Below are 144,179 nucleotides of genomic sequence, written 5' to 3' on the forward strand. Positions count from 1 at the left end.
ATATTATGTGAAAAAATATATTTTACGAATTCTAAAACTCAAAATAATCTCTAAATGAGCCTTTTTTTTTTAATTATTTAGAAAATTCATTTCTTTGAAAAATATCAAAAATAAAAATATCCTATTTATTAAAAATGTTGTAATTTAAAACTTAATTATTGTTATATATATATATATATTAATTTGGATTGAATTTGAAAGTTTGTATTATTTTAATAATTAGTAGAAATATATAAGATAATTTTAATATTTTTGTCTCTGGTGCATTATGTGTAAATTATTATATAAGTAATGATAATATTAGTATATAACTATTTTTACTATAATAAAAAATATATACTTTACTAATAAAAATGATAATTTAATTTGGAATAGGAGAGTATATCACATTGTAATCATTTTCAAATATATATTTGTAACATAGAGTATTTATCTTTAGGATAAATGTATTCTTTTGAATTTTTGTAGTAAGTTAAAAATAATATTAACATTTTGTTAATTAATGAAAATATGCAATATGATTTTGATATTTTTTCATTACTGCTATATTTATAATATATGTAAAAATCAAGAGTATTTTTATATTAGTATTTAATTATTTTGACTCTATGAGAATGATATGAATATTATAAAAAATATACTTTCAACTAGGATAAATGAAGTATGATTTATACTACCTCCTCCGTTTCACATACCGTGTCTGCTACACTGTAGACACGGTATTTTAGGAGGAATGTAATTAGTAGATAATTAAGAATGCATTAGTAAAAATAATTATCCTATAAAATAAATAATTATAAATTAAGATTAAGATAACTAATTAGTTTAATTAAAATTTTAAAAAAAAATTAAAAAATTTAAAATGAGATTAAAGTGTGTAATCATTTTCCAAAAAAGGAAAGTGACATGGTATGTGGGACGGTCAGAAATGACAACGTGGACATGATACGTGAGACGGAGGGAGTATTATATAAAATGAGTGTGTTTATTTAATGTTTTAGTTTGAAATGTTTGTTACACGAAATATGAATATGTTAGAGAATATAAAAAATAATATATTGTTTTGAATTGTTGAAATTTTGTCGGATAATAAAAAATATATATTATTTATATTATGTGAATATGTATATATACTCTGTTGTAAGAGTTTCATTTATCTTTTGCATTATTGTATTTAACATTAAAAATATTATTATATTTGTATAATTTTTTTTTTCACAAATGTCACAATAATATTATATAAGACATTAATAGAAGTATTTTTTTCTTAATTTGTACTGTATTTTCATATAATAATTAATATTCAAATATCAATATGTAAAAAATAAATGAGACCCTTAGATCCAGACGGATATAAGATTGTATTTTTATTAATATTTATCTAAAATTATATCAAAAAAAATAAATTAAGTGAACAAATCCTTTATTTTTACAAATAATATATATCACATTAAATTATTTTGTATATGATTATTTTTTAGATATTTTTATATTCTTATGTGTTTATTTGTAAGATTTTGGTTTTGAATAGTATAATTTTGAATTGAAATAATTGTTTAATGTGATATAAATATATATTGATGTGATATTTTGAATGTAAAATTAAATTTTAGTGTAATATAATAAATAAAAAATAAAATTTTGATGTGATAAAAAAAAGATTATTGAAACATTAAAACCAAAATCAAATTGCACAAGTAAACATACTTTTTTATGTTTTTATACTACACATTAGAGTTATTTGATTGTAGTTGTAATATAGATAATATTTTATAAAATATAATACTCATTTGGTCCCGGTCCTATTTATTGTAACACATTTTTATTTTCGTTTGTTCATTTATTTTGTCATTTTCATACATTTTAATTTTGTTTTAATATTTTAATTATAATTTTTAATTTCAATTAAACTTATTAACTATTTTCATATATAATTATTTTTATAATACAATAACTATTTTTTGCTGATATAATAAAAACAGAAAGATAAATATTTATTAAAAAGTAGTGGCAAACTCATTTATAGTTGGTTTGAAAAGCTCCTCTATGATATATAACTCTGGGTTTTATGTATTTTGAAAATATTATATTTTCCAAAAATTTAGCTGTGAGATTTATGGGTGTGTCTGTTTTGTGTTTTTGGTTTAAAAAGTTATTTTTTTATTTAAGATATAGAGAATTATATAGATTATATTTCCTCTATCTTATATAATTTGTTCTTATTTTTTATTTTTGTCCCAATAAACTTGTTTTTTTTTTTTTTTAAATATAATTATACGCTTTAATTATATTTTAAATTTAAATATTATATTTTTTTAATCTTAATTATATTATTTTATTATTTTAATTTTAATTTATAATATTGTTACTATACAATAATTATTTTTACTAATAAATATTATAATTACTTACTAATCATAATTTACGTAAATAAATTCTAATGTCTACACTAACACGCCCAAATTACCTAGGATGAGGGAGTATAAAATGTTAATTTTTTTTAAAAAATATATTAATATATTTTGTATAAAAAAACAAAGATTTAATTAACATAATTAAATAATTTAATTAAAATTAAAAAAATTATATATTATAAATTTTAAAATATAATTAAAATATATAATTATATTTAAAAAAATTGATGAGAAAAATAAAAACTATGAATATTTTATATAAAAAAAAAGGAAAAAAAAAAAGAGAAAAAAAGAATGGAGGACAATAAAACCAAAGCAAAAGAAAAACAAAATACCTCGTTTAAATAAAGGTCGATAGGGATCGGGCGAACAAACGTACTCCTGGCCTTTTCTAAATTTCATTTTCAGGTCTCTTCTCCACCTAACCTACTCGCCACCGCATCGCTTTTCCTCGCTCTCCGTCCAAAAGCCTATTGGCCGTCCGATCGACGCTCCTACCGGGATCAATGGCTCAGATTACTCCCCGTTCCACCCTCTTCCTAAAGCCCATCTCCGCCGCGATTTCCGCCACGCGCCATCTCAGCACCGCCTCCGCCGCGCCGATTACCGTCGAGACCAATCTCCCCTTCGCCAGCCACATCGTAGATCCTCCGTCCCGCTCCGTCGAGACCACTCCTCAGGAACTGCTCACCTTCTTCCGCGACATGTCTGTGATGCGTCGGATGGAGATAGCCTCCGATTCGCTCTATAAGGGGAAACTCATCCGCGGATTCTGCCACCTCTACGATGGGCAGGAAGCCGTCGCTGTGGGAATGGAGGCCGCGATTACCAGAAAGGATTGCATAATCACCGCTTATCGCGATCACTGTATTTATTTGGCTCGTGGGGGAACACTTTTGGAGTCCTTTGCGGAGCTTATGGGGAGGAAGGACGGTTGCTCCAAAGGGAAGGGAGGTTCGATGCACTTCTATAAGAAGGAAAATGGATTCTACGGCGGGCATGGAATTGTTGGCGCGCAGATTCCCTTAGGGATTGGATTGGCTTTTGCACAGAAGTATAAAAAGGATGAGACTGTCACCTTCGCCATGTACGGAGATGGTGCCGCCAATCAAGGACAGCTGTTTGAAGCTCTGAATATGGCCGCACTTTGGGATCTGCCTGCAATTTTGGTCTGCGAGAATAATCACTGTAAGTCATTAACTTGGGTATTCTCTTAACAGTGTTTTGTGAATCATGGAATGCTTAAAGTCTGTCAGCTATCACAGATTGTTTCTTACATGAAAATGTTTGAGATGTATAAGTTTTGCGTTTTGATTCAATGTTTGTAGGGATTAGAATTTCACAATGATGCTATGCAAATTTATCTCTCTAACAAATTTCACAAGTAGTTTGATTTATGCCTTTTATTTAAGATATTAGCCTATCAAATCTCTTATGATTGAATAAATCTATATACTTGTCTATATTGCAATAAAAAAAAGTATTGTTCATACCAACACTTGCTCGTGGATCTTGAATTTGCTTAATTGACTGGTATATAGATGGAATGGGCACGGCAGAATGGAGAGCGGCAAAGAGTCCGGCTTATTACAAGCGAGGTGACTATGTTCCAGGATTGAAGGTCAGTTGGCTTCTCCTCATTCATTAACGTTGATTGGCATTTATTTAATTCATATACTTTTGTTCCGAGCATTTTCTGTACTTAGTTTTATGCATGGAATTATCTCAGCATTGATCATTTTGAATATGATACGAAATGCTAATCAATGAATCGAGGTTAGTGTTACTATTTTCTTGGGATATCTTCCCTATGCTCTAAAGTTTTTATGTTTGAGAATTCAAAATTATTTCTTTTGGTTACGATTTTTTTACTCGAATTTATGAAGTTCAGATGGCAAGAGTTTGAAAAGTGATGCTTCTGCGGCAATTAAGTTTTACTAGAGGAAATAATATTCCGGTTACGTGATTTCAGATTTTTCATGTTGGAAAGTTTGGTAAAAGTATATGAACAAACAAATGTAAATTTCTTCAAGTATTATTCAGCTACCACTTTAACAAAAAATTGATTTTCAATCCTGTGTTTGAACTGGGTGAATTTGTTTGTGTTTTCTGAGTCTAGAGTTATCCTAACTCCTCTGTTATTTTGTTTTGTTGGATCATGAATTTGAATTGAAGAAATTAGTTCCATAGCTTTCTGTTTCATGACATGTATTCATTGTTTATTTGTACGGTAATACAGGTTGATGGAATGGACGTACTGGCAGTGAAGCAGGCGTGCAAGTTTGCTAAAGAACATGCATTAAAGAATGGACCTATTGTAAGTTCTTAGTAAATGTATCTTATGCTTTTGGAATTATTTATCCATGGTTGCCTCTGTAGGTATATGCATATGGACATATCTATAAATATGTAGGCCATTTTTCGTTCTAACCTGACCACCTGTTTTATTGTTTCTTGTGAGTAACAACCTTTTCCAGAGTTGATTGGTAGATTAACTGTTAAGAGCTTTGAAATGTGCAAACGAAAAAACAAGGATGCATCGTAGGGTCTTGTCTGATACTGTGTAGTTGATGCATTATTGCAAGGAATAAGATTTCTGATTTGTCTTTGGCTTGCATACCACTAGTTAAATAGGAATAGGCAATATATTACATGGGAAATTGATATGCTAAATTTATTTCGAAAATTGTGTTGTTGATCAATGTAAGAAAATCTGCTGAACCTTGTAAAAAATTTGCTGAATCATGTATAAAAATGTTGAACGATATAAAACATTAGCATGGTACTGCAATCATTGCTTGAATATGTTGAACCTATGCTGTAAATCTGTTGGAACGGCAAATAAAAGAGAAAAAGAATATCAAAAGAAAAAACTAACAATGATGTAAATATGTTAAACCACATTAAAAAATGTTGAATGACATACAAATATACAGAATTGCATTATTCGTCAGTCTATTGATTTGGCAGTGCAGAATATTGATTGATCCCTACTTTTTTCTGCAATGGATCCAGTTTGTTATTACAGAATTGTTCTTGCTTTATTTGATTTGTGGCTAATAATAATGAACTTATTGTTGTTTGTTTACTGAATACCTCATGGTGTCGCTGCTTTGTTTGCTCTTTCCCTACGACCTGTGTATTTGTGTTTTGAGTTATGAGAATTATTGTTGATTTAAGTACATATCCTTTCATGGTGTTCAAGCCTCACGCTACTAGCAGTCATTTTATGAGAACTTACAGTTTTCTTATATGCAATAGTCAGTGAATGCATTTTTCAATGTACTTTGTGGTTGAGTCAATCTTTGTTTTAACCACCAAAACCTTCTTTGATTTTGTTCAGATCCTTGAAATGGACACCTACAGGTACCACGGACACTCCATGTCTGACCCTGGAAGCACATACCGGACACGTGATGAAATTAGCGGTGTTAGACAGGTGAATATGGTTTGCAATAGCATCTCTCTCTCCATAGACAAAACATGTGTGCGTCTGTGTTGTATATTCAACTCCATTCTCCTTATTACAGGAACGTGATCCGATTGAAAGAGTCAGGAAGCTTATACTATCTCATGATTTAGCCACTGAAAAGGAATTAAAGGTAATAAATCCCTCAAGAGTACAAGTTGGCTGGCTGTATATTATTCAGTTAAATAATTCTATCAAATGACGAGATTATCCAATCCTATCCACTTTCGATATTAGGACACTGAGAAAGAAGTGAGGAAAGAGGTGGATGAAGTGGTAGCAAAAGCCAAGGTTAGCAAAATTCAGACACCATTGTTATATAATACTTGAAGTAAATATAAAATACCACCAAATTACGATTGATTCATTGTATATTCGTTTTTGCAGGAGAGCCCACAACCCGATCCATCTGAGCTTTTTACCAACGTCTACGTGAAGGGCTTTGGAGTTGAGGTACAACAAATTTACGTACATATCCATTATTTCCAACTTCCCACCTCGCCCCGCTTCACTATAACGATTTCTTGATGCTGGCTGCAGTGCTATGGAGCTGATAGAAAAGAAGTGAGAACTGTCCTTCCATGAGACAACAAATCATCTTCATCGAACATGCTTTGTCCCAAGACTAACAGGTAATAAAACAAAATGAGCATCTCATTTCTTGGTAAGAATCTCTAGAAATAACTCAGCACCCAACCTGTTGTCGCTGTTAGTGTCTTATTTTGTGAAGAGTAATTTTTTGGCAAGGCGATGCGATGCATCAATGCCCTTAAGGGGAGGTTTGAGATACTTTCTCTATTTTTTTTGTATTTTTCTATATATATTTTGTTGTCTCTCCTTCCTTCATCACATATATAATAAATTATTATAGTGTGTTTGATATGAGTGAGTTATGAAATAATTGATTTGAGTTTTGATATTAAAATAATATTTAATGAAATATTTAAAATAATGTATAGTCCAAAGAAACAATAATTGGGGCCCTTGTATAACAGATAGTGACACGTGTCTAAATCAGATAGTAGTCTATTTGCGTGGGTGGTTGGGGGTGTCTCTCCGGCCAACGGCAGTTTATGAGAGGGAAAGCATGCTTAGTTAGGGTATGTTTCTTCGACAAAAATTTAGTTTAAGTTTTACATTAAATTAAATTAATGTACGATGAAATGTTTTGTAAAAAAAATAAATGAATTTTTTTTTGAAAATGCGGAAACAAACTCAATGTTAGCTCATTGTTTAGCTTTGCTTAGCTTAGCTATAAGATAATATTTATTATATATTATAAATTTATGAGTCGTATTTTTATTATATTAACATAAATTGTATCATATTCAATGGGCTAGTTTGAGGTTTTGTAGGAGAATAAAAAATAATACTAGCTATGTTCTTTAACAATCTATCTATTTTTTTTTTTATTTTAATTCGTCCGATTGCAAAGTATCTTTTTTTTTTAATAAATATATTTTTTATTAATATTACAAATACTCTTATAACTTATAACTAATAAGGTTGTTTTAGTCTTTTTCTATTTTATTCATACTACACTTCAATATAAAACTAATATTTCTAAACTTCGTGCAAAAAATAAATAGATACATAGATAATATAGATAAGAGACGGAGGAAGTAGTACTTTATTGGTTAGTAGAAGTGTGCAAAAGTTTTTAATGTTTTTGTTTTTTTAACTTTATGTATAAAGTAATTGTAAGTGTAAATTGAGATTTATTCACCGCGGTAACTGCAACAGAGATTGTTTGAGAGTTTTGGAATTTGAATAGTAAAAAATTTGAATTTGAATAGTTGTATGATGTGATATAAATAGGTGTTGATGTGATGTTTTGAACGTAAAATTGATGTTTAGTATAATATAAAAAATAAAGAATAAGTGTTTGATTTAATATTTTTTGAGAAAAAAATAGAATAAATAGTGTATTTTAAATTCAATCCCCCAAACAAACGCATCTACATCTGATGGTATAATATTTTTATCATCATTTTTTTCTACACTAAAAAGCCTACATGTTAACATAGGGGTAACAACAGCACATCTAACACCCTTAGAGCAACCACAATGGTTTGTTGTTAAAGAAGCCTCTAAATGTATTATATATTTTACGTATTCAAATTTTTTATATCCAAATGTGTTAGAATGTAAAAAAATTTGCACAATGGTTGAAAGAGAAAGACAGGTGAGAAGAAGATTGAGAAAAATACATATATAGAGGGGAGAAGAGGAAAAGTGTGTGAAAAGAAGAGAGAGAAAAATACATACAAAGGGAAGAAGAGAGAACGCGAGGGAGGGAGAAGAAAAGAGAGAAAGACCAAAAAAAATAAAGTGAGAGAGAGAAGGTAATTTGAAGACGGCTTCTATCGTACCGGCGGCCTGCACCAAAGTATAATTTTTTTCATCTAACAAAAGGTCATTATATTAGATTCTATTATATATATTAAAAAAGCTTCTACACTGACACAAAATATCTGGATAAAACCATCATTGCAATTACCCTTAGACCACCCGCAATGCTAAGATAACATCATTATTTAAAAAAATAATAATAAAGAAAACAAGAGACATTGTATTTAAAGACATTGGACATGAGTGTCACTGGAGATTTAAATATATATATATATTTTTTTTTATGTTACGTGTCTCAATTTAATTAGGACACATAGTATATTATATATATATATTATATGTATATAAAATAGTTTTTTTAATTTTGTATAAAATTGTTATTATATTTAAAATTTGTAATATTTTTATAATTTATAATTTTTTTTTTACAAAATAATATCAATATTGGATATATTTTATTAATTTAAAATTTTAGAATATATAAATACAAACATATTTAGTATTATTAAATAAATCAATATTAATAAAAATAGTTTCATTTTATTGAATAAAATATGATTATAAAATTTAACATAATTAAATAGTATAGAATTATATTAAACAATAAAATATATTTAGTTTATAGTTAATTATACATACATAATTAATAATAAGATATTAATATAAAAAAAATACAAGTTAATTTGAATAACATAGAACAAATACATATAATCTAAACAAATATTTAAAACAATTTTTCGAACAATTTAATTTTAACAAGTAGATCTTACTCTGTCAAATTATCTTTCTCCACTAGTGTTTGATAGAGTTATATTTGCAATACACTAGTTACTTTTGATTTTTTCCTTCCTTCAATTGTATTATGCGAGCGAATGTGATGCAATTTTTTTACTTTGAGCTTGTAGCTCTTTAAAGTTATCATCGACAGGGCTCTTAGCAGGTGTCTCGTACTCTGACTTTCTGAAAAGCTGTAACTCTGCCTTTACCTTAACTTTACGAAAGCATCCTCATCCTCCAGAATTGCAGCCGAGCGAAGCTCATCGGAAGAAAGTGAATTTGAAGATTTCTTCAGTGCCCATTTGTCTTTATTTTTACACGTTGCTTCATGATCAACATTTGTATCATGATGACTAGTACTCCATTTTGGCTCAAGTTTAATTCACGTCAAGTGTGTTGATAAATAAATGCTTTCCTGCCAATCTGCAGAATATATTTGATGTGCTTTATTCAAGAAATTATCAATAAATTCTTCACTCATCCTTTGTTGGTTAGCTTGTTGAAAGCACCCAAAAAATTTTGAAACGGCTTGATTTATCTTTTGCCAATGATTCTTGCATTGGTTTTCATTTCTTGATACCCATGCTTCGGATTTGTTATCATTAAATATGGAACTTTTTAACTTTTTTAAATTTATTGTCATATCACATCACAATATATATATTTTTTATCATTGTAGTATTGATCAATCATTTCAAGTTTTGTCTTGTTGAACTTTATTAATTGTATTGTTAAATTACATCGAGTTTATTATTGCACTAGATAGCTTTGAATGCATTTGCATTGTTAGATCATATCATAGTTTATTATTATACTAGATCGCTTTAAACACACTTGCATTGTTAAATCACATCATAATTTATCATTGTACTAAATAGCCTTGAACAGACTTGTATTGTTATATCACATCATAATTTATCATGTACTAAATAGCTTCGAACACACTTGCATTTTTATATCACATCATTATTACGTGTCATTAAATTTATTTTCAATTATTTTATTATTGTACTGCTTTTTTATATATTTTTAAATATATTTTTTTATTATTATTTCACATTATTATATTATTATTATTATTATTATTATTTATTTCATATAATGTAAACTATAAATACTCTGTATTGGTAAAAGCTTTACACTACTCTTCACTTTAAAAAAATATTTGTAACAAACAGTTTTGTTACAAAATTGTCAAATTCATCTAAAACTATTTCGAGTTCAAACTCCGATAAGAATGATGTGTTTTTTTTTTTTTTTTTCAATTTGTGGATGCAATTTCAACGTCTTCAAGATGTTATCACTAACCACAAAGAGGAAAATCAATTTTTCCGAAGAACATACATTGAGAGAAATTGTGAAGGTCATAATCGTTTGTTGAACGATTATTTTTCTGAAAATCCTGTCTATATAGATTTTTAATTTTGTCGTAAATTTCAAATGAAGAGGCATGTCTTTCTGCACATTCTATATAGTTTAACAACAGAAATTGAGTTCTTTCAACAACGTCGCAATGCAACGGGAAGACTTGGTTTATCGCTATTACAAATATGCACACTTGCTTTGCGTGTGTTGACTTTTGGTGTAGCTGCTGATATTTGTAGATGATTATATTCGTATTCGAGATAGTACAACAAGAACATGTATAAAAAAATTGTTGAATTAGTCATTTCAATATTTGGTGAGAAATATTTAAGAAGACTAGTGTGCTTGTTTGGGGGATTGAATTGGATTTACACTATTCATCCAATTTTTCCCCCCAAAAATATCAAATCAAACACCTATTTTTCATTTCTTATATTATACTAAAAATCAATTTTACATTCAAAACATCACATCAACACCTATTTATATCACATCCTATAACTATTCAAATTCAAAATTTTTACTATTCAAATCCTAACTCAAAATTCAAACCCCCAAACAAACCTACAACGATTGTTGTATGTTGCAGAAGAATGTAGTTTTCCAAGAATGATGAGAAATATTGATTGCATGGACTGAGAGTGAAAAAATTATCCAACTGTTTGGAAGACCAATTTTCACGTGAAGATCATGGCAAACCAACTATCATATTAGAAGCTGTAATATTGTATGATCTATGAATTTGACATTCTTTTTTTGGAGCACCAGATACATACAATGATATTAATGTACTTGATTAATCTTCGATTTTTAATGACCTGTTGAATGGTAGAAGTTCAGAAGTAAATTTTATTGTCAATGATCATCAATATAGTATGGGATATTATCTTACTAAAATGTAGAAAAAATTGCCGATGGAAAGAAATTATAATGGAAAGAGAATTGCAGATGGCCTTGTGGTTCCAATACATCTCTCTACAAACATATTCAATTATATTTATTAAAACTAGCACAATTTGAAATACAAACAAACGGCTAGTTTATACATTGCTTATACAAATTCTTATAACTAGTCTTGAAGTAAATAAATAATTACTTACATGTTCTATCAGTGGAACATATTAACTACTCAATTAACCGTACATATTTACAAGAAAGTAGTCTTTAAGGAATAACCTGGTGGTATGGGGGTGGAGTCGTGACCGTGAGGTCATATGGATCACCTAGTGTAATTTGTCTTATCGGACCTAGTTTGCATACTATTAGGTTCGGTCGGGATTTACCTAGAGTGCATTCGTCAAGTAGCGGCTGCGTGTTCTCACGTTATCAAAAAAACTAAAAAAACAAAAAACAAAGAAGAAAATAAGAAAACAATGACATATTTAACATTTTGAAATATAATCAATAAGTATATTTTCTTCTATTCAAACTTAATGATTTTTTACTTGAAAGAACTTTAAAATTAAATGTATGATCTAAAGCCATATTAGGATATGTGATCTCTAAGAAAGTTTTGTAATGCACTTACTAGGAAAGATAAAATGCACTAGATGATTTGTATTGATCTTTGATGTTAGCCCATAATTATATAATATGGTCATTTTGAGTTCTCATTTGACCTTACACTCGGAACGTTATATTTTTTAAGAACACAATTATTATTCTACCCTATTGTGTGAACTGCCTCATACATTTTTTTTTTGTTGTAACTGTTATTATTGCTTCTTCTACCATTGTGGTTGTCTTGTCTTTTTCAGAAGAATCCTCTCAAATTCGTCTACCGTGGGTTGTGGTTGCCTTGTCTTTTTCAAAAGAATCATCTCTAAATCGCCCATTGTGGGATGCTATAGGGCCATTCTTTGGATTATTTTTTAAAGGCAAAATAGCAAAAAATTCCTCAGTGATTTGCGAATTTGTTGAAAACCCCATCTGATTCTAAAATTCTAATTTACCTATCTGTGGTTTCGAAAACGTTGCAAAAAATACCATCTTCGTTAATATTTAACGGAGATGGTAAAACACGCGCTTGAAGTGCGAGTGGTATAAAAAAAATAACATATAAAATGGTCAAATTGCAAAAATACCCTCGTATTATTAATTTGACCAAAAGTCAAGATCTAAAACTATTTCTCCCTTTTAAGCCGTAAAGAAAGAAGCTCCTCAATTGTTGTCTTCCTCACCAGCCCTGAGCACATCAGTGTGGGCCGCCATCGCTAGAGAGGGGAATAAACTATGAAGTCGAACCCACACAATCAGATTGAGAAAAATCGGTACATGATTTGGTTGAATCAATTTGTCAAACACCTGGTGTGCGAGAATGAGAAGACAAGATTTCATATCGATGAGACAACATCGATTCAAACATGGTTGAATGAACAACATCAAACAACCAAAACCATACACTCAATTGTCTCAAACACCAAACAAATCAAATACAATCGATTCAAACAGGTGTGAAGAATGAATGACTTATTTTATACTCAATAAATTAACTCAGACCACCTCGCTCTCTCTGCTCAATCATATCTGTAGATTCATATATATATATATACGTTTAAATACATACGTGTGTATAATTATGAGAGAATTAATTAATAAAATTAATTTATAGCCACAATCAGATTGTATATAATTTTATGTGAAGTTTAGAGGAATATTCTCTCAGAAGAAACAACAGGAAATTTAAATTCTTCAGCAAACAATCAATCAATTAAACTGGTGAAGCTAGAAAAACAGAGCAGCGGATGAGTCTTCAGTCAGTGGCGGCGGTGGTCAGGATTGAGGAAGACAAAATAGTTGTGTGTATATTACAGTATGTATGTATGTTGTTACAGTATGTATGGATGTATGTTTAATGAAGAAAAAGTTAGGACATAACGGTCAATATTAAAAAAATTTAACGCCGTCAATCCAGTTTTGAACGTGGGGGCGAGTATACAACGTTTTTTAAACCACAGATAGATAAATTAAATTTTAAGACCATAGGGGGTTTTTAGCAACTTTCGCAAACCACAAGGGGATTTTTTGCTATTTTATCTTTTTTAAATATGGTGTTTCAACATGGAGAGTCTGAGTTTTTTTTTTTTTTTTTTTCAACATATATATATATATACCTAACTCTCTAGAATGTGAAGTGATAATTCAATTACTAAAATCTTTTCTCATGCAGAGTCTAACTTGTTTGCATGGTAGAAGAAAGTAAGTAGCGGTAGCAAGAAAATGTCTAGTAGTCTAGAAGAGTAGTTGATTAACTGTGGCTGGTGAAAAAAAAAAAAAAGTTACACAAGAAAGAAAAAAAAATTAAGATCACTATTATTCCAGGTTGTTTCCCACTTGCCTTCACTCCTTTGTTGCGAAGTGTCACCTGCAACCCCATCAAGGTTTGCAGCATCGTCGAGCCTGTTTCTCAATGCTGATGACGTCAATCCCTGATTGTATTTGGTCACCCCAATCCTCTCGGTCCTCATTCCACCCTTCTTGTTAGCTCATGGTGCCAACTTCTCCTCATTGAACAATGTTTTGGGTTGTACTTTGAGCTATTAAACGAACTCAGTGCTCGGAAGCCAAGTTCGATCCGGTTCGTTAACGAATTGACTCGACTCATTTATAGAGATAAACAAATTGATCTCGGGTTTGAAAATAATTTTTTTTCTATAAAGAAGACCAATTTGACCTTGGCTTGTGGGTAGCTTCATTAAACTTGTTAGTGATAATACATTTATATTATTTATTTATTAATAATCCCTCCGTCCAAAACTTTATATTTTGCCACTTTAGTTTGTTCAAGTCAAAACTTCTCATTTCATTCTTTAAGAAAAAGTAACTATCAATCAAATACCAAAATACTCTACTTTTATTTTCATAGTACTTTCAAAATAGACATCACACTACATATCTATAAAATATTAATTTATCATAATTTGCGTGCAAAAGTCAAATGAAAAACTTACCACTGGACGGAGGGAGTATAATATATATAATTTTTTATATCAAAATTTAAATTATGTATATTTAATTTATATATTAAAAAATATGTATACAATTCAAGTCAAACTCGAACTTGAATTTGAGTTCGAGCCTAATGAGTCGAGCACGAGCCATTACTTTAGTTCGAATTTTTAATGAGCCGAACCAAGTCACCGTTAACAAGTTAAAGTTAAACTCGAACAACCGATATTTGAGCTCCCATTCTTGACTATCTTTCTAGATGCTATGTGTGGACAAAAAATTGTGTTATTTTTAATAAACACAAAATTTGTACAAATTATATTTGATTTGAATTTAAAGCGGGTCCTATTCTCTAAATGGGTCCTTTGATTCTCCTTCCGGGTCGATTTATTTTCCAACTTGATTTTCGATGGCTTCTTTGATCCGAAGAAGTTTGGTCTTCAGTTTGACTTTGCCAGCTTTTGGAGAGCTTTGGTCTCCGTGCGGGCTATTTGATCGTCGGCTTTGGATTTGATGTCTTTTTTAGACGATCCGAGGCTTTGATCTTTGATTTGGCTTTGCCGCTTTTGGAGGACTTTGGTCTCCGTATTGGCGATTTGATCATCGTCTTTGGATTTGTTGTCTTCTTTAGACAATCCGCGACTTTGACATTCGCTTTGGTTTTGCCGCTTTTGGAGGACTTTGGTCTCCGCGTTGGCGATTTGATCATCGTCTTTGGATTTGTTGTCTTCTTTGGACGATCCGCGACTTTGATTATTAGTTTGCCTTTTCCGCCTTTTTGAGAGTTTCGGTCTCCGTGTGGGCGATTTGATTCTCAGTTTTGGATTTGATGTCTTCTTTAGACGATCCGCAGCTTTGATCTTTGATTTGTCTTTGCCGCTTTTTGAGGGCTTTGGTCTCCGTGCGGGTGATTTGATCCTAAGCTTTGGATTTGATGTCCTCTTTAAACGATCCGCAGCTTTGATCTTTGAGAAGGTGGATTTGGTGCTCCATAACGCTTTTGACAGCGTGTCCCTTTGACTTTTGGATCGAAGAGGGCCGAGTTGTTGCTATGGGATGAACTTTGGAGACCTTCCCTTGGCTTTGACGAATTCCTCAACGGCTTTGAGAGCTTTGATCCTTGAAAAGGTGGATTTAGTGCTCCATAACGCTTTTGGCGGCGTGTCCCTTTGACTTTTGGATCGAAGAGGGCCTGGTTTGCGCTTTTTATGAAGAACGCGACGAACATCTTGAAGCTTTGAGAGCGGCTTTGGAGGCTCTTCCTTGGCTTTGATGGATTCCTCGATGGCTTTGAGAGCTTTGATCCTTCCTCCAGCTCGGACATATGACGAAGAACGTTAACTTCATCGATTCGTCAACCAATATTGGATCATTTGTCCAAATTAGTGACTTTCGACGAAGAACGCTTCGAAGGACACGAAGAACATGAAGAACAATACAGAGAGAGTCCAGACACTTACCCCTTTGATTGAATCCTCGATGCAACTTCGGTGTCTAATGAATTGGTCAAGGCTCTTATTTATAAGGGAGGGTGGCATTGGCTTCCTTTTCGGATGGTGCCACGTGGATGGAAAGATTTTATAATCTTTCATTTTCCATCAGATGCTGTTTTCCATTCTTGACGGATTTGATTGTGCACCTTCCTTTTTCGCCAAAATCTTCATATCATTGTCTTTTTTGAAAGATATTAATTTATATACTTCAGTTATTGACAAGATCTTTATATCATTGTCTTTTTTGGAAGATATTAATTTATATACTTCCTTTATTGACAAGATTAATTTATTTTGCTGCCAAATTTATTATGACTCTATTTATGCACGTAATATTTGTACGATATCTTCCATTTTAAGCATATTTTTGCATTAATGGTTGATATTTATTGTACAAAAATTAACATATGTGCATAATTAAATACCATATATTTATTTTATTGGAATTTTATTTTCTTCCAAAATACATGATATTTAATTGATTTTAGACATATATTTTTAGTGTCTACAAAATGCCCCATCGAAACTCTTTTAAGTCGACGCAAAGCGTTTAAGGCGTGAATGAGTCTCGAAACATAAGTCAATTTTTCTTTTTGACTGATTTATTTTTATGGCTATCCTTTTTTATTTTTTTTAGCCAATATTTTTTTTCAAAGGGCTTTTTCTTTTTTTTTTCTTTCTTTTTTTTTGGATGAGATTTTTTTTTGTCCAATTGATTTTTTTTTAAGCTCGATTTTTTTTTTGGCATAATTGACTGAAATCGGAGTTATATTCCAAGTTGCCTACGTATCCGGTTAAGGAATCAAGTCATAACGTAGTTCAAAACAAATTGAATTTGTTTGTTTTTGTTAACAGTTTATTCTCGTGTTAAGGAGTCTTGTTAGAAAGTTTATCCTCCTTTTCAAGAGATTATAGAAAGTTTATCCTCATTTCTAGGAGATTAGAGAAAGTTTATCCTCATTTCCAGGAGTGCTGTAGAAAGTTTATCCTCGTTTCTAGGAGATTGAAGAAAGTTTATCCTCATTTCCAGGACATTGGAGAAAGTTTATCCCCATTTCTAGGAGTGGTGAAGGTATGACTGCCACCACTGTTTGGAGTGTTGTATTTTTCGTCTTCTGAGAAATCTTCAGTAGACGGTCCATACATTCCACTAGACATCATGCTCAATTCCATATCATGAGCACGAGTGGCGAGTTCTTCAAAAGTATGGGATCGGATCCCTTGTAGGATGTATTTCAAGCCCCATTGCATCCCTTGAATGCACATTTCTATGCCGGAAGCCTCGGACATACGGTCTTTGCAGTTGAGGCTTAGACTTCTCCAGCGGTTGATGTAGTCAATTATTGGTTCATCTTTCCATTGGCGGCTGTTGGTGAGTTCAGTCATGCTGACGGTTCTCTTTGTGCTATAGAACCGATTCAAGAACTCGTACTTTAGTTGTTCCCAATTGTCGATGGAACCAGCCTCTAAGTCGATGTACCAGTCGAAGGCGTTGCCGTTTAGTGACCGCACAAATTGTTTGACTAGGAGGTCTCCATATATTCCAGCATCGTTGCATGTCTCGACAAAGTGCGCTATATGTTACTTTGAGTTGCCTTTGCCGTCAAATTGTTGAAACTTTAGTGGTTGATAGCTCGTAGGCATTTTGAGGACAAAGTGCGCTATATGTAAGGCTTGGCGTAAGTGTGCGCCTGCCTTGAACTCCCTTCGAATTCTCTTTTGATTGCCCCCTTGATGTATTTGTCGAGTTGGGTTATATGGATGAAGGAGTTGGATAATCCTTGAAATGGATTTAATTCCACCACCTTTTCTTTGCGATGACGTTGCTCCACAAATTTTTCCGCTTTATTTTGGACCGCCGGGGAAGATTGTTGTTTTTCAGTTGCATGGCCGGCTTCTTCAGGCTTGTCCAACTTTGTGAGAAGTTTTTCAATGAAGGCGTCTTGTTGTTGCATGTGTTGAGACATTCCTTCAACGATTTTGGCCAATGCTGCAAGTTGATCTTCTATATTTGAAGCGTTGATAGTCATCACCGGAGCAGAGCTTGATGCGGTTGAATGACTTGAAATTGGCCGATGAGTAGGTGGCATGAAAGTACCTTTGAAGCTTTTATATTCCTCGCAGAGAAGACTTTGATCCACAATCTTTGGGTCCTCAATATTTGAAGCGTTGGTAGTCATCACCAGAGCAGAGTTTGATGCGGTTGAATGACTTGCAATTTGTTGAGGAGTGAACAGTGCGGCAGTACTCTTAAAGTTTCCGTATTCTTCATAGAGTGGACTTTGCTCTGTGATTTTTGGAGAAGTGTCTTCAGATAACGACAATGCTCTTTTGGTCATGCTTCATGTTGTCATTCTAGTATTTTTCGAAGCGCTTGAGGTTTTGGACGCGATGGGTGCGCCAACTTCTTTGGCGGCGACGACGGCTTGAGCAACAACTTTTGACGCAACGTTGGAAGTCTTGATCTTGTAGGAAGCCATTGGTTGTTGAAAGTTCGTCGGAAAGAGAGATGAAAGGTAGAGAGGTCCCACTGGGCGTGCCAAAAATCTGTAGACAAAAAATTGTGTTATTTTTAATAAACACAAAATTTGTACAAATTATATTTGATTTGAATTTAAAGCGGGTCCTATTATCTAAATGGGTCCTTTGATTCTCCTTCCGGGTCGATTTATTTTCCAACTTGATTTTCGATGGCTTCTTTAATCCGAAGAAGTTTGGTCTTCAGTTTGACTTAGCCAGCTTTTGGAGAGCTTTGGCCTCCGTGCTGGCTATTTGATCGTCGGCTTTGGATTTGATGTCTTTTTTAGATGATCCGAGGCTTTGATCTTTGATTTGGCTTTGCCGCTTTTGGAGGACTTTGGTCTCCGTATTGGAGATTTGATCATCGTCTTTGGATTTGTTGTCTTGTTTAGACAATCCGCGACTTTGACCTTCGCTTTGGCTTTGCCGCTTTTGGAGGACTTTGGTCTCCGCGTTGGCGATTTGATCATCGTCTTTGGATTTGTTGTCTTCTTTGGACGATCCGCGACTTTGACATTTGTTTTGGCTTTGCCGCTTTTGGAGGACTTTGGTCTCCGCGTTGGCGATTTGATCATCGTCTTTGGATTTGTTGTCTTCTTTGAACGATCCGCGACTTTGATCTTTAGTTTGCCTTTTCCGCCTTTTAGAGAGCTTCGGCCTCCGTGTGGGCGATTTGATTCTCAGTTTTGGATTTGATGTCTTCTTTAGACGATCCGCAGCTTTGATCTTTGATTTGTCTTTGCCGCTTTTGGAGGGCTTTGGTCTCCGTGCGGGTGATTTGATCCTAAGCTTTGGATTTGATGTCCTCTTTAAACAATCCGCAGCTTTGATCTTTGAGAAGGTGGATTTGGTGCTCCATAACGCTTTTGGCAGCGTGTCCCTTTGACTTTTAGATCGAAGAGAGCCGAGTTGTTGCTTTGGTGAAGAATGCGATGAACACCTCGAAGCTTTGGGGTGAACTTTGGAGACCTTCCCTTGGCTTTGACGAATTCCTCAACGGCTTTGAGAGCTTTGATCCTTGAAAATGTGGATTTAGTGCTCCATAACGCTTTTGGCGGCGTGTCCCTTTGACTTTTGGATCGAAGAGGGCCTGGTTTGCGCCTTTTATGAAGAACGCGACGAACATCTTGAAGCTTTGAAAGCGGCTTTGGAGGCTCTTCCTTGGCTTTGATGGATTCCTTGATGGCTTTGAGAGCTTTGATCCTTCCTCCAGCTCGGACATACGACGAAGAACGTTAACTTCATCGATTCGTCAACCAATATTGGATCATTTGTCCAAATTAGTGACTTTCGATGAAGAACGCTTCGAAGGACACGAAGAACATGAAGAACAATACAGAGAGAATCCAGAGACTTACCTCTTTGTTTGAATCCTCGATGCAACTTCGGTGTCTAATGAATTGGTCAAGGCTCCTATTTATAGGGGAGGGTGGCCTTGGCTTCCTTTTCGGATGGTGCCACGTGGATGGAAAGATTTTATAATCTTTCTTTTTCCATCAGATGCTGCTTTCCATTCTTGACGGATTTAATTGTGCACCTTCCTTTCTCGCCAAAATCTTCATATCATTGTCTTTTTTGGAAGATATTAATTTATATACTTCATTTATTGACAAGATCTTTATATCATTGCCTTTTTTGGAAGATATTAATTTATATACTTCCTTTATTGACAAAATTAATTTATTTTGCTGCCAAATTCATTATGGCTCTATTTATGCACGTAATATTTGTACGATATCTTCCATTTTAAGCATATTTTTGCATTAATGGTTGATATTTATTGTATAAAAATCAATATATGTGCATAATTAAATACCATATATTTATTTTATTGGAATTTTATTTTCTTCCAAAATACATGATATTTAATTGATTTTAGACATATATTTTTAGTGTCTACACACACTGTTCACAATAGTGCTCTCATTCTTGACTATTTTTCTTGATGCTATGGTAATCATAGTCTACCATGGAACCACTTGTGACTTCACAGCTACTTTTCTTGTTGGGGCTCGTTTTAAATTTTTTTCCCTGGCTTTAGTCACAACAACCTCACTACAAAAAAAAAATCGAATTAGCTACGATATTTTTAAATACGAAATATTTTTTGTACTTAAAATGTGTTATTTATCAGCAAATTAATCTCATCACTAAAAATAAATTATATACTGCAAAATTAATTTCGTCGTTAAATTATTTTTTTTCTAAAAAATTCTATTTTCATAGCAAAAGGGTTTTAGCTACATAATTATTTTTCATAGCCAAAAGTATTTGGCTAAACAAATCATGCATATTTTTTTGCTAAAACTCATTTGTTATGAATTTTATTTTTATAGCAAAATAACTTTAGCTACGAAATCATATTTTTGTAGCTATATCTCTTTTCTTAAACTTCATTGCAAAAAAAATATTTTTTGTTACGAAAGTCATGTTTTTCATCAAAGACTTTTACTAACACGGTATTGGTGACGAAATAACTTTTATCGCAAAAATATTTTTTTCTATGAATTCATTATTTTTTGCTACGAAATTTTTTGTAACTAAATTTCTAATTTTTTTGTAGTAACTTATCCTCAACAATGTCCTGCATCTTCCAAAAGTAAGTTTTGCTCTTAGTTGAAAGAGGTGTATTAATGTTTGGCCTCCCTAAATTGCTGAGTGTCAGGGCTTTGCCGCGACGGCCATTATTTAGGCCCTAGACTATATGAATCAACTTTTGCTGCTAGACCTCCACCTACAGTTACAGTTGCGCAATCTTGCATTTTATTGTACAATCTGTTCTACGGATGTCAATGGCGATGATTCGGGATGGGTTCTACAAGCTCCGGGACTTACTTCACTAGAAAATATTAAGTTCTAGGATCCGCCACGCCTTGTTTTAACCCGGCTCCAGGACCCACCCCACCCCGAACACTCCGAGTTCGAGGCCAACTCGATAAACCCATTTATTTAAAAAAGAATAATATAAAATAATATTTATTATAATAATTTAATATTAAAAAATAAGTGTTAAAGTAAAAAAAAAATAGTTAAAAAAATAAAAACAATCAACCGTTGGCAGAGGCAAGGCATAATTTTAGTTCCTAAAACAAAAATAATCAAATGTTGGCGGTGGTCTGCAATGATGACAGTCAGCCGCAGATGATGCGACGGCAGTAGTCTCGATTGTGAAGAGAATTGAGAAAAACAAACACGAAAACACATTTGATTTAGAAATTAGAATTCTATTTTATATTTAAAAATTTTAAAATAGATATGTAATATAATTTATATTATATATATATCAATTCTAATAATTATTAAAATATCTGAGTTCGGATCCGGCTCCGAGGTGGGACGGATTTTTAGTAAAACCCGTACCCGTCCAGTGACACCCCAGCCCCCAAACCACGCAAAATCGAGCGTGTCGGGATTGTAAAGTGGCCCTACAGGTCAACACGAGTCTTTCTAGCGCGCTTTTCTCCTCACTCTTGCGCACCATTGGAGACTTCCCAGGTCACCCATCTTCAAATTACTCTAGGGCAGACACGTTTAAATCTATGGTTTTTTCAGTAGGAATTGACATGAGTAGTCTATTCAACCCCGGATGACCTGACACCGACTCATTTGTAGGAGTTGGCCTAGTACCAACCCAACTCCGAAGGTATTACACATCCCGAACCCGATCGGGTTTAAAATTTAAAATTTACAACCTATCCCGAAACATATTTTTTAGACCAAATCTATCCCATTAAAAGCATGTCCGGGGCGGGTTCGGGGCTAACACGCTCCATTTGACATTCCTAATCTTTTCCAGGACACTTCAGCTCATTCCAAGGACGCCCAATGAAAAAAATGCATTGGTAGCGGCAACGACGAACTCCGAAGGAACTTCAACACAAGCTGCCACCCCGCAGACGGCTGCCCAAGTCCAAAAACTAACCCCTAACCTGATGGTGGTTAAGCTATGAGTTAGATATGGTAAAAAAAAAAATGGTTTAAATTGATTTTTTTTTTTTTTAATATTTGAAAAAATATATGTCATATTGTGCCACTTGTTGAGGTGTTACAAATGATAGAAAAGACGACCCACAACCATGCTATAGTTGGATGAACTAGTGAGTTGCTTAGTGGAATGGAACATCTTATTACATTTTTAAGTGAGGGAGAGAAATCGTGCGGTACTCTTGTTTGACGGATTGATGTCAATACATCAAGAAAGTACCCGAATAATTTTATCAAAAACAATAAATCAATATTTCTATACATTTTTGGTAATTGATTTGTAAATTCTTTCGTATAGAACACAACAATGAATTTCATATGATACTTTGAAAAATGAATATATGATAATTTTTTAAATTTTTAAAAAGATAAATACGGCTTGAGATAACTATTCAAATATCTTGTTTTAGTATTATTATTTTTATTAATAATATAATTCTATTATAAAATTGTTGATGTAATTTTTCAACAAAAATAAAGTAAAATTCAAAGATATAGAAAATATCCTTAAACTTGATTAATTAGTGCCTGAGATTAGGAATCTCTAAACACTGTATGGTACAGAAAATAAACTGGAAAATAAAAGACTGAAATTTAAAGTGGTGATCCCCAAATCTGACTTTGCTTTGTTGAAGTTGATTGAAGATGCCTTTTCAGAATAAATCTGAATCCTTAAATAACCTTTGAAGAAAACGGTTTGAACCGCCGTCTGGTCGGTTACAGCAACCGCTGTCAACCGACCACCAATTTCTCCTCTATTGACACGTATTACAACTTCCTTCAACCGTTCCCACCAGTCACAGAACTCAGACCTGCCTCTTACCCGACCTGCCTGTCCACTGCCAAATTTCTTTTGCCCGACTTCGTCCTTCGCCCGACCTGCTTCTTCGCCCGACCTCACTTGGCCGACCTCCGCATCAGCCGCCCTCCGTCTTTGACACTTGGCCGACCTCCGCATCAGCCGCCCTCCGTCTTTGACCGAAGACCTCCGCGTCTGTCCGTACCTCTTCCTTGCCCGACCTTCCTCTTGACAGACCTCCGCGTCTGCCCGACCTTCCTCTTGACAGACCTCCGCGTCTGCCCGACTTCGCCTTCCATCCGATCTACGGTTTACCCGACTTGGGTACACCTTTTTTTTTAGACTCCGCCCGACCTTTCTTCCTTTTCCCGACCTTTATTCTGCCCGACCTCCAGACCTTTTGGCTTTCATTCAGACCCTACCCAGAATCCTACTGCCACTTACTATTATTATTATTTTTTGTACTTAACAATAAGCCTCCTCCTCAAGACTCCTAAACATCACTTCCAGTGATGTTTTAGGAGTTTGCAGGCCGGCATCCGAGGCTACGTCAGCCTCAGATCCGACCTCCATCCTTCGAGGCTACGTTGGACCCGACCTCCATTTATCGCGGAATGGTGCTGGCCTGGACGTTGGTCGATCTTGCACTAACATTGCTTCAGCATCTCCCCCCTGACGGAAGTCATGATTAATTTCTGTAAAAAAGGATTCTAACCTTCTTGTCGTGGATGCTAAACTGGCCAGATCTTGAAAATCGTGGGCTGTCAGGGCCTCGCGAAGTCTGGTATGCATGTTCCTGACCACCAAATTGGTCATTTCGCTTTCATTGATCATCGTAGGACATCGTCCCTTCATCAATCGCATCCTCTCTATGAATTGGTAGCCGGTCTCTTCCGGCATCTGCGTGATCTCCAGAAGGTCTATCAGTGAGACTGTCGGCAGAGGATTAAAGAACCTTCCATGAAAATCTGCCTCTAAATCTTCCCAAATTTGCAACTGTCCAGGCGGCAGACTGACATACCAAGAAAAAGCTGTTCTTGTGAGCGACAACCCAAACAATTGTAACTTGTGAAACGGATTGTTGCCTACTTCTCCCAATTGAGCCGTGAAGCGACCCACATGCTCAATGGTAGAGGCTCCGTCTTCTCCCGAAAAAGAATAGAAGTCTGGTGGCCTATAATTTCTCGGGAGAGGATGATCGTTAATGATCCTTTCTGGAAATGGCCTCTGGTAAACCGGCCTGTTCACCGTTTGCGGATTCATTCCGAAATGCACCCGCAGAACTTGAGCAATATCCTCCGGATCTACTCTGGGTGGAATATGGTCGAACACTGGAATGTGATCGTGAGTCTGACCTCCCAATCTTTCTTCTCTGGAGAAGGCTGGTTCGGCTGGGATGGGATTATGAGTCTGTCCCTCCAACCTTTCTTCTCTAGAGAAGGCTGGTTCGGTTGGAATGGGATTATGAGTCTGTCCTCCTAATCTCTCATTCGGCTGGGTATTATCAACCCTCGGTCCCAAAGGAACATTATCTGGGAAAGTTAGAGGAATCTTCCCCATATCTGTTCGGTTGAAAGTTGTGACGCTTGGAAATGCACTATCCACGAATGATGGCCCTGCGACATTTGCCTGTAGTCTGGATGGTGATACTCCTGGTGGAGTTTGAGTGGGTTGAAGACTAACCCTAGACAGTGCTTGATCTATCATGGTCTGCATCATGCTCTGTTGCTCACGCAACATGTTCGTTTGTTGCTCACGCAACATTTGTTGAACATAAGACCACCAATCTGTTGGTGGTTGTGGGATTTCCCCGGCATTTGGCACATTAGGTGGTGGAACGGATTCTCCCACCGGTGCCGACGATGATTGAGGTTGTGAACCTGCCATATGGACCCTTCCGATGATACGGCCGGATCTTAGACGTATGTAATTATCGCCGGAATTGGAATGAGCAATTTTGTCTTGCTCCCACTGTGGTCGCCAATTTGTTGATGTAATTTTTCAACAAAAATAAAGTAAAATTCAAAGATATAGAAAATATCCTTAAACTTGATTAATTAGTGCCTGAGATTAGGAATCTCTAAACACTGTATGGTACAGAAAATAAACTGGAAAATAAAAGACTGAAATTTAAAGTGGTGATCCCCAAATCTGACTTTGCTTTGTTGAAGTTGATTGAAGATGCCTTTTCAGAATAAATCTGAATCCTTAAATAACCTTTGAAGAAAACGGTTTGAACCGCCGTCTGGTCGGTTACAGCAACCGCTGTCAACCGACCACCAATTTCTCCTCTATTGACACGTATTACAACTTCCTTCAACCGTTCCCACCAGTCACAGAACTCAGACCTGCCTCTTACCCGACCTGCCTGTCCACTGCCAAATTTCTTTTGCCCGACTTCGTCCTTCGCCCGACCTGCTTCTTCGCCCGACCTCACTTGGCCGACCTCCGCATCAGCCGCCCTCCGTCTTTGACACTTGGCCGACCTCCGCATCAGCCGCCCTCCGTCTTTGACCGAAGACCTCCGCGTCTGTCCGTACCTCTTCCTTGCCCGACCTTCCTCTTGACAGACCTCCGCGTCTGCCCGACCTTCCTCTTGACAGACCTCCGCGTCTGCCCGACTTCGCCTTCCATCCGATCTACGGTTTACCCGACTTGGGTACACCTTTTTTTTTAGACTCCGCCCGACCTTTCTTCCTTTTCCCGACCTTTATTCTGCCGGACCTCCAGACCTTTTGGCTTTCATTCAGACCCTACCCAGAATCCTACTGCCACTTACTATTATTATTATTTTTTGTGCTTAACAAAAATATTATTAGATAGATATAAATAATATATAAATTTACAATGAAAGAAACAAACTATGCAACCGAACTGAAGGCAACCGCAGACGAGAAAGAAGGAAATTTTGTTTGAGTGATTGTATGATGGGCTAATGTCTACAAAATTTTGTTTGGTGATTTTTCCAAAAATTTATTATTCATTAATTTTTTTTTCTAAAAAATATCAAATCAAACACCAATTTTTTATTTTTTTATGTTATTCTAAAAGTCAATTTACATTCAAAATATCACGTCAAAATCTATTTATATCACATTATACAATAATTTCAATTCAAAATTTTTATTATTTAAATCTCAACTCAAAATTCAAAGCCCCCAACAAACACACCATTAGTAATTTTGGTAAATTTTTCTTGTGAAATTGTTGATAAAAATAATATTAAAATATATATTTTTTTAATTTTCTTACCAAAAAAATTAAGCATGCTTTTATAGGACGAATAGAGTAATATATATTAGCTATATAAGGCTTAAAGAATCAAAGAACTAATGTTTGTTTACATATATGAAAATTTATTTTTAATATTATTCATCTACAATAATACTAAGGGTGTGTTTGTTTGAGGGATTGGATTTAAATTCAACTATTCATCCAATTTTTTTTTCCAAAAATATCAAATCAAACACCTATTTTTCATTTTTTAATTATACTAAAAATCAATTTTACATTTAAAACATCACATCAACACCTATTTATATCACATCATATAACTATTCAAATTCAAAATTTTTACTATTCAAATCCCAATCCAAAATCCAAACCCCCAAACAAACACATACGAAATACTTATTTTTCACATAAGATATTATATTAAATATTAAATATAAATTTTTTTTATTATCAATTAGACCCAAGATTTTTTTTTTTAATTTTTTATTTTTGAAGTATAAATCACTATGTGTAGACCACAATGCAATTCAATGGGTCCACAGTGGATGTAAAAAGAATCAAAGAGTGTTTGTGTATTGATTACTAACAAAAGACTTGCCTTAATTTGAACTCTCTAACCAATTTATCTAATCCCAATATAAAAAGTTTCATTTAAAGCTTTCTAATCCCAAAACCGAATCATGTGTGACAGATGACCTGAGGCGTCGAGGTCCAACCGAACGATTCACCACTTACTATTTTTTTTTATGACATAGGAAACCGCAGTTGCTATCCGAAAGTGCACACCGGGTAAACTCCCGGCCCAACTCAATATACTGCAAATCAGGCCCGACGAAAAAATCACACTAAGCGAACCATGACCTAACGATCACAAGTCCAACCCCTACGTCGCCATGATCCACCACTTACTATTGTTTATATGATGGCTATTATTTGAATAAATTTGTTGGAATATTGGCTGATTCAGATGCTTACTTCGTACATTTTGATAGTTTACTTTATTTTATAATAATCATGCACATTTTTTTGATCAAATTAGAGTGAGCAAAATATTACAAATGCAAATATGTAATTATTAAATCAAAATTTAAAATTTATATTTTTGAATTAGTTTGGATTGAAATTTTTTTTAAAAAAAATATTAAAATGAGTATATGTACATGTTGCATTCTTTGGAGGTTTTATTATTATTATTATTATTTTTTTATTTAATGTTTGTTTGATGGTATTTAAAAGTAGATAATTTTTATTTGGTATTAGTTGCTTTTGGTTTGTTGGACATTATTTGTTTATTAATGATTTTATTTAATTAAGAAAAAACCGATTTTTCGAACTTTTAAAAATATTATGTAATTTGAGAATTTTAATTTAATTTTAAAAGTTTGTTTGTTTAGTTTTTAATTTAAAATATTTTTATATAAGATATAAAAAATTATGGATAATATAAAAAATAATATTTTATTTTAACTATTATTTTTAAAAAATATAATAAAATATTGAACATCATCTATAAAATATAGAAAATTGTGTAAGAATATAAAAATAATAAATATATAATATATTAATTTTCTTAAAAATATGTGAAAGAGAAGAGCAAAAAACCACGTCCTTAACTTTCTTTGAATTCGGACAATTTGACTTTATTTGAATCGATTTTCTACAAGATTTCAAAATTGTGAAATACGAACAATAAATCGGAATGCTAATCTCAGTGCCAAACAACTCTCTAACGAACATCCAACGGCCATGCTGGGTACGATGAACAGTGTAGATTTACCAGGAGTCGAGATCCCTGGTCTCCCAAGAATCTCGCATTTATTGCATAGGAGTGGATAAACTCTGTATTATAGCGTTCGATTTGGTTAATAATGATAATAATATATACTAATAATAATAATAATAATCCGAAAAGTGAAAAAGATGGAAAATGGAGGCGGCGACAGCAAATAGTAATTATTGGTCATAATGGAAAATAATAACCACTCAGTAAATATCTGCCGAATTAGTGAAATTGATTGCCTGCCTGTGCGTCTGTCACTCTGACATTTACCAATGGAAACCGCGTATTCAATTTTTTTTTTTTTATTTGAATAATATTTTATGTTAAATATTATTTTTATGAAATAATAAAATATATATATATATTGGAAATAAAAAAAACTTTGGGTAAACAAATTCCATGGTAAACCAATACGCGTTCGATAATTACGTATTTATACACTGTATTTACAGCTGTGACGGCTGTCTCCAGTTGCCTTCCAATTTTCTTCTCGAATCTTTCCTTACCAGACCCAAAACAATATTTAATTCGATTTATATATATACTGATAGGAGTTTAATCGCAGTATTTCGCGGATGAAAAAATGCTTCTTTTCCGGTTCTGTGCTGGGGCACTCCCAGCCGTCGGATTCCTGCTGCTGCTCTGTGCGCCGTCGATTTCTGTAGCAATCCGTTTGTTTCCCACCGGAGGAGGTGACTTCACTTTTCTATCGGGCTTCACGGAGGCTCCCGATTACCGTAACGGCGTCGAATGTCCGTCAACGGCGACGGATTTCCCGATGTCACGTGACATGTCGTTAGTGCACGTGGCAATGACCCTTGACTCCGCGTACCTACGCGGCTCCGTTGCGGCGGTCCACTCCGTCCTCCGCCACGCGTCTTGCCCGGAGCGAATCTTCTTCCACCTCATCGCCGGCGAGTTCGACTCAGTGAGTCCCCGCGAGTTGAGTCGACTCGTCAGATCCGTTTTTCCGTCGCTAAATTTCAAAATCTATATATTCCGTGAAGACACCGTCATCAACCTAATCTCGTCGTCGATCCGGTCGGCGTTGGAGAACCCGTTGAACTACGCCCGGAATTATCTGGGCGACATACTCGACCCGTGCGTCAAGCGGGTCGTGTACCTGGATTCGGATCTCGTTCTGGTCGACGACATCTTCAAGCTCTGGGAAGTGAAGATCTCGGGCGGGCGGGTAATCGGGGCTCCGGAGTACTGCCACGCCAATTTCACCAAGTACTTCACCGACGCTTTCTGGTCCGATCCGGCGCTCAGCCGGCGGGTATTCGGGTCGAGGAAGCCCTGCTACTTCAACACAGGGGTAATGATAATGGATTTGGAGAAATGGAGGGAGGGGCATTTTCGGAAAAGGATAGAGAATTGGATGGAAGTTCAGAGAAAGCGTAGGATCTACGAGCTTGGTTCACTGCCGCCGTTCCTGCTGGTGTTCGCCGGCGACGTGGAGGCCATCGACCACCGGTGGAACCAGCACGGTCTGGGAGGGAACAACGTGGCCGGTTCGTGCCGGGATCTGCATCCTGGTCCGGTCAGCCTGCTGCACTGGAGCGGGAAGGGCAAGCCATGGGTCAGGCTAGATGAGGGGAGGCCCTGCCCGCTGGATCATCTCTGGGAACCCTATGATCTGTACGACAAGGGATTCAGGAAGGTACAACATTATCAGCGTCGGGAACAACTGGCTTTCGCCCACTAATTTGCTGGCACGTTCCAGCTGTTTTTTGTTTTGGTTTAATTTTTTAATTTTTTAATTCTTGGGACCATCGATTCTTTTGGTGTACAGTATTGGGGAGAACAATTCATGTTGTTTGTTATTATTTGGACTTTAATAAGTTTCATTGGACTTTTCATCTAATTTCGGGTGTTCTTAATTTGTTTACTTGTATTTTCAAAATTAATTGCTTCAAAAGCTATTTCTTGAATGAATTTCATTCTATACCGTGTTTTTTCTTATTAAAAAATTAGTATACTTTCTTTATGCAACAAGACTAATGTTTTCAATGCGTATAATTGTTAATATAAAATTTGTATTTTACGTTTTTTTTTTAATTTGTATTAAACTTGAATAATTTAAATTTTTATTTATAATAGTAGGGGCTTTCACGCAAATTTTTTATATTAATATAAGAGAGTTTCATGCAATAAATAAAATACAAGTGTTTTGTACATTTTTATTATAAACACAGAGGGGTGTTATATAATTTACCTTATACTTCCTCCGTCCCTTAACAATTTATTTATTTTTTCATTTTGGTATGTCTCATAACAAAATATTCATTTCTTTTTTTTAGTAATTATACTATCTACTTAACATTACAAATACCCTTCTAATTTATAATATATTATACAAATATAATGATCTTTATATCATACTTTACCTTTATTTTTACTTATTATACCATTTGTTCCTTAACAATTTATTCATTTTTCTATTTTGGTCCGTCCCATAACAAAATATTAATTTTCTTTTTAGTAACTGTACTGTTTATTGCAGATATTCTTCCAATTTAAAATATATTATACAAATATTATTATTTTTATATTATACAATACTAATAAAGTTAGTTTAGTTTATTATCTTTATTTCTACTGCACCTTAATATTATATTAATATTTTTAAAAACCCAAATGGATAAATAGATAAGAGAGAAAAAAGTATTCTGCTATTTGGAAAATTAAGCCGAATTAAAATTTGTATAATGATTGTATAAATAGTGCCTCTTAAAAAGTTTGAAAGATTGCTGATGTTTTACCACACTATAGATCCATCAGTGGCCACCTTAGTACAGCATGATGCTAAATGGTGCAATAAAATTGATTTATGATTGGGAAATTTCACAGTTCGTTTATCTGGGTTTTAAGTAACTTCATCAAAAAAATTCTCTTGACAATAAATTAATACTCCCTCGGCCCACTTACAATATTTACATTTATTTTTGGAGCGATGTTTAAGAAATAATTGTATTTTAATTACAGTGAGTAATTAAAAGTAGTGTAATGACATTTTTGTCCTTACTTTTTTGTGGAAAGTAATGATTTGATGTAAAGTAAGGATATTTGTGAAAAAAAATAGAGTATTTAATGAAATATTAACTTTGTAATTGGATGTCCCAAAATAGAAATATGTAAACATTTAGGGTGTGTTTGTTTGAGGGTTTGGATTTTGAGTTGGGATTTGAATAGTAAAAATTTTGAATTTGAATAGTTGTATGACGTGATATAAATAAGTGTTGATGTGATGTTTTGAATGTAAAATTGATTTTTAGTATAATATAAAAAATAAAAAATAGGTGTTTGATTTGATGTTTTTTGGGGGAAAAAATTGGATGAATAGCATAAATTCAATCCAATCCCCCAAACAAACACACCCGAAGTGGACGGAGGGAGTATTAATTAATTAATTATTTTATTTAAAATGTTTTATAAAAACAATATTCTCTCGTTACAAAGAATATTTTTTTCATTTTAATGTGTTTGACTCAAAACATTTTTGTTTATATATTTTTCATTAAAAAATAAATATTTATATTTATATTTAAGTTTTTTATAAAATTTATTTATGTTGGTTATTAATAAATATATTTTTAGTTATATGTATTATATAAGATTTTATTCTCTTATCTATGTTGTATTTCTTTTGTTTCAACTCAAAGTACTACTTTTATCATTTTTTTTTCTACTCAAAAGTATTTTTTTTTACTATTTTAGTAAAAGTAATCACTACACTAATATCAAAATACCATTACCTTTTATTTAAATTATAAATATATCATTACATATGCAATAATTTTATACATAAAGTGAAAGGGTAAAATTGTAAAAATATATATATATATACACCTCTGTTAACTAATAAAATATTACTACTTTCGTCCGGCTATAAGGGTCTCATTTACTTTTTGCCAGTTGATCTTTGAATATTAATTATTATATAAAAACATAGTACAAATCAAAGAAAAATGACAAAAATACTTCTATTAATGTTTTATAATACTATTATAATGATATTTGTGCAAAAAATTATACTAAATAAGGATATTTTTAATGTTAAATATAATGACGTAAAAGATAAATGTGACCCTTAGAGCCGGACTGGGGGAGTATTATTTCTTAATCTATTACAGAACTCCAAAGATGTACATTCCTCCTTGTTGCACGTAATTTTAAAAATATTAGTATTATATTAGAGTGCGGTATGAATAAAGTAGAAAAAACTAAAATAACCTTATTAGTATTGTGTAATATAAAGGTAATTACATTTCTGTAATATATTGTAAGTTGTAAGAATATTTTTAATATTAGTAGAAAATATAATTACTGAAAAAGAGATGGTTATTATGAGACGGATTAAAATATAAAGATATATAGATTATTAAAGGATAGAGAGGATATTATAATAGGAGCAACAAAATTATTAGATAAAGTTGATTACTATAAATTGATTGAAAATAAATAGAAGGAACAAATATAGGAGTATATATATATATAGTTATATTACCGGACGAAGGGTAATTGTGTTCTTTCGGGGAATTTTCTCATATTTCTATTATTCATTCATTTTTTTTTAAATACCAAATTAAATATTAATTATTTTTTATTTTTTATATTATATTAAAAATTAATTTTACATTCAAAATATCACATCAACATTTATTTATATCACATCATACAACTATTCTAATTCAAAATTTTTACTATTTAAATCTTAATTCAAAATCCAAACTCCCTAATAGTAGAAAGTTATTGGGTTTGTTTAGCATTTTTCATTTTACTTATTTATGGTGTTAATGAGTAGAGATAAGCGATAATATAAACATTGAAACTCCTTCCGTCCCATAAGAATGATACTATTTTTTATTTTAATCCGTCCAAAAAAAATTATACAATTTTTTAATTTAGTAATTTACTACCTATCTAACATCATTAATGCCTATCACACAAACTAATGAGAGCATTTTTGTCTTTTTTTTACTATAAACCAATATAATATTAATATTAAAAAATTTACGTGCAAAAAATAAATATTACTCTTTTTACGGAACAGTACTATTTAGTTTTGTGTTGTGGATTTTTTTTGTTTTATATGCATATATATTTTTAATCTTGTATTTTATTTTATTTTTGTAATATTATGAAAAATATGTCGTGAATTTGTCGATGAGTGAATGTTTAATATTTACTTTTGTTGTGTTCTTTTTACAAATCTGTTTATCATATTTCATCAAAAAATTAATATATTACACGTATTTATTATTTTTATATTTTTTATATTTTGTATAAAAATATGTTTTCAAACTAAAACTCAAAACAAACACACCTTTTGAATTTTTTTAATAAATTAATTAAATTAAAAAACAAGTAAAGAAATCACAGAAAAAACACATAATGCATATTTACCTATTTCAAATACTATAATCAAATATGTGTAAAATATAATTAAACAAATTATTTGGACTTGTTTGATTTGGCTTGAAATTGAATTTTTTATTTTTATTTTAATTTAAATATATATATATATATATATTATACCAATCAGCAAGCAACTATATATAATGAATAATAATATTTTTTATTTGAAATAAAAAACCAAGACACTATTTGGACAAATTTAATTTTGATATTTTTGGGTGAAATAATTATTATTATATGTAATATTTTATACAAATAAAATATAAATTAATTGTAATATTTTTGCAAGAAAATTGGGAGATCTTATAATAAAAAAATAATTTAGAAGTATTTTATTTTATTTTTTGAAACGACCTCTAAAATGAAAGGCAAATTAGAATCCAATTTACTCTTTTATCAAATTGGGTTTGTGCATCGAAATTCGAATTATTTTCAAATAATTTCGAACCAACTTATATATTTATTCACTCTTTAAACCAAAAAGAAAATGGCAGGATAACGACGCCTCACCGTAAAGCAAAGTATTAAGTAATGGGTGGTGCACAATGACATAGGCCGTACGTAGTTCATAAGTGATAGTGTGTTAGTTTATTTATTTATTTATTTTATGGTTGGGTTAGTTGACAGTGAAAGGTAAAGGTTCCTCCATGAATATATATATATATATATATATATATATATTTGTCTTAGGCTAAGGCACAATGTTACTTTGCCACGTACATACATCTCTTTATTGTCTTTATTATTACTACTACTAACTTTTATTTTAAATACTGTGCTGAAGTTGGATGGAGCCACATCTTGTCGAATATTATTTTTTAATTAATATTAGGATATGTTTATATATATATGTTCGGTTGATTGCAAATTTATTAACGGTTACCATATTAGGTGACTAATTTAATTCTTAAGTGGTAATTTCATAGGCTGTAAATGATGCATGTGAATTACGTGCACCGAATTGTTAAAATCGCCATCAAATTCCCCTATTTCAACTCATTAAATTATTACACGTGGAGCCGTGGAGGAGGGATTATAAGTAAAATTTAATTAAGCTTAGTGTTGGAGCACCTGAACGTGAGGGAGACTTAAAGAATAAAGTGGAGCCAAAGCTCCTTGGCCACGGAGCCGCCGAACAACAATGGAAATTCATGCCTTAGAGCCAAAGACTGCTACCTCAATAGAGCCGAAGACAATAGTTTCCATTGGATTGTGGTGCTTCCACAGGGTCGAAAGCAGTTCCCTCCATGGACTTTAGGGCAGCAACCCCTCGGATTATAGGGCCTCCATCCCGGAACAATATTTCCATAAAGTCGGAAGTTGTTGTCTCTATTGGGTTGAAAACAACTGCTTCCATTGGACTGCGGTGCTTCCATAAAACAAAGGAAGGTTGCCTCCACAAGATAAAAAGCAACAACTTCCATAGATCATGGATTAACTACCTCTATTGGCCCTGGATTAATAATTTCGTACTGAACATTAGTGGAGGACCTATGCATTTTCATACTTTATTCAAAAACTCCTTGGAACAGGCCAACAAGAGAAAAACCGAAGATTCCATATAACTCGAGGCTGTTGGGGACACATCCCCGTGGACTGGCTAGGAGTACAATAGAAACAAGTCGGAGTAAGCGACAGATATGGTCTAGAGGCAGTGAAAGAAGTTTGGAGCAAGTGGAACCCGATCCAGAGGCAATGGAAGCGGTTGGGAGCTGATAGAAAGAGGTTACCAAGTGGTTGAAGGAAGGAGGTTGCCAGGTGGTTGATGGAAGGAGGTTATTAGGTAGTTGACAGAAGGAGGTTACCAGATGGTTGGGAGAAGATGGAAGGAGGTTACCAGACGGTTGAGAGTGGTGGAGAAATAATTGAAACTGCCCCTTTTAGTGGGAAGAGACGGTTATTCTATTTTAGGATTAAAATTAGGAAAAAATACATCACACACACGCACAAGAAGATGAACTCGCATATTTCTCTAATTTTCTTTTCGTAGTTTTTAGTTTTTATTTATGCATTTTAATTCGAATTACTTGTCTTTATGTTTCTAGCATATTTTTATCCGTTTCCAGTAGATTTATCTGAGTTTTAGTAGATGTTAGTTTAAATCAATCGAATCGGTCGTTTAGGCTCGAAGCCTCGTTTAAGATCGAAGCCGTGCGGGCTCCACCGAAGGAGCCTCCCTAAATCCGACAACGGACAGACTATTCGGAGTACTTTCGGAATCCACACCGACGAATCGACGAACTATTTTGGAACCTCCGAATTTTAGGATCCATCAATTGTCACGCCCAGTGGGACCAAAGTCAGATTTTTCAAAGAGTGATGTCGATGTTGACATGGGGTTCATTTGCACCGCCTAAGGAAAGCTACGGAATTGTTGCAGAACATCCAATGCTTCAAGCCTTAGGGCCGGGGCAGACAAGATCAGGCTGAAACCAACAGGGTTGGAACGACCAGTCTGCGGAAGACTGAAACCAACAATCTGCAGGAAGCTGGAAGCAACAGCCTGCGGAAGGCTGGCAACAGGCTGCGGAGCGCTGGAACCAGTAGCCTGCAGAGGGCTGGAACCACCAGTTTGCGGAAGACTGGAACCAATAACCTGCGGATGGCTGGAGCCAACAGCCTGCGGAGCGCTGGAGTCAACAGGCTGCGGAGAGCTGGAACCCCTTGGTCGTTAGAGTTTTGAATAGCAGTGCTGAGCCTCCACGAGGGGCAAGCAAATTTTCTGTATTTGGCATGATCCCGCCAGATCAATTAGGCGGACAACCTATGTAGAATGCGCCAACACCACCATGGGGATGTCACGGTCCGAACATGGCTAATCTCCAATGGAAGAGGATCATCGAAACACAGGAGCAAGGAGGTTAGGCCGAAGAGATGCAGCCGCCAACCTTCCATCAACAGGCAGCCAGAGTGCAGCCGCTGACACCAAATCAACAGGAGGTCAAGCCTATAATGGATGTTGATGTCATCACAGATTTCATAAGAAAGGCATTTTCAAAAAGAAGGTTTGAAAAGAAGCCTAATGCCACTTTGAGCGCGAAAAATTCACCTCCATACGAAAAAAAAAGCTACAGGGGTAGAGACTCCAGATATTGTGGAGGCTCCAATTGAAAAGGAGTCTGCGGAGGTAGAGGTTCTAGAAGCCATCGAAGCTCCAGAGCTTGTGGATGCAGAGACTCCAAAAGCTGTGGAGGTTCCAGTTGCAAAGGAGTCTGCGGAGGCAGAGGTTCCAGAAGCCATAGAAGCTCCAAAGTTTGTGGAGGTAGAGATTCCAGAGGCTGTGGAGGCTCCAGTTTTAAAAAAGGGTCCGCGGATGCAAAGGTCCAGAAGTCATGGAAGCTCCAGAGCTTGTAATGGTAGAGACCCCAGAGGCTGTGGAGGCTCCAATTGAAAAGGAGTCTGCGGAGGCAGAGGTTTCAGAAGCCGTGGAAGCTCCAGAGTTGTGGAGGCAGAGACTTCAGAAGCTGTGGAAGCTCAAGTCGAAAAGGAGTCTGCGGAGGCAGAGGTTCCAGAAGCCATGGAAGCTCCAAAAAAGAAGCAGGTTGTGGAGCCACTTCAAGAAAAAAAGCAGGCTATGGAGCCACTTCCAGAAAGAAATCAGGCTGCAGAGCCACCAAGGAAGCAGACCATGGAGCCGCCAAGGAAGCAGGCTATGGACCCGCTTCAAGAAAGGAAGTAGGTTGTGGAACCGCTTCCCGAAATAAAGCAGGCCATGGAGCCGCCAAGGAAGCAAGTTGTGGAGCCGCTTTCATAAAGAAAACAGGTTGTGGAGCCGCTTTCAGAGAGAAAAAAGGCTGTGGAGCCCCCTTCAGAAATAAAGCAGGTTGTGGAGCCGATTTCAGAAAGAAAGTAGGCTGTGGAATTGCTAAGGAAGTAGGTTCCGCTTCAAGAAAGAAAAGAAACTGTGGAACCGCTAAAGAAGCAAGCTGTGGAGCTGCTCTCAGAAAGGAAGCAGGTTGTGGAGCCACTTCTAGAGAGAAAGCAGGCTGCGAAGCCGCTAAAGAACCAGGCTGTGAAGTCTTTTCCAAAAAGGAAGCAAGTGGATGAGCTTCCGGAAGAATTCAAAGCTCCGGAAGAATTTCAAGAGTTAGAGGAAGTTTTCGTTGATGAGGAGCCTATCTTCGAATGGAATGATGTGGCAACCATGATAGAATTTAAGAGGCTCGGGCCTGGTCAAAACTAACATGTCAAGCCTTTGGACATTCTAGTCTTGATGAATGGCTATCCTCTTGACCAAGTTCTGGTGGATAGTGGAGCTTCTGTGAATGTGTTGCCAATGAGACCCTACAAAAGTTCAGAAAGACTAGTGATGATTTGATTTATACATTTGTACGGCTTACCGATTTTATGGGGAATTCTTACAAACCAGCAGGTATGATCACTTTGAGTGTGCATGTGGGGACAAAGGAAATATCATCAACTTTTATGGTGATCGATAGTAGGCCATTCTATTTGGCTCTCTTGGGACGGAATTGGATTCATGTATGCGAGTGTATGCCTTCGACACTCTATCAAACGTTGATGTTTTGGAATGGAAATGAAGTCCAAGAAGTGAAGGCTGAGGAGGATTCCTTGTTGACAGAAATGACCATAGTTGATTCAAGCGGACGGCTCAAAACAAAAGGACATGGGCTCAATGGAAGCGATCGCCCAACCCTATTGAGAAGGGCATTGTTGGACATGGGTCCAAAAACACCTGAGCGTGAAGGAGGCTCAAAGACAAAAGTAGAGCCAAAGTTCCTTGGCCACGGAGCCGCCGAACAGCAATGGAACTTCATGTCTTGGAGCCAAAGACTGCTGCCTCCACAGAGCCGAAGACAACAGCTTCCATTGGATTGTGGTGCTTCCACAGGGTCAAAAATAGCCGCCTTCATGGACCTTAGGGCAGCAACCCCTCGGACTATGGCGCTTCCATCCCAGAACAATGTTTCCATAAGGTCAGAAATTGCTGTCTCCATTGGGTTGGAAAAACTACTTCTATTGGATTGCGGTGCTTCTACAAAATAGAGGAAGGTTGCCTCCACAAGATAGAAAGCAACAACTTCCACAGATCATGGGATAACTACCTCCATTGGCATTGAGTTAATAATTTTGTACTGAACATTAGTGGAGGGCTTATGCACTTTCATACTTTATTCAAAAAGCTCCATGGAACAAGCCAACAAGAGGAAAACTGAAGATTCCATGTAACTCGAACCTGTTAGCGACACATCCCTTTGGACCGGCTAGGAGTACGATGGAAACAAGTCGGAGTAAGCGACATATCTGGTCTAGAGGCAGTGGAAGAAGTTTGGAGCAAGTGGAACCCGGTCCAGAGGCAATGAAAGCGGTTGAGAGCTGATAAAAGAAGATTACTAGGTGGTTGATGGAAGAAGGTTGTCACGTGGTTGATGGAAGGAGGTTACCAAGTGGTCGATGGGAGGAGGTTACTAGGTGGTTGACGGAAGGAAGTTACCGGGTGGTTGGGAGATGATGGAAGAAAGTTACCAGACGGTTGGGAGTGATGAGGGAATAATTGAAACTGCCCTTTTAGTGGGAAGATGCGGTTATTCTATTTTAGGATTAAAACTAGGAAAAAATACATCACACACGCACAAGAAGATGAACTCGCATATTTCTCTATTTTTCTTTTCGTAGTTTTTAGTTTCCATTTATGCATTTTAATTCGAATTACTTGTATTTACGTTTCTAGCATATTTTTATCCACTTTTCAATAGATTTATCCGATCTTTAGTAAATGTTAATTTAAATTCATCGAAATCGGTCGTTTAGGCTTGAAGCCTCGTTTAAGATCGAAGCCGTGTAGGCTCCACCGAAAGAGCCGCCCCAAATCCGACGACGGACAAACTCTTTGGAGTACTTCCAAAACCCACACCGACGAATTGACGAACTATTTTAGAACATCCGAATTTTAAGATCCATCACTTAGATATATTTTTTCTATTTTTGGCTATTTATTTATTTTTTAAAAAACTAAATAAAAACAACATATTATATATATATATATATATATATATTCGCAAATGAAAATCTCGTACTCAAGTGTTAGCGTGCATATGCATCATTAATATATTTGTTTGTTTGTTATTTTCAATTAGAATTTTATTTATTATTTTTTAAACAATATCTAACTAAATATTTATTTTTTATCATATTATATTAAAAATAATTTATATTTAAAATAGTATATTAATATTTATTTATATTATATCAAATAATTACTTTAATTCAATATTTTCATATTCAAAATCTAAAATCTAACTCCCATGCCAATAGACAAACACATTTCGTATTTTGCAAAAAATAGTACAATTAAAACTAAAAGCAAAACAAATAAAATAAAATACAAAATAAACTTGTAAACAGTAAAATATTAATATATATTTAAATTTAAAAGATTTATTTTTTATATCGAATTTAGTGGCACAAATATAATGGTTTTTTTTTTTTTTTTAATTTAGATTTGATTTTCAATAATAAAAATTTAAATTTAAATAATTGATATAAATAAATATTAATTATATCTTTAAATATAAATTTAATTTTAATATAATAAAGAAATAAGTATTTTAATTTAATAGTACTTTTTAAAAGGAAAAAAAAACAATTAAATTTGAATAAAAAGCAACATTTTTATAAAAATTATAAATACTTCGTCCCTTAAATAAGTATTTATTTATTTTTTACACGTAATTTAAGGTATATTAATATTATATTTATGCATAGTATAAATAAAATAAAAATGATTAAAGTAATCTTATTTGTACTGTAAGTTGTAAAATATTTGTAATATTTGATAGATAGTACAGTTAAAAAAAAAAAAAAATGAATACTATATTATGAGCGGACTAAAATAAAAATAATAATAATTTATTAAGGTACATAAAGTATAATAAATAAAAAAAATTTAAAATTTATGTTGGATGTCATTTTTATTTTTATTCTGTTTTTCTTAAAATGATTAAATAACATATATAAAGAAAAATGACAAAAACATTTATATTTGTGTTTTATAATACTATTATTATAATATTTGTACAAAAAAATTATATAAATATAAAAGTATTTTTAATATAAAATAAAATAACGCAAAAAAGTAAATGAGACTTAGAGCGGAACGAGAGGAACATGAAATTCGAAGCTTAAGCAAAAGAAATGGGAGCCTCAATTCATCCCCGAAACAAAAAATTAACTAGAGACCCATGGCTATAAGCAGTAGCTGCTATTTATTTTTAGTTTGAAATTCATTTGAAATTAAATATTAATTTAAAATTATATTAAAACAGTATTTTAATACACCCTCTGTCCCAAGGTTTTCATTTTCCATTTTATCCGTAAATAAGGTTAATTTAGTAATTGTACTACCTATTTCACATAATAAATACCCTTTCAATTTGGAGTATTTTTTGTCTTTTTTTACTATAATCCAATATAATACTAATATTTAAAAATCTACGTGAAAAATAAATGCCACCTTTGTTGCGGGACGGAGGGAGTATAATATTTTTTAAGAAAAAAAAGACATTTTTATGAAAAATTGAATATTTATTACAATTTAAACTCATAAAAAAAAACTTTGTATGTCACTGAAGCAGTATGTACATAACAATAATAATAATAATAAAAAAGATAGAAGGTTTCTACATAGAATACTGAGGGAAGGAAGTAATTTAGGGAGAGGGCAAAAAGATGTACAAACAAACAAGTTAGTATTTTGATGTTACTTCAATTCAATTGGCTTCTTTCTTTCCTTGTGTCTTGGATTTGTTCTTAGAGCTAGCTCTTTTTGCAACATCCCATGCTTTCTGCGGCACGTAGACGCCCGCCTGCGACGCGAAGAATGATTCGTACCCCGGGGAGTCAAACGCGAACCCCGTGTGCTTCGACTTCTCCCCGGGAAGTTGCATTACAGCATAGCTCCGAGCCTCACCTGGTGTTAGTTCATTGTTCCCGACTTCAAGCAGCCCGATCCTGGTGCTATCCGGCTCGTGCCTGTGAATTTCCTGGACGATCTGATAGTCATACGGCGCAAACCAGCGCTGAACTCTGTGAAAAGGATGAGTTTTTGTGAATACAATGAATATTGGCAACGTGTAATTAAGAAGGATGAGTTGGCACGAGTAAAGTAAAATGCTTACCCCATGTAGACGAATTCTGGAAAGAGAGCAGCAATGGGGACGAGAAGAAAAGTTAAGTAGAAATAGACGGTGCTCATCAGGTCGAACATGACGAAGTAGACGTTCTCCTGCAGAGAAAATGCAATGCAATGTAAGGTCATTTGGGAATGTTAACTATTATGTGAACAGAGGATGAATTCTTGCCTGTTCTTTGGGTAGAAGGAATCCCGAGTAGATGAAGACGAATATGAACCATGATAGGATTGTTCCTCCGACGCTTATATGGTGCCATTTGGTGATTGTGTTGCAAGCCATTAGGAGGCGCAGGTTGACGGTGACGACGAGGCATGTGAAGGCCATCGTGCTGACGTCCCACAGGCCAAAGATCTTGCCAGCTGAATTAATGGCTTTAGTACTCGAAGCAACAACAAAGTAATATAAAATGAGCGATTGGGCGATTGAGAAGAGAGCCCATGTTGCGACGACTCTCCATTTGAAGAACATGTTCCTTATTCCTTCCCTGTACAGCTCGGGATACTTCTTCGAAAGAGTAGCATTAACATCCTGCGCGAAATGCAAGAGGAACGCGAAAAGGTTAGAATATCTAGGCAAATTCTGGTGACAAATTGTGATGATAAGATGAGTAAACTGATCGTGTTCAATACCTTGTCGAAAAGTCCAAGAATGATGACAGGCAATGCGGAAAAGAAAACATTATAGAGAGACTGATACCAATCGTCGTAGAATCTTTGGCCGGAATATCCAGTTTGGAATGTGAACCAAAACTGGGTGAGGGAGAATGTCAAGTTCTTGTAAAAGAAGTATGTGATGACCTGCATAAAATTACAGAGCAGTTTATACTTGTGGGAGCAGAAATGAAGCTTCAATGCATATAACTAAAGAAGAACAAACCTTGCAGATTCTATGATACGACCAACGGCCGTGTACGAGTAGTAAGTCTGTGAGGAAACGGAACTGTGCAATGGCGAAATCACTCGCCATTACTGCTTGCATGCCTTCCTGCCCACTTATTCCAACACCAACATGAGCTGCCTGAATCATGCTAACATCATTAGCGCCGTCACCGATGCTGAGGGTAATCCTGTTTGCACCTTTCCTAACAAGGCTTGTGACCTGAAAGAAGCAGACAAAGGAATTGTGCATGGAAAATATTGAAGTAAGAGAATGAACAGGTAATAAGCCAAGCTGTGACAACATAGTACTAATCTAAGGTGGCTGTTGAATAGAAAATAACGAAATGATATGTTTATTTAACACTTACCTGTGCTTTCTGTAGGGGAGAAACTCGGCAGCAAACTACTGAACTGCAATTCAAGCTTAAATTTAGGAGAATTACTCGGAGAGTAGGATCCAGTGCGTACATCAAACACTTTCCATCAATAACAAGGGCCAATTTTTGTCGGCCTGTTGAGTTTAGATGTTTATGCGCCTCCTCACTACACCTTTTCAGCTCATTTTTCACGGTCTCTTTCATATGGCGTGCAAGCTCGACTTGATCGCCCTGAAGTATAGGACATAGCATGTTAAGATGAGATACAGAAATCAGAGGGAATGCAAACTCAACTCTGGAAGTTAGTCGGATAAGACTTTGTATGCAACACTGCTTGCCTTTTCTTCAACTTCTCTAATCGAATCTGTCTCTGAGCTAATTATAAATTGCTTCATGCTGTTATTTATCAACTTGCAAGCTGCACAAGTCGAAAACCAGAGAAAAGGGATGAGATTGTAGCACTAGTTACAAGGTGTGCAAGGATAATAAATCCTCTAAACTACCATAAGCAATATTTATCGCCGTTTCCATCTTGTCTCCGGTCAACACCCAAAGTTTAATTCCTGCTCGGAGAAGGGTCTCTATGGTTGCCGGTACTCCTTCCTGAAGCTTGTCTTCAATAGCAGTGCATCCAATCAAAATGAGATCCTTTTCAATATGTTCAGCAATCTGAAACAGTTTTACTTGATTAGTTAACAAAATGTTCTTCCAATATACATAGCAATATTGGACTACAATGATACTGAATGGTGTTGGACATAACTTCGAAACATATTAAGAAAGGGCTCGGGCTTAAAGAAAATTGCAGTGGGTAAAAGCATGTAGATGGGAAAATTTTCAACACACCTCATCCAATTTCTTCTCTCTGTCTCGTAGTGCAGATTTTGCCTGAACGAATTTCTCATTCCAACTATCATATTCTTCAGGGCTCAAATTCCTATAAGCTAGACACAGAGTACGCAATCCAGTAGCTCCAAATTGCTCGAGGTGTTCACGGGTTACATTTTTTAAATCATTGTTCGTATCCACCAATCTTTCGTAGATCACTGTATCGGCACCCTGTAGAAACCATTATGAAAAGCTATAAATTTGCTCATTGCACAATACCATATATACAACAGACATTATGCACCAAAGGGACCTTGGAATAGAGTACAAGTCTGCCATCAGGATAGCGGCAGACTACAGACTGGCGCTTCCTCGTGCTACAACAAAACAATAACTCTGAAATTTTAGTTGTTGAAAATTTTTAATTTGAGAAAACATTAAATCAGAAAGAAATCAAAAAAGTTAGTTTGCCTGTTAAATTCAAGGACGTTTAAAATTTCATATTGAACATCCTGAATACTTCCCAACTTCTCAACATGTGACTCACGAACATAAATTGTTGTTGGTGTCCGTCTGCAGTTAAGACACTACAAGTCAAGCTTTAAGCATAATATATTCAAGGGACTGAAAAAGTAACTATAAAAATTATAAACCTGTAGAAAAAGAAGCCAAAATTCTTTGCTGCAGAAACCAAAGCAGCTTCATCGGGAGATGCTGCTTGATATCGTATCTTTTCAGGGGATTCATCGCCTTCAGGAAGAACAGTGTGACATATTGCTAGGCACCTGAAAAATTCCTATACAAAACAAAATATACTGTACGTTATAAAATTCTCATCTGCCACGAAATCAATGATGACATTCAATACCCGATGGTGAAATATATGGGTTTTACTTATAACAAACACATTTACTATACCACATTGTAATATAGTGAGAGGACGCCTATAAGAAAGATGATTTTCCATAGCATTGAACAAATTCAATATGATATGCAGGGATATCATAGATTATTAAACAACACAAAAATAGGCTCGTTGCAACACAAAAAATCTATAAATTAATTTAATAATTATCATTAAAATAAATAAATATAAAAAAATATATGATCAATAATTGAATATTCATAGACAGTTATACAAGAAAGGCAGTTACATAAGAAAATATATTAGATCACTGCTAATTTGATAAATAGATAGTCAATGTTATTCAAATTCATACCCTAATAAATAATCTACTTCTTCATTTTCACCCTCTTCACTACTACCCAAACAATTATCCTAGATGATGTAGTTCTTTTTCATTTTCATGTATTTCTTCAATTGTATTTTTATCACTTCGCACAATGTCTTTTCCTTTTCTAAAGCTAGAAGTAGCTATAACTTTCTTTCTCAAGCAATGTTTGCTTCTTAGCATATATAGAAGGTTCTTGTATAACTGATACATTATATTATACAATTCAAACCAAATGGCCACAAAAGTTTTTTTTTATAAAAATCTAACTGATAAGTGGATTGATTATCACTAATGTAAATACATAGTCTCACATTTAAAAACAAATAGAGAGTTTCCGCCACTCCACAACGCACTAAGGCTAAACAGAGCAACAGCATAATTGCGTAAATGCCGCACTAGTGACAACTATGAATCTAATGAAGTAATCTAAACCATCTAAAGTTTGATCAACAACCAAGACAAATGAATCCTCTAATGCCTGAAACAAGGAAATCAATAAAGTGATTGTTATTTTGTGAACTTTACAAAGTTTTTATTATTCATCAAGCTAAGGCAGCAGCTAAATGATCGGTCACAAAATCAATCATTGCAGAAAAAATAAAAGCATGTGATGAAAACTAGATGATAATGCAGGAACAAAAATATTAAAAATTACTTTTTGGTGCAGTTCTTTGAGTTTTCAACAATTATATAACCTTACTTTGCAAGCATCAGGATTAGGTTCATTTCTCCAAGCACCTTTCATAAGTCGTGGATCCTTAAAATTGAATCCCTTTTCAAGTTGTACATTGGACTGCTTCTTAGCCTGAAAATGGAAAGCATCCAACTTAAGAAATATTCACACCGCATGTACCTTCATAAATCCCAAATGAAAAATAAATAAAATAAAAAATACCTCAACTTTTGCTTCAGCCTTTTGAGCATTTCCAATCTCCTTCTCTATTTCACTGACACCAGAACCATAGACTTCTCCACCAATCGAACATTTAAAAAATTCCATCAAATTTCTTGTCAAAGTCCCGGTTTTGTCAGAGAAAATATATTCCACCTATCAAGGGAAAATATACAGTCAAGAAATTCAAATCTTACAAGGTTATCAACAGGCCAGAAATAACAAACAATATATCTAACAGTCCATTGAAGCATTTAACTACAATCTTGTAAAGTATTTGGAAACAAACAAAGACAAGAGACAAAAGCACATGTACCTACGCAATTCCGAACTCATTGGAAAAAGTTCAACAGTTAAAATATCTACCTGACCTAGTTCTTCATTTAAGTTAGAAGTACGTGCTGATGCTGGGGTATTGCTCTCAGCATGGTACATATGTAAATCATTGTTGATGAATTGAGAGGATTGAATAAATTTAACCATCTGAAATCAAACAGAAAGAAAAAAACTGTTGATCTACACTGCCTATAAAAGTTAAATTAAAATAAGTAACATAAATAAGCCAACCATGAGAAAATCTACCTCAACAGATACATAGAGAGAGATGGGAATGATTGGCGAGTAAAGAGTTAGAAGAGTAAACAAAGTCAAGACAGCAACCTAGCAACCATGATAAAGAAAAGTGGAAAAGTTAAAAGTTGACAACAGAAACAATGGACATAAACTTGAAAAACCTGATCTCTTTATTCACCACGATTCTGTTGTCAGGATCAGACTGTTTCTCTGAATTGTCAAAGCGTAAATAGTAGTACTTGCGGTCTATAAATACACCACTGCAAATATCATTATAAGAGACATCATTTTATAACTGTATAAAGGTTATTTATTTCCAAACTAGTGATATTGTATTAGACAGGCCAACCTGCCAATGGCACCCAGAAGACACATTGAAAAAAGAACAGTGAATAGCGCTAGTATAAGCTTATCAAGTTTCTTTTCCAACGTGCTTCTTTTGGAAGGAATTTTCATAGAGTTCATCATAACCTGAAAGTAAACCACAAGGACCAGTAAAATACTCTACATGTGCCCTGTGATGAAGGGAAGTGTGAGGATAAACATGCAAGAAACACATCAAGAAATTGTGCCAATTGGAATATGGAGAAACTATTAGCTAACATACAACTCTTTGTTAAATTTCAAAATGGCTTGGTGAAAAGGTGACCCCACAGAGGTTTGAGCAACTTTCTCAGGAAATGTCAGTATTCAGAGAAATAAGGAAATTAAGACACAGTAATCAGACATACCTTTGTCTCATGACCAGTAAAAATGACAGCACCAACCATGTACTCGGTATTTCTAAGACTACATCCCTGAAGACATTCAATAATAGTCATTATAAGGTAATACCAAAAACTTAGAGAACTACAGAAACCATCTGTTAGAATGTAAAGAAAACCTTAATTCATAGAAAACAATTGCATAATTTTTATCTATGTTAATCTAACAAGTAATATGAGCATAACCTAATATAATATAACGAACAATAACACCAGCCATCATAAGAGAAGATTTAATAGCATACCCGCAAGAGAAGTTGATTTGGACTGAGAGGCAAAGTTTGTTGGTTAATAATCAAGTTGCCAGTGAAGGTGTACAGTGAATTATTGGGTTGCTCACACTGTACCTCACCTACATTAATTGTGAAGTTTTAAGAATATGATTGATATGCAGTAAATGATAATTTTTGGTTTTCTTCATGAAGAAAATTACTATAAAAAACTGTTAACTTCAGTTGATAATCATCAATTCAGCAGGCTAATGTAACACCACATGCTACTCTTTTAGAACACATTGATATCCTCCATGCTAGCATTATTAAATTCTAGCCCCCATAGGCTTTGGTCTGGCTGCCACTTCGGCAGGGGTAGATGAATTGTAAACTCTAGACAATTGATAAAATGCAAGCCAAGAAAAAACAAAACCTTTAAATTCATATAGTTTCTCGGGGGTGATATATTCCCATGTCTTTTCTAATGCTTTCCGTATCTTCAAGTTGGTTTCACCATCAAGATTTGCTGTCTACAAAAAAAAAAAAAAAAAAAGATAAAAAGGGAAAAAAAGAAAAAAGAAAAAGGCGCCATTTCGATGATATGGAGGACTCAACCTAAAAAGGATTCAGATTTGATCTCTTAACATACATTAAACAAGAGAAATGGAATTTAAAATTTATAATAATAATTAAATAAGGGAAAAGATCACTGGATCCATTGGTATCAAAGGTTATGGACCTCTTTTCTAGTACATAATAAGGGATATATTGCAGTAGGACATAGGAGAAAACCTCAATGTAGCAGACACCGTCAAGGTTCGTGCTGCCAAGGAATAGCAAATCAGCTGGAAAAAAACCATCCTGCCTCACCTGAGACCAAACAAATAGTCACCTATCAGAACTTCAGGCTTAATATTAAAAAACAAGAAAAGGTAGTCATATGCATAAATCACATAAAAAGGTTCATAAGTAGTTTCATGAGCATTATGGCTTTGTTAGGTTACCTACATCCTTACAATCAAAATTCTGCTTAGTCATCATAAACATATACTCAATCTAGACTGATAAAGCATCCAATGCATGTTCATTAGTTTAATTCATACTCCCTCCGTCCGCTATAATTATGTTAGGTTTCTTTTTTTGGTTGTCCACTAAACATATGCATAATTCATTTATAGTAAACAACTTTATTCACCTACAACTTTATTACTTTTACTTTAACAAATAATAACCAATTTGTCACTATTTTTTCTACTTCTCACATTACCATTTTATCAATATTTCAATCAACTTTCTTATAATACCCCACTTTACTTTATCTACCTCACTTTTATATTAAAATGTCATTATTTCTTAGTCTCTGTACCTACACAATGCGGCATAAGCATCATGGACAAAGGGAGTAATAACTAGCACCAACAGACTACAACAATATGAGGTTCTAAATTTAATGTACTAGATACTAGGTTGGTTTTGTGCAAGAAGAGACTGAGCACATAATATTTTGAAATTGCCTTATCCCTCTCCACCCCCAAGGCCCCCAACTGTTTGTTCTAGTAATTTATAACTGCTATAGATCAGTGCTAATTTAACATAAGTGTGTGGTTCTTCTAGGGTGACTAGAGCCGTTAAACGACTTAAGTACAGATTGTTTAAACTCGACTCGAACATGTTATCGGTATAGGCTCGGTTCAACTTGTATAGGGTTCGAGCTAAAATGGTGGCTGAAGTTTGGCTTGCTAGGCTCGACTTCAAGTTTAAGCTCAGATCTCAAAGCTCGAACTCAAGTTTGAGTTCGGATCGAATTTTAAATGTATATTATATATTTTTAGTACATAAATTAAATAAATCTAGTTATATTCACAATTTACTATAGTAAAATATTCAAAGTTCACTAATAATTGCAAGTTTTGATACATAGATTAACATATATTATATCAATACATAAAATGATACAAAGACACCATCTCAATCAAACTTCGGCTCATTTACAAATTAATAATTCTCGAGCTCGAACCGTCTATCTGTTATAAACAAATCTTTATAAACAAGTTGTGTCAGCTTTTGAAGAGCCAGGTCAAGCTTGGCTCTCAAGCTACCCGGTTCATTGTCATTTGCCTCACTTTTGTACATTATTTTATAGACCTACAATCACTACATCCAGTAATTTCAGACATGCCAATAATATAATAACTAGGAGATAGTTGACAACTTTCGCTAAGATAGCCAGTATAGACATATGTCATGCATCACAAGACTTTTGATCTACGCTAAACAAGAGAATGAAGCATATCTGGCAAAAGAAAAATAAAACTTGCCAACTTACTTTGACTATATCTCCAACCTGCAGTTTCTTCCAAGGACAATATACCCACGTCTGATCTTGCAACACTTCTACAATGGAATTATTGATTGATGTATCATTTTGACGACGTTTCTTCCATGTATAAAATAATACAAAGAAAAAAAGGGTGAGAATGTTTAAGTTTGCATGTTTCATTTGTACAGGAAATAAGCTAATACTCACCCAGTCCTCCCATGCTTCTTTTATGAGAGATACAAGAAGCACCAATGTCAATGGAAGCACATTTGTAATTGGACTTACAGGGCTGCATGAAATATGAATTTAATCAAATCCAAGGCATTTAGCATCGAAGAGGAAAGCAAGAAAATAGCTACTAAACTCCCACATTTCTTCAATGTAGAGTTCATATATGATTGATCTTAAATAAGTCAATAAACAAGAAACTGATGCTCTGAAAGCCGAAAAGATTAAGCGTGCGTAGTCAACTAGATAGAACACACAGAATAAGCGCATACATACATACATACATACAAAGAAAAATTCATTTTCAGTCGCCCCCAAGCATCCTTAAAGAAACTAATACAGAACAACTTTTCTGTTTAGTTTGAGGTCAATTTTCTCCTAAATTTCAAACTTTATGACTAGACAGTCACTACAGAAACAGAATACATGGAATTTGAAGTTGTTTCGACTGAATGTTCAAGACAGATAAATTTCCCTAAAGACATAATCTTAATGGCTATTTCCCTGGTAGGATTAAAGTTCTATAGGTCAATTTATTCATGTTGCTGCTTGATTCAGAGCAAATAATTCAGGATTCCCTATAGCCCCATTTTAGCAACCTTGTTCTACCAAACAATTTATGAATTAATATAAACAGCCATAGTGGTTCAAGCCTCAGCAGATCAATGGTATTATAGTAACATACCTTACAGGGGTGCAAGACAAGATCGAGATCATGAGAAAATATAGGTTAGCCACCCGCCTGAACTGTCAATGTAAATTAAACGGGAGTAAATCAGGCAAAACCACATAGAGACAAGAAAGCAAACAAACTGAAAGAGCAGAACACAAAGCCAGAAGTACATAAATTAGATTTCCTACTACTGTCATCTACAAGATGTAATCAAGGAAGGACCTTGTCGAACAGCTTACTAAGTCAAAGAAATGCATTCTCATACAAAATTCTGAGACAAAATTGCAGTCACACTACTCCAAGGAATGGTTAATATCACACTCTGTTCATTAATAATGCTTGTGACTTGAGATAAAAACTTCTCCATTACACTAATTGATATAACTATTCAGCTGCTAAAATAATAGACAAAAGCAAGAATAAAAGGGCTGCTAAAAAGAAAGGCTACTGAAGAGAAAGGAAATCCAAATACATGTTTGATACTTTCAAGTAAATGGAATTCGAGGTATTGATTGGGTTGTAGAAGTTATTATTCTTTGTAGGGTAAGGTAATTATTTGTTCCAATGAGAGTAAACTCACACTCAGAGGCCCAAATTAAAATGGTTACACTAAAATGTTTTAAATGTTCTTAGCATGACCATTGATCCCTCGCATGCTAGTCGGAGCTTCCCCATTGGCCATTTCTTCTCCATGCAGTTCCGAGGCCAATTCTAAACCCTTTAATATTGATCTCTTTAAGCAGCTCCTCCAAGATTCCTCCCATCGTGCTCTAAGGTCATCTTCTTTGAGTTCCTCCACTAATTCCTCTATTACTTAAATGAAAACTCACTCCGTCTAGGTTCTTGAGAATGTTTTCAATCATTTGCACCATCTATGGTTAAACAACCCTGTCCCAAGACACAGAGAAACTTCTCCAGTTGGGGACAGAGAAAGTTAGAGATCCCAACTTTCACATAAATTGTGTTTGAACATTTTGATGGATTCTATACTTATTGCAACCCAGCCATTAGTTTAATCTCGACATAGATTCCAACACAGTTTTCATCGAGCAATAATATAATATCAAAAGAATTTGTAGCAACTTATAACAAAAATTTTAATCGTACAAATACAACAACAAAAGAATTACCTGTTCAAATAGCCCCTTGGGTAGAAACGTAAAGACGTCATACTTTGTCGTGGACACAGAATTGCCCTGAAAGGTATATAATGCTAATTACACCACCAGCTAGATAAGTTCTTTATCTTATTTACAAGAGATTCCATATTGTTCAGGCATCGAAGATGGAAAATATTAGAGGGTTTCACAATTTGTTCAAAGTGTTAAAGGTAGGGAAGATATATATAATCATCTCAGTTGATTGTCCAGGAAGAAAGATAATACGCCTCTATCACAAAATACTTGGACAAAATAAGATGCTTGAAATCAAATTCCAGGGTATCCCTTTTCTTTGCTTTTATTTTCTTTTTCTTTTATTTATTTATTTATTTTTTAGACAATTCCACATAACCAGTGCATATAAGCCGATCACTACATTCATAAGTCATACTCTCAATCGCAAGATAAGATACCATGCACATAAACTCTGACTAATGAGAGCCCATTTCATGTTCAGATCACTTCTATATATTCATTATAAATATGAGCTGCAAACGCTACATAAATTAGTAAAAGTGTTTTTGCAGTGACATATTCAATGCAATAGCAGAGTTTTTCTACTACACATTCTTTCATTGATGTTCTTTTAACATTTCTCTGTTTTTTCCGAAATTAAAACTATTAGCAATAAAAAACGAATAAAGAGGACCTATAGTCAGACAGTACATCGAGAAGGTATATTAAAAAATACCACCCAATTAGAGTATCCCCAATAACGAGTTTACCAACTTCCATGCTATATGTGGGCAAATATTGAAGAAGGATGATGATTCACAGCTTAATCTATCCAGACCCCAAAGTTTAAATCTACGTAAGTAGTAAGAATGGTTGCGTAACGATTGATGACAACCTAAAAATTGGTTTGAAACCTCCATAATGTAGAGAAATTGTCAAATAAAACCACCAATTTAGATATCTACTCCTCGACATAAATATATAGAAGGATACCAGAATGCCACAGGACAGATTGAAGACACAACAAAGCTAATCAAAGATATATATATATATATCTACAACACAATACAGTGAAAGCAAATCAAAATGTACCTAAACAAACAAATCATCGCAAAAAAAAAAAAAAAACGCAGGTAATGATCGAAGTATGACGGAGAAACCTTGAATTTCGCGATGGCATTGGCCTCACGATCATTGCAAAACACCGTCCTATGACCTGGCGCCTGCGGCTGAACATTTCCGAGACGAACCGTTCGAGACGACGAAATGCGCTCTACCAATGGCGCCCCGTCGCCGCCGCCTCTAAATCGCTTCCATGCGGCCATTCTCACCCAAAACTCCTCCGATCGAACACGACCAAAATGCGGGAAAACCCTAATTCCGCCGAGAAAATATATATATATTGCGTGTTTATGCGAATTATACGACGATTGATGAATGTCAAAATTTTGAACACTGCAAAATGCCGGCGATGGCAATGTGTGATCGTTGGGAATGGGAATGGGAATGGAGGGAGGGGCTCTTGAGTTCTCGTTTAAGACGTGCACTTGGACCTGCGAGGAAATCTGAGTTCCAGCCACGCGCCGGGGAGCGCGTTATTGGCTATAACGGGTTAGAATCGTGTTATTGGTCAGCTGAGTGGACACGTGTCGTTATAAGAATGAACGATTAAAAAACAGTTGAAATTTGGAAAGTTTGTCCTACGGCTTACGTGCGGGTGGACTGATGGTGACGGGGCAGTTTCTTTTGACCTGAATGCCCAATTTGATTCCCCGCGGATAAATTAAATCCAAGGGTCAACTAAGCGTGCTTTCGTTTGTAAGATTTGTGCAAAATTTTACTATTTATCTAATTTTTTTTTTCTAAAAAATTAAATTAAACACTTATTTTTTATTTTTTATATTATATTAAAAATTAATTTTACATTCAAAACATCATACAACTATTCAAATTCAAAATTTTATTATTCAAATTCCACCTCAAAATCCAAACCCCTAAACAAACACACCCTAAGTAACCCATTCAATACTCCCTTTATTATTCAAAGTTACGTTTAATTTCTTCCTTTTTTTATTATTTTATTATTTTATAATTTACAAATATTATTATTTCCTTTTTAATGATGAAAAATATCAATTTTTATTTTTTATTATATATTTTATTTTATCATTTTTTTTATAAAAATTTGTATTCAGAGAAAGTATATTATAAACAAATAAATAAATAATTTTAATTCTTATGATATATTATTTCAGTAAGCTTTAATTATGCTAACGTTTATTTTAGTTATCCATAAAATTTATGTAGAATTTATATATAATAAATAGTTTTATTAACTAATAGTATTGACTAATAAAATATTATTATTTTTTTAAATTAATAAAAAAATAAAATACAATAAAATGATTTTTCATCGGTCTAGCTATAAAATATATATTTTTTTATAATATAAAATTTAAAAAATAATAATATTTTAATTATAATGGACAGTCAAAAATAGTATAAAAATAATTTTTCAATAAAATAAAAAATTTGTGAAGAAAATAGAATTTATTTTAAATAATGATTTTATAATTTAGACAAATAAAAAAAAATATACACCATGGAAGCAGATAGAAATAATATATTTTATTAAAAAAAAAGAGTATAATTTTTTTTTCTAATATATATAAAATATATTGTCTTTCATCTCCGATAGAATGTACCTATCTATTATTTAAAAAAAATTAAAAATTTAAAAAATAGTGATATTTTATATAAAATAAATATATAGATTAAGAAATAGTGATATTTTATTGATTAAGTAAAATAATTTTAATATTTTTGTTTTTATAATCATTAAAAATGAATTATTTAAAAAAAAAATTAGAGGTATTTAACTATTTGTATAAGAATTATATTTACTAAAATACTCTATTTAAAATATCATAAATTAAAAAATGCTCTAAATATATGAAATACTAGTCGAAATAGCACACATAGTAAACTTATATAAAATTATTTATAATATTTTATATTATTACCACAATTTACAAATTATATATGATTGATCTATAAATATGAACCAAGAATTATTATTATTTTTTCTTTTCAAAAATTTAATATACCGACAAAATATGTATGATAAATCTATATATTAATACGGTACCAAAATTTTGGTACATAGTATAGATATATACCATTTCATATCTAAATACTAAATTTAAAATAATAATTTTTGTATCAATATATTGAATATTTGCATATATCGATTTATCGAATACTAAGATACCGGAATTATTTTAATATATACTGAAAATATCAAATAATATATTGTACCGTACTAAAAGAATTTAATATGATATAGATTATATGGAAAATTTTGATCTACTAAAATTTAGATATTTTTTTATAATAAAAAAGTAAATAAAAATTTCTGATAAGAAAAATATCTATCAAACTTTTAATAGTTTTTACTATAAATAATTTTAAAATTATATAAATTATAATAAAAAATTAAGAGGTGGAATGGGAGAGGGGCCCTTTGCCCCCATGTAGTTAAATCGGCCCTCTAAATATGTATTTTTTCGATCTGTCAAATTTATTCTCATTTTTTTTTAGTTCGTTCATAAATTTATTTTATTACTAATTTCGATAAAGTTAATAAATCAATATTTAATTACTACATTTATTCAATACTTATTTATAATAAATATCACTACCTTTATTACATTATCTTATTTCGTTTACTTTAATTTCTAACTAAATTTTCAAAAATACCTCCAACCACCTTTTTACTTTTATCACTTTTTCAATAAAATATTTATTTTTTTAAATTTTTCATCCGGACCAAAATGGGGTAATTTTAATAGACGGAGAGAGTAAATTTAATATTATTTCCGTCATTTGACTATATATTAATTTTTCTATTTTGATATGTCCCCAAACAAAATATCAATTTTCTTTTTTTTTAGTAATCTTAATATCCACCTATTATTAAAATTACCTTCAAAACTTACACTATATTATAAATATACCAATATAGTAAATTTTTACATTGAGGACATTTTAGTTATTTTATGTTTATTTATATTACCACCAAATATAATACTAATATTAAAATTTAGTACAAAAAATAAACTGATAAATAGATATGAGATGGATGAAGTACTATTTATTTAAAATATATCGTAAGACAATTAATGTGACCATGGGTGTTCTTTCTAATTTTTTTCCACACATTTTTCTAAAAAAATTAATACACTACACATATTTATCATTTTTATATTCTCTATATAATTTCCTATAACTCACATGAATTTTTTGTATATCCAACTATTTCACAAAACAAACCCATATTTTTTCAAGTATTTTAAAAAAGCAAATGCATTTATTATGTTTCCAATTTCAGACAATTATATATATATATATATATATGCAAATATATTGCTTTTATAAAAAGTAAAATATGATTATTTTTTTTTTTTACATATGCAAACAACAAATTTTGTATTTAAAATAATTGAAATACTACAAGTATATTTTTTTTTATAAAATAGTTTAAAGAATGTAAAATATAAAAAATTATGTATATAATATAAAAATATTAAATATATGTAATCTAGTAATTATTTAGAAAAAATATGTGAGTTTTTTTTTTTTTTTTTTTCAAAAATCAACCCACCCTACTTTTTCAACTTGGGATAGGCTAACGTATTTTTTGCCTTTAAAATCATTGATTGAGCAAGTTAATGTAAAATATTTCTTCCTTCCTAGCTCAATCTATATATATATATATATATATATATATATATATATATCATTTTTGTTTTTTCTATTTAAAAGTATAATTTTCCTATTTTAGTAAAAATAATCATATACTAATATATATTTTATTTTTACCTAAATTACAAATATACCATTACATATACAATTAATTTACACATCAAATCAAAAGACAAAAATATCAAAATTTCTTTTACATTTCCACTAAGCAATAAAATACTATTATTTCATAATTTACTATAAGTATTTTCTTTTATAAAAAGGTAACGACCCATAATATATATTTTTAATTGGAACAATTTTATACAAGTAAATACTTCATCTGTTGTCCCACATTGCATGTCCGGGTTACCGTAGACACCAAAATCTAGGATAAGTATAATTAATAGATAATTAAGAATGTATTAGTGAAAACAATTATCTTTATCATATAAATAATTACATTAAAATAACTAATTAGTCTAATTAAAAATAAAAAAATTATAAAATAGAAATTTTAAAATAAAATTAAAGTGTGTAATTATTTTTAAAAAAAGAAAGTGATATAAGATGCAGGTCGGATAGAAACGGAAGGAATACTATTTTTGTGTTTTGCTTTAACATATATTTCTTTATGTTAGTTATAGAAAATTGTCTAGATAATATAGAAATAATAAATGTATAATATATTAATTTTTTTAAAAAAATATGTATATATATTTTTTCACAAAGCAAACAAACCATATATAATTTTTTTTTTCTTTTTATTAAAACTTAGAGGCAACCAAATGATATTTTTTTTCAAGGTAGAACAATTGCATATTAACTACACATGTAAAATACTTGCCTTTAAAATTGACTAATTACAATTAAACTATTAGGCTGAACCCAATTATTCCAAACTTGTTAACCATGAGACAATTTCAATTTCTTTTATAGTAAAAACATTGACAACAGATGTTCTTTCAATATGAAACTAGTATGTTTACCCGTGTTTATATAAATTATTAAAATCATATAATATAAATAATTTATTATAATGAGAATATCAAAAAATACAAATATTTTTTTGGATCAATCAATTATTAATACAAAATTGCTATATTAAACTACCTCTGTCTACAGCTAATCTATCCATTTGTATTTGGCGTCATTGTTTTTAACATTAAAAATATCATTATATATGTATAACTTTTTATATAAATATTATAAGACAACAATAGAAATATTTTTGTCATTTTTCTTTAATTTGTGTTACGTTTTGATATAATAATTAATATTTAAAGATTAACATGCAAAAAGTAAATGGATAAATTGACGGTGGACGGATGTAGTATATATATATTTTTATTGTGTCCATGATAAGAGATTAATAGTAAAATATATAAACACATTTTATTTAATTTTTTTTTTTAAAGCATTCTTACAAAGTAATGATCAATGTGTAATAAAACAATAATATTTAATAGATGACTATATGTAAATATACTATATATGACTATCCATGAACATATAGTTGGTGGTATAAATATATAAGCATATTCTATTAAAGGATGAATCTACTTCCGTTTATATAATTCATTACGCTCATTGTGGTTTATATAATTGGTGGTATATATGTACTTGAAATAACAATATCTCCATCATTGATATCAATTTTTATCTAATTAACTACATATTTTAAGTAAATTTTTTCACTTTCATAAGATGAAAGTAATATAATTGTGTTAAGATATTTTTATATTTTATGATTATAAACCCTTTTTTTTTTTATTAAGAAATCAATTTTTATATAATTACCATTAAATATTATTTTTGTAAGAAAAGTATTTAAATTTAATTAACTAACTATTATTTAAATACAAAAATAAAAGTTAAAGTACATTCAGACATTGGAAACTATTGGACTGAATTGTTTGATTGTAGTTTGAAATTGATTTGAAATAGCCTGAATGTGCAACCCAATCATCATGAGCAGAGTTGCAATCTTTCTGACAGCTGGTTGGTTGTCCAATCTGTCTTCAGATCCTTGATACATACAACCGAGATTTCATATCAACAAGTGTCAAGGAAATCCTCAACCGATTGAGCTACACAACCTCGGCGGTAATGAGTTCAAGTTGAGTAATAACCATTGCTGCCTGAATAATCGTTCTTGTGAGACAATTCGTGCAAGAGAGAGCCACAAATATGTAAGAGCATTCCTAATGATATTAAATGTAAACAACATAGAGGATATATATATCACCGGTTACACTAAACATACACAACAAATTTATCCATCCTTCATCTCGCATTATGAGGCTCTGAGTTCTCGTCATTTTAGTGGATTCCTCCATATTCACTGATTGCAGAGTCGAATCGAAACTTGCATGAACTTGTGGTTAAATTTTATATTTTCTCAAACGTTTCGCAGACGCATCATTATAATTTTTCTATACCTATTTGTTGTACAGTTTTTTCTTTGGAAATACACCGTCAACCGGAGGCACGGCCAGTATATAATTATTTTGCGGATAGAGAGTTTCTTTTGATTCAAAATAAATTCAATTTCTGTCGCAATAATTATGTATTTATTTTTATTCTTGCGGTCCTTTATTTCAACATCCATAATATCGAAACTGAATAAACAATCAAGGACCAGGTTGGCAGGTCTTCAGAACTTTCGTTTATTATATTTTGGTTCAAAACTCTCCCCATAAAATTCTAGCAAACATAACCGCTACAAGTTGCAATATTTAAAATAGGAAACTATGTACATTGCTTCATATATCCCACATCGGCTGTAATACGGCATAGCACAAGTGCTGAGTTCCTATAAATGGGGCAGCCCATTCAACAAAGAAATTATACCTTTCTCGGCCTTTTGGCTAAGATCAAGTGTAGTATCTGTTCTTATCAGTTTAATATCTGATACGTGGGCCATCGGCTCACTCGATATTAAATTAATTTTTTTAGGGGAAAGGCCTATGTAGGCAGCTTGCTGTCTTGGCTTTTGTGTGTCGCCCAGGCTTTGCACTACAGCATGGGCCAGGCACACCCCATTAATTCGAGTTAAGAAGTTAGGTTCTATAGGTAATTAGAAAACTTTAATTTTTAGCCTGTCTTTCTTTTCGGTCTTTTCTGGCTAAAGAAATTTCAAAGCAATTTGGTGGCCCATAGCTTAATGCATTTTCTTGTTTACTTTCAAAGTAATTATTATACTATGCATTTTTTTTTTTGTATACTTTTAAATGAGGTCATTAGACTAATTGTTGCACATTGAGACATTATTTATTTCATCCATCCAACATAGAAAATTTATGACTTTACAAATCAAAGTTTGTTTGCGCTAGAATAATTTGAATATATGGAGAGGATATTGCCGAGCATCCTTTGATGCTACCAAGGAATGTGAAAGCCCAGTGTTGATTGGGTGAGTGCTGCAAGATCAAAATAAATGGCTTGCCGAGACGGTGGAACCACATGCAAATTTTGTCTATAAAGAAGTTGAGAAGAAAAAAGTTAAGTTTTCAGAGGACTTGATAATCCCAATGCTGCCATTCCACAAAGATTTCTTGGCACGGGGGTCGAAGAAAGAAACATCTTCCATTAGGGGTGGCATTTTGTCGGATGAGATGGAAATCAGAACGACTTTGCAAGCAATTGAATTAGTAATTTCGAAAAGGAAACTTGCTAAAGAAATCCTTGAAAATGAAAAGATAATTTCTACAACTTCACCTTTGAATTAGGCCACGCTCGTGAGATGTTTAGTGGTGGGATTGATGCAATAGGAATGTGAAATTGGTAAATTTAATTTGAAAGGGAGCGTGGGAAAGGTGCAGTTTTGATATTCATAAGCTAATTAAGAGAATTGCTATCAGTTCCTAGGATATTTAACAAACTGTTTTTCTGTTGTAGGGATACCGCTCGGTGCTCTTTTCTTGCATCGAGCATCTTCTATTGAGGCAGTTGATGAGCAACATTTTCTTTGCACCTTTTTGCATCGGGCCTGATCCTCGACCTTCTAAGAGTACATCTTCGAGCTCCAACTTGAGTTCCGCATGAACTACACCTTCATTCACCGTAAACTGTTGTTTGATGAAATAAACAAGGGACTCGAACAAGCACCACACCCACCAGCTATGCTTTCCACCTAAAGATACCGTGTAATCAATATTTTTGGCGTTGGTTGAGATACGGATTGTTCAAATCTCTGTTGTGGTGATCTATGTATTGCCATTATATTTTAATGGAGTCATTGTTGTTATTTTGCCGTTAGAGAAATACATGTTTGACTATCAAAATTTGTTGTTGTTGGCCCCGTAAGAGATGACTTGGTGGATGCCTCCAAATTTTTCCTGCTACATAGCGTATTTCCCAATATATTTTTACTAATATTTTTTTTACTTATATATTTATATCAAAATATAATTTCAATAAATATACTTTTTTTGGTTTGTAGTAAGTAATAGTAGTGACAATTTTTTTGTAAGTAACATGTGGCATGACATGTACGTATTGCGATATTTCTTGTATGCTTTTGTTAGGTTTTGCTTTAGTGTGGTTTTTTGGAATAGTAATATTTCAAATTAAAATGCTTATTTAATTTAATATAAATAAATTTAATGTGATATTTTAAATAAATAAAATGTTTTAGTGTAATATATAAAAAAAAAATAACCAATGTGATATCTCCAGAGAGAAGAAAAAAAAAGAAACGTAGTATAGGTAAATAATAAAGACTGATGATTTAAAACACAACCAAACAAACCTATTTTGCGGTGGTAAGGAGCTGAAGGAGTCGTGCCGTGCGAAAATTCTCTAATGGCTGCTTTGCATGTTTTTGTAAGTGATGTACATGACTATTACTGCTATTTTATATTACTATGTGTGATGATGTATGAATTGAAGGGGTGTCCTCACTTTTGAATCATGTTATTCAAATAGCTATGCTTACTTGGGAGATTGAATTGATGGCCTGCAATAGTCAGGTAACATTATTATAGATTGTATGTTGTTGGTCCTGTGGATCGACTAACATCTCATTCCTCTCGATGTGGAATACATAATTGAGAAAGGGGAGATTGTTGGCATGTAAATTTGTTCGCTCTGTCGAGGATCTGCGTGGTTGTTGGACTGTGCATGTTGTGTGTTGAGGTGAATCGTTTTTCCATGTGTTCTAATGAGCTGGAGGAGGTCCAATACGAGACAAATTGTCTACCAAGTACCTAATACCAAGTTGAGACAAAAAGCTCAAGAAAAAAGGTGCTTGCGTCGAAGTGCACACACTTAATACCAATTCAGATAACGTTTGTCTCAACTCTTTAAATTGGTTATGCCAAAAACATTTTCACATATTCTCAGAAGTAGTATGGAGTGTGTCTAAGTCTGGTTTGGTGAATGCCATCTTGTGTTGTCGAGTTTTGATTGGATGAAAATGGATTTGTATAGTGTAGATAACCCATGTAATATTGTTAGGTGGGGCTTTTCATAAGTTTTTTGGAAAGAAAATCTTTAATCTTCATGTGCTAAGTATTACTTTCCTGTTGAGAGGAAGTTTGCTCATTTATTTTGAATGATTTGTAGAGAGGTTTGTCTATATATTGAGAGGAACAAATTTTGAAAGATTTTGTAAGTGTTCGTGTCATGTGTGAACACGTATTTTCGGTTTGCTCAAAGGCTACGGCTAAACGACTCAATACAATGTTGGTAGTAATTTTAGCGATTATGAGATATGACGAAATCCACTTTCATTATTTTTTATTTTAACTAGACAATGGGATCATAATATATATTAAGTGGGAGATGTTCAGCCCATCCAAAAAAGAAGTCATACCTTTCTCGGCCTTTTGGCTATGATCAAGTGTAGTATCTGTTCTTATCAGTTTAATATATGATACGTGTGCCATCGGCTCACATGATATTAAATTAATTCTTTTAGGGGAAAGGCTTATGCAGGCAGCTTGCTGTCTTGGCCTTTGTGTGTCGCCCAGGCTTTGCACTACAGCATGGGCTGGCACACCCTATTAATTTGAGTTAAAAAGTTTGGTTCTATGGGTTCTTGCAAATTTTCAGCCTAAGCTTTACGTGTGAAGTACAGTTCCTCCTTCTCGGTTGGGTTGATTGCCTTTATAACAACTCTGTTTTTGTGGTGCATTTTGGTGGGATTTTCCTGGAACAGAAGTCTTTGATTGCTCTTTCAATCCTCTGTTCGTGAGCCTGAAGCGAGCTCATCAACTCATGAAGTGACATCTCCGAAAAATCTTTGGATTTCTCTGTGGCAGCAACACAATAGTCGAATTTTGGAGGTAAACTTCTGAGAATCTTCTCGATTACCTTCTTGCTTTGATGATATGGCAAGAAGGTAATCGAGAAGATTCAGCGTGGCAGGTCCTTGCTGATAAATTATTATTTCAACATTTTCCATATTGATGATATGGCAAATATTCCACACTGAAGGTCCAGCGTGGCAGGTCCTTGCTCAGTTTTGAAACGAGCTCCCTAGCTCACTTCATCAAATATATACCCCCTTTAAATGTCGCGCACGGATTTGGGCCGGTAATCCTGTAGATGTAAAATTTCTATTTTTAAAAACAATTTCAATTAAGATCATTTTCATTCTAACAATCCGTGCACTTTTCTCCTTGCTACAGCATCATCCAAAGGAATTCTGCATTGCTTGTTTAATTATAATAGATGTTACTTTATTTATAATTTTTGTATGAGTAGCTAATTCATGAAATGATCCTTGTCCTTTTTATCCAACTTTCTATTTGTGTTTTCATGATTGTTGCATAAGTTTCTACAGTCCTAAAAGGGGCAGTAGTTTCTTATATTACCACTTTACTTAGTCCTGATGGATTATATATCCACAGAAAGTAAGGATTCAATAGAACTTTTGTTTATTATAATTTGGTTTAAATCTCCCGGCATAAAATTCTGGACTAACATACTGTTGGAAGTTGCAATATCTAAAATAGGAAACTGTGTATAGAAATTACATTGCTAATATATCCCACATTGGCTGTAATAAGGGAGAGCACAAGTGCTCTGTTCCTATAAATGGGGCAGCCCATTCAACCAAGAACTCATACCTTTCTCGGCCTTTTGGCTAAGATCAAGTGTAGTATCTGTTCTTATCAGTTTAATATCTGATACGTGGGCCATCGGCTCACTTGATATTAAATTAATTTTTTTAGGGGAAAGGCCTATGTAGGCAGCTTGCTGTCTTGGCTTTTGAGTGTCGCTCTAGCTTTGCACTACAGCATGGGCCAGGCACACCCCATTAATTTGAGTTAAAAAGTTTGGTTCTATGGGTGGGTTCCCGCAAAATTTTAATTTTCAGCATCTCTTCTTTTCAGTCTTTTGTGGCTAAAGAAATTTTAATCTATAATTTTGTGGCCCATATACATGTTGCTGTGGTTTATATTCTAGTGAGTTTTTGAAACTTATCCAACCGCATAAAAAGATTTCCAACCAAAATTTTATGAGTCGATTCACTTGTTGACTTAGAATGTGTGTGTTGACGTTCTTAATGTATTCGAACACCCAGTTATTTGTGTATTGTGTTTGGTTATGCACGAATTGTTCGATGATCTACTAGACTAAATTGGAATCCATGGCCATGTTTCCTACCTGCTGAGTTAAGAAGAAAATTGGATGGATGAAAAGAGTCAAAAGTGTATATTTGTGGGCTACAACTAGGAAACGGAAGGCCACAGGCTGTTTGATCCTAAATCAAGGAAATTGATTATTAGTCGTGATGTTATTTTCAATGAGAAGATGTTGAGTCCCAGTCTAAAGATATGGACTGCAATAATGATGATGAACCAACTATGCCTTTGGAGGATCTACCGACATCGACGACAGATTCTCCTCCAGATTCACCTCTCATTCGAAGCCTTGCTGAAATTTATGAGTCGTGTATGTCTGCGAGAATTATCTCTGAACCTGAAAGTTTTGAAGATGCCCAGATTAAAGAGGAAGGGCGTTATGCTATGGAGGATGAAATAAAAATCAATTGAAAGAAACCACACTTGGAATTTGGTGGAACTACCTGAAGGAAAAGAAACAATTGGTCTGAAATATTGGATTTATCGATCTAAATTATATCCTGATGGTTCTTTGAAAAAGCTCAAAGCACAGTTTGTTGCTAAAGGGTATGCACAGGTTATGCTGCAGGTATTGATTTTATTGAAATGTATGCTCTTGTTGCACATTTCGATACTATTTGAACACTTTGGGCAATGGCAACCAACAATAATTGTGGCAACCAAGAAAAGGCTTTACAAGTGTCGAGAATACACACTTTGGCCAATGGCAACCAACAATAATTTTCCTAAGTGAGTTTTTTAAACTTGTCCAGCAGTTCTGTATTTTGGGTTTTAGGAAAATTGAAAAAAAGGCCATGGCCTTGGTTGTATACCAAATTAAGTACAACTCCTGTAAATTACAAGAAGAAATGCAGGACCCATGCTGTAGTGCAAAGTATTAACTCAAATTAAGGGGGTGTGCCTGGCCCATGCTGTAGTGCAAAGCCTGGGCGACACACAAAAGCCAAGACAGCGAGCTGCCTACATAGGCCTTTCCCCCAAAAAAATTAATTTAATATCGAGTGAGCCGATGGCCCACGTATCAGATATTAAACTGATAAGAACAGATACTACACTTGATCTTAGCCAAAAGGCCGAGAAAGGTATGAGTTCTTGGTTGAATGGGCTGACCCATTTATAGGAACACATCACTTGTGCTCTGTCTTATTGCAGCCAATGTGGGATACATGAAGGAATGTAAGATCAATACACAGTTTCCTATTTTAAATATTGCAACTTGCAACATTATGTTACGTTGGAATTTTATGTCGGGAGTTTTGAACCAAATTAGAATAAACAAAAGTTCTACTAAATCCATATTCTTTGTCGGTATAATCCATCTGGACTAACTAAAGATGCATCTTTGACAACTGCCCCTTATAGGTCTGTAGAAACTTATACAACAATGATGAAAACACATAGAAACTTGGATAACAAAGGGCAAGGATCATTTCAAGTAGCTACTCATACAGAAATTATAAATAAAGTGAGGGAGCTCGTTTCACAACTGACTGAGGACCTGCCACACTTGGTCTTTCAGTGTGGATTCAATTTCGATATCATCGATGTTGCAAGAATAAAATAAATAAGTAATAAATGTGACAGAACTTTACTATTTTTTCAATCAAAAGACACTCTCTATCTGCAAAATAATTATACACCGGCCGTGCCCCTGGTTGACGGCTTATTGTTTCTGAAGAAAAAACTGTACAAGCAGTGGATATGGAAAAACCAAAATACTGCACCTGTGAAACATTTGAGAAAAAATAAATTAACCACAAGCTTGTAAAATTTCAATGTTTCGGACCCCTCCCTAGTGCATAAGAACATAGAATAAATCAATTGTATCAAGTTATCAAATTTGATTCGAATCTACGACCAATGAATATTGAAAGACAAAATTTTAAGGAGAACAAGAAGAAGTTAAAAGCGGAAAGACTCGAGAGTCCTTCACCAATGATGATTGAAGTAAAAAAAAAAATTGAAAAGGCCACAGGTGATCCAGTAAAATGACGAGAACCCGGTGCCTCATAATGTGAAATGAAAAGGAATGCTCTTACATATTTGTGCATGAATTGTCTCACAAGAATACTAATGAGTCAGGGAAGCTATGGTTATTACTCAACTTGAAGGCTTAGTACTAATTACCTCATCCATACAAGCCTGCAAAATTTTAAGTATATTAATTTTAAAACATTAGGCACTGTTTGTTTGTAGCTTTTATATTTTGAATTGAAATAATGGTATGATATCATATAATTAGGTATGAGTCCTGTAATTTTGAATGTAAATTAATTTTTTTGTATAATATAAAATAAAGAAAGAACTTTTGATTTGATGTTATTTAGGAAATTTTTTTTTACGTGATTAAAATGTTATAGAAAATTGAGTCTTAAAGTACAACATTTAGCATCACACTCACTAAAAAAGAAGATAAAAAGCAAATGAAACAAATGTGTAAGAATTGAACTCGTGTCAAAATGGTTTAAATATAATGAAATTAATAATAGATTTAATAATAATAATAATAATAATAATAATAATTATTATTATTATTATTATTATTATTATTATTATTAGTCAAATTAAAAGTGGTTTAGCATTGATAGAATCGTGCAATAATAAAATTTTTTTTAATGTTAGGAATTTGGTCCCTTCTCTGTGATTCAACTTGTACTAACCAAAATCCAACTTATAGTTAATGGATTTGAACCAATGTCAGTATACATGCATATATATATATTTAATAAATCGTAATTGCAACAATTTTGTGAGAATCACAAAGTTCAAGTTTATGTGAATTATTTGATTGTATTTAATTTTAAACTTACAAAATGCATGTAAATTTCAAGGGTTTGGGAAATGCTAGAAACTTGCATTGTCTATATCTCCAAGTATGTTTTACCAGTAGCCTTTCAGCAAACAGAAGATAAGATTCATCTCAAACACGTGTTCAAACACATGGCACAAACACTTCAAAACTTGAGTAAGAATATGCGGCTCTTCATCGATATAACTAACTCGTGTAACGGTATAAGAGAAAGTAACAAAACATTACTGCAGAAGAAACAGAACTCAACAATATACAATTTCTGAAAATTAAAGTGAGAAAATAAATACACATTTCGAGCCGGTTTTCTGCCCAAGAATATGTACAAACTCTTCCTAGATTTGTTCCTCTCAATACATAAGCAAACCTCTCTACAAATCCTTCAAAATAAGTGAGCAAACTTCCTCTCATCAAACAGTTCGTGCATAACAAAAAAATCTTCCAACATCAAAATGCACAGCACCTTCTATCCAATTTTTCTAACAACGGTTTGTTCAAAGGGTATTGCGAGAAATAAATGTACCATAAAACCGTCAAGGATGAATTCTCTTTCCGGAAATTAGATACGTCCCGTAGTATCTACGGTGGGCGGTGTTCTAATCCAAAGACAAAACTTTGTCTCCGATGACAGTGACACCTCAGGTCGTCGGAGCTCCGGCGAACAAAACGAATGAGGAACTGAACTGGGAGGTTGTCGGAAAGTTAGAAGAGAGGAGAAGAGGAAGAGAGGATGTTGTTGTGTTGTATTTTAGAATGAAAGGGAGGGCGTCTCCACTCGGCCAAAAAGTAGGGGATCAATTACAATCATAATTACAACTTTAATTACGTAATTGATTCTAATTTCAAACCTTTAGTCTGAGATGACCCTAACTTAATCTAATTTCAAATCATCCGATTGAAACGATAGATTTTATCCAGATAATTTGCGACTTAGGCCATATACCAAGTTTAATTTAGCACTGCAAAATTTGGTTTCTGCAAAATTTGGTTTTTCTTAAATATTAACAATGCCCCATATCCAATAAATATATAATATTTATTTATTTTATCATTAATTTGGTTCACCGACCCGTCCATTTTCACTCGCGGATTAATCGGTTGTGTAGATTTCGAATTTAATTTTCTACCTTCAATTTTCTACCATTAAATTTCATCTATTAAATAACCGATTATCCAACAGCAACTGCACAAAACACAAGCAATTTGGTGTTCGAACACAGAAGCAACATCAACACACATGCATTCTAAGTCAACAAGTGAATGAACTCATAAATTTTTGTTGGACCTTTCATAAGGTTGGATAACATTCAAAAACTCACTTGAATGTCAAACACCTCAACAACTTGTAAAAACTCTATAGAGCATATTTTTAATTACCTCACAAAATATGTTACTAAAAACTTGGTGAAATAGCAAGTTGCTTGTCTTTGAGTTGCTCAACGTACATTTCCTTTGATATACAAATGTAAAATTAAAAAAGCATTATACACTTATTTCTTCTCATTTTAACATCCACGCTATTGTGCAGTTTAGTGTACAGACAATGATTTTCGTCGCCGAGATGATAGGAAAATTGGATAAAAGGCTGTGGGCGAGGTTGTACACCTACTTAACTGAACAAGCTGAGATTTTCCATAGTAATTCCTGCACAATACAAGAAGAAATGCTGTAACCTATGGGGCACAAAACTTCTTAACTCGAATTAATGGGGTGTGCTTGGCCCATGCTGTAGTGCAAAGCCTGGGAGACACACAAAGGCCAAGACAGCAAGCTGCCTACATAGCCTTTCCCCTAAAAAAATTAATTTAATATCGAGTGAGCCGATGGCCCACGTACCAGATATTAAACTGATAAGAACAGATACTACACTTGATCTTAGCCAAAAGGCCGAGAAAGGTATGAGTTCTTCGTAGAATAGGCTGCCCCATTGATAGGAGCACAGCACTTGTGCTCTGCCTTATTACATTACAGCCAATGTGAGATATATGAAGCAATATAATGTAATTTCTATAAATAGTTTCCTATTTTAAATAGTGTAAACCTGCACCAGTTATTTAATGCTAGAGATGTCGTTATGCATGTTATTGGGGAGTTTTGTGACACACTTGAACCAAATTACAGAATAAACAAAAGTCCTACTAAATCTGTTGTGAATTTTATGTTGCTATGTTATTTCAGCACATAATGTAGGACTTTCATAATTACTTTGGGTGCTTTTCATATAAGAATTCCTTAACATTTCTATCATGAGAATACATCATATTGCAAGAAATTGAAAATAGCATATCTATCATGAGCATAAGCATAAGCAAACGAGAAAGTAATTGCTTATTTTCAATATCCTTAAAAAATGTTATATATACTCTAAATACTTGGTGTCTGACAGTCTTTTCTACCTAAGTGAAACCCTCGTGGTGAACTTTATTTATTTTTTTAATTTTATTATAGCTCTCCACCAACAGAGCATTGGAGCAAACATTATCATGCTTGTCTTGAAGCGCTACCCAGTTGTTGATATATGTAAAAATCCTTAAGAGTTTGATTTCCAAGTTTGATCATGTGGTTGTTGCTATTGAAGAGTCAAAGGATTTAGACATATATTCCCTTGATGAATTGATAGATTCACTACAATCCCATGAAGCAAAGCTGAGAATATCAAAAGAAAAACATGAAGAAAAAGGTTTTTATGTTAAAGGTGATTTATCGCAGTAGAAACATAAGTCGTAAAATGCAGGCATTAGTGGACGTGGTAGAGGTCAATACTAGGGGAGGAATAGTCATGGGATAGGACAAGGATGCACACTTCAATGTAATTGACATGATAATAATTCATAAGATGATAAAAATCATGTGCAATGATATTACTGTAAAAGGTTTAGACATGTACAAGTTGATTGTTGGATGTGTACTACTCTTTGAAACATATGATATATATATTTGTTATGCCGATTTTCAACAATAAAAAGTAAAAATCCGAAAATAAAAATTATCTTCGATAAAATAAAATGACTGAGATTTAAGAATCCCTAGAATTAGGAAAATATACTACTGACTGAAAAAGTAAATGGTGATCCAAAAAACAATTCACTGAATTTGATGTCGATTGAAGATGGTTTCTCAAAGTCGTGAAAGGACCTATTTAAAACCCATACCAACCGCAACGTCTAGGTCGTGCCTCCAAATCCGCTCACCAGTCATAACTTCTTCTAACCACCTTAAAACTGCTTCTCGCCGGACCTGCATATCCACTGTTGCGTCTCTTTTCGCCCGTCTTACACTCTGTCCGACTTCTGTATCGGCCGTCTCATTTTTTGTTCGATTCCCTTTTGCCCGACCTATATGCCACCGACCTGAGTGCATATTGTTTTTCCTTCTTCGTCCGCCTTCTCCTTGTCTGACCTCTTAATCATAGATTTCTCTCGCGGAAACCCATTTCTTAACATGCTTGGACTTATATTTGGACCCATCTTTAGGTCCTACTACTATTGAATTCTCGAAAACCCTACATATTGGTTTTTTCTTTTCTCGCTCAACAATATTATTTTATAATCAGTATAATGTTGTTGTTTTAAGTTGGATAATTTTTTCTTTTTAGAAGTTTCCATTTTTGTATTTCTAAGTATATTATTTTATAGCTAGAAATAATATTTTTTTTACTATTTAACTTTATTATCAGTGTTGTTCATATATATATATATTAGTTTATAATAAGTCATATTGTTTTTAAAGTTGAACAATTTTTTATATATCAACATGTTTTAAGGATATTGAAAATTACTTTCTGGTTTGCTTATGCTTATGCTCATGATAGATATGTTATTTTTTTTCAATTTCTTGCAATATGACGTATTCTCATGATAGAAATGTTAAAGGAATTCTTATATGAAAATCACATTGTCGGGCCTAGTTTGCAGAGTATTAGATTTGACCGGAGGTTTACCCTGTGTGCACCTTCGGATAGCTACTGCGGATTTCCACTTTATATAAGAAAAAAAAAATCCTACATTGTGTGCTGAAATAACAAAACAGGCATAAAATTCACAACAGATTTGATAGACTTTTGTTTATTCTAACATTTGGTTCAAGTGTGGCACAAAACTCCCAAATAACATTCTTAAGGACATAAATTTCTAGCTTTAAATAGCAGGTGCAGGTTTACAACATTTAAAATAGGAAACTATATATAAAAATGACATTACATTGCTTTATATATCCCACATCGGCTGTAATAAGGCAGAGCACAAGTGCTGTGTTCCTATAAATAGGGCAGCCCATTCAACCAAGAACTCATACCTTTCTCGGCCTTTTGGCTAAGATCAAGTGTAGTATCTGTTCTTATCAGTTTAATATCTGATACGTGGGCCATCGGCTCACTTGATATTAAATTAATTTTTTTAGGGGAAAGGCCTATGTAGGCAGCTTGCTGTCTTGGCCTCTGTGTGTCGCCCAGGCTTTGCACTACAGCATGGGCCTGGCACACCCCGTTAATTTGAGTTAAAAAGTTTGGTTCTATGGGTTCTGCTAAATTTTAATTTTCAGCCTCTCTTTTTTTAATTAGTCTTTGTGGCTGAAGAAATTTCAAAGGAATTTGGTGGCCAATAGGTTTATGCATTTCTTCTTGTTTTGAACAGGAATTAATTATACTACGAAAAATCACAGCTTGTTCACTTACTAGGGGTGTGTGAACTTTCAATTTTGATCTGTTTATAAAAAATTGAAATCGAACCAAAGTTTTTCAAGAACAAACAAATCGATTCGGTTTAAAACTAGAGAAATCGAACTTTTATTTATTAATATATATTTTACACATACAATGAAAACACAACCAACCTCAACCCAAAACCATTCATCCTAAACACATAGCAATTTACAAATATAGTATAATCAATCTCAATATGATAGCTAAATCTCGGCTATAACATAATCAATGTTAAATCGATAGTCCAGTCCTGGCTAAACGATAATCAATGCCACATCGATAGTCCACTCCCACCTAAACGATAATAAATGTTACATTGATAGTCCACTCTCCGCTAAACGATAATCAATGCCACGTCGATAGCCCACTCCCGGCTAAACGATAATCAATGTTACATTGATATCCCACTCCCGGCTAAACGGCAATCAAATGGCACAATAATCACACAAAACACATAAACACATGAGCACATCACATCATGTATCTCACTTGATCAAACATATAGTCATACCATAAGACACGCAATCACAATTCACATCTACAGCACACAATCGAACACGTAATCAATTGCATATTCATTTTAGGCACAGTATGATGGCTATTATATGCACCTGTTCTGTCTCTATTTTTCACCAAAAGGGTTAATTAGATCATAATTATCAATTTGGCCTAATTACCTTAATGTGTAATTTAGACACATAGAATAATCATACGGATCAGTTCCGGTTCTTCCTCTTCGCTGTGCTTCTATATCTTTAATATTATCAAATTACTTTACACAATTTTCCCAACATAACTGGGCTCTGAGCTTCTTTAGGATCGGGTAATTGATTTGTGCAGTACTGTAGTCCTTTCAAACAACAACTTTTGATAGTTATTCAGGTATTTCTCTGACTACGAAACAACAACTGCTCAAGTAAAATAGAAAAACATAGATCATGGCAGCAGAGGCTGGAACGATCCATACATGTTACCTAGTAACTACTTTGAATTCATATCTATACATCTACATGGATTTAGCACACTAATAACAGGAAGAATAATTTTTTTCACAGCGAGCAGTATCCCTGCAACAAAACAATGGTTTGTTAATTAAATACCAAGGAAACTGATAATCAATCCTCTTAGCTTCTGAATATCAAAATTACACCTTTTCTGCTCCCTTTCATTGGTTGCAATCAGCAGAAGTTCTGCAATGTCCTCTCCAAATATCCGAATTATTCTACGGCAAACAATCTTTGATCTGTAAAGTCATAAAAAAAATACATTAAGTTTTATAAAAAAAAATAAATGCAATAATATTTCAGAGTATCTTCTTTTACCTGACTGTTAATACGATGCAATGCATCCTGAAGAAATCAAGGTGATCGGCACTCCTCCTGCCATTGCCAACACCAAATAAAACAAGATTCAAATCAATGAAGATGGAAGAAGAGAGTACCACTTGTTGGTTACTCCTTCGTATATAAATAAATAAATTATGTGTATCCCGAAAAATTTAAGCATTTAAGTGAGAAGTCATTTAACATCATATAACAGCACTAATTACCCGTAAACCATTTCTGGAACAAGATCAGTGTTGTTGCCAATAAATTTGATAGGACCGAATTGCTCCTGAAGAAAATATAGAAGATGGAAAGTACTGTAGCTTTCCATCAAAATTTAGCACAGCTGCACAGGTATCGAACAAAATCATCACCATCGACAACTGTACTCACATATAGTAGCGTTACAACAATGGAAAGCGGTTCTCTCTCTTTTTCAGAACAATTGTTGGCGGTAAGAAGCCTCCATTTTACAGCCACCTTTCTTTTCCGTTCTGATTTCCTCCTGAGAAGGTCTAAACTGGCAGCAAGAAGCATTCCAGCTCGTCCCTAGCTAACTTCTCAAGAGTTGAGTGAAGCCACTATAGCTCTTACAATAGAACCATTTGTCTTCCAGAAATTCCTGCAGTTTGTTTGTTACCATAAATAGACAAATTGGCTCAAACAAATGAAATTCATAAGACAGGCTTTTTTAGTTGAGGACCTTAAGATCATCATTCCTTTCCTTTCTCAAAACAACCGACATGGAATTCTTTCTCACACTGCACATGGCAGACTCATGGTTATTTTGATGTTTGACAGAGAACCAGAAAGAAAATCCTGAATACTTTTTTTACCTGCTTGCAAATAATAACTGTCAGGTCTGTGAATCCTTTGCTTACGAAATCATGCCCCTGGCAGAAACCATGCTCGTACATTATAATTTTATCACTTGAACAACAAGTTGTTTTAGTTTCATTGATATCAACACGCATACAAACAAATGAAAAGGAAAAGCATATACACACACAACCTGCAAGTGGCACATGAATAAAGCTCATCCTCACACACTTCCTTGCTACTACTGCTCTCCAGTATTTTTCCTTCTTTATGATTGGTAGCAAGATGTCTTTGAACAAGAACTGTACAGACAAGATTCACCCCATCTTTTTGCATTCCAAAACTATTTTCACAATATCTACAATGCCAGTTATCCTCAGGAATACTCGGTAGGCCAATACAATCTACATGATTAACTAACGTATGTCATATAATGAAAAGAACGAACAATAAGCTGTATTTAAAATATGTCTATGATGAGCATAAGTATAAACATACTTGCAATTAATCACACATTTTAAGCACCCATAAAAAGAAAATGCTATCTACTCCATATATTGTGAAACCCGCGCGGAAAACTTTTGTAGGATAATAGTATCACATTCATTTTAAAAGAATCTGACAATCCAGGAAAAAAATTAAAATGAATCTCATAATATAGATAGATTGTAGATCACAAATTATACAAGATAATTAAAGGCGTTTGACTACAAAAAAACCTAGATCAATTACTCAACCAGATCTATGTATGGAGAAAATATGTGATACACAAACTTTTTCTCTTGAAACTCGTTGTTGTTATTCGAAGAATCGCACTCATCCGGTGTAAGAATTGAGATCATTCTATTAAAAACTATAGATTGTAGATCACAAAACATACCATAAGAGAAAAAAAAATGAAAAAAAAATCTAGATTAAATCAAGTTGCCCAGGTGGGTTAGCCCGAATCCAATTCTTCTCGGGCTTGCATAAAAGAGAAACGGTCATAGGTTGGGCCAACATACTTATAAATTACTTTGACCAAGTCTATAAACCAGATAATGTTGGGCCAATAAAAATTCCAATCCCAGGTTAGGCTGGGTCTTATAATCTTTTTTGAAACAAAAATATAAAAAATGTATTATTTAAACACATGAAAAAAACCCATCCTCTCACACTTCCTAGCTACTACTGCTCTGCAATGTTTTTTCATCTTTATGATTAGTGCCATGATATCTTTGTCAGACACAACTCACCCTATAATTTTTCTATCCAAAACAATTTTCACAATATCTAGAGTGTCATTTATCCTCAGGAATACTCTGCAAGCCAACAAAATATACATGATTAACGAACAATAAACAATAACTTATACAACAAACGAATAGCTCACGATAAGCTATTTATAAACTAGGGAAAAAATAGTACTTTGATTTATTGCATGAGAAGCATTATGATATGTCTACCATGAGGATAAATATAAGAATACTTGCAAATAATCACAAATTTTAAGCACATATAGAAAGAAAACTATATATAGTCCATTTATTGTGAAACCCTGGCTTACTACTTTTGAAAGATAATAGATCCCCACCACAGATGCATAAGAGTCAAATACTATGGCATTCAAATGAAAACAATCTCACACTTCAGGGAAATAATCAAAATAAATCTTGTAATATAGATATAGATTGTAAATTGCATCTGAAATCCACAAGAAAAGTAAAGACAAACGAATTAAAAAATGCTAGATCAGTTACTCTACTAGATCTATGCATGGAGAAAAACATGTGATGCACATAGAATTTGATCTCTTGGAACTCATTTTTGTTTTTGAAGAATCTCACTCCTCCAGTGAAATAATCGAGATCGTTCTAGTAAAAGCCATAGATTTTAGATCACAAATCATACAATCGGAGAAAAAGAAAATGACATGTAAAATCTAGATTAAACCAAGTTGTCAAGGTGGATTAGCGCAAACCTAATTCTTCCCAGGCGTGGATAAAAGAGAAATGGTTCTGGGTTGGCCCAACTTACTTATAAATTAGTTTGACCAAACACCAGATAGTGTTAGGTCATCCTCACACACTTCCTTGCTCCTACTGCTCTCTAATGTTTGTCCATCTTTATGAACGGTGGCAATATATCATAGTCACCATCTGTACAGACACGACTCACCCTATAATTTTTCTATCCAAAACTATTTTCACAATATTTAGAGTGCCATTTGTACTCAAGAATATTTTGTAGGTCAACAAAATCAACATGATCAACCAACAACAAACTGTAAGTTACATAATGAACGAATAGCGCACGATAAACTATACATAAATTGGAGAAAAGTAGTAATGGAAAATTTGATTTATTGCCTGAGAAACATTATAATATGTCTATCATGAGCATAAGTAAAAACATATGGGAAAATAGTCACACATTTAAAACACCCATAGAAAGAAAATGCTATATAGTCACACCTTTGTTTACTAGCTAGAAGTGGAAAATGTATAAATTTAACGGACTACTTAAAAAATAATACTGACATAATTTTAGTTGACAGGGAAAGTCTATTTTCTTTCATACAAAATTATACAACACGGCCAAACTTGCGATTGGAACCGGTACTTGCCCAACATCATTTAGTTTATAGGTTTGGTCAAAGTAACTTATAAGTAGTTTGGCTTAACCGGGGACCATTTTTCATTTATCGAAGCCCGGGCTGAATTGGGCTTGGGCTAACTATCAGGATAACTTGATTCGATTTAGGGTTTGTATTGCCAACATATTCTCTTCTTGTATGAATATTCATCTAGAAATTATCATTGTTACCAGAGCCATTTCGATCATTTTCAGCGGAGGATTGCGATTCATCAGAAAATAGTAAAGAGTTTCAAGATACCAGGTTTATGTGCATCACATGTTTGGTCTATACATAGATCTAGTTGGCTATTAGATCTAGGTTTTTTTTTCCTTTTACTTGTAATGTATGATTAGCAATCTAGCTACAATCTATCTAGAATACAAGCTTCTTTTTTATCTGTTCACCGGAAATGTGAGATTCTTTGAAAAGTACCCAAGATTTCGAGGATACCAACTGTTAGATGCACCAGATGTGTTATATGTACATGGATCTAATTGGGTATTTTTTTTCTTGGTTTTTCATAGTAATTTTTTTTTAATTATTTTTTATGATTAACGATCTCTATCATTATTTCCGAATCCGTTTGTGTGATAACTTGAAATATAGCAAAGATTTTCACAATAGTTGTTGCCATGTGTAACACAAGTTTGATATATGTACATATATCTAATTGGGTATTTTTATGTAAGGTTTGCATTTCCATTTTCTTTTTCTCATTTGTATGATTAGTGATCTATACTCTACAATTGTTATTGGATTCATTAGGACTCTTTCATTGGTGGTGTGTCATTCTTTGAAAAAGAGCCAATATTTTCTAAATACCCGGTGCTATGTGAATCACATGTTTGCTTTTTACATAGATCTAACTAGTTATTAGATGTATTTCTTATTATGTTGTTTTTTTTTTGCATATCTTGTTTGGTGATTAGAGGTATTGACATATTTATAAAATTTTTGAATGGATGTACAAATTCTAAAGCACATATTTCGTCCTTAGACTAGGCATGCTAATGGCAAATACGCTTTCATTTTTATATTTGAGGTCAATTTAAGTGCCACTAATAGAATTTTATTTGGTTAATTGTTAGTCGTGGTTTCATAATTTAAAAGGAAAAAGTGTGTTTAATGTTTGGCCCTTGCATAAAATCCAATGTCACATCTAGAAGCCTGATAATGTAAATTGACTCATGGAAGACATATGGTTTCTAACATTCTATTGGTTTTCAAGAGATCAAAGAAATTGTAATACGCCAAATGTAGTTAATGATTCTTAAAAAAAAATGTGGTTTTCTTGGGAAGGAAGTGCTTTCTTGGATGATGAGAACATTGTTGCTTATTGGCATTACACTTTTGGCAGATTTTTAAATGATGCAAAGTGAGACCATTTCGGTTGTCTTGCATTTTTTTTTCCTGCTCTAGTCTCTTTACATTTATTGTTTATCACTTATGTTTTAATTTACTCCTTACTCTTCCTACGTAAATTGGCCTATTCCTCAATTCATGATTTTACATAATTTTGCTAGTTCCAAACTTGCCTCCATATAAAAACGTAAAGTTATTAATAAAAAAAGTAGAAATGGCATGCACCATATTGCAAAGAATTGATTTAGATGCATAATTCTTCATCAAAAAGTACTTTCTAGAGGTATGCGAAATGTGTATATGTACCTTTCCACATTTCTATGAAAAGTGACAATAAATTACTCTTTCCGTCTATTAAATTTATGCCTACTTGGATTGGGCAAAAGTTTTAATAAATATAATATCATATTAGTTCATTGTGACATAAAGTATGAGTATTTTGGAAAGTGTATTAATGAGCTAATGAATTGAAAAAAAATTTAATAAAGTGAGTGTAGAAGTAGTTGTGTCATTTTTGTAGGTAAGGGTAATGTTTAAGGGTGTAAATTAAAAAATGTGTAAGAATTATTTGCTATTAATGGTGTTACTACGAGATTGACAGTCGAAAATTATTATAGGCCCCACTCGAGCCTATTTATTTAAAACCACCCGGGTCCAGCCTAGGATAATTTCAACAAAAATTGGTCTAATATGTTTAAATATTACTCTCTGTGGAAAACTTATCTAATTTTTCTTGGATACGGAGATTACAAAATAATAATATTTGAATATTAAGGTGGACTTGTCAATATATAAATTAGGAGTATTATGGGAAATTTATTAAGAATTGGTAAAAAAGTGATGACGTAAGTAGCACAATGTAGTGGAAAATTAGTTATTATTTGTTAAAGTCTTGATAATAAAATTGTGAGTGAATAAAATTGTTTACTAGCTAGAAGTGGAAAATGTATAAATTTAACGGACTATTAAAAAAATAATAGTGACTTAATTTTAGCTGATAGGAGAGTATATTTTCTTTCATACAAAATTATAGAGCACAAGCCAACTTGGGATTGGAACTGGTACTTGCCCAAAATTATTTAGTTTATGGGCTTGGTCAAAGTAACTGATAAGTAGTTTGGCTTAACGCTTGACCATTTTTCATTTATCGAAGCCCGGGTTGAATTGGGCTTGGGCTAACTGCCGGGATAACTTGATTTGATTTAGGGTTTGTATTGCCACCATATTCTATTCTTGTATGAATATTCACCTAGAACCTATCATTGTTACCAGAGTCATCTCAATCATTTTCAGCGGAGCATTTCGATTCATCGGAAAATAGTAAAGAGTTTCAAGATACCAGGTTATGTGCATCACATGTTTGGTCTATACATAGATCTAGTTGGCTATTTGATCTAGGGTTTTTTTTTCCCTCTTTACTTGTAATGTATGATTAGCAATCTAGCTACAATCTATCTAGAATACAAGCTTCTTTTTTATCCGTTCACCGGAAGTGTGAGATTCTTTGAAAAGTACCCGAGATTTAGAGGATACCAACTGTTAGATGCACCAAATGTGTTATATGCACATGAATCTAATTGGCTATTTTTTTCTTGGTTTTGCATAGTGGTTGGTTTGGGTTCCTTCTATGTGTGGAGGCCCAACGAGTCAAATTAGCCGAAAAATAGTTGAGAGCCCATTTTTGGCCAATGGTTGCCCTAGGCTTCATAGTTGAGAGAGGGGTCATTTTAGGGTGCGGAGATTTTGAGAGAGGAACAATCATTATCCACGTACACAAAAGAATCGAAAAGCAAGAGAGAATTTGTTCAACTTGGTTCTGATCAACGGTCTCATCATCCTTGTATGTTTTCTTGGTATCGTTGATTTCTCACTATTTACTTGTTTAGATTCGATTTTGAATCTTATTAGTTGATGATTGGAATGAGTTGTTAGTAGTTGGAAAATCTCTTGTGATTAGGGTTCGATTCTTGTAACTGGGTGTGGATTTTGATAGCCCTTTTCGTTATGGTTGTCTTTGATTCTACGAACCTTTTGATATAGTGGATTTTGCCTTGGGTCGGGTGATAGGCCTCATGGTTTATTCCTCACTTTAAAGAAGTTTTCGATGTTAAAATTTTTGGTGTCTCTAATTTTTATTTCTGTTGTTTATTAGTGGTTATCATTCATCGTATTTTGGTAGAAAGAATAATTGATTGAAGGGAAAGGTTTTGGTGGGACAGTTTGAACACCATGCTTAGGAGTAACCATGCTTAAGGAGTTCATCACATCTGATTTTTGTTTGCATTTCCTTCTATTTCGGTGTTCTCCCAACACATAGTAAGTTTTAATTATTTTTTATGATTAATGATCTAAAATCTATAATTATTTCCGAATCCGTTTGTGTGATAACTTGAAATATAACAAAGATTTTCACGATAGTTGTTGCCATGTGTAACACAAGTTTGCTATATGTACATAGATCTAATTGGGTATATTTATCTAAGGTTTGCATTTCCATTTTCCTTTTCTAATTTGTATGATTAGTGATCTATACTCTATAATTATTATTGGATTCATTAGGACTCTTTCATTGGTGGTGTGTCATTCTTTGAAAAAGAGCCAAGATTTTCTAAATACCAGGTGCTATGTGAATCACATGTTTGCTTTTTACATAGATCTAACTAGATATTAGATGTATTTCTTATTATGTTGTTCTCTTTTTTGCATATCTTGTTTGGTGATTAGAGGTATTGACATATTTATAAAATTTTTGAATGGATGTACAATTTTGAAAGCACATATTTGTATTAAATGGTGTGGTCCTTAGACTAGGCATGCTAATGGTAAATACGCTTTCATTTTTATATTTGATGTCAATTTAAGTGCTACTAGTAGAATTTTATTTGGTTAATTCTTAATCGTGGTTTCATAATTTAAAAGGAAAAAGTGTGTTTAATGTTTGGCCATTGCACAAAATCCAATGTCAGTAGATTGACTCATGGAAGATATATGGTTTATAACATTGTATTGTTTTTCAAGAGATCAAATAAAACTGTAATATGCCAAATGTAGTTAATGATTCTTCGAAAAAAAAATATGGTTTTCTTGGGAAGGTAGTGATTTCTTGGATGATGAGAACATTGCTGCTTCAAAGAAATTTTATAGGATTTTTAAATGATGCAAAACGAGAGGATTCCGGTTGTCTTGCACTTTTATATTCCTCCTCTAGTCTCTTTACGTTTGTTGTTTATCAATTGTGTTTTAATTTACTCCTTATTCTTCCTATGTAAACTGGTCTATTCCTCAACATGATTTTACAGAATTTTGCTAGTTCTAAACCTCCCTCCATAAAAAAAGTAAAGTTATAAATAGAGAAAGTAAAAATGAAATGCACCATATTGCAAAGAAATGATTTAGATGCATAATTCCTCATCAAAAAGTACTTTATAGAGGTATGTGAAATGTGTATATGTACCTTTCCACATTTCTATTAAAAGTGACAATAAATTACTCTTTCCGTCTATTAAATTTTTGCGCATTTGGATTAGACACAAGTTTTAATAAACATAATATCATATTAGTTCATTGTGACATAAAGTATGAGTATTTTGGAAAGTGTAATAATGAGTTAATGAATTGAGAAAAAATTTAATAAAGTGAGTGTAGAAGTAGTTGTGTCATTTTTGTAGGTAAGGGTAATGTTTAAGGGTATAAATTAAAAAGTTTTAAGAATTATTTGCTATTAATGGTGTTACTATGAGATTGAAAGTTGAAAATTAATATAGGCCCCACTCGAGCCTATTTATTTAAAACCACCCGGGTCCAACCCAGGATAATTTCATAAAAAATTGGTCTAATCTGGTTAAATATTACTCTCTCTGTTTGGAAAACTTATATAAGTTTTCTTGGATACGGAGATTACAAAATAATAGTATGTTAATACTCCCTCCGTCCCACATATTATGTCAACGTTGCCGTTTCTGTCCGTCCCACATTCCATGTCACTTTCCTTTTTTTTGGAAAATGATTACACTTTTTAATCTTATTTTAATCTTTTTAATCTTATTTTTTTAATTTTAATTAAACTAATTAGTTATCTTAATCTTACTTTATAATTATTTATACTATAGGATAATTATTTTCACTATGTACTAAATATACCCCTCCTAAAATACCGTGTCTACAGTGTAGCAGACACAGTATATGGGACGGAGGAAGTATTAAATTGGAGTAGGTAAAATATAAATAAGGACTATTATGGAAAATTAAAGAATTGGTAGAAAAAGTAATTATGTAAGTAGCGCAATGTAGTGGAAAATTAGTTTTTTTTTTTTTTTTTTTTTTGTTAAGGTATGGGTAATAAAATTGTGAGTGAAAAGTTGTTTACTAGCTAGAAGTGGAAAATGTATTAACTTTAATTGACTACCAAAAAAATAATAATGACTTAATTTTAGTTGACAGGGAGAGTATATTTTCGTTCATACAAAATTATACAGCACGCCCAACTTGGGATTGCAACTGGTACTTGCCCAACATTATTTAGTTTATGGGCTTGGTCAAAGTAACTTATAAGTAGTTTGGCTTAACCCATTTCTCTTTTATTGAAGCCCGGGCTGAATTGGGCTTGGGCTAACTACCGGAATAACTTGATTCAATTTAGGATTTGTATTTCCATCATATTCTCTTCTTGTATAAATATTCATCTAGAACCTTTCATTTTTACCAGTGCCATATGTTTCCAGCGGAGGATTGCGATTCATCGTAATATAGTAAAAGAGTTTCAAGATACCAAGTTTATGTACATCACATGTTTGGTCTATACATAAATCTTGTTGGCTATTTAATCTAGGTTTTTTTTTTTTTTTTCCTTTACTTACAATGTATAATTAGCAACCTAGCTACAATCTACTTATAATACAAGTTTTTTTTTTTTTTTTTTTTTTTATCCTTTTACCGGAACTGTGAGATTCACTCGAAAGTACCCGAGATTTCGAGGATACGAACTGTTAGATACACCAAATGTTTCATATGTACATGGATCTAATTGGGTACTTTTTTCTAGGTTTTGCATAGTAATTTTTATTTAATTATTTTTTTATGATAAACGATGTAAAACCTATCCTTTTTTCCGAATCCATTTGTGTTATTCTTTGAAATATAGCAAAGATTTTCAAGATAGTTGTTGTCATGTGTTACACAAGTTTGTTTTGTGTACATAGATCTAATTGGATATTGTTATCTAAGTTTGCATTTTCATTTTCCTTTTCTCATTTGTATGATTAGTGATCTATACTTCGTCATTGTTATTGGATTCATTAGGACTCTTTCATTGGTGGTGTGTCATTCTTTGAAAAAGAGCCAAGATTGTCTAAATATCAGGTGCTATGTGAATCACAAGTTTGCTTTTTACATTGATCTAACTAGATATTAGATGTATTTCTTGTTATGTTGTGTTCTTTTTTGCATCTTGTTTGGTGATTAGAGGTTTTAAACTTATTTTTTTATGTTATGGTATTGACATATTTATAAAATTTTTGAATGGAAGTACAACTTTGAAAGCACGTAGTTGTATTAAATGGTGTGGTCCTTAGAATAGGCATGCTATACACTTCATTTTTATATTTGAGGTCAATTTAAGTGCAACATGTAGACTTTTTTTTGGTTAATTGTTAATACCGGTTTCATAATTTAAAAGGAAAATGTGTGTTTTATGTTGGGCCCTTGCACAGAATCCAATGTCACATCTAGAAGCCCGATAATGTAAATTGACTCATGGAAGATATATGGTTTCTAGCATTCCATTGTTTTTCAAGAGATCAAAGCAACTGTAATATGCCAAATGTAGTTAATGATTCTTCCAAAAAAAGTGTGGTTTTCTTGGGGAGGTAGTGCTTTCTTGGATGATGAGAACATTAATTTTTTACACTTTTGGCAGATTTTTAAATGAAGCAAAACGAGAGGATTCCGGTTATCTTGTGCTTTCTTTTCCTGCTCTAGTCTCTTTACAATTATTGTTTATCACTTGTGTTTTAATATACTCCTTATTCCTCCTATGTAAATTGGCCTATTCCTTAATTCACGATTTTGCATAATTTTGCTAGTTCCAAACCTCCCTCCATAAAAAAGTAAAGTTAAAAATAGCAAAAGTAAAAATGGCGTGCACTATATTGCAAAAACTTGATTTATATGCTTCATTCTTCATAAACAAGTACTTTATAGAGGTATGCAAAATGTGTATATGTACCTTTCCATTCTTCTATTTAAAGTGACAATAAATTACTCTTTCCGTCTAGTAAACTTATGCTCATTTGGACTGGACACAAGTTTTAATAAATATATTATCATATTATTTTTTTGTGAGATAAAGTATGAGCATTTTGGAAGTGTATAAGTGAGTTAATGAATTGAGAAAACATTTTAATAAAGTGAGTGTAGAAGTAGTTTTGTCATTTCAGTATGTAAGTGTAATATTTAAGGCTATACATTTAAAAAGTTTGTAAGAATTATTTGCTATTAATGGTGTTACTACGAGATTGACAGTCGAAAATTATAATAGGCCCCACTCGAGCCTATTTGTTTAAAACCACCCGGGCACAAGCCAGGATAATTGCATCCAAAATTTGTCTAATCTAGTTAAATATTACTCTCTCTGTCCGGAAAAATTACATAAGTTTTCTTGGATACCGAAATTTCAAAATAATAGTATGTTAATATTAAATTGGTAGGTAAAATATAAATAAGGACTATTACAGGAAATTTATTAAAGAATTGGTAAAAATGTGATGATGTAAGTAACACAATGTAGTGGAAAATTATTTATTTTTTGTTAAAGTATGGAGAATAAGATTTTGAGTGAATAAAGTTGTTTACTAGCTAGAAGTGGAAATGAAAAGGTATAACTTTAACTGACTATCAAAAAAATAATAGTATATTTTCTTTCATACAAAGTTATACAGCACACCCAACTTGGGATTGGAACTAGTACTTGCCCAACATTTTTCAGTTTATGGGCTTGGTCAAAGTAACTTTTAAGTAGTTTGGCTTAACCCAAGACCATTTCTCTTTTATCGAAGCCCGGGCTGAATTGGGCTTGGGCTAACTGCCGGGATAACTCTATTCAATTTAGGGTTTGTATTGCCATCGTATTCCCTTCTTGTATGAATATTCATCTAGAACCTTTCATTGTTACAAGTGCCTTCTCGATAATTTTCAGCGGAGCATTGCGATTCATCGGAATATAGTAAAAAGTTTCAAGATACCAGGTTTATGTACATCACATGTTTGGTCTATACATAGATCTTGTTGGCTATTTAATCTAGGGTTTTTTTCCTTTACTTGCAATCTATGATTAGCAATCTTGCTACAATCTATCTATAATACAAGCATTTTCTTTTTATCCTTACCGGAAGTGTGAGATTCATTGAAAAGTACCCGAGATTTCGAGGATATGAACTGTTAGACGCACCAGATGTTTCATATGTACATGGATCTAATTGGGCATTTTTTTTTTCTAGGTTTTGCATAGTAATTTTTCTTTAATTAGGTTTTTATGATTAACGATCTAAAATCTATCATTTTTTCCAAATCCATTTGGGTAATTTCTTGAAATATAGCAAAGATTTTCACGATAGTTGTTGCCATGCGTAACACAATTTTTTATATGTACATAGATCTAATTGGGTTTTTTATCTAAGGTTTGCATTTTCATTTTCCTTTTCTCATTTGTATGATTAGTGATATATACTTTGTCATTGTTATTGGATTCATTAGGACTCTTTCGTTAGTGGTGTGTCATTCTTTGAATAATAGCCAAGATTTTCTAAATACCAGGTGCTATGTGAATCACATGTTTGCTTTTTACATAGATCTAACTAGATATTAGATGCATTTCTTATTGTGTTGTTCTCTTTTTTGCATCTTATTTGGTGATTGGAGATTTTGAATTTATTTTTTTATGTTATGGTATTGACATATTTATAATTTTTTTTGAATGAATGTACCACTTTCAAATCAAATATTTGTATTAAATGGTGTGGTCCTTAGAATAGGCATGCTAATGGCAAATACGCTTCATTTTTATATTTGAGGTCCATTTAAGTGCCACTTGTAGATTTTTTTTGATTAATTGTTAGTAGCGGTTTCATAATTTAAAAGGACTGTGTGTTTAATGTTTGGCCCTTGCACAAAATCCAATGTCACATCTAGAAGGCCGATAAAGTAGATTGACTCATGGAAGAAATATGGTTTCTAACATTTCATTGTTTTTCAAGAGATCAAAGAAACTGTAATATGCCAAATATAGTTAATGATTCTTAAAAAAAAAAGTGTGGTTTTCTTGGGAAGGTAGTGCTTTGTTGGATGATGAGAACATTGCTGCTTATTGGCATTACACTTTTAGCAGATTTTTAGATGATGCAAAACGAGAGTATTCCGGTTGTCTTGCACTTTGTTTTCATGCTCTAGTCTCTTTACATTTATTGTTTATCACTTATATAAGTTTTCTTGGATACGGAAATATCAAAATAATAGTACGTTGATATTAAATTGGAGTAGGTAAAATATAGATATGGACTATTATGGGAAATTTATTAAAGAATTGGTAAAAAAAGTGATGATATAAGCAGCGCAATGTACTGGAAATTTTTTTATTTTTTGTTAAAGTATGGATAACAAGATTGTGAGTGAATAAAGTTGTTTACTAGCTAGAAGTAGAAAAAGTATAACTTTAACTGACTACCAAAAAAATAATAGTATATTTTCTTTCATACAAAATTATACAGCGCTCCCAACTTGGGATTGAAATTGGTACTTGCCAAACATTATTTAGATTATGGGCTTGGTCATAGTAAGTTATTAGTAGTTTGGCTTAACCCAGGACCATAGCGAAGCCCGGGCTGAATTGGGCTTGGGCTAACTGCCGGGATAACCCTATTCGATTTAAGTTTGTATTGCCATCATATTCCCTTCTTGTATGAATATTCATCTAGAACCTTTCATTGTTACAAGTGCCATCTCGATCGTTTTCAGCGGAGGATTGCAATTCATCGGAATATAGTAAAGAGTTTCAAGATACCAGGTTTAAGTGCATCACATGTTTGGTCTATACATAGATCTTGTTGGCTATTTAATCTAGGGTTTTTTTTTTTCCTTTACTTGCAATCTATGATTAGCAATCTAGCTACAATCTATCTATAATACAAGTTTTTTTTTTTTTTTTTTTTTTTTTTTTTTTTTTTTATCCTTGCACCGGAAGTGTGAGATTTATTGAAAAGTTGCCGATATTTTAAGGATACCAACTGTTAGATGCACCAGATGTTTCATATGTACATGGATCTAATTGGGTATTTTTATTGTTGGCTATTTGATCTAGGGTTTTTTTTTTTTTTTTTTTTTATGATTAGCAATCTAGCTACAATCTATCTTGAATACAAGCTTCTTTTTTATCCCTTCACCGGAAGTGTGAGATTCTTCGAAAAGTACCCGAGATTTCGAGGATACAAACTGTTAGATGCACCAGATGTTTCATATGTACATGGATCTAATAGGGTATTTTTTCTAGGTTTTGCATAGTATTTTTTCTTTAATTAGTTTTTTTTGATTAACAATCTAAAATCTATCATTTGTTCCGAATCCAATTGTGTGATTTCTTGAAATATAGCAAAGATTTTCACGATAGTTGTTGCCATGCGTAACACAATTTTTTTAATGTACATAGATCTAATTGGGTATTTTTATCTAAGGTTTGCATTTTCATTTTCCTTTTCTCATTTGTATGATTAGTGATCTATACTTTGTCATTGTTATTGGATTCATTAGGACTCTTTCATTAGTGGTGTGTCATTCTTTGAAAAATAGCCAAGAGTTTCTATATACCAGGTGCTATGTGAATCACATGTTTGCTTTTTACATAGACCTAACTAGATATTACATGCATTTCTTATTGTGTTGTTTTCTTTTTTGCATCTTATTTGGTGAATGGAGATTTTGAACTTATTTTTTTATGTTATGGTATTGACATATTTATAAAATTTTTGAATGGATGTACCACTTTGAAAGCATATATTTGTATTAAATGGCGTGGTCCTTAGAATAGGCATGCTAATGGCAAATACGTTTTATTTTTATATTTGAGGTCAGTTTAAGTGTCACTTGTAGAATTTTTTTTGATTAATTGTTAATAGCATATTCATAATTTTAAAGGAAAATGTGTTGTTTAATGTTTGGCCCTTGCACAAAATCAAACGTCACATCTAGAAGCCCGATAAAGTAGATTGACTCATGGAAGATATATGGTTTCAAACATTCCATTGTTTTTCAAGAGATCAAAGAAACTATAATATGCCAAATATAGTTAATGATTCTTCAAAAAAAAGTGTGGTTTTCTTGGGAAGGTAGTGCTTTGTTGGATGATGAGAACATTGCTGCTTATTGGCATTACACTTTTGGCAGATTTTTAGATGATGCAAAACGAGAGTATTCCGGTTGTCTTGCACTTTCTTTTCATGCTCTAATCTCTTTACATTTATTGTTTATCACTTTTGTTTTAATTTACTCCTTATTCTTCCTATGTAAATTGGCATATTCCTCAATTCATGATTTTACTGAATTTTTCTAGTTCCAAACCTTCCTCCATTAAAAAGTAAAGTTAAAAATAGAAAAAGTAAAAATGGCATGCACCATATTGCAAATTGACTTATATGCATCATTCTTCATCCAAAAGTACTTTCTAGAGGTAAAATAAAAATAAATAAATAAATAAAGTACTTTCTAGAGGTATGCGAAATGTGAATATGTACCTTTCCACTCTTCTATTAAAAGTGACAATAAATTACTCTCTTCCTCCATTAAATTTATGCTCATTTGAATTTGACACAAGTTTTAATAAATATAATATCATATTGGTTCATTGTGATATAAAGTAAAGGTATTTTGACAAGTGTATAAGTGAGTTAATGAATTGAGAAATTTTTTAATAAAGTTAGTGTAGAAGTAGTTTTGTCATTTTACTATGTAAGCGTAATATGGATGAGTATAAATTAAAAGGTGTGTAAGAATTATTCTCTAGTAATGGTGTTAGTACGAGATTGACAATAAAAAATTATTATATCCCCCGAACGTGCACTCACAACCTAGGATCTGGATAATGCTTCTACCATAAGCATCATGTTACTCGATCGAATATGCCCAACTTGTTTGTAGGAATATAGTTCCGTGTGTGTGGTAAGGGCATTTAAGTGTGTTTGTTTGAAGGATTTGTGTGGATTTATACTATTCACACAAATTTCTCCCCCAAAAAATATTAAATCAAACACCTATTTTTCATTTTTTATATTATAATAAAAATTAATTGTACATTCAAAATATCACATCAATGCATATTTATATCACATCATACACCTAGTCAAATTCAAATTTTTATAATTCAAATCCCCATCCGAAATCCAAACCCCAAACAAACACTTAGACAAAAAGGTCAGTAAAAAAAGGAAGTAGAAGAAACTGTTAATATTTGAGATTTTATAAAAAAAAAAAAAAACTCTTACTTGTCCTTTTGTGTTTAGTATTTAAATATCAATGTGTTGATGATGTAGAAAGCAGAATGTCTGGCTAGTATTTAGTTTGGGAAAGCTTCTTGGAGAAGCTAGAGGGATGTATATGTGTTTTTGTATATATCATTTTGCCTTGAAATGAAATGAAGTAACTTCCCCCTCTGCTCTTCCATGGTTGAAGGAGATTTGTGATATGGGAGTTGGAAATATGGTATGAGATATGGAGCTTTAGGTTTTAATATCTACAGTGGTATCAGAGCATTCTTCTATAAGGGACCTACGAGTTGATTTCAAGAATTGGGGTTTGAAGAGAGATGGCTGCAGCAAATCCTTCAGGTACGGGTCCTCCTATATTTGATGGAGAAAATTATTTTATATGGGCTATAAAGATGAAGACATATTTAGAGGCTTAAGTTTATGGGATGTTTTTGAAAATGAAAGAGAGCCTGTTCCACTGAGACAAGATCTAACCATAGCTCAAATGAAGTTTCACGAAGAAGAGAAGGCAAGAAACCAAAGGCTTTATCATGCATCTATTCAGCTGTGACAGAGTCAGTGTTCACAAGGATAATGACTTGCAAGTCCTAAAGAAGCTTGGGACAAAATGAAGAATGAGTTTGAAAGGAATGAAAGAGTAAAATCTGTGAAAGTTTTAACTCTCAGTAGGAAACTTGAGTTGTTAAAAATGAAAGAGTGAATCTGTTAAAGAATACTCTTCCAAGCTTGTTGATCTTGTAAATAGAATGAGGATTTTGGGAGAAGATGTTAGTGATCAAAAGCTGGTTGAGAAGATGCTAATAAGTTTGCCATCACGATTTGAAGCTAAAGTGGATGTTATTGAAGAGACATGTGATTTGAAAACTCTATCGGTGGCTGAACTTGTTAGCAAATTACAAGCTCTAGAGCAAAGGGAAAGTTTGCGAGATGAGGACACGAGTGAAGGGGCTTTCCAAGTTAAGCAAAAGTGGAAGAAGGATAAGAAACACTGGAGAAGCATACCGAGCTGAAATCAAATGTAAGTAAGGAAAAAGAAAGTCCAAGGGGGGCTGATAAAAGAGGCCAATATCCTTCTTGTAGGTATTGTGCAAGAACAAATCATCTTGAGAAAGATTGTTGGTTTAAAGGGAAAATAGCAATTCAGGGTTGGTTTTGTAAGAAGCATGGGCATGTGGAAAGAAGTTGTAAAGCTAAGCAACAACAACAAAAGCAACAACAACGGCTAAATCCACCACAGCCTGCTCAACATGCTAATATTGTGGAAGAGGGGGAAGATGAAGGAGAAGCTAACCTTTTTATGGTCACTCATAATGTCAGTAAATCAAACAAATATATTTGGTTTATTGATAGTGGGTGTACCTCACACATGTCAAGAGATTAGCGCTTATTTGTTAAACTTGATAGATCTATAAAGACCAAAGTGAAGATTTGTAATGGTGAGATGTTACAAGCCAAAGGAAAATGAGACATAGAGGTGAAGAAAAAAAAAGGTACTATGCTGATGAAAAATATTCTCTATATTCAAGAACTAGCACACAACTTACTCACTGTTGGTCAATTGCTACATAATGGATATGCATTGTTTTTCAAGCATGAAAGTTGTTTTTATTTATGATATGCACAAGGTTCCGTTTGTTAAACTTCCAATGGTTGACTAGAGTTTTCCACTCTATATGCACACTGAAGTTGAAATGACTAATATTTCTAAGGTTGATGTGTCAAGATTCTGGCATAGAAGATATGGACATCATCATCATGAAGCTCCTGTTCATATGGTTAAAAATAATTTGGTTAGAGACATGCCATTAATCTCTAATCCGAATTATGTTTGCAGTGTTTGCCAACTTGGAAAGCAACATGGAAGCAAGATACCCAAGTCAGGAGCATGGAAAGCTGAAAGGAAACTACAACTTGTTCACTCAGATGTTTGTTGTCCTATGAAAAATGAATCATGCAATGGAAATCAATATTTTGTGTTGTTCATAGATGACTTGCAAGAATGACTTAGATATACTTCATGAAGCAAAAATCCCAAGTGTTTGAAGTGTTCAAAAGATTTAAAGTGATGCTTGAAAATCGAAATGGCTGTCAGTTGTTAGGCATTTAAACCGATAATGGGACGTAGTATAATTCAAGCGCTTTCAACATTTTTTTTCCATGATAATGGCATTGATCATAAGCTCACAACACCATATTCTCCTAAATAGAATGGAGTAGTGGAGAGGAGAAATCAAACTATTTTTGAAATGGTGAGATACATGCTACTTGAGTTGAAGTTTCCGAATAAGTTTTGGGCAGAGGCTGCCTCTACTGCTGTCTACCTTCAAAATAGATGCTATACTTCTTCACTAAGAGATACTACAATTGAGAGTTGGAGTGGAAGAAAACCATCTGCAAAGCATTTAAAAGTTATTGGATGCATGTGTTATGTGCATGTTCCAGCTGCTAAAAGAAGCAAATTGGAGCAGAAATCACAGCCTGAAATTTTTCTTACTTATGCTTTAAGAACCAAAGGTTACCGGGGTTTATGATTTGAAGACAAAGATAGGGAAAATCAGTCGAGATGTTGCTGAAAGCTATTGGAATTGGGAGTTGCAACAGATAGAAAGACTGAAGGAACTTGGAGAGAACACATCAAATGTTGATATTACTAGTTCTACATTTGAAATCACTGATGATGATTTAGATGAAAATGAAAGCCGAAAAATGAAAAGCTTGCAAGTGATATACGAGAAATGCAACTTTGCAATTGAGCCTACAAGCTTTGAAGAAGCTGTGAAGAATGAAGATTGGGTTCAAGCAATGAAAAATGAGATTAATATGATTATAAAAAATGAAACTTGGGAATTGGTTACTAAACCAAAAGCAAGGAATTGAAAGCAAGACTGGTTGTTAAAAGGATTTGCATAAGAAACTGGAATTGATTATGGAGAGACTTTTGCCCCCTGTGGCAAGATTTGATACCATTCGATTACTTATTGCTTTGGCTGCAAAAGATGGATGGGAATTGTTTCATTTGGATGTCAAATCTGCATTTCTTAATGGGCGAATTGCAAGAAAAAATTTCTGTTGAACAACCACAAGGATTCAAAGTTACAGATAATGAAGATCTTGTTCTTAAATTGAACAAAGCTTTGTACGGATTAAAACAAGCTCCAAGAGCTTGGTACAAGAAGGTTGATGAATTCTTGCAACAATGGGGATTTCTCAAAAGCCATAATGATGCTACTTTGTATATTAAGAAAGAAAAACAAGATAATATTCTCATTGTATCGATTTACGTTGATGATTTGTTGGTAACCGGCAGTGATGAAATACAAGTGGCTGAATTCAAGAAAGAAATGAAAAGGGCATTTGAGATGTCTGATTTGGGTGAATTGAATTATTTTCTTGGAATGGAAGTTCTGAAATTGAAATATGAAATTTTCATTAGCCAAAAGAAACATGCTACAGATTTGTTGAAGCGGTTTTAGATGTGGAGGAGCAAACCAGTTGATACCCCTCTTGTTGTTAATGAGAAACTTTCAAAGGATGATGGAGGTGATATGGTCAATGCGTCTATATACCGCAGTCTAGTGGGAAGGTTAATGTACTTGACAACACTAGACCCGATTTCATGTATTCTACAAGGTTGTTGTCAAGGTTTATGCATTCACCTAGACAAGTGCATTTGAGTGTTGCAAAGAGAGTTCTAAGATATCTAAAAGGAACGGTTGATTATGGAATTTTCTATGCATCTGATCAGGGACAACAATTGATGGGATTTTCCGATTCATATTGGGCAGAGAGTGTAGATGACCTGAAAAGTACATCAGGTTATGTTTTCACTTTTGGTTCTGGAGTATTTACTTGGAGTTCGATAAAGCAGGATGTGGTTGCCTAATCCTCAGCTGAATCAGAGTATATAGCGGAAGCCAATGCTACAAATCATATGAGATGGTTAACTAAAATATTGAAAGAGTTGGGCATGGAGCAAGGAGGAGTTGTCAAGCTGTTTGTAGATAACAAATCAGCCATTACTATGTCAAAGAATCCTGTTTTTCATGGTAGAACTAAGCACATTTGTGTTAAGTTTCATTCAATTCATGAAGTTGAAGCTAATGGTGAAGAGTGTGGTTTATTGTCGATTTGAAGATCAATTGGCTGATATGATGACAAAGGGACTCCAACGCAACAGGTTTGAGAAGCTTAAGGATATGAGATGGGAGTTTTTAGCAAAATCTCAAAGGAGGAGAATGCTAATATTTGAGATTTTATAAAAAAAAAAAACTCTTATTTGTCCTTTTGTGTTTAGTATTTAAATATTAATATGTTGATGATGTGGAAAGTAGAATGTGTGCCTATTGTTTAGTTTGGGAAAGCGTCTTGGAGAAGCTAGAGGGTTGTATATGTGTTTTTGTATATATCATTTTGCATTAAAATGAAATGAAGTAACTTCCCCCTCTGCTCTTCCATCTCTGGTTTTTGGCTTCTGCGTTGTTGTCTTTAGTTGAAGGAGATTTGTGATATGTGAGTTGGAAATATGATATGTGATATGGAGCTTTAGGTTTTAATATCTATAGAAACAATACAGTACCTATGGACATGAGGATCAAAGATGGACGAAATAATTGTGTTTTATTATGACTGGAATTGGTTGAACTGAAATGATGAGGCACGGACTACAAGTATTTATAGAGGCACGGACTACAATTATTTATAGATAGCCAGAAAACCGGATAATTTTTTAGTGCTACAAAATGGGAACTAAAAATCCAGAAATAGAGTCTAACTAACTCAACAAAACTTTTGACTAAAGAAAAATTTTTTGCATAAGACTCGATGTAACTGTGACTTAGTCTCACACCTAGATTAAAGCCAATAAATAGAAAGTGTACAATTTTTGGGGATAAGAAAAAGAAAAGGGAGCAAAATAGTTAATAGACGGAGTATTTATTTAGTTTTGTTAATAGTTAAGAGCAATTTCTATAATCTAGAACGCAAATTAATTGTCTAAGCTTTTAGAAGTCTTAGTCTGGATACTTTTTTCCTATATTGTTACTTAGAAACTGTAGCAGGTTGTAATCCCTTTACAATGATTGGTGATAGCTTAAAAATACATAGAGTTTCTACGACCCGTGTGCTTTCAAACATCAACTATTTCAGATGCAAGCATTTTCTAACTACTTTAATCTAATACTTATTGTGGGTGTGATATATGCTAAATATGTATAATACATGGTTCTACATTAATAACTTAAATTTTTTATTTGCCTGGTTAGTTATATTCGGTTAAAAAAATTCATCATTTTTTTTCTTTTCGATGGATATGTGATTAATATGAGTTTTGATGTTACCTAATGTTATTTATTATTGATATGGTCTTTTATTGTGTTTTTTGTTCATACAGAGTGATATGGCAATGAATGCAAAGTCTCATATGCTACAAGACAGGTATAATGATACCAAAAGAGTGGCTATGTTAAAATTCATGAAGAAATGCTTAATTCGAGCTATGGAGTTCACAAGAAACTAAAAAGAAAATTGATTTATCTTCTCAAGCCATCCACTTATTTATTATACCCTTTGTTGCGACCATTTTAGGTCTTCATCTTCGACAGATTCCTCTGGCTGTCGGCCAAGTGGTAGTGGGACTGGAGCAGTACTAGGCTCTTCATCTCAACCAAAAGAAGGGAAGCTAACAAGAAAGTATAAGACTTTACTTATTTATATTTGTTACTTTGTTATCACACTATTCATCAATTTTTTATCCCTAAAAATAAAAATAAAAAATCATATCTAATACATATTTTCTTTATTTATTTAAAATATGACATAAAAATATATCTTCTATCCCAAATTTATCACATCCAACTTATATTTAAATCACATCAAATACTTGTTCTTTATTCAACCTTTTAATCTTTTCATAACATTTTCAAAATATATCTTGAGTTATGCATGTTTGTATTATCTATTGTGCATTATATACATAAAATGAACAGCCAATTTATGATAGTTGTTTGTACCCAAATATTGTTTCCTGTCAATTCCTCTGTAGAAATTTGGGGATGCATAAGTCATTACTTGCAACAGAAGCTATAGTTCCTAATGGCACGCAAGTGTGGTATATCGTCAATAGGAGGGTATATTTTCTAACTTCTTTTTTCATTCTAATAATTATTAGATATTTTTTTAAATAAATTTAATTTATTTAATGGTTGTTAATATTTCACTATATCTTAATTTTTTGGCAGAAATTCCTGGAAGGCTCAACACAAGATGGTGGGATTTTGTGCAGTTGTTGTAATTTGGTGGTATTTGCTTCGATTAAAATTACTAATGTTTCACTTACTACCATAACTACAAGCAATTGCCTCTGATATTTGTAAAATTTCATATATGAATAGGTTACGCACTCACGATTCGAGGAGCATGCCGGTTTTAGTCTCCGGAAAAAGGCGTGAGTATCTTTTCGCCATCTGGTTTAATATCTTACTTCTTCTACCTATCTTGCTATATTACTTATAAATGTTGGTAGCTAAGATGGCAATCATAGTATATGCCTTTAAACTATTGGTTTAGCATTAAATTTATCTCTTTCAACTGCGGTTTACTTGAACATGTAGGTTTATGGGAATATATACCAAAGAAAATGTATCCCTCCATGATATATGCGTTGAATATATGAAAACTCAAGGAACGGTTCAGAAAGAATGTGATACTATTTGTTGCATATGCCATGGCGGTGGAGATCTATTATCCTGCAAAAGTTGTCCTCGAGGGTTTCACTTAGGTGAGAAAAATATATCAGATGTTCAGTACATGGAGTATTCATATAGCAATTTTTGTTTTTTTTTTTGGTTTTTTGTTTTGTTTTACCATGGGTGCTGAAACTGTGCAATTCCTTGCAAGTATAATTATGTTTATACTCATGATAGATATGTTATTTGAAATCGATTGCAATTATGCGTTATTATCTTGATACATATGTTATTTGGAATTTCTTGAAATTATTATGCTTTATACTCATGATACATATGCCAAAGAATTCTTATATAACAAACACACAAAGCAATTATGTAAAGCATATTGTTATTATTGTTCATTTTATATACACCTTATCGTGTGCTCTTCGATCATTATATGACTTACAGTTTGTCGTTGCTTAATCATGTAGATTGTGTTGAACTACCGAGTATTCCCGAGGATAAATGGCATTGTAGATATTGTGAAAATAGTTTTGGAATGCGAAAAGATGGGGTGAGTCGTGTCTATACAGTTGCTACTCAAAAATATCTTGCCACCAGTAATAAAGAAGGAAAAACACTGGAGAGCGGTAGTAGCAAGGAAGTGTGTGAGGATGAGCTTTATTCATGTGCCATTTGCAGGTTGTGTATCTGCTTTGCCTTTTCATTTGTTTGTATGTGTTTAGAAATCAATTACATGGAAACAACTTGTTGTTCGACTGATACAATTATAATGTACGAGCATTGCTTTCTACAGGGGGCATGATTTCGTCAAGAAAGGATTCACAGACCTGACAGTTATTATTTGCGAGCAGGTAAAGAAGTATTCAGGATTTTCTTTTCTAGTTCTCTGTCAAACATCAAAATAACCATGAATCTGGTGTGTGCAGTGTGAGAAAGAATTCCATGTCGGTTGTCTGAGAAAGGACAGGAATGATGATCTTAAGGTCCTCAACTAAAAAGCTTGTACATGATTGTTACGAATTTAATCTGTTTGCGCCAATTTGTTGATTTATTGTAACAAACAAACTGCAGGAATTTCCAAAAGACAAATGGTTCTGTTGTATGAGTTGCAGTGGTCTTCACTCAAAACTTGAGAACTTAGCTGGGGACAAAGCTCAAAAGCTTCCTCCCGCCAGTTTAGACATTCTGAGGAGGAAATCAGAACAGAAAGGAAAGGTGGCTGTAAAATGGAGTCTTCTTTCCGGAAGCAATTGTTCTGGAAAAGCGAAAGAAAGGCTTTCCAATGTTGTTACGCTACTACATGTGAGTATCAGTTGTCGATGTGCTGATTTAGATCGATATTTGTGCTAAATTTTGATGGAATTCTAAAGTAATTTCCATCTCCCATATTTTCTTCAGGAGCAATTCGGTGAAATAAAACTTATTGGCAAGGGAATTGATCTTGTTCCAGAAATGGTTTACGGGTAATGCATGGTGTTAAGTGATGTTAAATGGCAATCTCACTTAAATGCTTAACTTTGTAGGGATACGCATCATTTATTTATTTATATTCGAGGGAGTAAACCAACAAGTAGTACTATCTTTTTCCATCTTCGTTGATTTGAATCTTGTTTTATTTGGTGTTGACTGCAGGAAGAGTGTCGATTACCTCGATTTCTTTGGGATGCACTGCATTGTATTGACGGTCAAGTAAGAGAAGATACTCAACACTATTATTGAATTTATTTTTCTTTAATAAATTTAATTTACTATTTTTATAACTTTATAGATCAAATATTGTTTGCGCCGGAATAATTCGGATATTTGGAGAGGACATTGCAGAGCTTCCGCTGATTGCAACCAAGGATGAGGAGAAGAATAAGGTGCAATTTTGATATTCAGAAGCTAAGAGGATTTTTTTCTCAATTCCTTGGTATTTAATCAGAAAACCATTTTTTTGTTGTAGGGATACTGCTCGGTGCTCTTTTCTTGCATCGAGCATCTTTTATCGAAGTTAAATGTGGAAAGGATTCTTCTTCCAGCTATTAGTGATGCTAAATCCATGTGGATGGATAGATATGGGTTCGAAGTAGTTACTCCGGAACAGGTAGGGATTGTTCAAACCTCTGTTGTCGTGATCTCTATTGTGTCATTTTAATTGAACAGTTTTTGTTGTTGTTTTGCAGTTAGAGAAATACTTGAATAACCATCAAAAGTTATTGATGTTGGAAAATACTACAGTTCTGCATAAATCAATTACCCAGTCCTGAAGAAGCTCGGAGCCCACGTTATATTGGGGAAATTGTGTAAAGTAATTTGATGATATCCAAGATGATAGAAGCACAGAGAAATGAAGAACCAAAACCCGAATGATAATTATGTGTCTAAATTATATATTATGGCCTCATTTGGATTGACTTTTGTTTCTTATACATGTTTGTATTAACTTCTGTACAAAAGCAAAAATATCTTTTGCAGATGAAATGTTCTTTATTCACCGGCAGTAATTTATATGTTAAAATTATTGTTTTATCTCTAATAACACAACAACAATAATAACAATTATTATTAATACTTTAATATCATATAAAATAATTATGTTATATTTTATATTTTAATTAAAATTTAAAAATATAATTTTATTTTTATTTTTATTTTTATTTTATATGTTATACTTTAAATTATAATTTGAAATTATAATTTAAATGCAAAATTTAAAAATATAAAATTTCAATTATACTAAAAACTTAAAATTATTAAATATAATTTATAAAATTTTATGATAAAATTATGAAAACATAAATATAAAAACTTGTAGTTCCTAATGGCATGCAAGTGTGGTATATTGTCAATGGAAAGGTATATTAACTTCGTTATTTTGTCCCGATTTTGTAATTTAGTTGTATTTGTTTCAATTAAAATTAATATTGTTAGAATCGCTTACTTCTCTAACTACAAGCAATTGCCTCTGATATTTGTTAAAATTCATATATGAATAGGTTACACACTCGCGCTTCGAGGATCATACGGGGTTTAGTCTCCCGAAAAAGCCATGAGTATTTTTTGGCCATCTGCTTTCTTGTAAAATTTACTTCTTTTGTCCATCTTGAATTTAGTATTGAATCACTTATTTTTTTATATAGTATTCAATTTATCTCTTTCTCAACTCTGGTCTACTTGAACATTCAGGTTCGTGGGAATATACCAAAAACAATGTATCCCTCCATGATCTATGCATTGAAAATATCAAAAGTCAAGGAGTGGTTCAAAAAGAATGTGACACTATTTGCTTCATATGCTATGGCAGTGGGGATCTATTATCGTGCAGAAGTTGTCCGCGAGGGTTTAACTTAGGGGAGATTATACATATAGCATTTTCTGTGTTTTTTTTTTTTGGTTTTTTTTTTTGCAAGTGTGCTGTTTTTTTTTTTTTTTTTTTTTTTTTTTTTTTTTTTTTGCAAGTGTGCTGAAAATGTATGCTTATATTTGTACTTATGATCGATATGTTATTTGAAATCGATTGCAATTATGCTTTATTCTCATGATGGATATGTTATTCTTGCAATTATTATGGTTAATACTCATGATAGATATGTCAAAGAGTTCTTATATGATAAACACACAAAGCAATTAGGTAAAGCATGTAGTTATAATTGATGTTGTTTGTTTTATTTACCATTATGTTCGTTATTCTAAAACTTGGCTCTTTTGTTTTTTCTTTATAATACTTATTAGGCAATAAATCAAAATTTCTATATATTCCCAAATTTATAATACAGCTTATTGTGCGCTCTTCGTTCATTATATGACCTACATTGGTTAAGCATATAGATTGTATTGGCCTACCAAGTATTCCTGAGGATAAATGGCATTGTAGATATTGTGAAAATAGTTTTGGAATGTGAAAAGATGGGTGAAAATAGTTTGAAAAATTAGTTATTTTTTGTTAGAGTATGAGTAGTAAAATTGTGAGTGAATAAAGTTATTTACTAGCTAGAAATGGAAAATGTATAAATTTAGCGGACTACAAAGAGCATAATAGTAATATAATTTTAGCGGACAAGGAGAGTATATTTTCTTTCATACAAAATTATACAACATGGACCAACTTGGATTGGAGCTGTTATTGGCCCAACATTATATTTTTTATGAGCTTGGTCAAAGTAACTTATAAATAGTTTAGCTTAACCCAGAACCATTTCTCTTTTATCAAAGCCCGGGCAGAATTGGGCTTGTGCTAACCGCTGAGATAACTTGATTCGAATTAGGGTTTGTACTGTCATCATATTCTCTTCTTGTATATTTGTCATCCACAACCTATCATTTTGACCAACGTCAACTTGATCGTTTTAAGCGAAGGATTGCGATTATTCTGAAAATAGTAAAGAGTTTCAAGATACAAGGTTTATGTGCATCATATGTTTGGTCTATACATAGATCTAGTTGGATAATTAAACTACGTTTTTTTTCCTTTCCTTGTGATATATGATTAGCCACCTATATATTACAAGATTCATTTCGATTATTTCCTGAAAGGAAATAAATAAAATTTCCATTCCTATTTTTCCGCATGTTATGTAGAACTTATCATGCGCTATTCGTTCGTATCTTACTTACCTCTTATAGTTGGTTAATTATGTAGATTTTGTTGGTCTATGGAGTATTATGAGGATAAATGGCACTCTAGATATTAGGAAAAATAGTTTTGGATAAAAAAAAATTATTGAGTGAGTCGTGTCTATACGGATGCGGACAAAGTCATCTTGCCACCAATCATAAGGATTATGGGAAAGTTATTAAATAATTTGTAAAAAAATGATGTTGTAAGTAGCCAAATGTTGTGAAAAATAGTTATTATTTGTTAAAGTATGGGTACTAAAAATGTGAGTGAATAAAGTTGTTTATTAGCTACAAATGAAAAATGTATAAATTTAGCGGAATACCGAAAACATAATAGTAACATAATTTTAGCGCACAGGGAGAGTATATTTTCTTTCATACAAAATTATACAGCAAGGCCTAACTTGGATTGGAACTGTTATTGGCCCAATATTATATGGTTTATGAGCTTGGTCAAAGTAACTTATAAATAGTTTAGCTTAGACCAGAAGCATTTCTCTATTATCAAAGCCTGGGTTGAATTGGGCTTGTGCTAACTGCTGGGATAACTTGATTTGATTTAGGGTTTGTACTGTCATCATATTCTCTTCTTGTATATTTGTCATCTGCAACCTATAATTTTTACCAACGTCATCTTGATCGTTTTCAGCGGAGGATTGCGATTCTTCTGAAAATAGTAAAGAGTTTCAAGATACAAGGTTTATGTGCATCATATGTTTGGTCTATACATAGATCTAGTTGGCTAATTGATCTAGGGTTTTTTTTCCAGTTATTTGTGATGTATGATTAGCAGTCTATATATTACGAGATTAATTTTGATTATTTCCTGGAAGGAAATAAATAAAATTTCCATTCCTATTTTTCCGCATGTTATGTAAAACTTATCGTGCGTTATTTGTTCGTATATTACTTACCTCTTATTTTTGATTAATTATGTAGATTTTGTTGGCCTTTGGAGTATTCTGAGGATAAATGGCACTCTAGATATTATGAAGATAGTTATGGATAGAAAAATTATAGGGTGAGTCGTGTATGTACGGATGCTAACAAGTCATCTTGCCACAAATCATAAGGATTTTGGGAAAGTTATTAAAGAATTGGTGAGAAAGTGATGATTAAAGTAGCAAAATGCAGTTGAATAAAGTTGTTTACTAGCTAGAAATGGAAAATGTATAAATTTAGCGGACTACCAAAAACATAATAATAACATAATTTTAGCGCCTGGGCTGAATTGGGCTTGTGCTAACCGCTGGGATAACTTGATTCGATTTAGGGTTTGTACTGTCATCATATTCTCTTCTTGTATATTTGTCATCTACAACCTATAATTTTTACCAACGTCATCTTGATCGTTTTCAGCGGAGGATTGCGATTCTTCTGAAAATAGTAAAGAGTTTCAAGATACAAGGTTTATGTGCATCATATGTTTGGTCTATACATAGATCTAGTTGGCTAATTGATCTAGGGTTTTTTTTCCCGTTATTTGTGATGTATGATTAGCAATCTATATATTACGAGATTAATTTTGATTATTTTCTGGAAGGAAATAAATAAAATTTCCATTCCTATTTTTCCGCATGTTATGTAAACTTATGGTGCGTTATTCGTTCGTATATTACTTACCTCTTATTTTTGATTAATTATGTAGATTTTGTTGGCCTTTGGAGTATTCTGAGAATAAATGGCACTCGAGATATTGTGAAAATAGTTATGGATAGAAAAATTATAGGGTGAGTCGTGTATGTACGGATGCTAACAAGTCATCTTGCCACAAATCATAAGGATTTTGGGAAAGTTATTAAAGAATTGGTGAGACAGTGATGATTAAAGTAGCAAAATGCAGTTGAATAAAGTTGTTTACTAGCTAGAAATGGAAAATGTATAAATTTAGCGGACTACCAAAACCATAATAATAACATAATTTTAGCGCACATGGAGAGTATATTTTCTTTCATACAAAATTATACAGCAAGGCCTAACTAGGATTGGAACTGTTATTGGCCCAATATTATATGGTTTATGAGCTTGGTCAAAGTAACTTATAAATAGTTTAGCTTAGACCAGAAGCATTTATCTATTATCAAAGCCTGGGCTGAATTGGGCTTGTGCTAACCGCTGGGATAACTTGATTCGATTTAGGGTTTGTACTGTCATCATATTCTCTTCTTGTATATTTTTCATCTACAACCTATAATTTTTACCAACGTCATCTTGATCGTTTTCAGCGGAGGATTGCGATTCTTCTGAAAATAGTAAAGAGTTTCAAGATACAAGGTTTATGTGCATCATATGTTTGGTCTATACATAGATCTAGTTGGCTAATTGATCTAGGGTTTTTTTTCCCTTTATTTGTGATGTATGATTAGCAATCTATATATTACGAGATTAATTTTGATTATTTTCTGGAAGGAAATAAATAAAATTTCCATTCCTATTTTTCCGCATGTTATGTAAACTTATGGTGCGTTATTCGTTCGTATATTACTTACCTCTTATTTTTGATTAATTATGTAGATTTTGTTGGCCTTTGGAGTATTCTGAGAATAAATGGCACTCGAGATATTGTGAAAATAGTTATGGATAGAAAAATTATAGGGTGAGTCGTGTATGTACGGATGCTAACAAGTCATCTTGCCACAAATCATAAGGATTTTGGGAAAGTTATTAAAGAATTGGTGAGACAGTGATGATTAAAGTAGCAAAATGCAGTTGAATAAAGTTGTTTACTAGCTAGAAATGGAAAATGTATAAATTTAGCGGACTACCAAAAACATAATAATAACATAATTTTAGCGCATATGGAGAGTATATTTTCTTTCATACAAAATTATACAGCAAGGCCTAACTTGGATTGGAACTGTTATTGGCCCAATATTATATGGTTTATGAGCTTGGTCAAAGTAACTTATAAATAGTTTGGCTTAGACCAGAAGCATTTATCTATTATCAAAGCATGGGCTGAATTGGGCTTGTGCTAACCGCTGGGATAACTTGATTCGATTTAGCGTTTGTACTGTCATCATATTCTCTTCTTGTATATTTGTCATCTACAACCTATAATTTTTACTAACGTCATCTTGATCGTTTTCAGCAGAGGATTGCGATTCTTTTGAAAATAGTAAAGCGTTTCAAGATACAAGGTTTATGTGCATCATATGTTTGGTCTATACATAAATCTAGTTGGCTAATTGATCTAGGGTTTTTTTCCCGTTATTTGTGACGTATGATTAGCAATCTATATGGTACAAGATTCATTTTGTTATTTCCTGGAAGGAAATAAATAAAATTTTCCATTCATATTTTTCCACATGTTATGTAAACTTATGGTGCGTTATTCGTTCGTATATTACTTACCTCTTATTTTTGATTAATTATGTAGATTTTGTTGGCCTTTGGAGTATTCTGAGAATAAATGGCACTCGAGATATTGTGAAAATAGTTATGGATAGAAAAATTATAGGGTGAGTCGTGTATGTACGGATGCTAACAAGTCATCTTGCCACAAATCATAAGGATTTTGGGGAAGTTATTAAATAATTGGTGAGACAGTGATGATTAAAGTAGCAAAATGCAATTGAATAAAGTTGTTTACTAGCTAGAAATGGAAAATGTATAAATTTAGCGGACTACCAAAACATAATAATGATATAATTTTAGCGCACATGGAGAGTATATTTTCTTTCATACAAAATTATACAGCAAGGCCTAACTTGGATTGGAACTGTTATTGGCCCAATATTATATGGTTTATGAGCTTGGTCAAAGTAACTTATAAATAGTTTAGCTTAGACCAGAAGCATTTATCTATTATCAAAGCATGGGCTGAATTGGGCTTGTGCTAACCGCTGGGATAACTTGATTCGATTTAGGGTTTGTACTGTCATCATATTCTCTTCTTGTATATTTGTCATCTACAACCTATAATTTTTACTAACGTCATCTTGATCGTTTTCAGCAGAGGATTGCGATTCTTTTGAAAATAGTAAAGCATTTCAAGATACAAGGTTTATGTGCATCATATGTTTGGTCTATACATAGATCTAGTTGGCTAATTGATCTAGGGTTTTTTTCCCGTTATTTGTGACGTATGATTAGCAGTCTATATGGTACAAGATTCATTTTGATTATTTCCTGGAAGGAAATAAATAAAATTTTCCATTCATATTTTTCCACATGTTATGTAAACTTATGGTGCGTTATTCGTTCGTATATTACTTACCTCTTATTTTTTATTAATTATGTAGATTTTGTTGGCCTTTGGAGTATTCTGAGAATAAATGGCACTCGAGATATTGTGAAAATAGTTATGGATAGAAAAATTATAGGGTAAGTCGTGTATGTACGGATGCTAACAAGTCATCTTGCCACAAATCATAAGGATTTTGGGAAAGTTATTAAAGAATTGGTGAGACAGTGATGATTAAAGTAGCAAAATGCAGTTGAATAAAGTTGTTTCCTAGCTAGAAATGGAGAATGTATAAATTTAGTGGACTACCAAAAACATAATAATAACATAATTTTAGCGCATATGGGGAGTATATTTTCTTTGATACAAAATTATACAGCAAGGCCTAACTTGGATTGGAACTGTTATTGGCCCAATATTATATGGTTTATGAGCTTGGTCAAAGTAACTTATAAATAGTTTGGCTTAGACCAGAAGCATTTATCTATTATCAAAGCATGGGCTGAATTGGGCTTGTGCTAACCGCTGGGATAACTTGATTCGATTTAGGGTTTGTATTGTCATCATATTCTCTTCTTGTATATTTGTCATCTACAACCTATAATTTTTACCAACGTCATCTTGATCGTTTTCAGCGGAGGATTGCGATTCTTCTGAAAATAGTAAAGAGTTTCAAGATACAAGGTTTATGTGCATCATATGTTTGGTCTATACATAGATCTAGTTGGCTAATTGATCTAGGGTTTTTTTTCCCGTTATTTGTGATGTATGATTAGCAGTCTATATATTACGAGATTAATTTTGATTATTTCCTGGAAGGAAATAAATAAAATTTCCATTCCTATTTTTCCGCATGTTATGTAAAACTTATCGTGCGTTATTTGTTCGTATATTACTTACCTCTTATTTTTGATTAATTATGTAGATTTTGTTGGCCTTTGGAGTATTCTGAGGATAAATGGCACTCTAGATATTATGAAGATAGTTATGGATAGAAAAATTATAGGGTGAGTCGTGTATGTACGGATGCTAACAAGTCATCTTGCCACAAATCATAAGGATTTTGGGAAAGTTATTAAAGAATTGGTGAGAAAGTGATGATTAAAGTAGCAAAATGCAGTTGAATAAAGTTGTTTACTAGCTAGAAATGGAAAATGTATAAATTTAGCGGACTACCAAAAACATAATAATAACATAATTTTAGCGCCTGGGCTGAATTGGGCTTGTGCTAACCGCTGGGATAACTTGATTCGATTTAGGGTTTGTACTGTCATCATATTCTCTTCTTGTATATTTGTCATCTACAACCTATAATTTTTACCAACGTCATCTTGATCGTTTTCAGTGGAGGATTGCGATTCTTCTGAAAATAGTAAAGAGTTTCAAGATACAAGGTTTATGTGCATCATATGTTTGGTCTATACATAGATCTAGTTGGCTAATTGATCTAGGGTTTTTTTTCCCGTTATTTGTGATGTATGATTAGCAATCTATATATTACGAGATTAATTTTGATTATTTTCTGGAAGGAAATAAATAAAATTTCCATTCCTATTTTTTCGCATGTTATGTAAACTTATGGTGCGTTATTCGTTCGTATATTACTTACCTCTTATTTTTGATTAATTATGTAGATTTTGTTGGCCTTTGGAGTATTCTGAGAATAAATGGCACTCGAGATATTGTGAAAATAGTTATGGATAGAAAAATTATAGGGTGAGTCGTGTATGTACGGATGCTAACAAGTCATCTTGCCACAAATCATAAGGATTTTGGGAAAGTTATTAAAGAATTGGTGAGACAGTGATGATTAAAGTAGCAAAATGCAGTTGAATAAAGTTGTTTACTAGCTAGAAATGGAAAATGTATAAATTTAGCGGACTACCAAAACATAATAATGATATAATTTTAGCGCACATGGAAAGTATATTTTCTTTCATACAAAATTATACAGCAAGGCCTAACTTGGATTGGAACTGTTATTGGCCCAATATTATATGGTTTATGAGCTTGGTCAAAGTAACTTATAAATAGTTTAGCTTAGACCAGAAGCATTTATCTATTATCAAAGCATGGGCTGAATTGGGCTTGTGCTAACCGCTGGGATAACTTGATTCGATTTAGGGTTTGTACTGTCATCATATTCTCTTCTTGTATATTTGTCATCTACAACCTATAATTTTTACTAACGTCATCTTGATCGTTTTCAGCAGAGGATTGCGATTCTTTTGAAAATAGTAAAGCGTTTCAAGATACAAGGTTTATGTGCATCATATGTTTGGTCTATACATAGATCTAGTTGGCTAATTGATCTAGGGTTTTTTTCCCGTTATTTGTGACGTATGATTAGCAGTCTATATGGTACAAGATTCATTTTGATTATTTCCTGGAAGGAAATAAATAAAATTTCCATTCCTATTTTTCCGCATGTTATGTAAACTTATGGTGCGTTATTCGTTCGTATATTACTTACCTCTTATTTTTGATTAATTATGTAGATTTTGTTGGCCTTTGGAGTATTCTTAGAATAAATGGCACTCGAGATATTGTGAAAATAGTTATGGATAGAAAAATTATAGGGTGAGTCGTGTATGTACGGATGCTAACAAGTCATCTTGCCACAAATCATAAGGATTTTGGGAAAGTTATTAAAGAATTGGTGAGACAGTGATGATTAAAGTAGCAAAATGCAGTTGAATAAAGTTGTTTACTAGCTAGAAATGGAAAATGTATAAATTTAGCGGACTACCAAAAACATAATAATAACATAATTTTAGCGCATATGGGGAGTATATTTTCTTTGATACAAAATTATACAGCAAGGCCTAACTTGGATTGGAACTGTTATTGGCCCAATATTATATGGTTTATGAGCTTGGTCAAAGTAACTTATAAATAGTTTGGCTTAGACCAGAAGCATTTATCTATTATCAAAGCATGGGCTGAATTGGGCTTGTGCTAACCGCTGGGATAACTTGATTCGATTTAGGGTTTGTATTGTCATCATATTCTCTTCTTGTATATTTGTCATCTACAACCTATAATTTTTACCAACGTCATCTTGATCGTTTTCAGCGGAGGATTGCGATTCTTCTGAAAATAGTAAAGAGTTTCAAGATACAAGGTTTATGTGCATCATATGTTTGGTCTATACATAGATCTAGTTGGCTAATTGATCTAGGGTTTTTTTTCCCGTTATTTGTGATGTATGATTAGCAGTCTATATATTACGAGATTAATTTTGATTATTTCCTGGAAGGAAATAAATAAAATTTCCATTCCTATTTTTCCGCATGTTATGTAAAACTTATCGTGCGTTATTTGTTCGTATATTACTTACCTCTTATTTTTGATTAATTATGTAGATTTTGTTGGCCTTTGGAGTATTCTGAGGATAAATGGCACTCTAGATATTATGAAGATAGTTATGGATAGAAAAATTATAGGGTGAGTCGTGTATGTACGGATGCTAACAAGTCATCTTGCCACAAATCATAAGGATTTTGGGAAAGTTATTAAAGAATTGGTGAGAAAGTGATGATTAAAGTAGCAAAATGCAGTTGAATAAAGTTGTTTACTAGCTAGAAATGGAAAATGTATAAATTTAGCGGACTACCAAAAACATAATAATAACATAATTTTAGCGCCTGGGCTGAATTGGGCTTGTGCTAACCGCTGGGATAACTTGATTCGATTTAGGGTTTGTACTGTCATCATATTCTCTTCTTGTATATTTGTCATCTACAACCTATAATTTTTACCAACGTCATCTTGATCGTTTTCAGTGGAGGATTGCGATTCTTCTGAAAATAGTAAAGAGTTTCAAGATACAAGGTTTATGTGCATCATATGTTTGGTCTATACATAGATCTAGTTGGCTAATTGATCTAGGGTTTTTTTTCCCGTTATTTGTGATATATGATTAGCAATCTATATATTACGAGATTAATTTTGATTATTTTCTGGAAGGAAATAAATAAAATTTCCATTCCTATTTTTTCGCATGTTATGTAAACTTATGGTGCGTTATTCGTTCGTATATTACTTACCTCTTATTTTTGATTAATTATGTAGATTTTGTTGGCCTTTGGAGTATTCTGAGAATAAATGGCACTCGAGATATTGTGAAAATAGTTATGGATAGAAAAATTATAGGGTGAGTCGTGTATGTACGGATGCTAACAAGTCATCTTGCCACAAATCATAAGGATTTTGGGAAAGTTATTAAAGAATTGGTGAGACAGTGATGATTAAAGTAGCAAAATGCAGTTGAATAAAGTTGTTTACTAGCTAGAAATGGAAAATGTATAAATTTAGCGGACTACCAAAACCATAATAATAACATAATTTTAGCGCACATGGAGAGTATATTTTCTTTCATACAAAATTATACAGCAAGGCCTAACTTGGATTGGAACTGTTATTGGCCCAATATTATATGGTTTATGAGCTTGGTCAAAGTAACTTATAAATAGTTTAGCTTAGACCAGAAGCATTTATCTATTATCAAAGCCTGGGCTGAATTGGGCTTGTGCTAACCGCTGGGATAACTTGATTCGATTTAGGGTTTGTACTGTCATCATATTCTCTTCTTGTATATTTGTCATCTACAACCTATAATTTTTACCAACGTCATCTTGATCGTTTTCAGCGGAGGATTGCAATTCTTCTGAAAATAGTAAAGAGTTTCAAGATACAAGGTTTATGTGCATCATATGTTTGGTCTATACATAGATCTAGTTGGCTAATTGATCTAGGGTTTTTTTCCCGTTATTTGTGATGTATGATTAGCAGTCTATATATTACGAGATTAATTTTGATTATTTCCTGGAAGGAAATAAATAAAATTTCCATTCCTATTTTTCCGCATGTTATGTAAACTTATGGTGCGTTATTCGTTCGTATATTACTTACCTCTTATTTTTGATTAATTATGTAGATTTTGTTGGCCTTTGGAGTATTCTTAGAATAAATGGCACTCGAGATATTGTGAAAATAGTTATGGATAGAAAAATTATAGGGTGAGTCGTGTATGTACGGATGCTAACAAGTCATCTTGCCACAAATCATAAGGATTTTGGGAAAGTTATTAAAGAATTGGTGAGACAGTGATGATTAAAGTAGCAAAATGCAGTTGAATAAAGTTGTTTACTAGCTAGAAATGGAAAATGTATAAATTTAGCGGACTACCAAAAACATAATAATAACATAATTTTAGCGCATATGGAGAGTATATTTTCTTTCATACAAAATTATACAGCAAGGCCTAACTTGGATTGGAACTGTTATTGTCCCAATATTATATGGTTTATGAGCTTGGTCAAAGTAACTTATAAATAGTTTAGCTTAGACCAGAAGCATTTATCTATTATCAAAGCCTGGGCTGAATTGGGCTTGTGCTAACCGCTGGGATAACTTGATTCGATTTAGCGTTTGTACTGTCATCATATTCTCTTCTTGTATATTTGTCATCTACAACCTATAATTTTTACCAACGTCATCTTGATCGTTTTCAGCGGAGGATTGCGATTCTTCTGAAAATAGTAAAGAGTTTCAAGATACAAGGTTTATGTGCATCATATGTTTGGTCTATACATAGATCTAGTTGGCTAATTGATCTAGGGTTTTTTTCCCGTTATTTGTGATGTATGATTAGCAGTCTATATATTACGAGATTAATTTTGATTATTTCCTGGAAGGAAATAAATAAAATTTCCATTCCTATTTTTCCGCATGTTATGTAAACTTATGGTGCGTTATTCGTTCGTATATTACTTACCTCTTATTTTTGATTAATTATGTAGATTTTGTTGGCCTTTGGAGTATTCTGAGAATAAATGGCACTCGAGATATTGTGAAAATAGTTATGGATAGAAAAATTATAGGGTGAGTCGTGTATGTACGGATGCTAACAAGTCATCTTGCCACAAATCATAAGGATTTTGGGAAAGTTATTAAAGAATTGGTGAGACAGTGATGATTAAAGTAGCAAAATGCAGTTGAATAAAGTTGTTTCCTAGCTAGAAATGGAAAATGTATAAATTTAGTGGACTACCAAAAACATAATAATAACATAATTTTAGCGCACATGGAGAGTATATTTTCTTTGATACAAAATTATACAGCAAGGCCTAACTTGGATTGGAACTGTTATTGGCCCAATATTATATGGTTTATGAGCTTGGTCAAAGTAACTTATAAATAGTTTAGCTTAGACCAGAAGCATTTATCTATTATCAAAGCATGGGCTGAATTGGGCTTGTGCTAACCGCTGGGATAACTTGATTCGATTTAGGGTTTGTACTGTCATCATATTCTCTTCTTGTATATTTGTCATCTACAACCTATAATTTTTACCAACGTCATCTTGATCGTTTTCAGCGGAGGATTGCGATTCTTCTGAAAATAGTAAATAGTTTCAAGATACAAGGTTTATGTGCATCATATGTTTGGGCTATACATAGATCTAGTTGGCTAATTGATCTAGGTTTTTTTTTCCGTTTCTTGTGACGTATGATTAGAAATCTATATGGTACAAGATTCATTTTGATTATTTCCTGGAAGGAAATAAATAAAATTTTCCATTCATATTTTTCCACATGTTACGTAAAATGTATCATGAGCTATTCGTTCGTATATTACTAAGCACTTATTGTTGATTAATTATGTAGCTTTTGTTGGCTTATGTAGTATCCTGAGAATAAATGGCACTATAGATATTGTGAAAATAGTTATGGATAGAAAAATTATAGGGTGAGTCGTGTATCTACGGATGCTGACAAAGACATCTTGCCACAAATCATAAGGATTTTGGGAAAGTTATTAAAGAATTGGTGAGAAAGTGATGATTAAAGTAGCAAAATATAGTTGAAAATTAGTTATTATTTTTTAAAGGATGGGTACAAAAATTGAGAGTGAATAAAGTTGTTTACTAGCTAGAAATGGAAAATGTATAAATTTAGCGGACTACCAAAAACCTAATAGTAACATAATTTTAGCACACAGGGAGAGTATATTTTCTTTCATACAAAATTATACCGCACGACCAAACTTGGATTGGAACTGTTATTGGCCCAATATTATATGGTTTGTGATCTTGGTCAAAGTAACGTATAAATAGTTTAGCTTAACCCAGAACCATTTCTCTACTACCAAAGCCCAGGCTGAATTGGGCTTGTGCTAACCGCTGAGATAACTTGATTCGATTTAGGGTTTGTACTGTCATCATATTCTCTTCTTGTATATTTGTCATCTACAACCTATAATTTTTACCAACGTCATCTTGATCGTTTTCAACGGAGGATTGCGATTCTTCTGAAAATAGTAAAGAGTTTCAAGATACAAGGTTTAAATGAATCATATGTTTGGGCTATACATAGATCTAGTTGGCTAATTGATCTAGGTTTTTTTTTTTCCATTTCTTGTGACGTATGATTAGAAATCTATATGTTACGAGATTCATTTTGATTATTTCCTAAAAGGAAATAAATAAAATTTTCCATTCATATTTTTCTGCATGTTATGTAAAACATATCGTGCGTTATTCGTTCATATATTTCTTACCTCTTATTGTTGTTTAATTATGTAGATTTTGTTAGCCTGTGGAGTATCCTGAGGATAAATGGCACTCTACATATTGTGGAAGTACATTTGGATAGAAAAATTATAGGGTGAGTCGTGTTTGTACTGATGCTGACAAAGTAATCTTGCCACCAATCATAGGGATTATGGGATAGTTATTATAGAAATGATAAAAAAAGTAATGATGTAAGTAGCAAAATGTAGGGAAAAATTAGTTTTTATTTGTTAAAGTATGGATGGTAAAATTGTGAGTGAATAAAGTTGTATACTAGCTACAAATGGAAAATGTATAAATGTAGCGGACTACCAAAAACATAATAGTAACATAATTTTAGCGCACAGGGAGAGTATATTTTCTTTCATACAAAATTATACTGCACGGCCAAACTTGGATTGGAACTGTTATTGGCCCAATATTATATGGTTTGTGATCTTGGTGAAAGTAACGGATAAATAGTTTCGTTTAACCCAGAACCATTTCTCTATTATCAAAGCCTTGGCTGAATTGGGCTTGTGCCAACCGCTGAGATAACCTGATTCGATTTAGGGTTTGTACTGTCATCATATTCTCTTCTTGTATATTTGTCATCTACGACCTATCATTTCTACCAACGTCATCTTGATCGTTTTCAGCGGAGGATTGCGACTCTTCTTGAAATAGTAAAGAGTTTCAAGATACAATGTTTATGGGCATGATATGTTTGGTCTATACATAGATCTAGTTACTTGATCTAGGTTTTTTTTTTCCATTTCTTGTAAAGTATGATTAGAAATCTATATGTTACGAGATTCATTTTGATTATTTCGTAGAAGGAAATAAATAAAATTTTCCATTCATATTTTTCTGCATGTTATGTAAAACATATCGTGCGTTATTCGTTCGTATATTACTTACCTCTTATTGTTGTTTAATTATGTAGATTTTGTTGGCCTGTGGAGTATCCCGAGGATAAATGGCACTCTACATATTGTGGAAGTACATTTGGATAGAAAAATTATAGGGTGAGTCGTGTTTGTACTGATGCTGAAAAAGTCATCTTGCCACCAATCATAGGGATTATGGGATAGTTATTATAGAATTTATAAAAAAGTAATGATGTAAGTAGCAAAATGTCGGGAAAAAATAGTTTTTATTTGTTAAAGTATGGATGGTAAAATTGTGAGTGAATAAAGTTGTATACTAGCTACAAATGGAAAATGTATAAATTTAGCGGACTACCAAAAACATAATAGTAACATAATTTTAGCGAATAGGGATAGTATATTTCTTTCATACAAAACTATACAGCACGACCCAACTTGGATTCGAACTGTTATTGGCCCAACATTACATGGTTTATGAGCTTGGTCAAAGTAACTTATAAATAGTTTAGCTTAGCCCAGAACTACGTCTCTATTATAAAACCCGGGCTGAATTGGGCTTGTCCTAACCGCTGAGATAACTTGATTCGATTTAGGGTTTGTACCGTCATCATATTCTCTTCTTCTATATTTGTCATCTACGACCTATCATTTCTACCAACGTCATCTTGATCGTTTTCAGCGGAGGATTGCGACTCTTCTTAAAATAGTAAAGAGTTTCAAGATACAAGGTTTATGTGCATCATATGTTGTGTCTATACATAAATTTAGTTGGCTAATTGAACTACGTTTTTTTTTTCCTTTTCTTTGTGACATATGATTAGCAACCTATATATTACGAGATTTATTTCGATTATTTCCTGGAAGGAAATATATAAAATTTCCATTCCTATTTTTCCGCATGTTATGTAAAAATTATCGTGCGTTATTCGTTCGTATATTACTTACCTCTTATTTTTGTTTAATTATGTAGATTTTGTTGGCCTTTGGAGTATTCTCAGGATAAATGGCACTCTAGATATTGTGAAAATAGTTATGAATAAAAAAATTATAGGGTGAGTCGTGTATGTTAGGATTCTGACAAGTCATCTTGCCACAAATCATAAGGATTTTGGGAAAGTTATTAAAGAATCGGTGAGAAAGTGATGATTAAAGTAGCAAAATGTAGTTGAAAATTAGTTATTACTTGTTAAAGTATGGGTACTAAATTTTAGAGTGAATAAAGTTGTTTACTAGCTAGAAATGGAAAATGTATAAATTTAGCGGACTACGAAAAACATAATAGTACATAATTTTAGCGCACAGGGAGAGTATATTTTCTTTCATACAAAATTATACCGCACGGCCAAACTTGGATTGGAAATGTTATTGGCCCAATATTTTATGGTTTGTGATCTTGGTCAAAGTAACGTATAAATAGTTTAGCTTAACCCAGAACCATTTCTCTATTACCAAAGCCCATGTTGAATTGGGCTTGTGCTAACCGCTGAGATAACTTGATTCGATTTAGGGTTTGTACTGTCATCATATTCTCTTCTTGTATATTTGTTATCTACAACCTATAATTTTTACCAACGTCATCTTGATCGTTTTCAACGGAGGATTGCGATTCTTCTGAAAATAGTAAAGAGTTTCAAGAAACAAGGTTTATATGAATCATATGTTTGGGCTATACATAGATCTAGTTGGCTAATTAATCAAGGTTTTTTTTTTCCATTTCTTGTGACGTATGATTAGAAATCTATATGTTACGAGATTCATTTTGATTATTTCCTAAAAGGAAATAAATAAAATTTTCCATTCATATTTTTCTGCATGTTATGTAAAACATATCGTGCGTTATTCGTTTGTATATTACTTACCTCTTATTGTTGTTTATTTATGTAGATTTTGTTGGACTGTGGAGTATCCTGAGGATAAATGGCACTCTACATATTGTGGAAGTACATTTGGATAGAAAAATTATAGGGTGAGTCGTGTTCGTACGGATGCTGACAAAGTCATATTGCCACCAATCATAGGGATTATGGGATAGTTATTATAGAATTGATAAAAAAAGTAATGATCTAAGTAGAAAAATGTAGGGAAAAATTAGTTTTTATTTGTTAAGGTATGGATGGTAAAATTGTTAGTGAATAAAGTTGAATACTAGTTACAAATGGAAAATGTATAAACTTAGCGGACTACCAAAAATATAATAGTAACATAATTTTAGCGATTAGGGAGAGTATATTTCTTTCATACAAAACTATACAGTACGACCCAACTTCGATTCGAACTGTTATTGGCCCAACATTACATGGTTTATGAGCTTGGTGAAAGTAACTTATAAATAGTTTAGCTTAGTCCAGAACCATGTCTCTATTATAAAACCCGGGCTGAATTGGGCTTGTCCTAACCGCTGAGATAACTTGATTCGATTTAGAGTTTCTACTGTCATCATATTCTCTTCTTGTATATTTGTCATCTACAACCTATCACTTCTACCAACATCATCTTGATCGTTTTCAGCGGAGGATTGCGACTCTTCTTAAAATTGTAAAGAGTTTTAAGATACAAGGTTTATGTGCATCATATGTTTGGTCTATACAAAGATCTAGTTGGCTAATTGAACTACGTTTTTTTTTTCCTTTTCCTTGTGACATATGATTAGCAACCTATATATTACGAGACTCATTTCGATTATTTCCTGGAAGGAAATAAATAAAATTCCCATTCCTATTTTTCCGCATGTTATGTAAAACTTATCGTGCGTTATTCGTTCGTATATTACTTACCTCTTGTTTTTGATTAATTATGTAGATTTTGTTGGCCTTTGGAGTATTCTTAGAATAAATGGCACTTTAGATATTGTGAAAATAGTTATTGATAGAAAAATTATAGGGTGAGTCGTCTATGTAAGGGTGCTGACAAGTCATCTTGCCACAAATCATAAGGATTTTGGGAAAGTTATTAAAGAATCGGTGAGAAAGTGATGATTAAAGTAGCAAAATGTAGTTGAAAATTAGTTATTGTTTGTTAAAGTATGGGTAATAAAGTTGTTTACTAGCTAGAAATGGAAAATGTATAAATTTAGCAGACTACCAAAAACATAATAGTAACATAATTTTAGCGAATGGGGAGAGTATATTTCTTTCATACAAAACTATACAGCACGGCCCAACTTGGATTCGAACTGTTATTGGCCCACCATTACATGGTTTATGAGCTTGGTCAAAGTAACTTATAAATAGTTTAGCTTAACCCAAAACCATTGTTATTTTATCAAAGCCCAGGCTGAATTGGCCTTGTGCTAACCGCTGAGATAACTTGATTCGAATTAGGGTTTGTAGTGTCATCATATTCTCTTCTTGTATATTTTTCATCTACAACCTATCATTTTTACTAGAGTAATCTCGATCATTTTTAGCGGAGGATTGCGATTCTTCTAAAAATACTAAAGAGTTTCAAGATATAAGGTTTATGTGCATCATATGTTTGGTCTATAAATAGATATATTTGACTAATTCATCTATGTGTTTTTTTTTCCTTTCCTTGAGATGTATGATTAGCAATCTATATACTACGAAATTCATTTTGATTATTTCCTGAAAGGAAATAAATAAATTTTCCATTCCGATTTTTCCGCATGTTATGGAAATTTATCGTGCGATATTCGTTCATATATTCGTTCATTCGTATATTCGTTCGTTCGTATATTCGCTCGTGCGATTTTTCCTTTCCTCTTATTGTTGATTAATTATGTAGATTTTGTTGGCCTTTGGAGTATTCTGTGGATAAATGGCACTCCAGATATTGTGAAAATAGTTATGGATAAAAAAATTATAGGGTGAGTCGTGTCTGTACGGATGCTAACAAAGTCATCTTACCACAAATCATAAGGATTATAGGAAAGTTATTAAAGAATTGGTGAGAAAGTGACTATGTAAGTAACAAAATGCAGTGGAAAACTATTTATTATTTGTAAAAGTATGAGAACTAAAATTGTGAGTGAATAAAGTTGTTTACTAGCTAGAAATGGAAAATGTATCAATTTAGCGGAATACCGAAAACATAATAGTAACATAATTTTAGCGCACAGGGAGAGTATATTTTCTTTCATACAAAATTATGCAGCAAGGCCTAACTTCGATTGGAACTGTTATTGGCCCAATATTATATGGTTTATGAGCTTGGTCAAAGTAACTTATAAATAGTTTAGCTTAGCCCAGAACCATTTCTCTATTATAAAAACCCGGGCTGAATTGGGCTTGTGCTAACCGCTGGGATAACTTGATTCGATTTAGGGTTTGTACTGTCATCATATTCTCTTCTTGTATATTTGTCATCTACAACCTATAATTTTTACCAACGTCATCTTGATCGTTTTCAGCGGAGGATTGCGATTCTTCTTAATATAGTAAAGAGTTTCAAGATACAAGGTTTATGTGCATCATATGTTTGGTCTATACATAGATCTAGTTGGCTAATTGAACTACGTTTTTTTTTTTTTTTCCTTTTCCTTGTGACAAATGATAAGCAACCTATATATTACGAGATTCATTTTGATTATTTCCTGGAAGGAAATAAATAAAATTTCCATTCCTATTTTTCCGCATATTATGTAATACTTATCGTGCGTTATTCGTTCGTATATTACTTACCTCTTATTTTTGATTAATTATGTAGATTTTGTTGGCCTTTGGAGTATTCTGAGGATAAATGGCACTCTAGATATTGTGAAAATAATTATGGATAAAAAAATTATAGGATGAGTCGTGTCTGTACGGATGCTGAAAATGTCATCTTGCCACAAATCATAAGGATTATGGGAAAGTTATTAAAGAATTGGTGAGAAAGTGATGATGTAAGTAACAAAATGTAGTGGAAAATTATTTATTATTTGTAGAAGTATGGGAACTAAAATTGTGAGTGAATAAAGTTGTTTACTAGCTAGAAATGGAAAATGTATAAATTTATCGTAATATCGAAAACATAATAGTAACATAATTTTAGGGAACATGGAGAGTATATTTGCTTTCATACAAAACTATACAGCACGACCCAACTTGGATTGGAACTATTATTGCCCAACATTATATGGTTTATGAGCTTGGTCTAAGTAACTTATAAATAGTTTGGCTTAACCCAGTACCATTGTTCTTTTATCAAAGCTTGGGCAGAATTGGGCTTGTGCTAACCGCTGAGATAACTTGATTTGAATTAGGGTTTGCACTGTCATCATATTCCCTTCTTGTATATTTGTCAGCCACAACCTATCATTTTGAACAACATCATCTTGATCGTTTTAAGCGGAGGATTTCGATTCTTCTGAAAATAGTAAAGAGGTTCAAGATACAAGGTTTATGTGCTTATATGTTTGGTCTATACATAGATCTAGTTGGCTAATTGATCTAGGGTTTTTTTTTTCAAATACTTGTGATGTATGATTAGCAATCTATATATTATGAGATTCATTTTGATTATTTTCTGAAGGAAATAAATAAAACTTTCCATTCCTATTTTTCCGCATGTTATGTAGACATTATCATGTGCTATTCGTTCGTATCTTACTTACCTCTTATTGTTGGTTAATTATTTGTTGGTCTACAGAGTATTCTGAGGATAAATGACACTCTAGATATTAGGAAAATAGTTTTGGATAAAAAAATTATAGGGTGATCGTGTTTAAACGGATGCTGACAAAGTCATCTTGCCACCAATCATAAGGATTATGGGAAAGTTATTAAAGAATTGGTGAGAAAGTGATGATGTAAGTAGCAAAATATAGTGGAAAATTAGTTATTATTTGTTAAAGTATGAGTACTAAAATTGAGAGTGAATAAAGTTGTTTACTAGCTAGAAATGGAAAATGTATAAATTTAGCGGACTATAAAAAATATAATAGTAACATAATTTTAGCGCACAGGGAGAATATTTTTTTGTTTCATTCAAAATTATACGCACGGCCAAACTTGGTTTGGAACTGTTATTAGCCCAATATTTTATGGTTTATGATCTTGTTCAAAGTAACGTATAAATAGTTTAGCCTAATCCAGAACCATTTCTCTATTATCAAAGCCCGGGCTGAATTGGGCTTGTGCTAACCGCTGATATAACTTTATTCGATTTAGGGTTTCTATTGTCATCATATTCTCTTCTTGTATATTTGTCATCTACAACCTATCATTTTTACCAATGTCATCTTGATCGTTTTCAACGGAGGAGTGCAATTCTTCTGAAAATAGTAAAGAGTTTCAAGATACAAGGTTTATGCATCATATGTTTGGTCTATACATAGATCTAGTTGGTCTATAATCGAACCGGATCAACAAATACCTTCACTACAAGAAATTATCAATTTTGTAATGAAGTTTTTTGGTTACTAAATTCATTTTTTCCGTTACTAATGATATTAGAGACGGAATTAGAGATGAAATTACGTTAGCTACGTGAACTTTAGTAACGGAATTCCTTTACAAATATACTATTTTCTTGTATTGCTTGTCTCATTTGTTATTTTGAGTTCTGCATTTTATTTATTGTCAAGGTATTGTTTGAACTGTGAACTAACCACGCTTCGGAAGTTGGCCCTTTTTTATGTTCGAGCGATATTTGTTTGATACATTACTTCCCAACAAGCCAGTTCTAGGCTAACCCCTGAATACGAGACTTCCGGGGTTTCTACTGATTCATAAACTGCGCAGTGCATTTACGGAATCCGTGCTAGACACACATTAACTTATGTAATGATTGGAATGTATCATGATAATTTATTGTTTATGCATATTTAACTTCTGAACTTTTTGTTCATGATGCTACACTTTTCATGTATCGATATGTTTTCATGGCCATCGAACTGCTGATTGCATAATATTGACAAGGATTCTATCATATATCGTTCCATATAGATTTTGACCGTAGTTAGGCCCCTAAGCACTTCACACTTGCATCTCTACTTTTATGATATTTTCACATAGTAAGTGAAAAATCTTTTTAAATTCCGTGTTACATGTTTGCATGTTTACTTGCACCTACAGTAACGAATAAAAATTTGATTCACCATTGAAATTCTTTACATTATTAATGTATTTGATATATACATATGTACTCCCTCCACACACATATATATATTTATATATTAAAAATATTAGTACTCCCTCCATTTCAATCTAAAAAAGTCATTTGAGTTTTTTTTTTTTTTTAGTAAAATAAAAAATAATAATATTTTAATAGTCCGTGGAAGTATGTGAGATAATTTTTATTTTTTTGTCCTTTGTATATTAAGTATAAATTAATTATATATGTAATAATATATTTGCAATTTGTGTAAAATTTAAAAGATATTTTGATATTAGTATGTGACTACTTTGAATATAATAAAAATATATATTTTTTAATGAAACAAATGAAAATGATAAAATAGATAATTTTAGTTGAAACATATGAAATATTTCATATATGATGGCTAGTATCTAAGTATATTATGTAATTGCCCACAAAAGTAGAATTGACATATAATGATAAAATTATAATTTTAAGCTAAATACTCCCTCCGTCTAAAAAGAAGTGTCTTAAGAGTTGGCACGAGAATTAAGGAGTAATAGTATTTAATTAAAAGTGGGTATAAAATAGAATGTAAATGACTAAAATACCCTTGCTTTTTTAAGGATTTTAAAGAGTATGTTAGAGTAATAATTATGGATAGTATAAAAAAATATGAATAATTTTGTTTTAAAGTGGGGACCACGGTTATTAAATAAGGAAATAAGACAATTGTTTTGGGACATACGAAAATGGAAAAACAAGACAAATCTTTTGGGACGAAGGGAGTATAAAGGTACATTATGAATGTTGGGACATATTTACTAAATTAAAAGTTAACATGGGTGGTGGTTCTAGCCGGGTCGGTTTTTTTGTGCCGGGCTGGCTCAATCCAATTTTGTAGCAGGCCGAATAAGCATGGTCCGATTTCAAATCGGGCCTGAATATTTAGGCCTGAGCACGACCCAATTTAACACTTAAAAACCTTATCATCAATTTATACCTTAATTTTTGTTATTATTTCATTAATTAATATATATATATATATTAAATTTTAAATATTAATTTTAATAAATCGGACTGGCCAGGTATGGACCGACTTTCATGGACCCGAGCACGGCCTGTTCATTGGCATGTTGGGTCAGGAAAAGCCCAAAAGTTTTTGGACCTATTTTCTTAGGTTCAAGCACGATTTTTTTGTACCGAATCAAATTTTTGGAGCATACCTATTTTTGTCAGCTCCTTAAATAGATCGACTATAGACAATCCAAAATACTTTTTTCGTCCCAACTCTAAATATTATTTTTAGCATTTTTCTCTATCACACTCAAAACTATCTCTTTCCTATTTTAGAAAAATAATCATAAGTTAATATCAAAAATTTTTAATTTTTACTTAAATTAAAAACATACCATTAGAGTCTTTAACTTCTACGTAAATTTAAAAGCAAAAATATCAAAATCTCTATACACTTCCCCTAATTAATAAAATATTATTATTTCTTAATTTATTACAAAATTTTAAAAAACTTTTTTTTTGATTGAAATAGAAAAAATAATAATGAATATAATATTATATTGATCGCTTATAACATAAAATATAAATATTTTAAAAATTACATAAGAGCATTTGCGACAAAAAGTTTCACCAAAAGAACTTGAGGGGTAATATAAATAAATCAATAAATGGATATTGCTAGAATTATTCTCTACTTAGAAAGGTTCTAAGCACTTTCTTTCTCTTCCATAAATTTTTTTTTTTTAAATATTAATTTTAATTATTTTTTAATTTTTTCTTATTTTTAATTACTTTAAATATTATATATAATTAATAATATTTTTTATTTTAATTAGTTTTTTCCAATTTACATAAAAATATTTTCGTTCGATATATTTTTTTAAAAAAAAATTATATATTTTAGTTATATTTTAAATTTTATAATTTATTATTTTTTAATATTAATTAATTATTTAGTTATTTTAAATTTATTTTATAATTATTTATATTATACCATAATTATCTTATTAATATAATTTTTAATTATTTATTAATTAATTTTTCTTTAGGGATAGTAATGTGGATATTTTTATTGAGACGAAGGAAGTGATATTTATGTATTTTAAAAAATTAACATTTAATATAATATTATAAATTATATTATAAATTGATTATAGTTTTATAAATAAAAAATAAAATAAAATATTACAACATATAACTTTTTTTATTTTGTTATTTGAAAGAGAAATTTAAGAACTTATATTTTAGATTCTATAATAATATGAGAAAAGAACTATATAAGACTTGTATTATATAAGACTTCTATACGTAGGAGAGAGAAAAAATCATAAGAACTATTCTTATAATTTTGATTGTAGATGGTCTTAAGTATATTAATGAAGTTAGAGAAAAGAAATTATAAATTGAGCATGTAAATAATTTTGGCATTTTTATAAATAAGTATAATATTGGATGACATATATTAAGAATGTGTAAGAGTTATTGAATGACATATAAAATTTTGGATCTAGTTTACAGGTATTAAGTTCGACCGAAGGTTTATCCAGTGCGCACTTTCGAATAGCTGCTGCGATTTCCCACATCATTAATAAAAAATAAAAAAAAAAAAGTTATTTAATTTAAATGATATATATTTCTTAAATGTACAAATGAATGCTAACCTATTGCTAAAAGAATATAGGAATAAAACTAATAAAATACGTAATACAATTGATGGAAGCTTTATTCCATTGATGCATGTTATTGTGAATTACATGTAGTAGTAGCTCTATGATCGATTCTATCAATGTTTCTCTTTAGCATCTAATCAATTCTATTTCTGCATCTGGAGTTGTCTTGATACACATATGTATATATGTTATATATATATATATATATATATTTATCTCATAAATGGAAGTCGAAAACTGATCGAGTTTCGCGACAGGCGTACCTAATCCGATGCGACGAAGAATGTCTGCTGCTCAATGATTTCTTTGTATTCATAGGAATTCTTGTCGAGTTCATGATGTTCGCTCGAAGCCACCGCCGATCTGCATGTGCAGCCATTCCGGCGACGGGCGCTGCGCGTATTCACCTGCAGTCTGAGAGCCAAATGCGATGCCAGGAGCTTCAAGGTTTGGCTGAGCAAGATAGGGAGTTAGTGTAATGGAAAAATCGAAACGATGTAAGTAACAAAAAAATTGAATTAATTTTGGACATGTGTTGAGCACCTACATCTTTGGAAGGATATCCATCCATAGTCCCTCTTGCATTGACAGCTTCAAGCTTCATCGACAGAAACTGCAAGCACGGGGTGTGACTCTGATTTAGTGAATAATTTAAATGAAGTGATGATTAAATTTAGCGACAAAATGCAGCCGGGGAAAGAGGGGAGTTGAAGCTACCTCGACCTGGTGTTGCAATGACTGAATGTAATTAATTATCTCGTCGAGAACGAGCGCTTTGCCAATAACCTGTAAGCAATAAAATCCCTGTTAAAAGGTTGTGTTTTTGGATTATTACATGGACTGAGTCACGAAAGTAAAATAGATCTAGAATGAAAAGAAAACTATTTAGAGCTTGCAATATCTAAAATTAATTATTGATTTGAGGTCAAATTTTTCTTTAGCAAAATTGATTCTAAAGATGATCTTGATTCTTGCTAGCTACTATAACAGGAAAGAAGAAGCCTTACGTTGATCAGAACAAAGATTTGAAAAATTCAACACCAAATGGCAAGAAACTTCATATTTGGATATTCATGATATTCTAATCACTTCAAATGAAATGTTACAAATCCCTTGAAGAGAATAAACTTAAAAAGATATCGATGCTCACTTTATTGCAACCAGGGACCAAATCTTGGAGAATTTTCATCCGCTCGCTTATCTTTTCTCTCCTTGCCTGCACAAAGAGGATACATTGAAATAAAACTGCATAAAACCGTATATACTTCATCTACTAATGCCATGTATTCGTCAGATCAAGATTGATTCGGCTCATAGGCATATCATTGTATTCCACTCTTAATGGAAATCAGAGTAAAAAGGATAGAATCAAAATATGGAAACAGAGAATATATATAAGTTTTGTCAGTACTCTTTCAGCTAAGCTGTGACTATCAGTTGCTTGGCCTCTTCTTGCTCGAACATGAATAAAATCTTGCTTAGGTGCTTCGGCTTTAGCCAGCTGCTCTGCTGCTTTGCTCGAATTTCCTTCGGCTTCTACCCTACTTTCTTGATTCTCATTCAAACCCAACAATTTCAGCCTTTTACCATCAGCTCCATTCTTCCAAAGCAAAAATACATTAGAGAGTGCAATCAGGGAACCAGCAAGCAACTACACTAATAACAAAACCAGTTATTGCATAAGCCCCTAATGCAATTAAATTTCTTCATTTTATGACAATTTCAACTGCTGTCATGGAACCAGATTTTCAGTTTATGCATAAGCATCAAATGCAAGCAATATCACGATGATAGCAACGGTGGATTGAATTTTTAGGATAATCGGAACTTGCACATTTATAGCATTAATTTAAATATTAATTAAGGAGTGATGAAATCGATTCAAGCAAATTATACGAGTAAAAGTCGATTAATTTCGCAAATGTTACTTCGTTGTTTTGGTGGTGATTTCCGCCATTGCTGTTGCTAGTGGAAGCTCCTCCCCTTCCGTACTGCTCCTCTTCATCTCGCCGCTTCCTGGATGGATTCTGGTGATTTGATCTCGGGTCAATCACCATAGGATCCAAGCCGATATACGACGCCGCACCAGCATTCATATGAAACCCCTGCCAGATCTCCACAAAATTATTATAAACTCCGCTTCCACCACCGCCTCCGCCTCCACCTGCTCCTCCGTCGCTCATCATCGACGCACCTTGCGGATCCATTTCCCCCTCCGCCCAATTCAACCTCAACACTGTACTACTTCTTCGCAGATTCAGCAACAGCAACAGAGCGGAGCTATACTCAACTCTCCACTCCTTCAACACGCCACCGGCGCACAATAGCGACGGCGCCGCAGCCGCCGCAGCTCACTGAGGAGTAGAAAACAAGCGAATTGGAGTGAGCCTTTTCCGGAGGGTCCAGCGCATCGTGTCTCACGGATCCGTACTAAAATGTTACTCTACAACTGGCTCACCTACACCAACCAATCGCAGTTCGTAATTGTATATTATTAACGAATGGTCGCGGCCATTCATTTATAGCCAATTTCTTATCTAATAATTAACTAATAATTAGCCCTAATACTCCAATTAGTGTCAGTTAATAATTAGTTAAATTCCAAATCATAATTAACATAATCATCATCATGATAATGACGTACAGCCACAGGCACTGGTCCCGCAATCATTCATGGTTCTCAGCTCCGGTTGGGTCCCCCTGCCCGGACCAGACTGTCTGGTGTTGGGGTCCATGGATCTCCCGAGTAAAACGCCATATACACTTGAGATTTACTCATCGTTTCTCCAGAAAGTTCGTAACCATTTCCTTCATTCAGTACTTTAATTTGTCCTTCCTTCCCAAATCAAACGATGATTTGCCCTTGTTACAGGATTTTCTACTTAATTTTCATAATTTATAAATTTTTATTTTAATTAAATTATTTAATTATTTTTATTAAATTATAATTATTTTTACTAATATATTTTTTAATTATTTATTAATTATTCAATACCTAAAATTCTATGCTAAACGAATAAATTAGTTGAAATAAAGGGAATAGTATTAATAAGTAAAAACGTATAAAAACACAGCAATAACACAAATAGTGCACAATTTCCAAACCATGTTTTCCCTAATTATTTTTACATAATATGTATAATAAAATTACAAAAATTTTAAAAAATAATAATAATAATAACACATTTTTTTTTTTTTTTTTTTTGTTGCCAACATCATTCTTAATACGAAGACGAACATTTTCTGACTTTGAGATAAGATAATAAAAAGGGCGGCATTAGCATTTAAAAAAAAACAAACAATTATCCAAACCACAAAAACATACATATTTTTAATTATTATTTTGCTTTTGTATTTCTATTTTAATTTTTTTCTTAATATATTTAGTAAATGTGATAACTTATTAAAAAAATATATATACAACATATATTTAAATTGAATGCATCATTTTTGTCAATTTTTTATCAATCCACTTAAAAGTTTAAATTTTTTATTATACTCCCTCCGTCTCATAACAAAAATATTTATTTTTTAATTTTAATCTGCCTCGTAACAAAATATCCATTTTTTTTTAGTAATTATATTATCTACTTAACATTACAATACCCTTACAACTTACAATATATTACACATTACATTTATATCACACATACTAATAAGGTTATTTTAGCCATTTCTACTTTATTCCTACTATATTCCAATATAATACTAATATTTCTAAAATTAAGTGAAAAAACAAATGGATACTTCTTTTTGGGACAGAGTAAGTAGTACAAATAATCATACGTAATACTAAAATAATTTTAAACTTTTACATAAATTACATATATATCATTACACATACAATTAATGTATATATAAAATACAAATGGTAAAAATATTAAAATTATCTAACAAACTTCTACTTATCGATAAAATACTATTATTTTTTTAATCTACTATCAAAATTCAAAAATAGTTTGGACCCGAACGGAATGAGTAATATTTTTTAAAATTAATGATATTATATAGGAACTGAAAATTATCAAAATAAATAGATTAATAGTAGATTTCACACTTTTAAGTTTAACTTTTTTTTTTTTTTTCTAAATTAGGCCATGCTATGCTTAACTCACGATTTCGGAATTTAAAAAATAAAAAAATAATAATATTTGATGTACAATTTATGAAATATTTATTACAAATAAATAGTAGCAAAAATTTTAAAATTATTTGTTTAAATAGAACATTAAAATTTTTATTTTTATTTTATAAAAGTTGCTATTTTCTCAAAATTTCTTGGGTAAAAAAAGTTCTATACGAAAAACCTACAATAAGACTATAGAGTGTGTTTGTTTTGTAAAATAGTTTGAAGTGATATTTTTTATTTTTTTTTTATGTAAAGTATAGAAATTATGTAGGAAATATAAGAATAATTAATGTGTGAAATTTGTCTGAATTTTAAAATTCAGCATTATACTTAACAAAACACAACATGCTAACAAACAGCACACGATATTTCTATTGGAAGAACATCATTTATATTAATTTAATACAAATACAGCACATGAAGTAACATTATATAATATAGTCTCACACAACAAATGCGATATTTGATTTTAGCACATGGCATACTCTTATACAACACAGGCAGTAATCATGAACAAACAACACATACTTTTATTACAAACATCAAATGTTATATATAATAAAAATATGTGTTGTTTCTATATTTTAGGTGTAATGATTTGAAAAATTATCACCATAACCCTCCATGTATAATATATTAATTTTTTTTAGAAATGTATTAAGTAATTTTACAAAAAGAACACGCACTTGACAATCTAAAAATTTAAAAGCTCATGACAAAAGATAATCCAATGTAAAGAATTAATCAACGAATTGGTTAGTTATATTCCTCCGAGGACGACTCCCATACAATTCTTGCGAGAGCTGGAGAAGCGTCAACGGGTAAAGCATCGTATCCATATAACTACTTGCCACCTACGCTCGGCCATCCATGGAAAGTTTAGGAACCTCGAAAACACAATCCTTCTCCAATGCCCGGTTCACGAAGTAAATAATATAGATCTTATAAAGGATGGTTTATTAGTGTAAGTTGAACTTGTGGCTATAATCATATAGATTCAAATGTTTGACCTTTATAAGTTTTTCTTGTCACACCTAGTTTTCCAAAGTAATATACACGCTATTTTTCATTTATGGAATAATTCTTGTTAGAAACTCCAACTCTTCGAGTTGTCATTAACAAAAATAGCATTTTCATGGTTTGTCAATCTTCCACCAGGAAACATACAAACTTGAGAGGGTCTGGAGGCCGTATTTCATGCACGTTTCTTTAATTTGTTTCAAACGATGTCCCTTACCGATCTTCTGGAGACCAAGATAAATGCTAAAAGAAAACACCCTAGAGTTTATTTAGCGAATTCAGCTTATGCAAAGGTGTTGTCCGACCGCTATTAATGAGAGGGAAGATGACCAATCTAATGGTCTGAAACATACATGTGTGACTGCAAGAAGCTCTCACAACCCATGATATGTAAAATCTAACCCAATTAGCCTCCAAAGCAACTCGTCTATAATCATTATTTAGATAAAAGGATCAAAATTTCAAAAGAGAAAAGGTACAACAAACGGAAAATGTACAATAAAAAATTTATCCTCTCAATTCAGATGGATCAAGTGAGATAGAAGAGATGACGGCCAAAATTGTCAAAGGAAAGCCATATGTATGCCCTAAATTTAAACATATTCCAAGGACGGAGGTCAACAGAGAACAACCTACATTTAACGTATCCAAAGCGGATGAGATCTTCGACATACTTTAGCAAACATCCAAATTCGGATACCTAGGGGGCAACAACTAACAACCAAAGGTGAGATTAAGGGCAACCCTTATTGTAAGTGGCACGATTCTTTCACACATGGCACGAGTTAGTGCACTCACTTTCGGAAAGAAATACAAAAAGTTATAAGAGATTAGCGGTTGAAATATATTACTTTGGGAGTGGAACTTCTTTTTTTTTCCCCAAGATTACAGTTGCAGTGTTGGGTGCTAAAGTGAGTCCAGAGTATCAGAAGATCGAGGCTCATAAAAGGGTCAAATCTGATGAAGTCCAAGTGGCCTAGCAATGGAACGACTAGGCAAACCATACAAAATAAAAGTTAAATGAGGACTCTAGTGCAAGGGCAACCGATGCGCAAACCACACCACATTGATCCTGAAAACGAGAGTTAAAATAAAAGGCCCCAGCCTATTAATATCAATCCCAAATTTCCAAGCATGAACCATACTCAGATTCGTAATTTCAAATCTAGTTATGCCATTATGCAAGGTCGACGACCCCCTAGGGATACGAAAGATGCAAAAAATGAAAGACTGAAAAATTCCCAACCAAGCTAGAAGTTGCAGTCGATACTCACACTGATTGAAGATTGGTCAGAAAAATTGATGAGGCTAGGGTTGTGAACCCAAAAATTCTTAACAAAAAAGCCAAATATTTCCCATGTCAGTTTTGTCATCATATAAATATTAGGAGTGTAAATTTGTGTTTTCGGATCATGTTCGTGTCGAGTTGAACCATAGGTGTAAAAAAAAAAAAATTTAACCCGAATCTGATTCGAACCCGAAATTTGACCTAAAACCCTATATTCGAATATTTTACACGAATTCTTTCGGGTTCGGGTTCAAGTAAATGTGATTTAGTTTCAGGTCACCCAAAACTCGAATGAACTCGACACGAAACAAACTCGAAAACTTTTAAAATTTTAAACTTACCTAAAGAAAATCCATTTTTAATTAATTTTTAGATTATTTTATATTTAATATAATATAAATATTAAAAAATAAAATAATAATTATAAGTAATTTCATATCAACCCGAAACCCAACCTGATTTTTATATTTCAGGTTATCAGGTCAATCCGAAATCCGACCCGAACACGATATGAAATTTTTACATTTTGAATTTAGGTCAACCCGATTTTTGGCAAACCCGAAACACCCAAACTCGAACTTAAAAAATTTTAGGCTGAACAGGTTCGATTTTTTGGCTAGGATTTAATTTTGGCACCCCTAATCAATATTGATCTTAAGGTTTAAGATTTGGAATAGTTTCAAGAAATTACTTTTGGTTCCTTCTCCCCATCCAAAATGGAAGCACTCATAAAACCGCAAAAAATCTTGAACGGAGGTAAGTTCTCTATGAACGTTTGAGTGAATGTTTTTTCTTCTTTTCAGGTTAGGATGATTGGAATGTATCTCTGCAAGTAGGAACCACTTTGGGCTCAATTCACAGATAAAGATATGGGAAAATTAGAATGGACATCACTACTTGTTCCACATTCAAAGGCTGATTATCCAACCCCAAAGGTTTTCGCCTCATCCTTGATGGAGAGATCCCATATTTGAAGCCACTTCTACATGAGTGCTAAATATGTGGAAAACCAGTTGATAATGTGTTTATTGACAACGAGGCAATCTTCAATGTCATGCCACTAAAAACTCTCAAGAAGCCGGGCCAATGAGTGTCCGATTTGGCTCTAGAAGACATCGAGATGACTAGTTTTACTGGACAACCGACCAAACCAGAAATGATGGTTGCACCAATTGAACTGGGGCTGAAGACTATCTCAATGGTATTCTTTATTGTAGATGCAGATACAACATACTCATTATTACTGGGAAGAGACTGAATCAATGCGTAGCAATGTGTGCCTCCTCACTCCATCAACAACTAATATTTTAGGAAGTCAATAAGGTATTCTAGATGGAGGCCAACGCTAATCCCTTATGTCATTCAGATGCTATAAAGGAATTTATGTTTTATTCAAGTCATATTTCCCCGATTACAAACAACATTGATAAGCGAATACCCATGGTGGAGCTGTAAGCTCACCAGTCAATGATACTTGTTCGTTTAGAGAGCAAAACCAAAATTATATTTGGCCGACTATTAGCTAAACAATCATTGATCAAACTATCTTACTATGGTACATGCAAGTATAAAGGAATATGGCATTATAATTAATAAATTCTATTTAATAAATTATTTTATCGATGACGGGAATCAGGACTCAAAGCACAGGTTTATAGTGAGGATCCGTTCAGATGACCTAATATTCTGGAAAAAAAAAATAGGACATTTCTTTTGGGTTCAAGACCCAATGGTGGAATAAAATTTAGTGTCCAAGCAAGCTCCAGGGAAAATTCGTATCAATGGACCCTTACCAACCGACCAACAAAAAGAATTGTTATTCCTGATTCAAAGGCACGTTGATTGGCTAGCTAGGGATTTTTCGGAAATGCCCAGTCTAGATAGAAGTTTGATCGAGCATTGCCTACTCATCAAGGCAAGAATTCAAGCCTTACAAGCAAGCGCCAAGATGTGTCAGTCCCGAATTAATGCCACATATTAAGGAAGAAATTGAGAAATTTCTAAATATGGGTTTTATTCGACCATCCAGGTACGCCGAATAATTAGCTAATATCGTCTCAGTCACAAAAAAGAATGGCAAGATAGGAATTTGCATTGACTTTCGGGATTTAAATTTGGCTATACCAAAAGATGAATATGTCATGCCCATGAAGAACATGTTGATTGTTCGGTTGTCGGACACCGAATTCTAAGCCTCATAGATGGATATGTTGGATACAATCAGATTTTCTTGGCCAAAGAGGATGTCCACAAGACAAAATTCAGATGCCCGGGCGGACTTGAGATTTATGAGTGGATTGTCATGTCTTTCAGTTATCAAAGATCTATGAATGTAATTTTTTATGATCTTATCGGTCATTCTATGGAAATGTATATCGACGATGTGATTGTAAATCAGCTAGTATCAAGGAACACTTAGCCGATCTGGAATGAGCATTCATCCGAATGAATAGATACAATCTGAGAATAAATCCAACCAAATGTGCATTCGGTGTGTCAGTTGGAAGGTTCTTGAGATTTTTGGTACATGAGATAGGCATTTAGATAGATGAGAATAAAGCGAAGCCTATCTTGGATATTCGGCCACTAAGGACCACCAAAGAAATTCAAAGAATTTTAGGAAATATCAATTTTTTAAGGAGATCCATTGCAAATGCGGCAGGAAAAATGAAGCCCATTACTAAATTATTAAAGACAAAGTCTTCGAGTATCGTGTAAGTTAGCGAGAAACATCAAGCATTGGATTTGATCAAGCGAGCATTGGCCGAACCACCAGTTTTAGTCCCATCTCGAAGGGACCAACTGCTCAACTTCTATTTGGAAAATATGGACGATGTTATTAGTTTCCTACTGGCATAAGATTGGGATGACGATAAGGAAAGAGCTATCTATTATCTCAGTAAAACATTGACAAGTCTAGAGTTACATTACCACGTAGGAGAAGATGTTTTACTCATTGGTGTATTCATGTATGAAGCTGGAACAATACATTTTACCCTAAAAACCAAGGTAATAGCCAAGGTCAATTTGATTAGATTAATCCTACATTAACATAACATGTAAGGAAGATCAATGAAGTGGACAATTAAGTTAGCTCCATTTTCTTTAACATATAAACCGATCAAGGCGGTCGAAGGTCAAGCCATAGCTAATTTTTTAGCTGGATTTACATGACCGAACCAAGAAAAAGACGTCCAAGATACTTATGTTGACACACGACCTTGGCGGATGTTTTTCAACGGTTCCAGTACCAAAGATTAATCGGGTGCCAGAGTGGTCTTGGAAGGGTCTGACTCACTCAAATCAATCTTTGTTTGCAGCTTAAGGCAATGACACAAAACTCAGTAGAGTATGAGGCTTTGGTTTTAGCTCTTGAGGCTTTGGTCGAGAAATGAATTAAGTCAGTGGTTATCAAAGGGAATTCACAACCGGTGGTAACCAAGTATTAAGATCATAAATGTGCAACCCAGCTCACTTGAGGAAGTACGTAATGATAATCAAATGGCTGCTGTAAAAAATAGCATAAGTTACCATTAAGTACATTCCTAGGACACAAAATCATCAAGCGGATAATCTGACTTAGAACGTTCACAAGACGATGGTTGATGATCGTACAATCATGGAGATAGGGACGTCCGATTGGAGAATTGAATTAGTCGCTTATTTGAAGGATCCAAGTTTGGCGGTATCAGTTGAAGTACGAATCAAGGCCCTCCGACTCAAACTAATAGGAGAATCTTTGTACAAAATAATGTTGGATGATGCACTTCTAAAGTCTCTTAGTCTGAATAGTTGGTTACTATTATGAAAGAAGTACACGGCGACGCACATCGGGCAGATTTGAATATGAGGTGGGCTATCTAGCGATTGAGATATTACTGGCTGAAGATTTTTAAGGATTCCGTCTTATTCGCCAAGGAATGCGAGAATTGTCAAAAGCATGGTCCTTTGAATCATTTACCAAGCATCAAGCTTCAGACAACGATCAAGCCATGGCCGCTTAAGGCGTAGGCTATAGATATAATTGGTAAAATGTATCCGGCTTCCTCGAAACATCATTGTTTCATTTTAGACGCGACAGGTTATTTCACTAAATGGGTATGGGCAATACCACTGAAAATATCACCAAAAGAAGGCCACTGAATTCGTGTTAAACCAGATCATCTATCAGTTTGGGATCCCACATTCGATTATTACCAATCAAAGTTTAACATTCATGGGCGAAAGATTTTTAGGGTTTTTGGCTGATTTTGGCATCAAGTTGCATCACTCATCGCCTTATTATCCACAGGCAAATGGTCAAGTTGAAGCGACTAATAAGATTGTCATTAACATCACTAAGAAAATGGTGGTTGATAGTCCTATAAAGTGGCATGAACTATTACCTCGAGCTTTGTCGGCTCATTGGAATAGCAAGAATTTGACTAACGGGTTCCACACCATCAACTTACATGGGCAGGATGCGGTTCTGCTAATTGAGGTAAAATTCCCAACTACTCGATCAAATTTGTGGTTGTCAAAATGAATGAAGGGTAACAACGAAAAATGATGCAAAAACTGGAGTCTTTGGATCTGGCGTGAGTGGATGCAATCGATCACATGGTTAAGTTAAATTAGGTCGAAGAAAATATTACAATGAGAGAATCAGATTCAAGTTTTTTAAGGAATGTGATTTTTGGTGTAGAAGACTATCCTACTGACTTATAAGAAGACGAATCAATTGGAGAAATAGTCTTTGAATTGGGAAGGGTCATAGATCATACAGAGAAAAAATTGGAAATTGAGCCTCTATTATTATAGATGAAAAAGGTAGAACAGTACACGAAAAGTATCAATGTTAAATACTTGAAGATGTATTATCCTGTCTTTTCAAGATTCTAGACCAACTAATCAAGTACTTTAGTCGGAACCCAAGTGGGGTTCGGACCTATATGAAGGTCAATTATTCGTCATTGGATATGGCAATGCAAGGATTGTCCTCTTCAGATTCGGAACCTTCACCCTATCGATTGTGCAGATAGACTGGTTCTTCATCTAGGAAGTCCTCGAGATCGGGACAGTACCGTGCCATTGTTTTTACATTTCTTCAAGATCTTGTTCAATCTTTTCCTTTATGTCATTAAATGACCTACGTTTTCTATCTATAAAGATGCACAAGCGAGAGAATGATGCCCTCTTTTGCGAGAAGACATTGTTCGAACTAATATCAGATAACACTACCATAATATAGTGCTCAATAAAATTTATATGATTATCTAAGTCTAGAATTCGGCTTAGAATAACTTCAAGTGTTTCATAGCTTTCGACAACACGTTCTATTAGGTGTATGACCCGATACAAAGTTTTTCGACCCCTTTAGGAAAATTTGAATATGAAATCAACCTGTTTGAATACTTGGATCAAATCAACGGCATGAGAGTCAATGAGGCGTTGGCCAACCAAGAAAGATTGTAAGGAATCCTTCCAGTTTCTGTTAAGAACACAAATCCTTGGGGAAGACATTGTGGAAGTTTAGTGTTGTGATGAATTAACTTTAGGTTTCGAGATTTTATATCATCTTAGGTATTAAAGGTGGGTTGAAGTCCCACGTGTTGAAGCTAAAATGATGCAAAAATCCGAAAGTGATCAAAGTGCGGAGTAGACCCAAAGAGTTCTCCAAAAATTAAGGAGAAGTTTTGACTAAGGCATAATGCATTTCAAATGTATACTTACAATAAGGTATCTAATACAATTTGGACATCTAGCCACTTCTGGGCTAAACGATCGATGCGCTTTTGGGCTAAGGCCTTGTCCCATTCGGCCCTCCGTTGTGCCTGAAGAGTGATTCATAAGTCTTTCTCCAATTCGGTTCAACAGTCTTTTTGGCTTTGGATGTTATAATGCTCCTCAGCTAAGCATTGGTCAATCTCAGTCAACATTTGATTTCACCCTCAAGCTTTTGATTGATTCGGTCCAACTCTCTCATTGACATTATAATGTCTTTGATGAGCACATCTTTAGATGAGAGAATGATGTCAAGTGCGATTAAAAGTGGTCGATGGCTTCATCAACCTTGTCGATGCATGTTAGGTGAGGATAGTCTGAGAGTTGGTTCAGAAGATCCTGCAGCGGATAAGCACGGAGCCAGGTGATGTCAAAGCTAAGCTCTGTGGACCTGGCATAGACTCGATTCAGAATTTGATTGCTATTGGGATCGATTTTGAATGTAACAAATTTTTTGTCCAGGTGTCGATCAGGTTCATGAACTTTAACTCCTGAAATTACTAAATTTAAAAAGCATATTAAATTTTGTAAGAAATTAAGACATTAATTTGAATTTAGTACACACAAATCTCAATAATTATAATATATGCACTTTTTTCCGTGTGATTTTATGAGTGTATTATTATTATTATTATTTTACACTATCAATATATAATTGTATAACAGTAATACGAAAATGATAAGTATATATATATATGTAAAACCAAAAGTTGTTAGGGTTTATTTACTTGTATTTTTAATTATATATTTGCAATAATAAATTTTCTCTTAAATATTATAGGCTCAATTTGTTTATGGATTTTCGGTCCAAATTTTATTATTTACTATTTTTTTTCTTAAAAATATTAAATTAAATTTTATTTTTTTAATTTTTTATTATGTTAAAAATAAATTTTACATTTAAATTATATATTAATAATCAAATAATTATTTTAACTCAAATTTTTATTATTTGAAATTCAAATTCAACGTTCAAAACTACAAATAAACAAATATATTCATATGTTCAATATTTTATTTTTTATAAAATTAATTTATGTTAATAAAAAAATAAATATATAATATTTTAATTTATTTGTACAATATAAATTTTATTTTGTAAAAAATTATATCTTTATTGCACATAGTTTATTATGATATAATTTTTTAAAATATTTAAACATACATTTTAATTTTTTTAATCATATAAATATAAAATCATAAATCAGATATCAATTAAATATGTTCTCCAATTTAACTTTCAATTCAAATTTGAACATGTAACCAAACACACTCACAATGTGTAATATTTTAAATTTTTAATTACATAAGCAAATGTATATCACATGCAAATATTGTATTTAAAACATCTACTTATTTTTAATTCAAATCTATATCGTTTATGAAATGATTTAACATAAAATGAACACATATTTTTTCCAAAATTAATGGTATTCATCATGTACAATTTTTAATAAAAATACATTATTTCTTATAACAAAATATTATATTAAAATACTATTTAAATAAAAATAAAAATTAATATTTCATTTCAAATCAATTTTTTTTTTAAAAAAAAAACTATAATTTAAAAAAAAAATAAAATGATGACAGTCGTTTAGTGGTGTCATTCTGCCTAACTGTCCCCCACAATTGGATCTCATTTAGTAAAGGCCTCAATTGTCATCGTAAAAGGGCAGTGTCTACTTCCCTTGTGAGTTTTATGTTGTAATAATTGTTATATAACCTATATAAAAATATAATTAAAAAAAATAACAATAATTGATATTCATATCTTCCTTAAGGGGAATTTTTTTTTCTTGATTTGAATTAAAAATAAGAAAAACGTGGTGAAATCGAGAGGGAAAGACAAGACATGTGACCAATTACTCAAAGTGGAAGTTCAATTGCGATCTTTTGAAAATTTGCTTGAAATCTTACTCTATTATAAATTGATTTAGGGTTTTTTTTAAAAAAAAAAAAAAAAAGAAAAAACAAAAAGAAGAGGTTTGGAGATTTAGGTTTAAGTTTGGATTGAATTTGAAAATTAAGATGGATTTAGAATTTTGTATATCTTTAAGTTTATAAGGTTGGTTTGAATTTAAAGAATTTTGATTTATTCTGATGTGATAGATAAAAAATATAATAATATAAATATAAATTGAATTTATAAAATCAGTAATTGTGTGATTTGAATATTGAGTTGGGTTATTATAAATAAATATTTATATTTTTAAATTTATTTATAATAGTTAGTTTTGCACTATTGCCAATGTCTCTATATATTGTGGTTTTTTTAATTAAAAAAAAAGTTAAAAAATAAAAGAAGAAGCTATCGGAGTAACAGTTCAAAACTCTCAAACTTTGCAAAGAAAAGGCACTATTAATATTATCTGTTTTGACCCGTCTTGTTTACAACACCAAAAGAACTTATGAAATCATTTATATGGGAAAACATGAAGAAATAAATATAAAAGGATAATAATTAAAAATAAATTTTATGGGAGCAGATATACAAAATATTTCATATTTGTGCACTCCAATTTTTTCTTTCAATATACAAAAGTATTAATATTTTTTTTTCTTATTATTATTTTTTTTTTATAAATATATGTGTGTATCCTTGAGAACACACTTACGTATACGTTCAAAAATTAAGCTTCGAGTTACAGATCCTGAAACAGATGCAAACCAAACTAATTTGACATGTGACCAAATTGCCAATCTCAAATGCTCATTTGCTTTCAATTCTAGAGGTGTGTTTATTAATGTCTTTTTCACTGTTTAATTTATTAATTTCTAAGAAATTAAAAATTATAATTATTTTAGATATATATATATATATATAATTTTTGCGCATGAAATATAATATATAATATTAGTTTATCTTGAAATATAAAAATTTAAGTAGAGAAAATGATACACCCTAATTTTTATTGTTCGATCTTCAATGTTTATCAAGTATTTGTACTTTCGTCTTGATTTATTTGAAGTAATACCTTTGATGTGTCCTTATTTTCCACAACGATGACATTCAAAATCTTTATACTTTTGGTCTTGATTTACTTTTTTTTTTTTTTTTTTTGCCTCTTTTTTCAATGTTTTGGCCTATGTTCCAACTTCTCTCCCTAGTATTCATATAACTAAAATCTCCGAATGAGAAATGAAGCTCCAACTATCTTTATCATCACCTCTTCATTCAAAGCGGAACTTTTGATAAACTTTAAAGGGATCTTTCCATCAAGGATAGAATTAGGTAAAAAGACTTTGAAATCTTCCCATGAATCACAAAGAGTATTAAGTAGTCACATACTAAGTATCTCGTCATTAAACTTCACTCTCATGCTTGGAAATTGATTAAAGCATCCTTGAAACTTATTTATATGGTCTGAAATGAACTTGCTCTCATGATAACTCAACTGCATAATCTACTTGAATAGAAATAACTTATTGTTGCTTGTCTTTTCGAAACATGTAAGCTTTCTAACTTGTCCCATAATCTTCTAGGATCGATCTCATTCGAAATGTAATTTAAAATATTTTTCTCTACCTATTGCCTTATGAAGTCATATACTTGTTGATGCTCCAACATTTATTCTTTATCTTTAGGATTTGTTGTAGAAAATATCGGCCCGTGCAACTTCTTCACATATAGAAGATCGATTATCTTCCCTTTTCAAACATAATAGTTCATTCCATCCAAACAAACCATCCTTCCAAGTTCACCTTCATCCTTCAATGGTGAATAACAATCCTAAACAACCAAGCTTTGATAGCAATTTGTATTGGAGAACACTAGGTGAAGAAGAAATCCAAATAAAATAGATGAAAATATAGTTCTTGTGTGTTGTCATGCAAGCAAAATATAAGAGAATGAGTTGCTTTAGCCGTTATCACGCAAGGTGCCGAAAAATCCTATAGGGGTTGTGTGTGGTCACGCCAAAGAAGGGTGTCCTATGCTACCCCATTAAAAATTTTCAGCAAATTTGATTATTTCTTTCACCAAATTGACAAGAGATGATAAACAATAATAAATGACACAAATAACAATATGAGACACCAAGAATTTAATGTGAAAACTCCATCAATATGAAGGAAAAAATCACAAGACCTATAACCCGGTCCAAAATAAAAATCATTTGTATTAAAAAAGGGTTCGTACAATAAAAGATAACCATAACCAAAAGGCTATAAAAAAACTTCACACCCAATTATAGGAATCAAACCCTAAGCGCAAGAGCAAGGCCATCTCCGATTTTTTCAAAGTCCTGAGCAAAAATTAAATAGTAGGTCGTGATTTTTTTTTTCTCGAAATATTATAAACGACAAATATAATAATAAACTATACAAAAGTAAAAATTATATTAATAATATATCTAATAAATGAAATATACTAACTTAATAATAATAACACCACCACCACCAATAATAATAACTATGGATTCTAGCAAAGGAAGATTAGATTAATTTTTAAAAAAGTATGATTTGAGTTCAATTTTAGAATTATAATTGAATTTGGTAATTATAGATAAAAATATAGGATAAAATTTTAATTAAGTTATAATATATCCAATAATAATGGGATAAAATTTAAAAATATTAATTATCTTAAAGTAGAGATCCTGAGCAATAACTTATGTTGCTCCGGCTATTAGCCGGCTCTGCGCAAGAGATTTTCCAACCACAAAATCATCTATTATATTCTAAATCACTAACTAAAAATATTCAAAATAGAATCTAAAATAAATGTAAGACAAAAAATCAATGATACCTATTATCTCATAATAAGCTCCGGGAATTATTTTAGTTCAACGTTGCTCAATTATTTGGCCCAGATTGCAACAGCCCAATTTGAAAGCTTGAATCCAAGTTCGCGCCTGAATGGAATGATATCCATATGGATTATTTTTTATTAAATAATAGAGTATGGATAAACTAATATCTTAACTAAAGTTAGGAGTAGTATATATTTATAGTTTATTATAGAGACGTTCAAAACCATATTTTTCCATCCATTTTGTATGCAGTTTTATTTCCCACTATTTTTCTTTCTTGCTTCGTTTTCGCTTTCCTTTATTTTCTTTGTTGCTTTTCTTAATTTCTTATTTTCTTTTTTACTTTCTTGCTAGTTTCTTTTAATTTCTTTTTGATTATTTTTATTCATTAGTTTCCAAATATCGTTTCGGATCCTTTTTGGTGGAAGTCGGATAATCCACCTTAATTTCAATTGGCTTACTTTAATAAGCTGCCGAAAAATATTTTGAGCGAGAACAGATTGGTACACCGAGTAGGACATGTTGTGTTTCTCTATAGCCATTAATTTTTTAAGTCATATGTTGAATGATCTGATGAATTTCAAGAATAACCAATAATTCAAGGATGACCCACGCATCGGCAAACAACCCTGAAAGCATTTAAGAGCACACAACACATGGAGGCCTCTACCTCGATGGAGCCAGCGAGCATAATCCACTCATTTCGGTGCCAAATATTCCAGAGAGAATTCGAATGGGAGTGCAGTGCACTTTCCATGATCCTTCCCTATCGTTGGAAAAGTATTTCTCACATATTCTTGGTCCGGAAAAATATAATGAAATAGCTCGGTTCCAAGAGGAAAAGAGAAAGAAAAAGCCTCCAAACATCACCCCGAACTTGAACTTGAACTTGCATAGATTGAGCAGCTAGCATCGGCAGCCAAATCAGCAACTTCTGAAGCGCTACGCTTCGGCCAAGTTATGATCCTTCAGTGGAATCAAGATGTCTCCGACGAGCAGCCTTTTGCTTTGATGCAGAGCGAGGTTGGACGATTCGCTGGAGAGGCATCTATGATGCCGGAGGCACAGACACCCCATCTATTGGCGACAAATCCATTATTCTTCCCAACGGTGCATTTACCTAGATCGACAGCTGTTCTAGTAGCCATGCAGATATTTTTTCCACCGGTGATGGCAGCCAACCTACAACCACCAACCGCCATGGAAAGATCCATGCTACCGCAACCTCAATTTTTCTGGAGCAAATTTTTCCAACCGCTTCGAGTGGTTGGACACCGCCACCGCATTTGACCTACTTTCCCACATTCGGTGTGGTACTTACATGATTCTCAGTCACCCTGATACTCGAATATGGGGCTTGGGGCAGTCTGACAGTCCAATGTGTGTGTTTCCACAAAAGATGCATAGTTTTATGTGCTTAACAGGCATGATGATAGGTTCAGCTTCAAATCATCTTATAGTTAGGCTCGGCTCAATATCGTCAACTTCTTTGATCAAAAAAATTTCAATCATGAAAAGCCATCAAGACCCGTTCAAAGGAAGATCGCACAACACTACGGTCATGATCTAGGCAACTTCTCAACCACACCTCGCTGCAGAACATATGTACCATGAAAGGCAACCTGTTCAGCAAAAATGTACTTACCGAGCAGGTTCATGTTTTCCAAAAGCATGACGATGAGCCGAATTAAAATAATGATGTCAATGGTGTATGCCTTGCTGAAATTGCACAAGGAAAGGCATACACGTGCCTATATTTGAAAATCTTTGGGAAAATAAGGCCAATAAAAAAGTTATTTTCTTTCAATATCGCGAAGACGGAACAAATATTTGAATATTTGTTTAAGGAAAACCAACTTCGACTGAAGAACAGACATGAATTTCCATCCGAAGAAAGTTGAATGAAAAGAAATTTTTAAAATGGTATGGACTTTTTGGTCATACCATTGGAAATTGCATTGCATTCTGAAATACGGTGCAAAAGGTAATCAAAGAAGGCCAATTATGCCTTGCCGATCGACCAGAGGTGAAGATCGACACCAACTCATATTTCTTTCTCCTATTAACATGGTCGAAATTTATCCTCATAAAATAAAACAATCGAAAGCATGGATGGAGAAAAAAATTAAGAAGCCACTAGTGTCGCGTAAACCTGTTGTCAAGCATTTGGGCTAGGCTAGCCGTCCGCCACGTTTAGCTCATGTATGGGATAGATTGGCACCCTCGAACACCACAATTGAAGTGAATTTAAAAAAGAAGAAATAAATTTAGAGGGTGACGTTGGTGGCTCAAGTTGTTATTACTCCTCATCTGACTCGACAACCCAAAAGAGCTCCAATGGACGGGAGCTGGATAGTTAATAGGTCTCTTAAAAATACCAACAGTTCTCACGATCCCGAAAGAAAAGTCGAAAGTGTTGGCGTCGAGCACGGAGGCTGGCGAGTGAGCAAGGCCCAAACCGATCTCCGACATGTTGCCCGGGATCGCTACTTCTACAAAGATGTCATGTATGGATTTTAGAAAATAATTAAATGAGGTACAGGCTGAGCATACGGCGGCAGGGACAGTCCCCGAGCACGTTGGTCCTTCTAAAACCCTCCGACATCGTGTAAATTATCAAAAGAAATAGAGACCGAAGCAGCAAAGTAGCAATGCACGAACTATTATACATGATGTTGATTCTTAACTCGTCGTTCATCTAAACCAGATCCCACTAACCTATGTTTACTTTTGAATGAGGGCAGAAAATAGAGGTCACTTCAGCAAGTTAAAGCGAACACCTCGCAAGTTAGGCCGAATAAAGATAAAGAGAAAACACCGATTATCACGTTCGGTTCAGAGATACCTGAGAAGGAATCAAGGGTTGATGCACTGGATGAGGATAATTTTCTGAGGCTAGTTCAAATAATATTGTTTGTGATTGTGAGCTCGACCGCTTAATTCAGTTCCATGCCAATTTTATGGTAAAAATTGTTGGATTTTTGCCCATTGAGTTCATCGCCCATCGCGATCAGCCCCAATCACTTCAGGGTGACATCAAGATGAAACAAAAACAACCCCGTTGTATAGATAATAGAGGATAGCCCTGCCGAGGACGTTGTCCCCGAGTCCATAATTTTTCAGAAGTCAACAGAGAATGAATCGTGACATTTAAAGTCTTTATATTTCATTGTCGCGTTGGATGAGCGTCGGATCAACAAGGTTTTGGTTACCGGCAATGCGATAGATAATATAATAGCACCCCCCAACTTTGCATAAAATTGGGAAGAATCGCAACGGACTAATCTATGCTGGAACACAAACTACGGATGGTGCCGATAATGCGCACAAAACCAAGTCTTGAATCAGCTCGCTCGCATTTTCTCAGAGATGAAGCAAAAATCTACGGCTTTGGGAAGATCCGATATTCTCACCTGAGGCCTGTTGAGCTAAAAGACGACAAACAGTCCCCAAATCCCATATGTAGGACTAATCCAACACTAAAGGCGCATGATTCATTCGACGAAATTAATTTGGGATCAAGGTGAATCCTAGAATTATTTAGTTCAGTGCCTTGCTAAATGCCACATGTAGAAATTGCTTATCGAGTTAATTAAGTAGTTTCGGGATTTACTTGGAACTACGACAATATGCTCGGATTAGCTCGAAGTCGTGTCGAATATCGATTCAACGAAGCCTAATTTCAGACCTCACAAATAGCCCCAAGGAGGTTTAATCTAGATAACCTCCTAAAAATTAAGAAAGAAATAGAGAGGTTGTTGTGAGTTAATTTCATGCACACTTGCCGCTACCACGAGTGGATTTCCAATGTCGTTCTGGTGATGAAAACTAATAAGAAGTTGCGCATGTGCATTGATTTCAAGAATCTTAACTTTGCAACTCCTAAAATCTAGGACATTCATAGAGGTCTATATCAAAGATGCGGTTGTCAAGTCTCGGAGTTTTGACGACCATTTGCAGCACCTATGGAAGTCATGCATTCATATGAGGTAGCTAAGATAAACCCCGCCAGGTGCGTGTTTGGCATCTGAGTTTGGCAATTCATTGGCTTCCTTGACCATTACCGCAGGATTGAAATTGATGTTAGTAAGCCGAAGGTAATCCATTCGATGCTGCAAATCAACCCCCAAATGATGTTTAAAATGATGGTTGAAGAGCTTCGACGACCAAGAAGTCGATGGCGAAAGACAATATAGATCGGCAGTGGCGCATTGGTCGGACCATGGCGGCAATAGAAACAGTTCGTGAGAAGAGTATCATTTGTCCATAAAAATTGATTAGATTCGATTACAAAAGTA

At 32.9% G+C, this 144,179-nt stretch overlaps 6 protein-coding genes and 6 non-coding genes across 19 annotated transcripts; 7 read left to right on the forward strand and 5 right to left on the reverse strand.

Moving 5' to 3' along the window:
* The first annotated feature begins 2,771 nt into the window (after positions 1-2,771).
* LOC127263672 (pyruvate dehydrogenase E1 component subunit alpha, mitochondrial) lies at positions 2,772-6,765 on the forward strand. The gene is made up of 8 exons (XM_051292816.1): positions 2,772-3,602; positions 3,956-4,035; positions 4,654-4,731; positions 5,758-5,853; positions 5,945-6,016; positions 6,121-6,174; positions 6,271-6,336; positions 6,424-6,765. Exons 1-8 carry the CDS (start codon positions 2,921-2,923, stop codon positions 6,466-6,468), a joined length of 1,173 nt encoding a protein of 390 aa, XP_051148773.1. The 5' UTR covers positions 2,772-2,920; the 3' UTR covers positions 6,469-6,765.
* A 21,868-nt stretch (positions 6,766-28,633) lies between these two features.
* Positions 28,634-30,018, forward strand: LOC127264157 (probable galacturonosyltransferase-like 9). The gene has a single exon (XM_051293585.1). It carries the CDS (start codon positions 28,719-28,721, stop codon positions 29,841-29,843), a length of 1,125 nt encoding a protein of 374 aa, XP_051149542.1. The 5' UTR covers positions 28,634-28,718; the 3' UTR covers positions 29,844-30,018.
* An 11,126-nt stretch (positions 30,019-41,144) lies between these two features.
* On the reverse strand, positions 41,145-53,291 carry LOC127263447 (phospholipid-transporting ATPase 3-like). 2 transcript variants are annotated; one of them, XM_051292466.1, is made up of 27 exons: positions 52,965-53,291; positions 51,820-51,885; positions 50,702-50,763; positions 49,996-50,077; positions 49,795-49,905; positions 48,261-48,338; positions 47,902-47,998; positions 47,502-47,608; positions 47,224-47,289; positions 46,842-46,963; positions 46,671-46,752; positions 46,502-46,579; positions 46,286-46,402; positions 45,923-46,075; positions 45,728-45,832; positions 44,446-44,588; positions 44,264-44,365; positions 44,106-44,169; positions 43,811-44,023; positions 43,468-43,633; positions 43,303-43,382; positions 42,956-43,195; positions 42,586-42,807; positions 42,339-42,506; positions 41,878-42,237; positions 41,695-41,801; positions 41,145-41,602 (listed from the first exon to the last, which is right to left on the reverse strand). In XM_051292466.1, the coding sequence occupies exons 1-27, from the start codon at positions 53,127-53,129 to the stop codon at positions 41,287-41,289; spliced, it is 3,672 nt and encodes a 1,223-aa protein (XP_051148423.1). In that variant the 5' UTR covers positions 53,130-53,291; the 3' UTR covers positions 41,145-41,286. The 2 variants fall into 2 exon arrangements, with proteins under 2 accessions (XP_051148423.1, XP_051148424.1); XM_051292467.1 differs by lacking the exon at positions 51,820-51,885.
* Positions 53,292-59,396: 6,105 nt separating this feature from the next.
* LOC127264254 (U2 spliceosomal RNA) lies at positions 59,397-59,592 on the forward strand. Its single transcript, XR_007841652.1, has one exon. It is a non-coding gene; the product is annotated as a U2 spliceosomal RNA (small nuclear RNA).
* Positions 59,593-62,361: 2,769 nt separating this feature from the next.
* Positions 62,362-62,556, forward strand: LOC127264245 (U2 spliceosomal RNA). The gene has a single exon (XR_007841643.1). It is a non-coding gene; the product is annotated as a U2 spliceosomal RNA (small nuclear RNA).
* Positions 62,557-63,619: 1,063 nt separating this feature from the next.
* On the forward strand, positions 63,620-63,815 carry LOC127264256 (U2 spliceosomal RNA). The gene has a single exon (XR_007841654.1). It is a non-coding gene; the product is annotated as a U2 spliceosomal RNA (small nuclear RNA).
* A 1,217-nt stretch (positions 63,816-65,032) lies between these two features.
* On the reverse strand, positions 65,033-65,228 carry LOC127264257 (U2 spliceosomal RNA). Its single transcript, XR_007841655.1, has one exon. It is a non-coding gene; the product is annotated as a U2 spliceosomal RNA (small nuclear RNA).
* Positions 65,229-68,656: 3,428 nt separating this feature from the next.
* On the reverse strand, positions 68,657-68,851 carry LOC127264255 (U2 spliceosomal RNA). The gene has a single exon (XR_007841653.1). It is a non-coding gene; the product is annotated as a U2 spliceosomal RNA (small nuclear RNA).
* Positions 68,852-71,240: 2,389 nt separating this feature from the next.
* Positions 71,241-71,436, forward strand: LOC127264244 (U2 spliceosomal RNA). The gene has a single exon (XR_007841642.1). It is a non-coding gene; the product is annotated as a U2 spliceosomal RNA (small nuclear RNA).
* Positions 71,437-72,442: 1,006 nt separating this feature from the next.
* Positions 72,443-74,631, reverse strand: LOC127263919 (uncharacterized). Of its 4 annotated transcripts, none has more exons than XR_007841566.1 (9): positions 74,532-74,631; positions 73,988-74,198; positions 73,812-73,868; positions 73,679-73,736; positions 73,369-73,597; positions 73,200-73,292; positions 72,973-73,029; positions 72,801-72,893; positions 72,443-72,717 (listed from the first exon to the last, which is right to left on the reverse strand). XR_007841566.1 is itself a non-coding variant. In XM_051293224.1 (9 exons), exons 5-9 carry the CDS (start codon positions 73,510-73,512, stop codon positions 72,675-72,677), a joined length of 402 nt encoding a protein of 133 aa, XP_051149181.1. In that variant the 5' UTR covers positions 73,513-73,597; positions 73,679-73,736; positions 73,812-73,868; positions 73,988-74,198; positions 74,532-74,631; the 3' UTR covers positions 72,443-72,674. The 4 variants fall into 4 exon arrangements, 3 of the variants coding, with proteins under 3 accessions (XP_051149181.1, XP_051149182.1, XP_051149183.1); XM_051293224.1 differs by having other exon boundaries at positions 73,200-73,264; XM_051293225.1 differs by having other exon boundaries at positions 73,200-73,264; positions 73,369-73,736.
* Positions 74,632-89,371: 14,740 nt separating this feature from the next.
* LOC127263337 (increased DNA methylation 1-like) lies at positions 89,372-98,466 on the forward strand. Of its 3 annotated transcripts, XM_051292317.1 has the most exons (17): positions 89,372-90,788; positions 91,133-93,475; positions 94,688-94,731; positions 94,882-94,986; positions 95,339-95,423; positions 95,535-95,594; positions 95,688-95,740; positions 95,907-96,073; positions 96,458-96,668; positions 96,784-96,841; positions 96,917-96,973; positions 97,062-97,292; positions 97,389-97,453; positions 97,623-97,679; positions 97,759-97,852; positions 97,936-98,076; positions 98,156-98,466. In XM_051292317.1, exons 3-17 carry the CDS (start codon positions 94,694-94,696, stop codon positions 98,237-98,239), a joined length of 1,506 nt encoding a protein of 501 aa, XP_051148274.1. In that variant the 5' UTR covers positions 89,372-90,788; positions 91,133-93,475; positions 94,688-94,693; the 3' UTR covers positions 98,240-98,466. The 3 variants fall into 3 exon arrangements, with proteins under 3 accessions (XP_051148274.1, XP_051148275.1, XP_051148276.1); XM_051292318.1 differs by lacking the exon at positions 91,133-93,475; XM_051292319.1 differs by lacking the exon at positions 91,133-93,475 and having other exon boundaries at positions 89,372-89,637.
* Positions 98,467-122,901: 24,435 nt separating this feature from the next.
* LOC127263358 (transcription factor BHLH094-like) lies at positions 122,902-125,398 on the reverse strand. 2 transcript variants are annotated; one of them, XM_051292339.1, is made up of 6 exons: positions 124,856-125,398; positions 124,339-124,578; positions 124,078-124,143; positions 123,645-123,713; positions 123,475-123,540; positions 122,902-123,380 (listed from the first exon to the last, which is right to left on the reverse strand). In XM_051292339.1, the coding sequence occupies exons 1-6, from the start codon at positions 125,132-125,134 to the stop codon at positions 123,261-123,263; spliced, it is 840 nt and encodes a 279-aa protein (XP_051148296.1). In that variant the 5' UTR covers positions 125,135-125,398; the 3' UTR covers positions 122,902-123,260. The 2 variants fall into 2 exon arrangements, with proteins under 2 accessions (XP_051148296.1, XP_051148297.1); XM_051292340.1 differs by having other exon boundaries at positions 122,906-123,380; positions 124,339-124,527.
* Positions 125,399-144,179: the final 18,781 nt, after the last annotated feature.

The sequence above is a fragment of the Andrographis paniculata genome, unplaced genomic scaffold (assembly GCF_009805555.1).
Source record: "Andrographis paniculata isolate CXL003 unplaced genomic scaffold, ASM980555v1 Contig69END, whole genome shotgun sequence".
In the NCBI taxonomy this organism is placed as follows: Eukaryota; Viridiplantae; Streptophyta; class Magnoliopsida; order Lamiales; family Acanthaceae; genus Andrographis; species Andrographis paniculata.

What these genes read in the sequence shown, in the direction of transcription:
- LOC127263672 (XM_051292816.1), top strand. Translation starts at nt 2,921, where the DNA reads ATGGCTCAGATTACTCCCCGTTCCACCCTCTTCCTAAAGCCCATCTCC. An exon ending in ACTATGTTCCAGGATTGAAG is followed by an intron (nt 4,036 to 4,653) that starts GTCAGTTGGCTT and finishes ACGGTAATACAG; the next exon opens with GTTGATGGAATGGACGTACT. An exon ending in CCACTGAAAAGGAATTAAAG is followed by an intron (nt 6,017 to 6,120) that starts GTAATAAATCCC and finishes TTTCGATATTAG; the next exon opens with GACACTGAGAAAGAAGTGAG.
- LOC127264157 (XM_051293585.1), top strand. Translation starts at nt 28,719, where the DNA reads ATGCTTCTTTTCCGGTTCTGTGCTGGGGCACTCCCAGCCGTCGGATTC.
- LOC127263447 (XM_051292466.1), bottom strand. Translation starts at nt 53,129, where the DNA reads ATGGCCGCATGGAAGCGATTTAGAGGCGGCGGCGACGGGGCGCCATTG. An exon ending in CCAAGGGGCTATTTGAACAG is followed by an intron (nt 50,764 to 51,819) that starts GTAATTCTTTTG and finishes TTACATTGACAG; the next exon opens with TTCAGGCGGGTGGCTAACCT. An exon ending in GGCGATAAATATTGCTTATG is followed by an intron (nt 43,383 to 43,467) that starts GTAGTTTAGAGG and finishes CGACTTGTGCAG; the next exon opens with CTTGCAAGTTGATAAATAAC.
- LOC127263919 (XM_051293224.1), bottom strand. Translation starts at nt 73,512, where the DNA reads ATGCTTCTTGCTGCCAGTTTAGACCTTCTCAGGAGGAAATCAGAACGG. An exon ending in GTTCCAGAAATGGTTTACGG is followed by an intron (nt 73,030 to 73,199) that starts GTAATTAGTGCT and finishes TGGCAATGGCAG; the next exon opens with GAGGAGTGCCGATCACCTTG. An exon ending in TGCATCGTATTAACAGTCAG is followed by an intron (nt 72,894 to 72,972) that starts GTAAAAGAAGAT and finishes ATGACTTTACAG; the next exon opens with ATCAAAGATTGTTTGCCGTA.
- LOC127263337 (XM_051292317.1), top strand. Translation starts at nt 94,694, where the DNA reads ATGGCAATGAATGCAAAGTCTCATATGCTACAAGACAG. An exon ending in TTTAGTCTCCGGAAAAAGGC is followed by an intron (nt 95,741 to 95,906) that starts GTGAGTATCTTT and finishes TTGAACATGTAG; the next exon opens with GTTTATGGGAATATATACCA. An exon ending in AAGTAGTTACTCCGGAACAG is followed by an intron (nt 98,077 to 98,155) that starts GTAGGGATTGTT and finishes GTTGTTTTGCAG; the next exon opens with TTAGAGAAATACTTGAATAA.
- LOC127263358 (XM_051292339.1), bottom strand. Translation starts at nt 125,134, where the DNA reads ATGGATCCGCAAGGTGCGTCGATGATGAGCGACGGAGGAGCAGGTGGA. An exon ending in TGGTCCCTGGTTGCAATAAA is followed by an intron (nt 123,714 to 124,077) that starts GTGAGCATCGAT and finishes TATTGCTTACAG; the next exon opens with GTTATTGGCAAAGCGCTCGT. An exon ending in CATTGCAACACCAGGTCGAG is followed by an intron (nt 123,541 to 123,644) that starts GTAGCTTCAACT and finishes CCGTGCTTGCAG; the next exon opens with TTTCTGTCGATGAAGCTTGA.